Source organism: Podarcis pityusensis (genome assembly GCF_964106645.2).
Source record: "Podarcis pityusensis genome assembly, chromosome: 9".
Lineage (NCBI taxonomy): Eukaryota > Metazoa > Chordata > Lepidosauria > Squamata > Lacertidae > Podarcis > Podarcis pityusensis.
This window is the reverse complement of record NC_138034.1, coordinates 16,377,780-16,521,958: the sequence shown is the minus strand read 5'-3', so window position 1 is coordinate 16,521,958 and position 144,179 is coordinate 16,377,780. Positions and strand designations below refer to the sequence as shown.

The window sequence follows — 144,179 nt, the reverse complement described above, 5'->3', positions numbered from 1 at the left end:
GAAGGTTGCTTGTTGAGGTGAGGAAATAATTAGTGGAGACCTCTGATTTGAGGTATATTTTATTTGCTTAACCAGGTTCTACATCTGGTGCATTTGAACATGTTAGCTGGGTGCGATTATGCTACTTTCTGACACTGAGCGCTATAAATGTGAATAATTGCAGACTTTGGCTTCTCTTATAGGCCTTAGCTTTAGGGACAAAAATAATTGATGAAGATGGTTTATTTGACCTGATTCGGAGCATGCCAGGCAAGAAGTCAAAGTATGAAGTGGCAGCTGAAGCAGAGGTTTGTACAAATTAGCTTTAACTGACAACACTCTCTTAATTCTCTTTTTAATTGCAGAAGTAGTTCTTTTGAATAACCTCAAGGCCAAAGAATGCTTGATGCCAGGAGATTCAATATCACATTTCCTAGCATTGGGTTGTTGCACAGCCTTCAGAAGAACTGTGGACACGTGGGGTGGGGGCTATGAATTAGATTGCAGCATTTTTCCAGGGCGAGTGGGTGCTCTATCCTTTCCTCACAAGCCATGTTCACAAGAAAAAGCCTTCATCCAAGCTGGGGAGAAAAATTATAGAAATCTTTGGGTTTTCTCCTCTTTCCTTACACAGCAGAGACCAAAAAAACCCCCAACTAAAAGTGGATGAATAACCTCCTAGTTTGTGTGCTGACACTGAGACTTAATGTTATTGCTATGTATAGCAATCTTTTAAAAAACGGTTATCCATCTGACAGAATAGATATTCTGTTGTAATTAGGGTTGGAGAAAATAATCTTAATTCAATGTGTGTCCCTTGCACATGAGCAGACTAGTAAGTTTGTGCCATCTCGAATCTGTGTGGATTTCAGGATAAATCCTGAAACAGCCTCACACTTTGTCACACTTGTTTAAAACTTCTAATTTAGAAGTCCCTGGAAGCCATTGTACATTATGATATGCCACCCCTTCCTGGTAATTGTATGGAGAAAAGGACGACTGTTGTGGAGGCAGCCAACTTTTTTTTTTTTTTTTTGCAGTGTGTCCCTGGTAGCCTTAAAGGGACATAATAAACCATAATTTGGTTTTAACCACAGTTTTAACCACAGTTTAGGGTTCAGACCTAACAGAAAAGTAGTTCTCTTGAAAGCAGAATAAAAAGCTTTCTCCTTCTAATGACTGGACTGAAGCAAGCCCAGGGCTCGCTCAAGTATGATTTAGCATACTTAAACTATAGTTTAGTTTTGTATCTGATGGAAGCCAGTGAGCTCCTGTTGCTGATCTTTTTGAGAATCCCTTAATTCCTAGAAGCACCATTTGAAAGCTTTTGTCTCCGAGCTCAGGCCTGCTAATTCTGGCATGTCTTTCCTTTTCAAGGCAAAGAAGGCCAAATCCAAGTGTGGGAAAACCCCACCGAAAACTGAAGCGGAAAGAAGAAAAATTAGCCCTCCAACTAGAGAGAGTGAACCCAAAAAGAAAAAAGTCACTCCTGAAAAGGACAATACCGTCAGATCTCCCAAGAAGCAAACAATGGAAGCAAGGAGAGGACTGGACTTTGATCAGAAAGCGCCGGGAAAAAAGGACCCGAAGGATGCTGGGAGCCCAATTCAAAAAGGCCGTAAAGGTGGAGCCGAGGTGTTATTATGGGTGGACAAATACAAGCCCACATCCCTTAAAACAATCATTGGGCAACAAGGTGACCAAAGTTGTGCCAATAAACTCTTACGTTGGCTTCGAAACTGGCACAGGAATATTTCGCAGGACAAACACGGTAATTGTGCAATAAATGATTCTTCTGGAACTTGACACCTTTTTCCAGGGTCTTGATGATGTATATTACATTTATACAGTACATCTTAATGCCAAACCGTAGCCTGGTTGACAGATAGCGTTGAAACCTGGTTTTTATTTTAATCTGCTAATGTTCTGGATCTGGTCATTGCAATGTTAGCGTACAACTGAGTCAGAATTTTGCTTTTGTCGTGTGTTCCCTTCCCCTCCCAAGGAGTCCATAGTTGCTACCCCACACAGCTCTCTTACTGCCCCAGCCACTGTTTGTAGATACAATACTGCATTCAGTGAACCAGTATTAATGGTTTCAGTACAGTAAAGCTATTTATAAACAGGATTTTCTAATTAGCTTCCCACCTTAACACATCAACTGTATTTAATTTGGTTTAAGGAACACAAACCATGTTTCAGCGTTGCCCTTGAAGCAAGCCTTGCTGAGGAAATTCTTTACAGTTGAAGCAAATTAAATCTAACATGAAGTTTAAGGCTTATTAGGTATCCATAGGTTTACAGGCTCAGTTTTGCTTTTGAAAAAAACCCTTTAATACCTTGCCATTTCAAACTGATACAAAACCCACAGACAGTTCAGAGTAAATTTGCTTGAATTCTGCAGTGTTTAATTTATTTTAAAATGTTCATTTTTTCTGGCATGAAGAACTGATCTACATATTCAGAATAATTGTGTGCCCCTGTTGGGACTGTACAACTTTAGATTGAAAATGGAGGCTTGCATGTGGTTAGTTTATTCATTTTAAATTCTTGCATCCTGTTTTACTACTGCAGGTTTTGCAGGTGGCATTTAGATACTGTCTCATGTAAAACGAAAAGACTTACTGAAAACACTAGCACATGTAGCCTGGTTTTCTACATTTGGATTTTTAAAAATAATTTTGGGATGGGCAGAGATGTTCAAAATGGCACTCCCTTTGTTGGATTTGTAAAGCATCGGGGTTTTTTGTTTTGAAACTGCTTTGTTTCTGTTTCATTGAACAATCTCGTTAAACTGTTGCTTGTTTTCCTCTTGGCTGTTATATGACATGGTTGGCTAAAGCTTCCCTTTCTTTTCCCTGCAGCAAAACCCAGTAAGTTTGGAGTCAAAGACGATGGTGCTAGTTCAAAAGCAGCTTTGCTGTCTGGCCCCCCGGGGGTTGGCAAAACGACCACTGCTTCACTAGTTTGCGAAGTGAGTTGCATTTTTCCCCCAAAATGGGGACTGCATGCGAAGGAAACGAGAGCATTGGGATGAACTTCTTTGGGGGCTGTTTGATGGAGGAAGTGACTGATATTTTCTGGTATTGCAGTGGACCTTGACAGCTGCTTTCTTGCTTAAGTCTATCAGCAAATCAAAGCTGGACTGCATGTCAGTGCTCACCATATACAGTGGTACCACGGGTTACATACGCTTCAGGTTACAGACTCCGCTAACCCAGAAATAGTACCTCAGGTTAAAAACTTTGCTTCAGGATGAGAACAGAAATCGTGCGGTGGCGGCGCAGCAGCAGCAGCAGGAGGCCCCATTAGCTAAAGTGGTGCTTCAGGTTAAGAACAGTTTCAGGTTAAGAACAGACCTCTGGAACGAATTAAGTACTTAACCCGAGGTACCACTGTAACAGCATCCACCTCGGCCATTAGAAAGTTCTGAAAGTTTCCCCACTTACTGGAGGCGACCACAGTCAAATACAGTCAAACACCGGTTTTCGATTGTCTTGGCTGCCAATCGTCTCAGCTGCCAAACGCTGAAAACCCAGAAGTGAATGCTTTCATTTTCACCATTCACTTTGCCGACAGCCCTTTGTTTTTCGGTTTTTGAACGTTTCAGAAGTCGAACGGACTTCTGGAACGGATTATGTTCGAAAACCGAGGTTCTACTGTATGCAGGTTGACTGGCTTTAGCTGTACTTTCTTTCTCTCTCCCTCTGGCTTCCCTAAGAATTAGAGGGCTAGGACAATTGTTTGCTTTTGATTTGCCGTATTGGCCCAAATATAAGCCGTACCCGAATATAAGCCGCACCTTTAAAGTTCAAGGGGAAGAAAGAAAAAAAGACAATACCCGGATAAGCCGCTCCCTTAAAATTCCGCAGGCACTCACACCTGTTCCGTTTTACTATATGTCTGTTTCAGCAGTGATATCGTAAAAGCCCATTTTTTGTAAGGTTGCGAATTTAAGCCGCACTTTAACTTTTCACAGTCGGAATTTGGAAAAAAAAAAAGTGTGGCTTATATTCAGGCCAATATGGTAATTCATTTCTATATAGGACTCTGAAGTCTGTTTTAAAAAAAACAAGGTTGCAACTGCAATTGCATTTTTTTTTTTTAAAAGTTGAATTATAATATTCTGTGGTATCCTGTTCTGTGGGTAAGGTCCACCTGTTTAGTTGACCTAATCCTCTTTGACTCACTGTTATAAAAGCAGAGCTGCCTGCTTAGTTTTTTCAGGTGGTCATTTTGTCTTGGGGGTCATTTTTATATTAGTGGCTGATCACAAAAACAATGACTAGTTTAGAGAAGATCCAGGGCCACAGCTGACCTGAGAAATATCTTCTGACTCCCCAATTTTTAACTGGAATCAAGTGGTGTGCATAGAAGATTGGGGGTTGTGGCTATTGATCTTATTGACCGTATCTCTAGAATAAGACTGCTTGTTGGCTGCTAGACTAATCTATACAATATAAGCATTTTGTTTGTCTGTCTGTCTTATTGACACTGCTGTTTTATTTGTGTGTTTGGCTTAGGAACTGGGCTTGAGCTATGTGGAATTAAATGCCAGCGACACTCGCAGTAAGAACAGCCTGAAGGAGGTGGTTGCCGAATCTCTAAATAACACCAGCATCAAAGAGTTCTGTTCAGGTATCTTCATTTCCCTTTCTGGGCATTCCTTCTTACTGGCTAGAACAATTAATGTGGACTTGCTGTCCCCAATTTCACAGTTAGGCCCTCATGCTCAAAAAATGGTATTCTATCTTGGATTGATTTTTTGTAAGCAGCAACGTTTTCAGGAGATGGGCAGGTTCACAGCAAACAGTTTACCATGACATGAAACTGGGCCTTTCTGGACAGTTTGTTGTTTCTTCTTCTATCCTAGAATGTAATTAAACACAACCCCTGTCTTAGCAATACCACAGATCATGGTTTGTTTTGCATCCAACTAACCATGATCTGTAACCAAGGTTCATTCTTGGTTTACTAACTGAGTTTCTTTGGGATGAAACAAACCATAATCCCTGGTTCAAATGTAATGTTAAGACAGAGGTGGTGGTTTATTTCTTCCCTGCACGAATTGGAAGGAGTGAAGTGGGTGTGGTTTGCTTGTGCGCAGTAAGTTGTGCTTTGTGGCTTACTGTGAATGTGGCTGTACTGTGTGGGGAGAAGATCACTTTGCAATTTTTTACTCCATCATCCTCAGGAACATCATCTTCAGTCAGCGCAAAGCATGTCCTAATTATGGATGAGGTGGATGGAATGGCTGGCAACGAAGACAGGGGAGGCATCCAGGTAGAATAAATTCCATGAAAGGTGTAAAAGTGATTATCGTGAGTTTTTTGGGGAGGAGGGGTGGAAGTTCAGACAGCACATGGAACAGATCTTTATTAGCTTAAAGGATAACTGATTGAAAATGAGTATCATGTCTTTTTTGTCTCAAAAATATTTTATCATTCCATTTTGTGCCAACCGCTTCTTTCACAAAAATGTAAGGAAAAAACTCAACCTTGCTTTGGTTTATCAAGTTGGTCTACTAGAAAGCTATTGCTTTCCTTGAGACTAATTCACTAACAGCAGCTTGAGCTGTTAAGCAGCTGGGTCATTGCTAAATGTCTGAAAGCTAGATGAGATGCATGGCAAACTTATATCAAGTTGCACTAATTTGCACAGCACTGTGGTTGGTACCAGCAGAGCCACACAAACGGCTTCATGGTGGGGTTGCATTCTCTAATTGCAGGAACTGATTGACCTGATTAAACATACAAAGGTTCCTATAATTTGTATGTGTAATGATCGGAATCACCCAAAGATGCGTTCCCTTGTCCACTACTGCTTTGATCTTCGCTTTCACAGACCACGCGTGGAGCAGATTAAGGTAGGCGGTTGACAAATAATATGCTGGGACTCTCTTAAAGTAGGACAATAAGAATTGCCTTTCTGGGTCAGTCCAAAGCCTTTCTGCAAGAGATCCAACAGATGTTTCCAGGAAGCTTAAAAGCAGGGTGTAACAGTGATGGCTATCCAATTGCTTTATTTTCCCCAACTTTGGGGGGGAGGGCATTGCCTTAGATGGTACCATCAGAGAAAAGTGATTCCACTTAGTTGTCATGGATAATAACCACTTATAAATCTATTCCTCATGAATTTCTCTAATTTCCTTCTCGCAGGGTGCCATGATGTCCATTGCCTTTAAAGAGGGCTTAAAGATTCCACCACCAGCAATGAATGAAGTCATCTTGGCAGCCAATCAGGATATCAGACAAGTGAGTTATTGATCAGTGCCAGCCTTTAATCCTTAGTCATTTATTTAGTCTGCGCTCTATCCAAGGTGGATGGAGTTTCAGACACCAAAATGAAGCAAGCTCTAACCTTTCTGTTTTGTTCTCAGGTTTTACATAATCTCAGCATGTGGTGCGCAAGGAGCAAATCTCTGACCTACGATGGTGTCAAAGAGGATGCTAACAAAGCAAAGAAGGACATCAAGCTGGTAGGATGAACTTTGGCTTGGGGAATGTCATGTCTGTGCCAGCTTGCTTTGCAACAGGACCTGCAAAATTAGATTTTTGCCAGAAACCAGAAGTTGTACCTTGGGCCCCTGTTAAAACCATGGCTTCAAATATCGCTCAGACAGCAGAAATGTCTAGGTGATGCCAGGAATTCTGCCTGTTTGGTTGAGGTGGTTCAGCCATCATCATCATTAATAATAATAATAATAAAATAATAATAATTTTTTTTATTGATTTTCCAGTATTGTCCCAATAACAGCCTCATTCTAAAAATACCAATCTTATCTAATTAATACAATTATTGGCAATTATTCAAATGTCAAATTATACAATTTAATTTAACTGGCCCCCTCGCATGCTAGAGTTGATTCATTCAGTCTTCTGCATTTTTTCTGCGTTCCAAAATTTTAATAATTTTCATTCCATTCCGATATAATAATCCCTTATATAACAGCTACAATCTTGTGATTTCTATTCTTGTTGGTATGATAGGTAATTTATGAAGTTTCACATGAGGAACTTCAGCTGTAATCCTTATTCTTTCCTGCAGCCTTTTAAGCGTTTCACCAAGTGTAACTTTTCCCATCACCGAGTTGCAGAGGTAGGGAAGGTGCAGCTGACTGAATTTCTGTGGTTGATCATGAGCTAAGTGAGGAAAAACACAAAATCCTCATAGGGCAGTAAGCATAGAGACTATAAACAAATGGGCATAGATGCTTAAGGAACTGAATCTTTGTGAATTCCTTCTGTAAGCTGCTTTTGTACCTTCTAAATGCTCTAACGTAGTGCTTGGTTCAAAAAAGTAGCAAAATGATGTTAAAATGCATATTTAAATATATAGAATCATAGAATCGTAGATTTGGGACCTTGAGGATCATCTAGTCTAACTCCCTGCAATGCAGGAATGTGCAGTTGTCCATGTTTAAACTTGGACCACAGTAATATTGCATCACGTTCTGTTTTTTTACTGTGTTACCAGGAAGGAAGAAGAAACACTGGGTGCTATTTTTAGCAGCACTCGCATTTCCAGCAACGTCTAATTTTGGCCTTAAAAAAGAAAAGTACAATAATAGTATTGGGAACAGGCACTGAAGCTCATAATACCCCAGATATTGTTATCTTTGAACATGTAGGCACTGAACCAAATCAGACTAAGGCTGCAGTCCTGACCCCACGTACCTGGAAGTAGGGCCCAGTGAATTCAGTAGGACATAATTCTGGGTAAACGTGGCAATGATTGTGCTGCAGTGTCTTATTTATTGGAGTCCTTGAGGTTCAATGTAAAATATGAACCAACCTGGATCCTTTGATAATCATCGGAGGCCCTTCTTTGTGTGCCCCCTCTATGAGAGGTCCAGAGGGTGGCAACAGGAGAACAGGCCTTTTCTGTGGTGGCTCCCCATTTGTGGAATGCTTTCCCCAGGGAGGCTCACCTGTTGCCTTCATTACATATCTTTAGGCACCGGGCAAACACCTTTCTCTATAGTCCTTCGGGTGATTAAACATTCTATGGCCTTTTAAATGTGTCGGGGCGGCGGCGTTATTGGTTTGTTTTTGTTTTATAATGTATTTTGTGTTCTCATTTTATATTTTTATGTGGTGAACCGCCCTGTGATCTTTGGATGAATTTAATAAATAGTAAGAAAAACACTTGTAGTGGATACTTGCCCAGATTATTCCAGGGCTAATCTCTGCAATTGGTGAAGCTTTGCTTGATGGTAGAATTCAGAGCCTCTTTAATTTTTGCAGGGCCCTTTCGATGTTGTCAGGAAGGTTTTTGCTACCGGAGAAGAGACCTCTCACATGTCCCTTATAGACAAATCGGACCTCTTCTTCCACGATTACTCTCTCGCCCCGCTCTTTGTCCAGGAGAACTACATCCACGTGACCCCAGCTGCTGCAGGGTGAGTTAAATGAATCTAAACGATTTGGATTGTGTAGCTGCATCAGGACTAACGAAAGTACAATTGTTTGTGAGTAATGTGAGCCATCATTTCCCCCCAGGGGTAACATGAAGAAACACCTGATGTTGCTTAGCAAAGCAGCTGACAGTATTTGCGATGGCGACTTAGTTGACCGGCAGATTCGCAGCCGACAAAATTGGAACCTTCTACCTACGCAGGTTACCCACTTCTTTAGTTTCCAGAGCATATCGTGTGGTTGCCTGAGGGGTATCTGCTGCTGCTTTGTTGCAGGCTGTGGCAGGAGGAAAAAGCCCAGGATTTGTGCAAAGTAGAGCGGGGGCTGAACTTTTCAGCCATGCTTTCCCCCATCAGTTTGTTTAGCGGGAGGGAGGGAGGGATGAAAACATACCAGGTAAAAAAACAGGGAGAGGTGGGAAGAATTTCAGAGAAATTTGGAGGGGTATAGTTTTGCCCATGAGAAACTCTTACAAAGTGACTGAAGGAGGGTGGATGCTCTCAACTTTGAAAGGTCCTCATGAACAGCTTTGAAAGCAGGGGTTGTATTGCCTGTCAGCAGTGTAATTTCCTGATTTCAAAAGGCCTTTTCTCTCCCTGCTGGGGTGGGAAGGGATTTGTCTCGGCAGCAAGCACTTTCAAAAGTGAATCTCAGAGTTGGAAGAGACCACAAGGACTCATCTAGTCCAACCCCCTGTAATCTTTTGCCCCAAGTGTGGCTTGAACCCATGACCCTGAGAGTCTCATGCTCTACCAACTGAGTTTGGCACAATTTCCATCTCAAAGCACAGGAGCCATGTACAGGGATCAAAGTTAACAGCCACTGCCTGTGGCTACTTCCCAGTAAGCACCAACCTCTCCCTTGGAAGTTTATCTGAACCTTCACATGTGACCTGGCCTGCCTGGTCCTTAAGACTCTCCAAGCTTTGTACCCTCAAGTTACCGTATTTTTCGCTCTATAAGACGCACCAGACCATAGGACGCACCTAGTTTTTGGAGGAGGAAAACAAGAAAAAAAATATTCTGAATCCCAGAAGCCAGAACAGCAAGAGGGATCTGGCTTCTGGGATAGCCTCTTGCTGTCCTGGCTTATGGGATAGCTGCGCGCAGCCACTCCTGGGCAGCGGGATGAAGGCTCCCCCTGCCCGGAAGAGGCTGCGAGTGGCTAAGGCAGAAGTCAGGACAGCAAGCGGGATCACTGAGGAGGGAGGAGGGCTGCCCTTCTCCCTCCTTGGGGAAAAGCCCCCAAGAGTCGCACACACGCTCCACGCAGCTCTTTAAAGGGAGCACCAAGCAGAGCCTCCCGCCTGCATTCGCTCCATAAGATTCACACACATTTTCCCTTACTTTTTAGGAGGGGAAAAGTGCGTCTTACAAACCGAAAAATATGGTATTTTGCCTTGCTGGAATGTGCTTTTAGCCTGTGATGCCTCTTGCTTTCCTGGACAGAGTGATATGTTTGCAGAAACCTCGTCTTTTACGTGATTGAAATGTAGCCCACTACTTTGCCTCTTGCTGGGCCCAACACATGACCCCTGGAATTAATGGGGGTCCTGGGCTGGAAGAGGATCCCTACTCTGTGCTGGTGATGGGGCTTCCATCTTCACCTCTGTTCTGCTACTATTGCCTTGGGTACCATTCTGTATTTTCTGTGTAGCGTATTAGAAAATAATGGTGTCCATTATAGTCTCCAGGGAAAACTGACGGATGTTTCTTTCATTGTTCAGGCCATTTATTCAAGTGTCCTCCCCGGGGAGCTGATGAGAGGCTACATGAAACAATTCCCAAATTTCCCAAGCTGGCTGGGCAAATTTTCATCAACAGGAAAGCACGACCGTATCATGCAAGAGCTGTCGATGCACATGAGCCTCAGGTAATCCTGGTGACCTGTGTTGCAAATTCCCCCATTATGGGCAGTGTTAGAAACTCAGATATATAAGCCAAACGGCACCTGAAACTAGGTTATGATCACCACAACAGAATGTTTTGGTACCGTCCCCGTCCCCCCGTCCCCCATTAAATTTATTGTTACTATTCATCTCATTTCTACACTACTTTATATTTTTTTTTAAATCTCAAAGCAGTTTGCAGCACATTAAAACATCAAATAAAACAAATGCAAGCTTCAGGGGAAATATTTCAGATCCTTCTCTAAGTGACATTTTGCTTTCCCTATATTTATTTACCTACTTAATTTATATAGCTGCTCCATAGCACAAGGACTCTAGGAAGCCAGGGTGGTGTAGTGGTTAGTGTGTCGGACTTGGACCTGGGAGATCAGGGTTCAAATCCCCATTCAGTCATAAAGCTCACTGGGTGACCTTGGGCCAGTCACAGCCTTTTAATCTACCTCACAGGGTTGTTGTTAATTGTGTAAACATGGCCACAGTGATCAAGTTGCCAAAGGTTTAGAATGTGAGATTCTTTTTTACTGGTGGTTACTGAAACCTGCAAAGCATTTCTTCTGTAATTAGAATTCTGCAGAACACAATTTATCAACAGGAAATGGGTCAAAATGCTGAGTTCTTACACATTTTTTTCAGTACCCACATTCTCTCTTGACTTTGCATTAAACTGGTATTCCCATTCTGCAAGATAGATCTTAAACATGTTACGTTGTCGGGTAGATGACTGCTGCATTCATAGTATTTTGGGTGGGCAGAACAATTCTGGTTTAGAGAGTATTCTATGAGTAAAAGGTCCTGCTGCATGACTCCTCACCTTTATCGGTAGTCCCTTGAGCCACATTGCTTGCTTGGCACACAGGTACTTTCCAACATGCTAAGCACGCCCTCCTGCCTCTGTTTTGCCCTTCAGATGAACTTACATATGCTTTATACCAGTCTGGAAGTATGGCTATACTTCAACCCACTGAGTGATGTTCACTAGAATATCGCAACGATGGGACCTGCGATTACCTGTATGCAGAGCACGAGCCCTCACTGCCTTCAGAAAGGCTTTAGGGGGAAACCCACATAATGCTTCTTCTCCCTCCCTATAGGACACATGCAAGCAAGAGAGCAGTAAATCTGGACTATTTGTCATACTTACGAGATGCAATTGTGAAACCTTTGACTTGCCTGGGAACAGATGGAGTGCAGGATGTAGTAGCATTTATGGATACTTACTGCTTGATGAAGGAAGATGTCGAAAGCATAATGGAAGTAACCAGTTGGGGAGGCAAACCTAGTGAATTTTCTAAAGTTGATTCCAAGGTAAGTTGCTCTTACATGGATTATTGTCTGCCAAAAACATTTTATGGGCTTCCTTAAATAGGATTCTCATACGTGTGTGTGTGTCTCTCTCTCCCCCCCCCCCCCGAGCCTCTTGAGTTTGCTGATAAGGTTGGCAGTTCAAATTCACATGGCGGGTTGAGCTCCTGTTGCTCTGTCCCAGCACCTGCCAGCCTAGCAGTTTGAAAGCATACCAGTGCAAGTAGAGAAATAGGTACCGCTGCAGCAGGAAGGTAAACTGCGTTTCCGTGTGCTCTGGCACTCGTCACGGTGTTCTGTGGTGCCAGAAGTGGTTTAGTCATGCTGGCCACATGACCCAGAAAGCTGTCTGTGGACAAACGCTGGCTTCTTTGGCCTGAAGCGAGATAAGCACTGCACCCCATAGTCTAATTCGACTGGACTTAACCGTCCAGGGATCCTTTACCTTAGGAGGCATCCAGAAATGAGTGTGTTAACTTTCCTTGCACTGTCTAGGCATGAGTCATTGGGGGATTTAACCCTCTGTGCCCACTGGCGGAGGAAGAGGAGTGCAGGGAGAGCACCCAGCCCCGGTGGGGTGCCATCGCAGCTGTCCCTCCATCTGCGCTGGGCGCCCCGCCCCCGCCTGCTCTCTGCCCCTCCCCCCCCCCGGTGCTGGAGCATGAAGCTCGGCCACTGTCTGTGCCTCCTGCATGCCAACTGGGAACACAGGTTACTTACTTCAAATATTCCTTCTAGCAGATGTGAAGGGAGAATCAAAGACAAGAGAGGGTTATGTCCCCCAGCCTAAACCATATAGGAGGTTACCCACTTGCTTCCAGGTGCCTTCCACACTAACCAGGGCATGTCTAGCTCATCCTTCTCCTAACATACAAAGGCACTCAGCTTGCTGAAGTCAGTGCCTTTGCATGGTATTAGTCACTAGGCTGATTATATAAGCGGCGTTGTTGTTTTTTTAGAATGTTTATATCTTGTCATTCAAATAAGCTCAGAGCAGAATAGATAAGGTTGTAGGTGGGCCAGTTAATCGACTGCTTCAGAAGTCAACTAGATTTGCCATATGGAATCCTTTGGGTTTGGCTGATACATGAGACAGGCCCTTGCAGGTAAAGAAGAGTGAGCGAGCAGAAAGGCCTAAGGAAGATAGTAACAGGCAAGGTTCAGTTTCTGTGGGTTAGAGCTCACGTCAGATACTTAGGCCAGTTTGTCAGTATTTGGGAACCTCCCAAAAGTGAGAGTTTATTCTTAAGAGGAAGATTTTATTCCCTTTCAGGGATGAGGAAATACTGGCCCATGGGTCTGATGTGGCCCACAGCATGTTTGCAGTCCAGCCCACAATCTCTCCCCTGCACACAACAATTAGGCTCAATTGTGGTGGGAGGGTTAGCCCTGCCCTAGCCATAAATGGGACCTTTTTCCAAGACTAACTGCTGTGCACACAAGATATTTATGGCTGAGAAAGAAGGGAGAGGTTTGACAGAATGGAAATGGGTAGCTCCACTCTACTCCAACAACTTTAGCTTTGGATCTATCCACCAACTCTGCTCCCATCCACCCCAAGTCAGATAAACACCTCTTGAATGATTTTTATGCTGAGGAAATGTTCTTGACATTGGACTGCTCTCCTTGGCTGGGACCCTTTTCCTCCTCCTCTCATTGAAAATGGAAATCTCCTTTTCTCTTCAAAATGTTCTACCCTTGTTTTGTTTTACTGGGGATGATGTGTCCTAGCTGAGGTTCAGTTTAAACCTAACAAGGTTCAGTTTAAACCTAACACAGTGGTTTTCAAACATCCTTACATCTTCTCATGCAACCACTGTGTTGCAGAGCATTCCAAGGCATGGTGTTCAGGGTTGTTGGACTCCATTACTTCATGTGAACCGAGTGAAGGCTGGCAAACACCTGCCTTCTGCATTTGCACATTACTTGAAAAGATCAGCAGTAATGGAAAAGCTGTCTTTTCAGAAAACCTTGTCTGCTATTATTGCCCTTACGGTACTCCTGAATTCCCCAGAATGCTGCTTCAAAACTGCTGCTCACAGCTGGTAAGTGGCCACAGAGAAACTTCAGTGCCTCGCTCCAGATCTTTCCTTTATTGTGTGCAGGTTAAATCTGCCTTCACGCGAGCCTATAACAAAGAGGCACACCTTACGCCATATTCTCTGCAAGTGGTGCATAAGGCGAATCGACGAGCAGGATCGACGGTGGATGAAGAACTGGAAGCTGAAGAAATCCCGTCTGAGAATGAGCAAGACACTATTGAAAATGATGCAATGATTAAGGTAACATTTTTTGGCTGACAGGGCAGTTAAATGCCAGGGAAAATCAAACCATCTTTAAAGGTTTAATAAAACCAGAGACTGATTTGCACAAGGCTTCTGTCATCTGCCATTGTGTGTTCTTAAGTCTTGTTTACAGCAGTAAAGTGATTGGTTTGAAGTTTGGGCTAAAAGTGTTCAGACACCTTGATTCTTAAATCCTTAGTTAAAAAAAAAAACAACAAACCCCACACACTGGCTTGCAACAGATGACTTGTTCATAGCCGGAAAATAAATTAGAGCCTGATACTGTCATATGTTTTCATAATGTTGAAGCTGAGGGTAGCCTTTGAACGTTTGCTTTCCACAAGAGCTTTTGGAATTATTCCTCTGGAGGTGTACGTGTGGAAAATGTTATGTGAAAATTAATAATCCATACAGACTTTTCAGGGGAAATTTGCAAATGGGAAATAGCAGTTATCTTGGACCTTTGCATTTCTCGACAGACACATAGAATGCAGTTCCACTGCACAGTGTGTATTTCCATGGGAACATGTTCCATTTCCCATGGAAGCAGATGTTGTGGGGAACCAGCCCTGAGTAAATGTAGTAGTGGCCTTATTTGCATTACATGGTAAACCAGGGGTAATAGTTTACAGTGCATCTAAACCTACGAGGATCGTGGTTTGTCTTACTGAAAGCAAACTGGTATTATAACATCTCTGAAAACTGGCACGTTGATGTCTTCATATGCCACCTTTCCTTACTGAAGAAATGTTGCCATGATACATTATTCTATCATGCTAACAGTGTTGCAGTTGTGAAACCTTGCAATTTAATAGAAACTGTCCTCAATACAGTTTTTCTGGCATGAAGTATAAAATGTGACGTTATTTTTCTTCATCTGTATAATTTTCCTTATAATCATTTGGTTTTCATTCCCATCCTTTCTAAATGTTCACTGAACTTAGAAGTGTGAGCAGAGAAGTATTACAGGAAAGATGCTTTTATTTATTTGTTCTGGTCAACTTATCCCTTCATACTTTCGCTTTCCTTACAGCTTCACTTGGGAAGGAGGGGTGGTATTTTTAAAAAAGAAATGTTGTGTGCTTTTTTGGCCTGGGTGATATATTGATACATGGGCCAGACCATGATGGCTGCTTCATCCGGTGGTGTATCGCAGGTGAGACAGCTGCTGCTCCTGAGTCCCTCTGCCACACCAGAGGGACACAGGAATGGCTGCTGTTTCATCTGCAGGAAGCTTCTTTCAGCTGCTCTGCAGTGGAGCAGTTTAATGAAGCCCCCACCGGGGGGGGGGGGGCGTTGGCCAGCTGAGAAACCGATCAAGGCCCCCCCCCCCCCGGGTACAGGCAGCTGCGTGTCCCTCGGTGGGTGGAAATCCTGCAAACAAAGCCTTACAGGCTCCACCTGCTTGGCTACTGCCACCTGGCTGGACAGACTGCGTCTTTACTCCCAGGGTGATTGACCAAGCAAGTGGCTGGTCTTACAACTCCCAAGTGACCAACAAGGAGGAAAGAGACTGCCCCCCTGCCTGCTCATGAGGAGGCAACACACAGAGCAGCTTAAGGAAGCCCCTATGACCCTACCCTCCAGCTTGTATGGTAACGTAAAGGGGCTTGCTCAGCTGAAGGCCTGGGCAATGTAGCTGGCTGCTTCTTCCTCCCGTAAGGTGGAGAGGAGGAAGCAGCCGGATACATTTCAGACATTATGGTATAGCAGCATTTAGCTGCTGCTATATCACAATGCTGAAAACCATATCGCCCAGCTCTAGTGCTTTTGGAGACCTTAAAAGCAATTTGCAAGTATTCCTTGGGACCGAAATTTCCATCTGACTTAAAACCTGATTTTTCTTTTCTGCAGAAGACAACCAAGGCTGCTAAACAACCAAAAAGGAACGGAGATGTTAAAAAGGGGAAAGCCAAGAAGAAGTCTAAATAAATGGTTCAGTGCTGACAAATGCTCCGAACCAGCTATGCAACTGCTACTTTATGCTGGAGGTGTTGATAAAACAAGCTTAGTCATTTTATCATCACTACACAAATACAAATATGTAATATACTGAATAAATAGGACTAAATGCAATTCTCTGTCTACTGATTTGTATGCACAGTGGCTTAGTTAACAACATCTAGAAAAAATAAACACTGGCCTGTTTGTTGCATTTACAATATTTCATCTGTGCAAAGCTGATACTTTTTAAAAATAGCTATTATTATGTTTTCAATTCCTGTATATATATAGTATATAGATTGGTCTCTTGTACATTATGAGAACACAGCAATGTTTAAAAATTGCAATAAAACTAATTTCATATTTTTAACCAATTTTTCTTTTTTTACTTCTTGTATCTTACACCGACTGGGGTTTAGGCCCTGGCCTAAATAATCAAATTTGTTCTCTACTTCCACCCTGCCCTTGCCATCTTCAAGAAATCTTGCCAGCTACATAGATTTAAGACTAATTTTTAGCATTAAAAATTTATTGTAAACCAAAAAGGCCATAGTACAAAATTTCTATAAAAGAAATATTTACAGTTTCACAGATCTGATAAACTATAAAATAATTTCAAGCATAGCCGTACCAACTGGGCTTAAAGTTTTGAAGCATCCTTTAGCGTTGCAGCATTTGGCTGGCCACTATCTCCTGAAAATAAACACAGATGTTCCAACTCTGAGCATTTTGTATTGGAGAACACCAGTCTGGTAGCTAAAAACATGAAATGTTGCAAACTACATAGATTCAACATTCTGGGAAAACGAGAACAAGTGGCAAACTTTTAAAATTATGTTTCTACATTATTTCAATAAACTCTACTATAAAATTCCCCTCAGTGCTATATACGACCACAAACTACCTATTTTTTTTAGCATTTAAAAGTCAATATTCCATTAAATTTTTGAGATTCCTGTATTGCAGTGTGTTGGACTAGATGCCCTTAGCAACCCAACGCTATGATTCTGTAATCACATCACCTCTTTGATGGCTCTTGAGGGTTTCTCTGCATTCCTTCCCCGCCAAATCAACATGATGCAGACAGCACTGCACTACTACGTTCATAGCCTTTCACCCAGCTGCCATTGGCAGTAAGATCTGAAAACATCCTGCCTGGGTGTCCTGTGCCATATGAAACACAGCTGCTGCCATTTCAGAAGTAACGAAAACCTGATGGTTGAAAAGAAGTAGAGCCCTAGGATTCCTAACTTCCCAGAGCACCCATTTTAAACCTATGCCACATTTGCATTTTTTTTAAATTTTGGTGGCTCAGTGATTATATAGATTATCAATGAGGAAGTCAGAACAAGAACCACATCCCTTAATCACTGCCAGAGAAACCAGACACCAGTTGGACAGTTTGATCCCTTAGACATTAACGAAATAAAAATTTAGTCCATAAGATGCTATGAAGTTCTAGAAATGAGACCCAAGGTTGAAACACTTACCTGACTATAATCATTGCTCCACTTCAGGCTTGAGGTATGGTGTACAGTCAGCAGTTTTCTTAAGGCTCATAATCTCAACTTTTTCTGAACACATGGGACATGTGCTTTCATACTGTAACAAGCTGTTTAAGAAAGACACATTTTCACAACATGCCCTGTCATTTTGATTATTTTATACTGGTCAAAATAGTTTGTGTCTGTCTTACACAGGCATAGGCAAACTCCGGCCCTCCAGATGTTTTGAGACTACAATTCCCATCATCCCTGACCACTGGTCCTGTTAGCTAGGGATGATGGGAATTGTAATCCCAAACATCTGGAGGGCTGGAGTTTGCCTATGCCTGGTCTTACAGGTGAACAATTTTGGCACCTTGGGGCAATGGAGGAAGGGATTTTCTTTGTCCAAGTGCTTTGTTGATGCTGAGAGCCAGTGCGGTGTAGTGGTTAAGAGCGATAGACTTGTAATCTGGGGAACTGGGTTCGCGTCTCCGCTCCTCCACATGCAGCCGCTAGGTGACCATGGGCCAGACACACTTCTTTGAAGTCTCTCAGCCCCGCTCACCTCACAGAGTGTTTGTTGTGGGGGAGGAAGGGAAAGGAGAATGTTAGCCGCTTTGAGACTCCTTAAAGGGAGTGAAAGGCGGGATATCAAATCCAAACTCTTCTTCTTCTTCTGAAGGTACATGAGGCTGCATACCCTTAAAAAGTATCGCTGCCCATGTTGTCAGGTTTCAGCACTTGGAATGTGCCAAACAGGAATAGATTCCTAATATCAGGAACCGCAAAAATGCAGTGAACACACGGACTGCTCCTAGAGTCAGCTCAGTGTCCTAACATGAAGTCCAGAATACTCTGGGAGACCAGCCCAGCCACTAAAAAAGGCTGTTTGCTTTTATCAGATGATCCCCAGAACTTGTAATACTAGTCATACAACTCAAGTTAAATGTTCAGAAATATTCCTAGGGTTGTGTTAAATAAATGTCCATTTCAATTTTCAGAATTAAAAGTGCTTGGCCAGGAAGTGGAGATGTTCTCCCCACAAACCCATCATAAGTGCAAATTTGCAACTTCTCAAATATGTTTATATGCATTGTTTTCCCCATTCCACTGCAGATGGCTAGAGTCTTGCCCCGTTTCCTAGAGTTATCCCAGCCAACCAAGGATCATTTAGGATGCCACAAAGTTATGTATGCAGTAAATTTTGACCACATGCTGACTTCACTGAGGGCAAATAAAGCCGGTTTAGAATAAAGGAAATTAATGCTTCTTGGACATAATCCTAGCCAGTCAATACATATTGTATTGTTAATGAAGAACTTGCAGACAGACACAACAAACACTTTCAACTCGGTCCTAACTGTAATGTGCTATGGAGTTTTGTGATGGAGCCTCTGGCACTGATTGGCTAAGTTCACAGAGATGCAGGGCAGACAAGTTCTCTCTATTTGGCTGGAATACAATGATCCTAGAGAAGGGCAGGGCAGGCAGAAGGACTTATGCAAAAAGGGGCCCAGGAAAGGAAAGGGGGGTCCTTGAGAAAGTAATGGTGCTCTATGTTGGCTTAAATAATTGAGCAGAAAAGGAAAAAGTATGGTTGGTGCCTATCTGAAGGGCAGATTTTCTTTGGCTAAGCAGGGATGGCATAGGTTATGGTGCCACCTAGCTGAAGGGAAATCTAGTGTACACAGTTGTACAAACAAGGTGTGCAAGGCCAAGAGTTTCAGAGGTGAGGAAAGCTGAAGTTCAATTTTTAATTCAAAATATACAGTGGTACCTCGCGTTAAGTACTTAATTCGTTCTGGAGGTCCATTCTTAACCTGAAACTGTTCTTAACCTGAAGTACCACTTTAGCTAATGGGGCCTCCTGCTGCTGCTGTGCCGCGGGAGCACAATTTCGGTTCTCATCCTGAAGCAAAGTTCTTAACCTGAAGCAATATTTCTGGGTTAAGAGAGTCTGTAACCTGAAGCGTATGTAACCCGAGGTACCACTGTACTTAACAGATGATTGGCTGCAAATCTCATGTATATATTGAATCGATCTAGTGTCTGGTTTGCTTTGAGGATCATGGTAAACGTCTCTGGCATTTAAGTAATATCCTAAAGGAAGAGAAAAAAGATTCCAACTTACTTTCTGAATGCTGAATACAGGGCGGGGAAGTCACAGTGGGGGCACACAGTCCAGTCATCTTTTACCATATGTCGTCCCTAAAATGAAGAGGGTGATTAAACCTGGTGGAAAATATTCCAAATTGCTCTGCATCAACAGAGGACAGAGGCCATTGGGTGCATATGCTGCAAGTGACTTGTTTCTAAACCAATGACATGTAGCAGGGGGGCACCAAAGGGTGCAAAATCTAAAAGTAACATTCAAAAAGCAAGAAAATTCTGAGATTTTGCAGAGTGGAAACAAATAGTGTGAACCAGTTTCAAATAATAGGATTTTTCAGTTTCAGCATTAGAAATTTATGGTAAGAACAGTTAGACCTTCTTGAAGAGTAGTCTATCATATTCAAATGATACTTACTGTGGCAATACAGTATGGGAGGTTGTTTTTACAGCCAGGACAGAGAAGCTCGCATTCAGGCAGCAAGAATTCACAGTAGGGACATGGGGTGGTGGGCTCTTCCGCTTCGGCTGTGTCAGGTCGTCTGTTAGTAGAAAGAAATTCCATTAAGACATTTTAACAAAGACGGTCAGGTTTTTTTAATTTACGAGGATAGCAGAAGTGCGTTCCTAGCTTATAGAGGCTTAGCTCTGCTAATGATAAATGAGAATAAATGTAATGAAAGATGCTTAATGCACATAAGCAGCATGCTGATGTATGTAGCTCAAAAGTTCCAAACTTGTTCCTCTGCTCCCTTGCCAGGCTAGAGGAAACAAACCAGAGGCTAGCTTTATGTTGCATGTGAACCAGAGTCTGCAGGAAGCCAAGATTAAACTTGGACTACAACTCCAATAATCCAGCAACATCTGGAGAGCCACAGTGCCTTTATCCTTCCAACCAGATGACAATTCAGCAGATTGGCTTTGCAATACAGTTATTACTGTAAATGACTCTATTAGCTGCCTCTGGAACACTAGTACTTATGAAATATATTTTTGACATCGGTTTCTGCAAAACTCAGGAAATACTTATTAAAACTTCTGCATAGGTGGCATTATACACAGGTGAGGCTACCCCAAATATCTAAAGAAGTCAACGCTACTTGTTGGAGGGGGTGCACAGTCAAAGGTACTTATTTTCATATATGGTGGTTTGGCAACATCATCAAACCTTTCTAGAGTGTTGTCTTCAAATAAATCAGGTTGATACGTAACAAAACAATTGAAATGTCTCCTGGATCCTGCTTTTGCATGTAATATTATTACATGTGTTGCTTGTAGGGTTGGGGCACAGACTAAAATTTGTGGTTGTGGATAACTCTGCTTAACAGCCAATACCAATGCATATTTACTTAAAAGTAAGTCCTACTGCATTTCATAGGACTTACTCCCAAGTAAGTGTGCATCAAATTGCAGTTTTCAAGTACTGCCACAATGCTTTCAAGCTAACTTTTATCAATGCATTTCCAAACTTCAGTTACACAGAGACAACTCACCTAACCATGGCTTCAATCTTCTTTTTGTATTTCAGATCAATTTTATTACGGTACTCTGGTCTCATCAACATTGCAGCAAACCCAAATGCTGACTTCTTCAGTCCTGCTCTGTGACATTCAATGACTGTTGAAGTCAGGATGGGCACAATGTCTACAAGAAGAACAATGGCAATAATTTTATTTCCAATGGCAATAGAAAGCCTTGGGCTATGGTCCTTCATTTTTGGCTTCCAGTTATAACTTTCCGGATTTCCAGAGAGCCGCTAATTGATTTGACTTTCCTGAATTTTACAGAAAACACATGGGAAGGGATAGGAATAGCAACGACACCCAACAGCTGGCATCAATTAGCTGCGTATATTTCTAGTAAATTCATGCAATTATTCTAAGAACGAAAGAAATGTTTCGTTGAGTAAAACTGAAGTTCCACTTGCTCCAGGACCATCTCTACCAATGCTTGAATTTCAGTTACATGCCCTTGGGCAATTCACTAACTGGGAGTAATTCCTAAAGCAGCAATGGTTAACCCCTGGCCTGGCGGTCTGGTATAGGCCCCCAAGCAAGTTTTCTGCTCCCCACTCAAGACCACATCAATTGTGATGGTGGCAGCAAAAAGAAAAGTTGAAGTAGACATATTGATGGAGTTGGCAGAGGTTTACCCTTTCTGCCCATCCAGTGCCCTGACAGGGAAGCCAATCGTCCCCTCTCTGGTCATCTGATCAATTATATGACACAAAGAGGAAGTAATAACCCCCATTAACAGCTGGTCTACATAATGGAGCTGTTCTCAACCTTGGGTCCCCAGATGTCATGGGAACTCCCATCATCTCTATAGCTACCAGGACCAGTGACCAGGGCTGATGGGAGTTGTAGTCCAACCATCAGTCTGGGGATGCAAGGTTGAGAACGGCAGGTGCCACTTCCCAGTATAGTTAACACTTACGGGATGGAAATTTGCTGATGTTGTTGGCCACACGAATGAGCATACGTGCTCCCTTCAAATGGTCGCCACATTTAACGTGAATCTGAGAGAGAAATGTGAGTTATTCACAAAGCTAAACAGTTGCAATCTTGAAGGTCTTTCCAACCATGTGGTGCGCTCGCTCTCTCTCTCTCTCACACACACACACACACACACACACACAGACAGAGTGTGTGTGAGGCCCTTTGAGAACTTTGGAGCTAAACAATGAAGCATTTTTCTTAGACACATTTTCCCAAAGTGATCAGGAATCCACTTATACTATCAGGAAAAGGCAGTGGTGGGCAATATGCATTTCATTTTTCACAAGTTTCCATAAATATTTTCAAGGCTTTACCTTTACTAAAATATAGCTGTGCAGAATCATAAGGTTTGTAGCCATTTCAGACGGTATTTTGATTTTCTGGGTTTTCAGCTCCGAATACATACTGAAGAGAACATCATGGGCATTTCGGTAGTTCCCTTTTTATATAAATAAATGACAAAAAATACTAATTAGGTTTCAGAAGGATACTGTGCCCCCTTATATTCCAGCTTCTCTTCATTTCAGCTGATTTAAGTAAATTTAGCAAGACTGTATTAGTAACTGCCAGCATATAAGGCATCTTACACGGACACTACTTGTCTAGTGAAATCATGCTCACCAAAACAATTTGCATCTCTAGCCACCAATGTCTAGAGCAGGGACAGGAAACCTGTGGCTCTTCAGATGCTGTTGGACTACAGCTCCCATCATCCCTGACCATTGGTCATGCTGGCTGGGGCTGATGGGAGCTGCAGTCCAAAAGCACCCGGAGGCCTACAGGCAGGTAACGCAAGCAGTAATAAATGTTGTAGCCCAGGGAGAAAATGAGAGACAAGGTACAAATCTCAACCCCATGCCAGTTCTCGCTTCTGCAGAGAAAAGGCAATGCACTGAAGATGCTTCACACTCTTGTCTCCTTCCCCTTCATTCGCCCTCCTGCTCTTGTCATTTGTCATATTTGTTGCTCCAAACAAAACAGAAGTGCACAAACGCCGCAGACTGCTGGAAGCATAAGTGTCTTACCTGCACACTGTTCTTCTCTGGCAATTATTATGGCCGTCCGGGCAGCTTCTCGGTATTGCTTTAGTGCCATGTACAGCCGAAACAGATACTTGGCTTCCTTTATTAGAGCAAGGAACAGATGAGTAAGAGAAGACAGTGTCTATTTATCCACACATGCATCTTAGCCATACTTCAGCCAGAACTGCTGAGGAGCTGCTGAGCTTTAAGCACAGCCTCGTTTGCCCAGGTTTTCTGTGTGCATATGGAAAGCCTTGGTTCCACAATTTTTTTACACTACTGAACTAGTTTGTTGAACATACATGTATAAAATCTGAACATTTCCACAGGGTTAAAGTGTTATTTTGCAATACACAATAAAATCAGTCAGCTGAAATTATCTCAGCTGAAAAAATATTTCAGTGATAGCTTTTTTAAAAATACAGCTTTCCCTCCCATTTTTAGTAATAGTTTTTAAAAAATAAATAAGCATTTGTCTTTAAAGTTTCCAAACATAAAATAAGATTTTTCAGTTTCTTTTAATCAAATCAGTTTATGCCAAACAGCTATGTTTAAATTGGACAAGTTAAGCCATAAATGGTATTAGAACACTGTAGCATGCTGCTATTACAGTATACATTAGTGCAGTTATTACAGTATACATTAGTTAATATTCCTCTGTTATCTAGCTAATACTGATTGAAATAGTTTAGATACTGTGAATGTGTTCTGGGTTGAAAACTAGTTAAGCCAGCATAACCCCAGCATTATAAATTATCCTAAAACATTGTGGGATAGGGGTTCAGAAATGCTACAAGTCATTTTCCACAAATGATGCAAACAATGAGCATAGAGTCTTGTCCTTTTACAGCACAATCCTATGCATTGAGTTCAATGGTCTTACACTTGAGTAAGTGCATATACTAAAGGAAGCAGCCTCATAAATTATTTTAAAAACAAAAAGTTAAATAGCAGCTATGATTGGTTAAAGTAAAAAAAAAAATTACTCACAGAAAGAGACTATGGCAGATGCAGTATAGCAGTTAGAAGAACAAAGGTTTTAAATGAGAAAATAGAACTATTCCAAATAAAACTTGTTAAATAAAGCAATGAAAATGATTACACAAGGTAAAACTATGTCTACTATTAAAAATGGATTTGGTTCCAAAGCATTTCCCATCCCAATTTTATGTAAGAGGAAGAAATGTGCAGAGATGACAAACACACAGCAAAATAAAACCAGACCCAACATCAGTCTTAGCACAGAAAATATTTTTAAGGAAACTAGCTTTTGGTATACTGCCAGGAACATCCACAGCTCAGTTCTTATACAATTTGTCAGGCTTCCTTTGCCTCCTTGTCTTAGGCTTTTATTCCAATTTCTCTGCCAATGAACCACAGATTATAGGCAAAATTCAGGAGTCATACTCAGGTCTAATGCAGTATGGACACAGTCAGTCTCTCAGAAACAGACAAAAAAAGCAACAGTCCGTACAGGTAAATTGCTACCCTGAAACTAGGGCCACTCTACACCCATTACATTAAGGCAAATCTAGGTTTGCCAGTTGTCAAAGACGTTTAACAATTTCTCTTCCCAAGGGGCTCTAGGAATTGTAATTCTGTATGGAGAATAGTGGCCCACTAACAACTCTCAGCATTCTGTAATAACTACACTGCCAAGGACTCTTTTGGGGAAACCACAACTGTTTAAAGTGGTATGGTACCGCTTTAAATGTATAGTGCAGATAGGGTCTGAGTTTGAAAATCTAGACCAGAGGCCATTTAATTTAAAAAAACCAAACTAATAGAGGAAGAATTATATTAAACATAAGTCTATATTTGGAATTTAGTACCTTTGGTATTCCATCACTCTCTCCCATAAGGTGATTTATAAGCTGATTGGTCAAAGCTTCATCTTTCGCCTGTCCTACCTATTGAAAATAAATTGTGAATGGAGTAACACAACACACTGTGGGGAAGGTTCTTTTATGTGAAATGAACAACACTTATACAGTCAAGCCACAAATAATTTGGTATCCCAGGCCTACAAATCTGTTATTTACAAGTAATTATACCACATTGAAGGGTCTAAAGTAGAGGATATTTAACATAATAAGTAAAGGGTTCCAATTTTGGAAGAAGAGTAAAATACAGGCTGTAAAATAAATATAAAACAAATAGTCTGGCATTGGTTCTCTGCTTAATCAATTATAGCAATGATACTGAGTTTCGGGTAAAAGGAAGAATCCTCTCCTTCCTAAATGATGTTTCTTACCGTTTCTATTGCCATTTCTATAGCCATATTATCATCCGCATTTGGATTTTTCAGAAAGTGCTTTAATGCCTGAAAAAAACCACATACAGCATTTAATGCCTTATATCTGAGTATTTCTCTATGAACAAATTACTCTTCAAATCACCTGCATTTCTAAGGAGAATGTGTCTTATGTTACTAAGTGCTTCAAAAGCTAGAAATTAATGTTAACCAATTGGCTGACTAGGTTGGTAGTTTTAAAAATGACCAGGAGATCTAGATATGCCCCCAAAACACAGCATCAGCCTAATTCCCCAATGTCTCTACTTCATGAAAGATGTTCAGGTTCTTAACTGGATAACACACACAATACAGCGGCATTTTGTGCTCTCCTAAACAGTTGTCTAGGAAGCTTTGGTGCTAACTGTATTGCCTAAATCTCGCCTCCTCTTTTAATGAGGGCCACATTTCCTCATGGACAACCTTCCCAAGTCCACGTACCAATGGCGAGTGTGGCACAAGCAGGTGTGGTCAGGCACACCTCTCTCTCCATCCTGGCAAGCAAGAGTCACCTTTCAGCCAGAATAACACGAGAAATGTGCAGAACGGGCTAATGAGAAGTGTGGAACTGGGAGCAGTGCTGCTATTGAATGAAATTACAGGGAGAAGATAGTGGGGGAGTCCTATGTCTTTCTCTCTTCCTCTCCCCGCCCTGACCACTTCCTTTAAATATCTGTAAGCTGCTATTAGGCACGGACAAACTTGTTTACATTTCAGTTCTGATCTAAATTAGACCCAATGCAGTTATTTTCAAAGCAAAGAAAATGACGTTGGAAGAGCACAGATCTCCCATAGGTTGGCCCTTAGTCTGACTCAGCACGGGTTAGTTTCTATACTAACCCGTGCATATTGACCACACAGAAGAAAGAATCTGCCCGCCTGAAAATGTTTCTTCTCTCCTTCAAAATATAAGGCAATGCTTTGGTAATCTTCATTAGTGGTGTCCTCAGAACCTGCAATAGATTGGGGGGGGGGGGAGAAACTCAATAGAACTTTCTTACAATAATAATTTCATTATTTGCACCCCACCCAACTGACTGGGTTGCTCCTGCTTCTGATTAGACATGTATAGGAGTGCACTGGCAGTGTTTTTCCAGTGGTAAACAGTATCCAAGAGGATGCAATACTCACTAATTATATCAGCATAGATCTCCATCTTATTGTGCTGCTGGGCCAGCGAGAAAGCTTCGTTGTTACACTTGGACATCACCAAAAACTGGATGGCAGACCCGTAGTCACCCAATTGCAGAAAGAATCTAAACCAAATTAACAAATCTGTTATACTATTTTAAAGTATAACGAACAGAATCCATGAAATCCATGTAATGATTTGCAGGAGCATCCACAGTATTTTTAACACTGAAGCAGCATTTCTCATTACACCCATAACCAGTTGTAAGCTGCCTTAAGCTTACTCTTCAGGGCAGATTTTCAACAATCGTATCTCTGAGCCTACTATATCATTATTATTTATTAATAACACGTTTAAAAAACACTACATGCTGTACAATGCTTTAACAAAATAAGACAGGCCTTGTTCATAGGCTTCCATACTATTTTAAAAGCCAAGGGCATGATCTTGCTCCTACCAATGCTATGATGAGGGCAGGTGCAGAGATTCTGTATGCCTGCAAGCTCATTAGGAGTCAGGAAAGCAGAGTTGCATGAGTTGGTTCCTATTCAGCCCCCCAAAATAGTCGTCTTCTTTATTTGGTGATCACTCATAGCCAAGTAAGATTGTCTTCCATGAACACAATCTTAACAGTGAGTTCATTAAGTGACTGTGGAGGCCAATTCTGGATCCACAGTGGGGACATAGGTTTCCAGGCAGGAGTTGATCATGGTGAGGGTTTGGCAAGTGTGCCTTCCTCTTAGCACGCTTCTCCCTTTCGTTCCGAGCTTGAGTGTCTTCAAAGCCCATGATACCTTTGGTAAAGGCTGTTCTCCAACTGGAGCGCTCGCAGGCCAGTGTTTCCCAATTGTTGGTGTTTATGCTACATTTTTTTAGATTAGCCTTGAGAGAGTCTTTATACCTCTTTTGTGGACCACCAGCATGACACTTTCTATTTTTAAGTTCGGAATGGAGCAGTTGATTTGGAAGACAAAAATCAGGCATCCAAACAACATGACCAGGCCAACGAAGTTGATGTTGAAGAACACGAGCAGCTCAATCACTATTACTAGCTGCATGCAAGAGGTGGAAAAAGACCTCCCACTCTGCAATCATGTTCCACTTAATCTCCGACCCAGGCTACACTAACCTGAAACATGCCGAGGATACATACATATGGTTGGCAATGTCTCAGAAGGCAAGTATGATGGATAAGGTCGACTAGGCAACTCCAGATCCTTAGATTTTAAGTTTGCAGCCATGCTGGTGGCTCTGTACAAACGAGGTTGAATTATGGAACACCTCCAGGCTCCTATAACTGGAAGGGTCCTTCTCAACCCCTTGCTGTCGCGTTCTCTGGTGCTTCATTTAAGGCAGGGATGCTGACCTCCAAATGTTACTGGACTACAACTCTCATTGTTCCTGATCACTGGCCATGCTGGTTGGGCCTGATGGGAACTGGGAGCCCACTCACAGCTGAAAGGCCCAGGTTCTCCATCTCTGATTTGGGGTGGAAGGTAAAATACTCCATTTGGAGAGATCAAATTAGTCATGAAATGTATTTCTGCAGGAAAACTAGATACAAAATTGTATCTGGCACTTTCAGAAAAAAAATTATGAAAAAAGTCTTCCATATGCTCTTTTCTCTTCCTGAAATTAGTCTTAGACAACATCAAAAGAGAACAAAACAAAATCCATGTAAATTGCATATAAAGATGTACATAAAATCGTATCATAGAATCAATACAAGTTTGCTTTTGCTTTTGTTACTACAACTAGAAAGCAAACATTAAAATAAAAGTTAAATGGGGTTGGTACATGTCAAAATGAATTTATACTCTTAAAGCTCAGATTCTCCATCAGAATTGTTTGAAATGGATTTTTTTAAAAAAAACTTTTTCCAAAAGCTAGGGGCTCTTTTCTATTATTGTTTTTAAAAATGTTTTTTTTAGCCTCTCTCATTTGAATAGAGTCAAACAAAATATTTTAAAAGCAAATTGTAGAGATTGGGTTTTGCACATATATAATCTGACCAATTCTACAGAGTTAGAACTCTGTTAAAAGTCTGAAAACTAGTTACTATAGCTGTAGTTACCTGGCTACCATCTTGGCTCCCTCAAGTGACTGCGTCTCCCTGACAATGCTAACAGCCTTCTCTGGGTTATTAAGGTGATCCAAATATAGCCGGATGACGCTGTCCCACTGCTTGGCATTTGCGTAGGCCAAGACGGCTTCTTTGTATCTAAAAAGAGAGATCATCATAGACACTTCAGGTTCAGTCCTCAAAATTCCCAGGGCTACAGGCTGTTACTCATTTAAAAACACTTTACTAAATAAGGATAAATTATTCTTTTGCTGGTATCTGGTAACCAATTTATGCAATATAGGTTGGATCATGACTAATTATTAATTATTGATGATTAATTGATTGTTGTTATTATTATTATTTAAAAGCCCATTGATTTCAGTGTGTTTACTTTAAGTGTGACTAAGTCTGGAAACAACCCCATGCAATGTAGGTACCTTATATCAGATATTATTAACTCTTACCACAGAGACTCATGGAGCCAAATGGTTCCCAGAACTTTTAAATTAATTTTGATGCTATTCTGTTTATAAGTGTCTTGTCTCAAATGTGACTCTGACAAAATTTAAAGATGAGTTTTCTTCCAGCTTGTACCTAGCAACAGCAAATATCCCCGTATAGAGCTAGACTATAACACTTTTTCTCTTAATCGAAACCAGTTGTCAAATAAAATCCATCTTAAAAAAAACTAGGAACAACCACTATTGGTGAGTATCCAGGTTTAAAGGCTTTTTAAAAACTGTGGTAAGAAATATTCTGTATTCTACCTTCCCATATTTGATGGGGGGGGGGGGCTATTAAAGATGCCAATTCCTTCTAACAAGAAATAATAACTTTCAAATTAGCACACCCTTTTTGGACTAAACAAATTATTGTTGCTTAAGTTTTGCTATATAAAATTTAATCACATGCAAAGTCCAGATGAACTGAACAATAATGAGGCAGGGGGCAGTGATTTCATGCTCTCTCTATAGATGCTAAGTTGCTAGCAGAGGTTAGCAAATCTGAAATAAAGGAGATGGAGGGTGGAGAACAAACTCTTTTCGTGCCTTTTCCCTCTGCTCTTGTAAGGGATAAAAACAAGAGGCAATATTAATTCTAGAAACAAGTTTTTTGTTTGGTTGTTCCTTAAAGGTTGTTCCTTAAACATACAACATATGTTGTATCACATTGGTAATTGATTTAAAAACTTCAGCAGAAAAAAGAGGGCCTTTCTTCCATTAGCTGTCCTGTGGAAGGGATACCAGGTGAGAGCGGGAGGCAGGCGAATACCACCTCAGTCTGCTCTGGCTGGATTATTCCCTCCCTACTGGAGGACTGCTATACCATCAGCTGCCTTGGGAAGGCTCATGATGAGTTTTTAATAATGTTGTTTATTGTGGACTTGTATCCTGGAAAGCAGGACAGAAATAACAGCAATAAGTCATTAAAATTAATTTTCAGTCCTCAAATGTTTCAATGTTCGGACGCTACCCTTCCCACACTTTCTCTGATCCAAGTTCTGCTGAACTTGGCAGAGCAACCTGCCCCGAACTCCAATGTAAGTACGACTGTCACATCAGATTTGACTGCAGAAAGGAATATATATACCTGCCATCTGCCTCCTTTGCTTTGGCATATTGAAGATGTATCTTTTGAGAAGATACGTGAGGGAGAAGCTCACCAACCTTTGCCCTGGACAACAGAAACAGTTCTATTTTATAACTGTAATTTCACACACACACATTATTTTAATTGCTTTCTCTCACCCCACCCCCCGCTCCAATCCCATCATACCAAGAATTAAGATAACTGACGAACATAGGGCACTGCTTCAAACTAGGGTAATTGGGTATCTTATTTATCACAGGCTGATTGCCGAAAAATTGATGCTTTTGAATTATGGTGCTGGAGGAGACTCTTGAGAGTCCCATGGACTGCAAGAAGATCAAACCTATCCATTCTTAGGGAAATCAGCCCTGAGTGCTCACTAGAAGGACAGATTGTGAAGCTGAGGCTCCAATACTTTGGCCACCTCATGAGAAGACTCCCTGGAAAAGACACTAATTTTGGGAGAGACTGAGGGCACAAGGAGAAGGGGACGACAGAGGACGAGATGGTTGGACAGTGTTCTCGAAGCCACCAGCATGAGTTTGACCAAAGTGCGGGAGGCAGTGGAAGACAGGAGTGCCTGGCGTGCTCTGGTCCATGGGGTCACAAAGAATCGGACGTGACTAAACAACTAAACAACAACATTTATCACAGGGTTCTGTGAACAAAACTCCATCCACAGACCACTCATTCACAGAATGGAGGGAAGATGGTATTTTGCTGATTCCTCCTTCCCCTTGTAGCCTTGTGTACACCACCCCCAATCTCCTCTTTGGTCCAGGGGGTCAGAGGACCTTCAGAGCAGAATTAGAAGTGGGGCAGGTTCCATGGGGAAGGGGGAACTGGTGGAAATCAGCTCCCCTGCTTGTTCCATAAGTGGAGATTCTGCTAAATCTCAGCCCTTCAGTTCACAGAAGAGCTATTTTGGATCAGCATGTTGTGATGCTGGTGAAGTGTAGAAAAGGTGCAGAATGTGGTAATTCAGCTTCCCAAGAATTTTACATTTCTTTCTTCTTAAAAAGCAAAGTTTCAAGCTCTTAACAGCTGAGATAATACACTTGGGAATTGAGTGAAATCTCAAAAAGCTAGAAAAGTGACTAAATAAAGTGATCACCGGTTAAGGAAAGCAAGAGAATCCTAGAAATGTTGAGTTGGAAGGGACTCTGAGGATCATCTAGGTTAACCCTCTGCAATGTAGGAATATGCAGGTGTCCCATATGGGGATCAAACCTGCAACCTTGGTGTCATCAGCACCACGCTCTAACCAACTGAGCTATCGACACATTTGCCCAGACAATTGTTCATGCAGGCTGGGGCTGATGGGAGCTGGAATCTAACTGCATGTGAAAGGCCACAGGTTCCCTATCCTTGTGCTGTAATTTTAAAGGAATGCAACACCAGTGCTTACCAGTTTTTGCACCGGATATATACCGATGCTGCTTTGTCATAATACTGCCCTTTTTCATAGAGCTGGGCAGCTTCTGAAAATTGCTATAAAACAAACAGGGAAACAAAAGTTAGTCTAAAGCATGCAAACTCATACTGTGAATCTTTTCCTTTCTGTATTCAAAGCACTAGCTACCTTCATGCTCTCCAGAATAGCTCCGCAGTCCCTTTTCAACATTCTGCTCGGATGTTTGATGGCTTGGTTAACACCCCGGCGAATGTCACCCATGCGAATGGACATTTGGGCAACTCCAGCTAGGCAGGCCTCATCATGCTCTTGGAACTGGCAACAAGGAGTATAGCATAAACATGCACCAATAAAAAATATGGGAAAAATACACACGCTTGAAGAAAATAAAGACAGAGTTTGAAAATGCAGCAACCATTATTCTGGAAGTATTGAAGGGAAAAGTTATAAAATAGAAGGGTTTTCTTCCTATTTAGACTAGTTAACTATTTTTGTTTATAATATTGCCATTTGCAAAAAACAGTTAAGATGCACCATACCAGTTTTCAAACACATCCACAGAAGATAAAATAATACACTCCCTTATAACAAGAGTTCTCTCAGATCAACTGTCCTACCAGTTACCCTTTAAAATAATATAAATACAAAGCAAATATTTATCTAATTAAGTGAGCGAAACAAACCACTCTATTCTTCTGTGCCAAAATTGTGGTAAATGAAGAATCAGGGGTTTGTAAAGCGACTATTTCAACAGCAATCTCCTGCTTTTATATTTTGCGGCTCAAGTGACAAAATGCATTTCTAATCCAAGATCAGCCTCAGCCAAATAAATATTTACAGTGCTTTAAAATAAGATAATATTTACAGTGCTTTAAAATAAGATTTTAAAGCAAATCATTAAAATAATTAACTACATGGGTGAAAGTCCACCATAATGTCATCACCAACAATAGAGCGTTACCTTACTATCGCCTGTAATCCCTTTCTCATAATGGGCCAAAGCATTCACATAATCACCCCTAAAATAAAAAGTCAGATTGTATTATACGTATATTGACATAGAGTGATATATTATGACATGAATGAGACACTGAAGGGATTCTTAGGGGACTTCCAGATAGATGGCTTTATGAGTGTGAAGTCCAATATCAGTAGAAGTGACACCTAAAAGTCATAAAGAGGACTGTGTCAAGCTGTGTGCTGTTAGCTGCTAGGAGCAGCAAGGGTGGAGCCAACCAAACAATTCCCTGTATTGGAAGCCCACCCTCACTAGCTGTTAGGTCTTCATTAAGGTACCATCACCCAACCCCTTTTCTGGTTTAGCTTACAGATAGATGCTGGTAGAAGTTGCTGGCTCCTTGCACCTCAGCATGGATTCCCAGAACTTCTAATTTTTCTCAACCCAACCTTTTTTAATTGTTTAAAGAGATCAACTTGAGCAGGTGTAACCAACACGGTGCCCAGTTGAGGACTACAATTCCCATCAGTCCCAGTCAGCAAGGCCAATGGTCATACTTTTATTGGTATGCCGCCTTCCCAAAGTTCAAACCATGCCCAAGGTTGCTTGCAACATGAAAAAAATATTTAACTACAAAAGTAGTCAAAAACAGTAAAAACAAACTTTTTTTAAAAATAACCAAACTGAACAATTTCCACATAAATCACAAGACGACCTAAAATAAAGATACAAAAAGCCAGCAGCAATAACCCCCATCCAACAAAACCGTCCAAACAACACCCCAGCCTGAGGGATGATGAAAGTTGTAGTCCAAAATGTCTGCAGTACATTGGCCCTACACCGTTCTATAGTGACCTGGCTGCTTGATAAGGGGTTTTAACTTTCCAGACTTCTCTTCTACAAAGTACATGAACAGCAGCCAGTATCCCCATATCAAACCCCAGCCTGAGCTACACTAACTACCTTGCCCTTTCTCAATTGCTTCCAAACTTTGTTTTCCAACACCACGCAAGCCAGTAATAGTTTTCTACCGTTGGCTTATGACAAAAGCTAGATTTGATAGGCTTTTAAGAGAGAACATACGTGAATTCCAGCTGCACAGCATACTCCTTCGATAATAAGGGGATGTTATCTGGTGCCAAGCGTTTAGCTAGCTGAAGTGCATTATCCCAGTGCTGTAGATCTCTCCTCATCTATTATCAAAAGAAGTATTGATTTAAATGGAAAAGATTATGACCCCCTGCCCCATCTGATTAAATATTAGGTGGCTCAATTTATTACCTCAAGTGCGGCAATTGGGCAAGAAGACGCCAAATATAAATCCTGAGCCAAATTAAAGTTATTTGTATACATGGCAAGATGCCCCGCTAGAAGGTTGTGGTCTTCTATGCCCTGAAAAACAAAGCACAGAAATGTGTGAAGTCCCTATTATATTGGATTAACATTAGACAAGCTGCCAGAGATGCATTGCTATAGCATATGGAAGTCAGAAAAGACTCAAGGAAAAAGCTTCATCTGGCCCAGCTCATACACAAAGGAATTTAAAGTCCTAGACAGGGATTGTGGAAAGTAGAACTTAAAACATGAGGATCCATGTGGAATAAGAGTCCTCATGAATTCAAAGTCATCAGATCAGAAAACTGTATTTTATTGACATAGCTGACTATGTTGAGTATTTTGAAAGCTTTTGAACTTTGCCAGGTATGGAGCGGAAGCTCTTTTATCCTCTTACCAGGGTTGTTTTTATTACCAGATTCAACTGCTAATGATTTTGACATCATACTTTGCACTTGGCCTGAAGTCATGTTCTTCTGCCCAAGCTTATGCTCTGAGATATCAGCCCATGGACTAGAATAATCCCACACAGCAACTAAGTAAAACAAACAAACAAACAAACAAACAAACTGTAATATTTAAATGTGTATTATTTTACCTTTATTTGCTCTAATGACATGACCATTCCCACATTTCTGATTGTCCGGTAAACACGTGTCGCAAACTCCAACTCCATGTGGTGTAAGCAAGCTCTGGCAAGCTCGTTCCAACTTGAATGATCATTCAGAAGTTTGCACACCTCCCAAGCCTCAGAAAACCTATGCAAAAATTTTAACAAAACAAAGGCAACAGCTACAATAAGCATGGTCAGATCTCGGATGTTTGGGTATCAATGGTGTACTGGAATTGAAAGGAAGCTTACCTTTTTAGTATTAAAGTCTGTATAAGCACCTGTTTCAGCTCATTACGTTCCAAGTCATTCAATGGGCCAAGGAAGCCATGTGTACTAAGAAAGATACTGTTGGTTTTCCCACTTTGAGTCTGACAAGTTAATTCTCCGTTATATAGTAGCAATGGTTTGTGAGAATAAGGAACTTTGGTGCCTCCGGCCAAAATTACCTTGGACCCTACATTACAAACGAAAACAAAGTAATTATTGAACTTGCCCATCAAAAGAACATTAGCTCTTGCTTGCTAAATAAAGATAAAATCCTTTTTTTTAAAATCCTCTTAGTTACTGATGAATGACTAACAGAGAAATCCTAACAAGGGAGCAGGGAAGCAGAGAGTGGCGGCTTCTCCACTGCACCTGAAGTAGGGCTGAATGTGTGGGGTAGGGTTCCCCACCCCCTATATTTACAATGCCAGATCTATACCAGAAAACAAATGTTCCTTGAACATACGAGTGTCAAACAAGCAAATAAAACCAGCTTGACATAAAGACTAAAGTATTGTGCTACAACGTGAACATATGGGAAAATATATCCCGCACGGCCAAAAAAAAGGATTACACAACGAAAGCAGTAGCTTAGCCATAGCTAGCTTAGAATTTCTACTTTCTGGAATTTTGTTCCTAGCAGTTATGACCATGTATTTAAAAGGAAAATCAGATTAACTGGCACAGCCTAACTGGCACAGCCTAGCTTGTGGCTTATCTGGCTCTTATACTCCATCGTTGTTGTAATCTGACGTACAGTCACTTGAGAATAAAGCCCATTGAAATAACCTAACACCAGAAGTTCTATTGTTGTTCATTGTCCTAGAGAACCAAATTCACACAAGGGTACGAAATAAATATTGAGCACTACTGAACTACACAACCAACCTAAGCTTCTAGGGGTTTTCTTTCAGCTGCTCTGCAAAATGTACACTGTTGGAATAATAATGCAACTTTACCCTACCTTGTATAGTATCCTTGTGAAAAATGTATGTGTATATTTTGTCGTCATCGTAAGCAACAAAGACACCTTTGTCCATTGGCCAATTTTCCCACAGAATACCCTTGATGGTTGGCTGGAAATTTGGGATCTCAAAGGCAATATCAGTTACCTACAAAAGGCAGCAGTGCAAAATTAATTTCTAAATAAAAATGTTAATGAGATCTAATTAATTTTGGATTTACATTACCATTTTAAAAGAGTCAGGTGAACCCCATTCCCATATCAACAGCTGCAATCTAAGGTGTTTGCAATGGGGATCTGAGAATAACCTGAACTTACAGATCCAAACCCCCCCCCCCCCATTCCTTTGGTCACAATTCAACAGAAATATGGACATCTTAAAAAAGCAATAAAAAGTGCTGAAATTGGATATGGTTTGATTACTATTAAAAGGCACAGCTCTCTTACTCAATTCCTCTCTTTTCTAGCAATATGAGCACCTCTGCCACAGTCATTTCCTTCACTCTATTCAGTGAAACAGAGAAGGTAAGGGAAAAGTCTTGTCACTTTCATATGGTCCCCTCGACCTGACCCGACATACCCATACACCCAAAAGGGCAGGCAGGCAGGCAGGCACTGGTGCTCATACAAACAATGCAATTTAAAATAAAAAGCAAAGTGGGCTTCTGGTTCTTGTCCCATGCCTTGGCGATGGGTCTCTCAACATTGAAAAGAGGCACAGGCTGGGGAAAAAGGGGGATGGAGGGGTTAAACCATCTCCTATAAACCTCTCGAGGCATGGGAGGTACAGGTGACCATGGGTCCTAATGGCTCACTGCATTTTGCTTGATGCAAAACCCCCCAAATCGCCATTGGATGCAGAGGTTCTCCTTATAATTGGGTTCTAATTGGCATTAAGAATAGGCATAACACCAGAGGAGATAGACATTATAACTACGGACAATCAGCTGCATAGAACTGAAATTTGAAATTGGGGAAGATTCTATCTTGTGCTAGAGATGGATGGAGAAGGGGGTACTCTGCTATATCTAATGGAAGTTTTTATATTTATGGTTCGGCAACCCTCTAAGATTGAATTTTAAGATATACAAGTGAAGATGTTTTGATGTACGATGTAACACTGAGATTTAAAAGAAAATGTAAAGCTGCATGTGGCTTGAGAGGAGTAAGGGGGGGGGGCGGCAGGAGATCCTGCTTGTTTTGTTTGGAAGGATGTCGCTGGGAGTTAAGCGCCTACCCTCCCCCTAAAAAAAGACTGAAAGATAATGGAGAGTTTGAAATATAACCTTTAAAAAAAGAAAAGAAAAAAGGAAGATGCTATTGTAGCCGTGCAAGGAAAGCAGTGTGAGGGCTTTTTGGATGTTGATAGAGGAATGGTGCCACCTTTCCCCTCCCTTCTCAGCTGGTGAATTTCTGGAACTTGTTGATTTGGTGCCAGTGAAAGAGGTTGTCGATTTGGAACTGCTTGAGTATTATGGGAAGGAGCTGAGCCGGAGAAAGACGAGGGTTTAACCTTGAAGTTGCAGCTCTGCCCCAACCAGGCTGGAATACAACAACAGTGTATGGAGATAGCCCCAAATGCCGCAGGAAAAAGGAAAACATCAGAGAGACATATAAGGCCAAGAGGATCAACAACTGACTTTTGGACGCACACAGGATGAAAACGAAAAAGCTATGGTTCCTCACTTGAAGCCTTTTTCTGGAAGTTAAATAATATAAATAATATAGTAACAAGAATAAAAATAACAAAGAGTGCAGCTGTTAATTATGTGATAATTTTGAAAAATGGGATATAATAGAAATATGTAAGAATATGAAACAAAGTAATATTAGATCATAAAGATCCATCAAGAATGGTGCATGGGAAGCCTCTTAACAAAATTGTATTAATTTTGAACTAATTTGTGTAATTGGGTTTATATTGGAAAGTCAATTTTAAAAATTGGCAATTAAAAAAGCAAAGTGGAGTTGGCAAGGCTTCCCCCCATCTTGTCGGCTTCATTAGAGACCTGTGAGGAGGGACAGTGAAGGAAATGGGAAGTGGGGCAGATAAAAGGATTACATGCTATCTGATTGCTACTAGCCATGCCAGGATAGAATTGCCTCTGAACCTAGTCTCAGGGCAGACCAGGGGTTTTGTGTTATTTAAAGCAGGTAAAGCATAATCAGAGAACAATAGTAATGGACATGAACAGTGGAAGCCCCCCATGACAACTAAAGCAGTTCAAAATGTGTGTGGTTTTGGGTAACAAAGCCCACAATCAATTTCACAATCTACGGGAGAGCACTGGCATAGTTCAATAGACCATCGTATTGTACTTAGACTGGAGAGACCTGGTTCAAATGCCTACTTTATGGCATCTAGCATGTCAGTTTCTCATCCCAATGACCTTACAGATTTTTGAAAATAAAACAGAATAAACCTATTTACACTAAGTACCTATCTTTAGACGATGGGTGGACTAAAAATGAGGGGGCGGGGGAAGCAAAAGTCTGTAAGGGAGAAATAAGTAGACTGCAACCTATAAATTAGGAATGGAATAAATGACTTACCGGACAGTAAACAAATCCATCACTTTTGTCATCAATGAAAACTAATCTAGACCCATTGGGATCTGGGAAGATGTTTCTCACACTGACGGAATGCCGGTACTCATTCACAAACTGCCAATCTTCAATGTAGAAATACTGAATAGCACCAGTCTAACAACCAACAAAATAAGAGCCATAATACTAGCATTAGAGCCTGAAAAACTAATGCATTTGCAGCTGAAGTAGGTGATCCAGACAACCAGACCAGCAAAACATTTTTGGCTTGAGAACCGACAAAGGAACAATTAATTACAAGCACCTCATTGAAACTGAGGGTAGCTGCTCTCGTTGGGTAGACAGGCCCATCGCCTTGGGCAGCTTCTCCCCCTGACACCTTATGCTTCCAAGAGTTTGCAGAGAAAATCAGGCTGGGAGCCCTCAAGGGATTCTGAGCCACGGCCAAGCCAAAACTTTCCCCCTCAGAACCTTTTCTCTCTTATCTCTCCACCGACAAGAATTGTGTAGATTAAGGCCTCTCAGAAACAATGGAAGACAAAGTAAACCTGCACAGGTAGCTAGGTTGGCCAGTGTTGGATGGGGAAGTGTCACTCTACCATGCAGTGAGGTAAGATTTCCTTAATTTGCATGGCCCTGCCTAGTGGAGCGAGTCAGAGGGTCCACCCATCCGAGGATTCCCTCCTCCACTGCAGGAAAAAGGTAGGGAGTCTCTACCCTTGAAGAAACATATTAGGGAGTGGCATTTGGAACAACCAACTCTCAAATCAGATCTGGACAAATACAGCAGAGGAACACTTTCCATATGCTACTGAGGAATACCAATGACAGATGGTGATAATAAGGTGCAAGGATTGAAGGGTGGAACAATTATATTGGCTGGGTGGACCAACTCAGAGTCTTCCCTCCTTCTACTAAAAGGTAAAGGAACCAGACCATTAGGTCCAGTCATGGCTGACTCTGGGGTTGCGGCGCTCATCTCACTTTACTGGCCGAGGGAGCCAGCGTACAGCTTCCAGGTCATGTGGCTAGCATAACTAAGCCGCTTCTGACGAACCAGAGCAGCACACAGAAACGCCGCTTACCTTCCCACCGGAGCGGTACCTATTTATCTACTTGTGCTTTGACGTGCTTTCGAACTGCTAGGTTGGCAGGAGCAGGGACCGAGCAACGGGAGCTCACCCCGTCGCGGGGATTTGAACCGCCGACCTTCTGATCAGCAAGTCCTAGGCTCTGTGGTTTAACCCACAGCACCACCCGCGTCCCTCTCCTTCTACTACTTCCCTACAAAAAACATATTTTCACTCACCCAGACCAAGGATAGTCCCCTATCCTCTAGCTCAGGGGTTTTCAACCAGTGTGCCATGGCACCCTGGGGTGCCTTGAAGGATAGTCGGGGTGCCGCAGGGAACACTGGCCTTTGTCCCTCTTTCCTTTCCTCCCTCCTCTGGTCCCCTCTTGTGTCTCTGCCACCTGAACAGCTATTTGCTGCAACAGCCATGGCTACAAGTTCCCCACACGAATGGTGCCTCTGGGGCTGGCCAATGGGTGCCTGTTGCCAGGAGATGAGGCAGCCTTGGAATAAGCAAGCAAGCAAGCAAGCAAGCAAGCGGGTGAGGAATCCCAGCTACCAGCCAACCCTTGCTGTTGTGAATGGACAGACAAGTAGGAGGCTGGGCAGGCAGGCAGGCGCTGCACTGGCCTTTCTTGTGCTTGCTGTGTGAAAGGCCCGCCTGGGACCTGAGAACCCGGTGCTGAAGGGGAGCCTTTCTGCCTTGCAGGCCCAGCAGTGCCCACTGCTGACACTGCTGCCTCCCAAGCTAAGGTACTATCCTCACATTCACCTTTGGCCAGTCTCTGTTGGGCCACTAAGGCTGGAGGCATCCTCTTCCCAGGCCCCTGTGGGGTAGTGTGAAAGAAGCACCTCTCTTTGGGGCAGGAGAGCAGCTCAGAAACCAGAGGTGGCAGCAGTGGCTGCCCAGAGGACTCCCAAGGGGAGACGAGAGTAGGCTGAGGGAACACTCCACAAGGGAGGGTGTTTGAAAAGGGGTGAGAGGCTGCCGGCTCTGCAGGCAAGGGGTGACATAACTGGGCTCCTGAGACTCTGCTAACCCAAAAATATTACCTAGGGTTACGTATTTTGCTTCAGGATGAAAAAAGAAATTGTGCTCCGGCGTCGCTGCAGCAGCAGGAGGCCCCATTAGCTAAAGTGGTGCTTCAGGTTAAGAACCGTTTCAGGTTAAGAACAGACCTCCAGAACAAATTAAGTTCTTAACCCGAGGTACCACTGTATTGAGGATTCTCTCAGCAGTGAGAGGTGGGGCTGTCTGACCCTTCACTGCTGAAAAGGATCAAGCGTGAAAAGGAAAGGTTACAAAACTCCTCTTACCCCTCTCCTACTTGTTGTTAGCTAAAAGGAAGGAGGTGGCCACTAAGTTTGCTGAAAAGGCAGGACACCAAGCAGCTTCTTTCAAGAGGGGAGAATGTGATCAGAGAAGATGAATGACAGAGGGATGCGGCCACAGAAAGGGGAAAGGGGGCATGAATTTTGCTTCTTTCTTTTGCCCCCCCTTTCCTCCCATTATGTCTCACTTGCTTTGGTTATTCGTAAGAGAATGTGGAATAGAACCAAGAAGTGTCATGGAATGTACATGCACAAAATGAAACCGGTATTCTTAATAATTTACATTTTATACTACAAAGATGGCATCCACAGTTTGAAACAAATACTTACATCAGTACCATAGATGAGGAAATCATTGGTTAAAGCATGGCACAAAATTTTATTTTTATCATCTGTATCTGGGAAGAGTCTAGTTTCCCGTTCTTCCTGGGTATTGGAGCGTTCACTTTCTATCTAAAATAAAACAGCAAACCGAAGGTTATTTTATCAGCAATAAAAAGTGAACAGGTTTCAGCAGCTCATAATCTAAAATTAAAGAAGCTAGCTGCATACTATATCAATCTCAGCCTCATCCTTTCCCCCTTTAATGAGTCATAAATCTCCACTAGCCACCCCAAATCTCAAGAGGACTTTTCACACCAACTCTGTTAACTATGTAATTATCCAAAACTTTTTGCCTTTCAGTTGCCTGCAACTAATCTCAGTGGTGCATTTAGCTTCTTGTTGTTCTCCAGTAACCAGCTGCTAAATTAGACTGGAAATTAACTGGTTATCTAGATCAAATGCATCACAGAAGATTACATAATTAGGAGTTTCTCGTGCAGCTCTATTATAGCAGTTCATGCGACTCTTGGGAGTTCAGGCTGCCTAATATACTTACCATATGCAACTGAACTTTACCCTCAAAACGTGCAGCAGCGTAGTCAGAATTAAGGCACATACTGGCTACTGTTCCAAGATATTCCATGTCCTTGAGCTTTTTTACACCTGCAAAATGTGGAATGAAATTTTGTCGTGATTCTCTCTTTTGAACATATCCTTGGCCACTTAAAATACTTCAAATATTTGGAACAATGCAATCAGATTGTGACTGTCAGGGCTATGTGGCCCACATGAAGACAAAAAGCTCCATCTTTCTTTCATAATCCCAATAATAATTGTTTCATATTATTTTTACATCATCTAAATTGTGTGTCCTGTAACATCTTACAAGAGGTATAATTAGCTGTTGTGACACTAAGGGTACAATTTGAAGCAATAAACTTACTAACATATTATAGAATAACCAGTAATTCAATAAAATACAACAGTGCTACACTACTTCAGTGTGGAATAATGGAACTAGAGATATACTTACTGCTCTCTCCCAGAACATAAAACCATGCCCGATTATTCATGCCAACAGCCAAGTGATAATGGCCAATAGCCACAAAGTTGGGCTCAACTTCCACAGAAACTGTAATTGGTAGCTCCTGCCAAGACAGACCATACCACTTTTGCTGAGAACTGCTTACCATAAAACAAAATGTTACACCTAACTAAACTTTAAAATGAATGAAGTACTATACACTTTCAATGTGGTTGGCAACTGTCACTTCAAGAAGCGAGGTGAGGTACGCGATCCGTGTGCTGTATGAGTCTCCAAGAATGGGAAGTTTTGTCAAGAAGACATGGATAGTCCCTTTCTTCGTAGACACTGCCAGCAATTGTCCATCGTCTGTCCATGACAACTGATCTAGACCTAAAATGTCAACGAGGTTTTGTAAAAACAACAACAGTATTCTATCTTAGAAATCCAAGAAGCAATACCTTCGTCACTAAAAAGCATTTTCTGTGTCTTAAAGAGTAACCTACCTGTGTCAGATTAGCAAAATGTCATACACAACAATATATACCTTTATTTCTAATTCCATATTTAAGTTGCTAGCCCTTGTCCCCAAGTCTTTGGGGAATTATGTAAGCTACAATGGGCACATTAGCAATGAATTGCACTTCTGCTCTGCCCTTCCTTCAAGAATCCAAGGGCAGCTTATATGGTGTTATCATATTTCATCCTTTCCACAACCCTATGAGGAAGGCTAGTCTGAGAGAAAGCTGCAAGAACTGGGCTTCAATGCGGCTTCCCACCTTCCTTTCACACACATGGGGAAGAGATAAAAAGCTCTCCCTTCCCAGTGGGCAAGGTATTGAGTAAACCATGGTTTGGCACATTCAAACAGCAAACTGTGGTTTGCAGCTAACTGGAAGCAGAAATTTCTAATCCAAGGCTTGTCACTGTTGGTTTCAAATACTCCACAGTACAGTTTGAAGGATTGTCTTAAGAAAGTCACAGGTCACGTTAAGGTTATTAATAGCAAAGCTCAGCTGAGTGAGAGTTGGAACCCAAGTCTGGTTGGTCCAGTCCACAAACTGTAGTTACTGCATCACATTTCTTTATATAAGCAAATTGCTAATGCAAATTAAGAATCTGTCTTATATGATTTGGCAAGCAATCAGGTAAATCTAAAAGTGGTCATACCTTTATTTTCATCCTCCAAGTTTATTATTGCATACATTTCATTCAAATCTGACAAGTCATGAATCTTGATGCTATAATAGAAAGAAAAACACTTCCTTCAGTGTTAACTTACAACATAATAAGATGAAGGTACTGTTGCTGAGTACTTCCTGGGTCTAGGACTTGGCCAGACAACCTGATCTAGATGGAGTTGCACCCCACACACACCTGAAGGAGCTGATTTTTAGCCTGGGGTACTCTTGGAGTCATTGTCACTAAAAGCAAAGGTGGCTCTGTGGCATGAAGTACCTATACCCTGTTCGAGCTGGCTCGTCATCTTAAGTGTTCTTGGATCAGGATAGCTTAGCTATGGCACTACATACTCTGATAACATCTCAATGAGACTACTGTAGTATGCTCTATGTGGGGCTGCCCTTGAAGATGGTATAAAAGTTACAGCTGGTGCAGAATTGCTTTCTCCCTTGGAATAAGATAGCATATCGGCACATGAAAGAGAACAGCTTCTGTCAGAAACCAAACAGATCTCTTGATTGGGGTACTAATGTCTTAACATGACCTCAAACTGTTCTAGGACAACATTTTCAGAGTCAATATTAGCACTTTCTTTGTGATAGCTTGTATTTTAAGGGCTTCATATGAAAACATGATGACTCACCAGTTATCTCCACATGATGCAACTTTGTTTAGTGACTGTGATATTGCAATGCTAGTCAGGTTATCTTTATGATCATATGCCTGAAAGATCTCATGGCCAATCTCTCGAACGTGTGTGGAAATCACCACAAAACAGCCAAGCGAGAACCCTATCATGATGTAATTATCACCATACCTGTAAAGATTTCAACAATATGATCAAAACCCGTTCAAGCAACATGGCTGCAGAAAGAAAGAAAAGTTGAAGACACAATCTCAGAATTGTCAGCTGGCTGGGGAGGGTGGGGAATGGGATTGTTCACAGAAAACCAAATTCTATTTCAAAATTAAACTACTAGGAAACACTGGAACAATTGCATTTGCGTCTCTTTTCAAGAACACTGACTTTTTATAATAATAATAATAATAATAATAATATTAGTAAATTTTATTTATATCCCGCCCTCCCCAGCCGAAGCCGGGCTCAGGGCGGCTAACAACAATAAAACAGTACAAAAGTACAGCACAAACAACACTCTAAAATCATTCATTATAAAATTAATTAATTCAAGCCACTGGCAACCATTGAGCCAGAGCTCTGCGAAGATTGCCGAGGGAGGGAGTCAGGCTGTGCCCTGGCCAAAGGCCTGGTGGAACAGCTCTCTCTTGCAGGCTCTGCGGAAAGATGTCAAGTCCCACAGGGCCCTGGTCTCTTGTGACAGAGTGTTCCACCAGATCGGAGACACGGCTGAAAAAGCCCTGGCTCTAGCCCTGGCTTTAGTCTATAAAAGCAGGGATTTAGAACCTGTTGCCCTCCAGCTGTTCAGCTGCCATCAGCCTCAGCCAACATGAGCAATCATCTCAGGGATGATAGAAGTTGCAGTCTAGCAACATCCAGACAAACAAAGTTTCTCCACCCTGCTATAAAGTATTTAGATTTCCCTGACTGAAGCAACAGCACAAAACCCATCCTAGCACAAAACATTTATAAAAGCAATTTATTATGGCAGAACCTTTTGTGCACTGCTGAAGTTGACAGTGTTCATGGAAGGTTATGGCATAATAATACTCTTTGCTGTTTTTGCTTCAATAGATTAATACAGCTTGTCAGCTACCCATCTGGAAATGTCTTTAATGCTGGAGCACTCTCTTTCATGTAATCTTACTAGTTTGGTGAATAGCTTTACCACTTATAAGAGACAATGTTCCCGTAGCGTGGCTGAAACGCCAGTTCAATTGGGTTCTCTGGATCTCTGAAATTATAAATATACAGGGTTTTCTGAGCAACGACAATGCATACCTGGAAAAAAGAGAGAAAAAAAATAATAATATATTGAACAAAACCAGAATCATCTTACGCATCTTACGGTAATAATGCAATGGTAGTGTTCCTTAAGAGGATTAGAAATTATTCTCCTGACATGATTACTTATTTCTAAGACAGCCTTTGTAAGCATCAGCTGCTAAGAAAATCAAAGACACCTATCTTAAATCTTTTACTGTGCCTTGTCAAGTAACATGATAAAGCTCTTATGATAAGAATGACACTAACGTCTCAGAGCTACAATCTAATTTTGGAATTCTTATGACAAACAAAATTTGTATTTTATTTTCTTGTGTTATAACTTTCCCTTATTGCTTTCTTTGCAAAGCCCCTTTGGTTTCAAGCAATATATACTTGCTGTGTTGTTAAATACTTACTGTGGTCTCATTTCCTCCTGTTCTATCATCAGTTTTCATTACTATAAACTCCATATCACTGGGTTCTCCTCTCACTGTTGTCTGCAAGAATAAGGTTCCAAGGTTAATAGAATAAGTAATTTTTATTTTTTGAAACAGTTACACTGGCCTGGTATACCCATAACACTACACCATGGTTTGTTAATAAATCACAAGTTAACCACAAGTTGTCCCACAGATGATAAGCAAACTATGGCTTTCCCCCTCCAATGGTTGTTTTCCAGTGACTCTTCCCTCATGCCTTTGTGAGTTTGCCGAGTGCCTGGTTAAGGAAGGGCGCTGAGTTCACATGCAACACGAAGCCATTAGTTAAAACAAAGCAAGGTTTGTAAAGTAAAGCAAAAAACAAAAGCCTAGGTTCAGATAATGGCTTGTTGGCAGTAAATGTACCACAGTTAAGTCACTGGGATGGGTTCACACATAGTGCTAAGTTTAATAAATCATGATTTAGTGCTAAGAGCAAACTAGGCCATTGACAGGAAAACCACAAAACACTGCAATGATTTTTCAAGTGTTAATACAGCAATATTAACAGCTATCAACCTCAATTCCAAAAGCAGCTTTGGACACTAACTTTGTGTGGAGGAACTAGATGCACAAACTGGCTATGCTTCCTGTTCTCTACAATAATGTAATGTTTGGAACACAGCTGTCATATTTTTTCCATTCCACCTTATAAAGCCTTTCATCTGCTTGCCTTAAGGCTCTGTCAAGGAAGAAAGAATTACATGTGGCCTGAGATTTTAAACAATGCCTTCATGGAAAATTGCTGATCCCAGCCAGCTGGGCACAATGGTTTAATTCTTAGATCACCACCACAAACAGCTACACCATTTCTGACATTAGTTTCTCCTGTAGTTACAAAATTTGGATCCTGCTTCTTTTTCTCATTGAGGAAATCAAAGCGGCTAACAAAATAACATATTATACAAAATCATAAAACCAAAATGATACAATAATATCCTTAGTAGACTGTATCCTAGGACTTAGACAGTGCCTATCTATATATATGGAGATCCCCATTATCAGTTAATTAGCTCCTTCACTGCCCTCTGGGAGAAAGAGGCAAGGAAAGACATGGAGAAAAAACAGGGACAAAAATCTACGACTTTCACAAAAATAACTGGTGTTGGTTATAAGCATCTTATAGTTGTTTTTAAAGATTGGGCACTCTCACTAATAGAAGTTGGTCCAATAAAAAGCAAAGCTGCAACCAATGTTTAAACTACACAGATTCTTGAACATTAACCCAGGATATTTTCACACACAACACTAAATGGTTTTTGTTCTTTTTCATTTCCTGAGCCTATAATTCAAATGTGAAACTTCATCTGGCTCAAACAGGCATTTGGTTTGTAACCAATTCTTGTCTGCTTTCTCTCTCACATTAACATTCACACAAAGAGCAAATGGGGGCGAAGGCATTTTTTTCATTTAACTAACTGTTGTAATCTTGTGCATAACAACAATGTAGGTTTATTACCACTCTGATTGTATCTCCTTCGTGGTTGCTAATCGTTACCAGTTTGTCCTCACCGCCTAATGCTATGAATTTCCCACCGCTCCAACAACCACATGTAATCCGTTTGGTGTGCTTACCTGGTAAAAACAAATTCACATAGAAAAATCACAATTTGCTCCCTAAAGATATTGAACAATGCATGGATGTTAAGTATGTGATTCAAGTAGGCATATCCAATAATACAATTATCATTTTAAGCTGGAAAACTGTGAATTATTAAAACTGTGAATTATTAAAAGAAAACAGACAAATAGCATAGGATATTGTTGGACTACAAATCCCATCATCCTTGACCATTGGCCATGCTGGCTGGGTGCTGGATGCTGAAGTTCAACACCATCTGGTAGATCACAGTTTCCTCATCTACAATTACACATGGTGAAATACTTACACTAGAGAGATATTAACTAGATTTTCATACAGCGAGCAAATTTCTGCTCTCTCCCCACATGGAAGTTCACTAATTTTATAATGGTACTGACCAAGGATAGGAATCTTGCGAGAAGTTTGGCGGTTATATATTAGTACATTTCCCTTAGCTGTTCCAGCAGCAAGTAAGGGTTCGGCTTTCGACCAACGTAAGAAAGACATTGGTTCCCTGTAATAAAAAAAATGAAATAGGCTTTCAATACAGTCAAACCTCGGTTTTTGCACGTCTCAGCTGCCGAACGTTTCAGAAGCTGAACACCGAAAACGCAGAAGTGAATGCTTCCATTTTCAAACACACCATGGAAGTCAAACGGCTTCTGAGGTGTGTTTCTCATCCCCCCCCCGCCCGAACTTGCCGACAGCCCTCTGATCCTTGGTTTTTGAACATTTCAGAAGTCGAACGGACTTCCAGAACGGATTAAGTTCGAAAAAAGAGGTTCCACTGTAACAACAAGAATGTTGAATGGATTACCATTTTTAATTGACAATATTTAAGGAAACAGCAGTAAGGAGAGAAAGAAAGTACTTGGTTCAAGATCAGAAAAGCAGGCGCAGTTATGATATTGTAGTAGAAAACTGATGATTGGCATTCAAGAGATGACCTGGTTTGCACAATAGAGTAAGCCAAATTGCTCTACAACATTTCCTATGAGAAAGATTAACAGGCCTGTCCTTACTTTACTTCTTGTTTACTGGCATAGTTTCTGCCACATTCCTTTTCTGTATTAGCAATACACACTCATAATAACATAAGAGGAGCCTGCTGGATCAGGCCAGTGGCCCATATAGTCCAGCATTCTGTTGTTATTGTTACTGTTACTGGCCTTTATTGGCATAAGTTTAAACAATAAAATCATAAAATCAAACAAAGTCATCCAAATACATTAATAATACAGACACATACAATATATAAAAGACTAGATAGCCACCATTGAGGAAATCAGGCAACTTTAGATTTAGCTTAAAAAAACACAGATGCCAGTAGGAAACCCCTCAAGTAGGACTTGAGCTCAAGAACACTCTGCTTTCCTGTCATCTGTACATGGTTTCTCTTTTACCCACCCATATCCCTGAAGATGGCAATATAAGTAACAATGAAGAACAAGCTGAAAGTGCCAGTCAGAACTGACTGATCAATGTTCCGTATTCTAAAAAGGTTTCTTCTGGGAAGAATTTTGTAAGATGAGGAAATTAGGTCTGGGCTCTTCTTGCCCCATTCAGCTTGGTGGTACAGATACAAAACCTAGGGCTGCCATATGTCCGGATTCTCCTGGACATTACTGGGATTTCAAAAGCAGAATACACATCTGGGGGAAATTTCCAAAAGGTGGCACTCTGTCCTGGAGCTTAGGCAAGTCAATTAAAAAATCCCCTTTTTCTGGTGGGGGAAAAAAAAAAGCTCAACTTTTGGAAAACGCCCCCCCCCCCCCCCCGCGCAAAGCTCTCAACAACTTTAGGAGGAAACGAAATATGGCAATCCTACAGAACCTGTGCTATCAGCAAGAAAATTTCATTCATAAAACTACAACTGAAAACTTCTCCCATTTAAACAACACAACCTATGCCCTGTATTAATTTTAGGTTGCAATTATACTAAATGTATAAACTGGCCTGGAAATATACTTTTTCTTAAAGCACACTTTTTGCTTACCTCATGCTAGTGTCTATCAGGCTGATTTTGTTTGTGTTGGCATCCCACAGATAAATGCAAATGGCCTTATCAGCAATTATTGCTAAGGTATCACCATCTTGATCCCAGTCCATAGCAATGCAGTTGCTAAGGAAACACAGAAAGTATTAACCGGATGTTCCAATATTTGGTTCGAAAATATGAAACTGAGTGGAAATGCAAGCCTGACTAGCTCCTTGAAGGAGATATCCATTCCCCATAATTCTGTTCTCCTAAAATAAAGTGCAGTCTAATCTCATCCAATTTCATAACCCTCTCCCCCACCATTTTTGAAGGCATTTATGCCAAACAAATCAGATAATCTAATGTTGAATTTGCCTAAAAGTAATATTTTGCTTTCACAAAATTGTACAAGACTTACCCTGGTAAAATAATTTCATTTTTCTTTTGACCATGGCGATCGAAGATTTTTACAGTGTGATTGTGTCTAAAAATTAATTAAAAAAAACAGAAGAGGAATAATCATTATGGTGGTCATCTTTCATACATCTGTAAATATTATTAAAGTCTGTAAGCTGCTTCCTATGACAAAATCTGATTCATCTGTTTAGTTAATTAACATATACAATAAAGAAATCTTTATTATCTTACCCTGCAACAGCAATGTAGTTTCCTACAGTTTTTTGCCAAGCAAATTGCACAGGTGAACTAGGCGCATCCCTTTCAGACAGGGTAAATACTCGCTATGGAAAGAAATTGACAATTAAAGATGCACAATCATTAAATGTTTTCCATTTTTCTTTTTTCATTTACAAGGCATACCTAATTCAGGGGGGGAAATTACCAACTTTCTGCAATGCTAGAAAAACCAAGAAATATATTTTTATAAAGGCATACAGACAGAATCTGTTCTAAGTACCTTCTGCTAAATTTTGGAGACAAACAGGCAAAATTGCATAATCCCCCAAACAGGTGACAGCTGTGGAACTGAAGTTTTACAGCAGCTGTATGGAACTTTTGGCTCTTCAGGTGTTGCTGAGCTACAACTCTGATCAGCATCCCTGGCCTTTGGCTATGCTTGCTGGGGCTGATGGTAATTGTGGTTCAACAAAATCTGGAGGGCTAAATGTTCCCTACACCTGCTTTAGAGCAGAAATCCCCAGCCTGACGCCTTCTAGATGTTTTGGACTACTGTTTTCATCATCCCTGGCATTTGGTCATGGTGGTTGGGATGATGGGATTTATAGTCCAAAATATTTGGGGAAACCTGCTTCAATTTATCCAGTATAAATGTCACTTAACTAAAGGGTGGGAGGACCACATGCAGGAGTAATAGTGCATGTAGAAATGCATGCTTTACATCCTGAGGGTTTCCTCCAGTATAAAGGAAAACAATATACTGGGCAGTAAATAGCACAGGAAGACTGTATCAAAGGAGAGAATGAAGCACCATAGGAAGAAAACTCAAGGCATGTCTTTTGGCTTTATTGCATCTTCCTTAATTTCAGTTCTACTATTCCCCGCCCAAATATCTATTGCAGCAGAAGACAGAGACAGCAGGCAAAATGGGTAGAAGCTGAAAGACATATTTCATATTGAAGATTACTGAGGAACAGTTCTCTGGGAGTGTTTGTTATAAAAATAAGAACAGACCTGAGTACAGAGAGGCCTGAGAGTGCAAGCATATGCCATGCAACAAATTTTCAGTAACTGAAGCAACCCTTACTGGAATCCCTAGCACTAATTTCAAAAGAACAGCTTCCTGCAGTTCTTGCTCCAAAATCCTTAATGGAAATGGAATAAATACCAGTGAAGAGGAAACACAGAATCCATATACACTTTGCAGCAAGATCTGTGAAGAGGACTAATGGCAACTGGTATGTTCTGCAAGTCTCATATATATAGGCGGTGATAATGTCACGCTGGGGTTCTGTTCCTGGCCCCCATTTATGTCCGTAGAGCACATATAAATGCTCCCTGTCCCGTCCCGTCCCCCTGTTCTGCCTTTTTCCAGGTCCAAAAGGACCCACACATCAGTAATTGCACGTCAATTGGATGCGCCTAAAATGGTTGCTGCCAGTATTCTGATTCTCCTCTGATGCTACATTTCTCAGGTGTATTCTCCAGTTGGAGAAAAAGCAGTTAAATAGCAATCGGCTCAAAGGAATTCCTCTTCAAGGTACATCTTGTAAACCTTTTAAATATACATGCTTTAAAGTTGTCTGAGAAGCAAACAAATTATTATAAGCAGCACACACACACACTCTTACATATATCCTTATGATATGACAACATAAAGAAAAATAAGTTGCTTTGCGTATGCATCTCTTCAATAAGACCTCTTAGGATTGTTAGATGTTTAGATACCCAAAAGAATAACTGCTTTCTATGGCAAAAAAAAGTCTTGGAGGGTTTAATTTCTCCCAGGGCTCATTGTCAGATGTATTTTGATTTTCACTACTCTTGCTCAGCTCCAGAACATAAGATGCAAATTAAAGTACCCCAAGCAAATGGACAGTGTTTTCCTCACTAAATGTTCCCCACTCATCTGGGATTAAGGGGAAGATCAGAAGTACTTTAGTTGACAAAATCAACAACAAAAAATTGAGTAAAGTACTTCTTTCAGCCCCAGCATCACTTTTTCTAGAAATTAAGCACTCTCTCTGAAATCTATAAAACTCATTTTTGTTTAATTCTCCAGGGGTCTGCTCAAAAAGTAAGTCCAACTAAGGTTAATGTGGCTAACCCTAAGTATAGTATTGCAGCTTCAATCTAGCACAAACTTTTGTAGCGGAAGACTACATTTCTGTCAGTTATAATAAAGCAGCCTTTTCCAGCCAGAACAGATTAAAACCAGCTAGCTAGCAAAAGGTACCCAAAAGGCATTCCCCCCCTAAATTAGCAAGATTTTCCAGAACAAGATTTGAATGCTAGTCAAATGATGATCCTAGTCCTCGCTAGAGCTGCCACATTTCTCTGTCGGATATCGTGTGCTTTTTCTTTTCTTTTTTAACAGATATATAGCGCCACATCTATGCTTCACCTGTTGAATAATCGCTTGCCACCTTTCGAGAAGACTGGAAAACCTTTATTGAATATATGGGAAATAACTGTGCACAGCTGAAAACGCTGGAAGCCTTAAGATAAAATCAACAGGGTAAGGAAGTTTTGATGGATAATGGAATACCGAATGGTATAGTTTTTGTAAAATAGGCAGGGATTTTCATTTCCTCTCTCTCTCTCTCTAATCCCTTGCCACACAGCTGTGACAGGCGGAGGCCAATGCGTAGTTTGTTTGTTTTTCTGGCAGGGTCCTGCGTGGCAGGTCATATTATTATTAAAAGCCCCCCGCCAAAAAGCCCAATAGTCTCCCCAATATCCAACAGCTCTCTCTCCCCACAGGCGATGACTCCACCTGTTGAATGTCTGCCTGTCGCGAAGCTTTTGAAGGCACAGAGAGCGCGGGAGAAAAAGTGAACAGCCCCAGAAGTCCTTGAAGGGGACCTTCGTGCTGCGCTTCCCCCCGCGGAAGGCGTAAAGGGGAGCGGCCAAGAGAAGCCCCGAGAAGCGGCCCCCACGGGCGGCGGGGCTGCTCTGCCGAATAATAGGCCTCACGGCCCACCCCTGAGGCACAGCGTTACACGCGCGCGCGACCCAACCGCCGCTCTCCCTCAGGGCCTCACCTGCATCTTTCCCCTTCGCTATGGCGTTGTTTAAAAGGGGGCCGCCGCACGGAGGGGTGTGAGGGAGGGCAAGGGGCGGAGTGCGCATGCGCGCTCAACTGCCTCCACCGCGTCCGCGTCACCCAGGAGATCGCAGCCGCAGAGGTACGAAAAAAGAAGAGTCGCGCGCCGCTGACCTGAAGAAGGCGCTTCCTGGTTCGCGTCTCGAGAAGCCGTTTTCAACGGAGCCCCCCGGCGGAAGTATTGGGTGTCCAGTCCCCGCCCAAAAAAAAGTTGCAGCAAAGATATGGGAGTTTCTGTTTTTTGAAACCTTTACGTAGGAAAGCATTGTTTGCTGTTTCTCAATGTGTCTGCTAGTGGCGTGACAATAAAACGGCTTGCAGGGTTTCATATTGTTGTTGTTTAGTCATTTAGTCGTGTCCGACTCTTCGGGACCCCCTGGACCAGAGCACGCCAGGCACTCCTGTCTTCCACTGCCTCCCGCAGTTTGGTCAAACTCATGCTGGTAGCTTCGAGAACACGGTCCAACCATCTCGTCCTCTGCCGTCCCCTTCTCCTTGTGCCCTCCATCTTTCCCAACACCAGGGTCTTTTCCAGGGAGTCTTCTCTTCTCATGAGGTGGCCAAAGTACTGGAACCTCAGCTTCAGGTTCTGTCCTTCCAGTGAGCACTCAGGGCTAATTTCCTTAAGAATGGATAGGTTTGATCTTCTTGCAGTCCATGGGACTCTCAAGAGTCTCCTCCAGCACCATCATTCAAAAGCATCAATTCTTCGGCAATCAGCCTTCTTTATGGTCCAGCTCTCACTTCCATACATCACTACTGGGAAAGCCATAGCTTTAACTATACGGACCTTTCTTGGCAAGGTGATGTCTCTGCTTTTTAAGATACTGTCTAGGTTTGTCATTGCTTTCCTCCCAAGAAGCAGGCGTCTTTTAATTTTGTGGCTGCTGTCACCATCTGCAGTGATCATGGAGCCCAAGAAAGTAAAATCTCTCACTGCCTCCATTTCTGCCCCTTCTATTTGCCAGGAGGTGATGGGCCCAGTGACCATGATCTTCATTTTCTTGATGTTGAGCTTCAGACCATATTTTGTGCTCTCCTCTTTCACCCTCATTAAAAGGTTCTTTTAATGGTATTATATACCATTTAATGGTATATAACAACTTTTAATGGTAATATATACCGGGTATAGGGCGGTATATATAATAATGGGTGGGAGACCCCCTGTTGAGATTCCTGCATTGCAGGAATGGATGGATGGATGACCCTCAGGATCCCTCCCACCTCTGGAGTGCAGCCCTGCCCACCCGAATTCCGATGCAAGCAGTTGCCTAGGTGCCCACTCCCTGGGGTGCCCAAGTACCCACAAAATTCCCCATTAAGGGGCTGGACATCCACAAATTTCTGTACCCCCAGGCAATGCATGCTGCATAGCACTCTCAATCGCGGATTTAGGTTTGATGAGGCCCTACACTACTGACGGAATGGGGCCCTTTATATGTCCAGCTGTCATTTGGCAACAACAAATTGTTGCTTTTTTTTGTTGAATACATGCTATATGGTAATTTATGGACCTAATAGGTATCTAAAGCCATTTGAACATAACAAAATATGTATTTTATCCAAGTAATTGTTGAACTGAAATACAATTAAGAAGTTTATTAATACAGTGGTACCTTGAGTTACATACACTTCAGGTTACATACGCTTCAGGTTACACACTCCTGTAACCCAGAAATATTACCTCGGGTTAAGAACTTTGCTTCAGGATGAGAACTGAAATCGTGCGCCAGGGAGGCCCCATTAGCTAAAGTGGTGCTTCAGGTTAAGAACGGACCTCCAGAACGAATTAAGTTCTTAACCTGAGGTACCACTGTAACCGTCAACTGTTCTTAACCAGAGGCGTGCTTTTGCTAATGGGGACTCTTGCTGCCGGTAGGCTGCCAGCACACAATTTCTATTCTCATCCTGGGGCAAAGTTCTCAACTCGAGGTTAGCAGAGTTTGTAACCTGGAGCGTTTGTAACCTGAGAAGTTTGTAACTCAAGGTACCACTGTAGTGAATTTTTTTTGGGGGGGGAAGAGAGTGGGGCCCTAAGCTATTGCTTGTTAGCTTATACGTAAATTTGGCACTGCCTGGTATTCCAGCTGCAAGAAACCACCTTACCACAACCCTGCAATGTAGTCTTGTGGTAGTACTGACGGTTGATGTAGTCCAACAACTCTGTGATGTAGGTCCATGCCTTGTGCAGGTTGGTCCAAGAGAGGAGCATAGAATCATAGAATTGTAGAGTTGGAAGGTACCACAAGGGTCATCTATTCCAACTCCTTGCAATGCAGGAATTTCTTTGTCCAGTGTGGGGCTTGAACCCACGACCCTGAGGTTAAGAGCCTCGTGTTCTACTGACTGAGCTGTCCCAGTGGATGGCATGCAGAATTCAGCAGTATTATAACCTCCAAGTTGCACCTTGGAGAGCTTTGTTTAGGGGGGCAGTCACAAAGGACACTGCACCCACTATAAAGGTTGTGGGGGCTGGGACCAGTTTGGATTCCCACCCGAAACTCCTCCTTACAAAACACTTCCTCGTATTGCTGCAAATCCAGTGCTCAGGTTCATGCAGAAACCTTGTCTGTCCCAAACTGGCTAGTCTGAATTACAGTGTTCAAACTGGATGGGCACCATACAGACAGATATGCCAGCTGGTATCTGTGTTGGATTTGAAATTGTTGTTTTAACATATGCTTATACTGTCCTGTGAAATCGCTTCAGGATGCTTCATAGGAAGCAGTTCATAAATTAAATAAGTAATATTTAGTATTTGGTTGGAATGGCTTGCTACATATTGTAGTTTTTATCAATGTACTTTTCCTTTCACAGTGATTTCAACTCCAAATAAATACCCTCCCCCATTTTTCACTCAGATTATGCTACATTGAGAAATGTAAATTATTGGAGAAAGCCTAGTATCTTTTTGAATGACCACCACTTGTTTCTACATATTTCTTGCAATCTGTATTATAGGAGATAAAATATCTGACTTCTTTCTAAACGTGGATGCCAGTGTATAGTCCTTTCAGTAAACCTAATACAGATTAGGATGGTCTCCCTCCTCCACTTACAGTAAATCGTGTGTTTTAAGACACATTATTTGTGATGACATACATCAGATAACCTCATTCTTTCTCCCTGAAATTTGGTTTAGACTGTGTGTGATCTGCCTGAAAGGCACCCACATTAATTTTTGTAAAAATATATTCTATTTTAAAAAATTGATCGGAGAATATGAATTGGAATCCCATGAATTATATACATTAGTCGAGTTATATATTCATTTTAAGTTCCTGAATGTTCCTCCTAAGAATCAGCATGTGCCATTTGTTTAAAAGTTACAGTATCATTATCATTTTATAAACATCCACTTTTATTTAAGATTTATATGCCCTTCAGCAATGTTTCAAAATGGTTTACAAAGACACCATAATAACCATGTTCTATTAACCATGTCACAGAAGAAGAAGAAGAAGAAGAAGAAGAAGAAGAAGAATAAGAAGAGTTTGGATTTGATATCCCGCCTTTCACTCCCTTTAAGGAGTCTCAAAGCGGCTAACAATCTCCTTTCCCTTCCTCCCCCACAACACACAGAGAAGTGTGACTAGCCCAAGGTCACCCAGCAGCTGCATGTGGAGGAGCGGAGACACGAACCCGGTTCCCCAGATTACAAGACTACCACTCTTAACCACTATACCACACTGGCTCAGAAGTAACTAGTGAGGAGGAATCCCCATGTATTTGAGATTATTTCCCTTCCATTTGAAGAGCCATTTAAAAAGAAGTATTTCATAGTACTCTTGCCTAAATCCCTGATTGCTTTTACGAAAGTGTGTGTATAGTTGTGAAGGAATCCTGTCTGTTTAAATTGTGCTTTAATGGGCATTGTGCAATGCATTCTGTTGTGTTTTAATGTTCAATGAGGTTTTCTGTCCAGTCAGGTGAAAGTTGCTTTAACTGCCATGGTGGATGTTAACTGACAACTGAGGAGCGGTTGGAGGTAGAACTCTCAGTATGCAAAAGGATAGAACATGTGCACATTCTGATTGGTAGTTGCAGGTCTAGAATTCTTGGTTATACTATGTGATTGGCTGCCCTGGCCTGAAAAAGCAAATATATGGCTGGATGCTGCTAGTCAGTCAGTCAGTCCGTGTTGGTTGGTGTTTGGTGGACATCCAGAAGAGAAAGATCGAAAAGACCTGAGAGGAAGGCAGAGTGGTTTCATGGTAGAACACTTGCTATGGCAGCTGAATCGCTTGATTTAGGCTGAGGTAGGGCTGCCATGGGATGCGGGTAGTGCTGTGGGTTAAAACCACAGAGCCTAGGAGTTGCCAATCAGAAGGTCGGCGGTTCGAATCCCCGCAACGGGATGAGCTCCCATTGCCGAGTCCCTGCTCCTGCCAACCTAGCAGTTCAAAAGCACGTCAAAGTGCAAGTAGATAAATAGGTACAGCTCTGGTGGGAAGGTAAACGGCATTTCCGTGCGCTGCTCTGGTTCGCCAGAAGCGGCTTAGTCATGCTGGCCACATGACCCGGAAGCTGTACGCTGGCTCCCTCGCCCAATAAAGCGAGATGAGCGCCGCAACCCCAGAGTCAGTCACAACTAGACCTAATGGTCAGGGGTCCCTTTACCTTTAGGGCTGCCATACGTCCTGGTTTTCCCATACACATCTGGGAATTGGACTTGAAAATGGCATCTGGGCGGATTTTCACTGAATTGGCAAAATGTCCAGGAAAATCTGAAACGTATGGCAAGTAGGGCGATTTATTTTATTTTTTAAAAAGCTTTTAAAAATCCAGAAAAGCCCCAAAATGTGTGGGGGTTTTTTTTTGGGGGGGGGGAGCACAACTTTTACAAAAAAAAAACCACACCCAAAAACTCAGCTATGTTGTCTGGATTTTCACTTTTGGGAATACGGCAACCCTAGCTGAGGAGACATGGGGGAATCTGTCTACAGTGCTGAGAGTGAAGCAGTGAGAAACCATTTGGCAGGCGAGAATTCTACCACTGAACCACCAATGCAAAAGGGTCAGCAAGGTTTATCTTGCCTGGGCTGGATCGGTCCCGCGGAGATCCCTCCGTGGGCCGGATCATGCTCGCGATTTTCAGCATCTGCACATGTGCACCTGCAGTTTTCGGCGTCTGTGCGTCCACAGATGCGATTTTTGGCACCACGGAAGCAAGTCCCCACACCGCGCTGGTTTAGCACAGCTCAGTTTGGGGACAGTTTGGGGGCCGGTCAAACGACCTCCGCAGGCAGCTTCCGGCCTATGGGCCTTAGGTTGCTGACCCATTCTAATGCCTTGTAGGACAGCCAAAGGATGATTCTAGGAAAAGTAGGATTCTAGGAAAAGTAGGTTTGTGGTTCAGTAGGTCAGTAGGGGTGAAACAGAAGCTTCAACAATTTCCTCAGTTAGTGCTGGTGAGGCTTAACTGGGTTAGAATCATAGAATTGTAGAGTTGGAAGGTACTCATCTAGTACAATCTGCAAGAGTGTCTTAACAGGGTAACTATGGTAACTTGCTTCCTGAAAGTGTCTTGGGCCAATTACACCTGACTATTTATGGTACTTTGGCTCCAGTGCATTCCTACAACTGGTGTTGGAAGATCAGTACTCGTGACGTTAGCCACAATGCATGTCTATCCTAGTGTTTTCCCTCAAATCAGCTTCTATCTGATTTAGAAACATAAACCACACTCTGTGGTTAAGCTGAGAGGTGTATATTTGAGACAGCCATTGCATATGACAGCTTCATGGGGAGGAGTGTGCAGTGAGGGTCGCAGGGACAAGGAAACCAAACAGGCAGTACACATAGGGGGTGAAGACATCCCTGCTCCCTCCCTGGTGTAAAGTAACATAAACATGTGAATAGAGACCACCTTACTGCATTTCAAGCCACTAATGTGGGTTTAGAAAGGGTGCAAAATAAACTGTTGGTATTTAAAGGGACAGAAGCAAGGTGAGTGAGTGTATACCTGTTTCAAAATTGTATGTATTAATGCTAAGTGTTGCTGTCTACTCCCTTCAATCAGTACCCAACCCACCATAAAATTTTGAAACCGCAGGTCCATTTTGGCATGCACGTGGGTATTTGTTTACCTATGCACGCACACCTTTTGAACTTATTTTATTTTTGAAATACTAACAGATTTGCACAAAAGAGCAATAATAAATAAATGTGTGTGTTGCTCCAGGCCAGGGAAGGATTTGGAGTTGCTTCTATGAAAGACTGCCTTTTCCTTTCCTGCTTCCTGTACCAGCAAGGGCAAATTTTATTTTTAATGCAGCTTATCAGTGCAAGAGCAGTTTGTGCAAAAGAGCTGTTTTGATTTAAAAAAAATACTGCAAATGTGTCTTTAGTAACAACTAGTGAAAAATGGTTAGGTTGCATACTCTCCTTTGAGCTAATGGAAACAAAATGTAGGTAGGGGGTGCAGCAATACATGGTACCTGAATTTTTTTTTTTATAAGCACCCCAGCCACACAGTGCATCCACATTTGATCAACATGCAATTTTGTAATAGATTTTCTTCCCTTAATGAATCATCCGTAGATCTGGAAAATCCAAATTTCCTGGAGGGAGGTTCCCTGGAGGGCTGCCACTTGGATGAGGCCAATGTCATGTGTTTGCTGGGATGGAGGAGGGAAGACATAAAAGCAGCATCAAATCCACATTAAACTCCAGTGTAGATGAACCCTTAATGTTGTTTTCAATGCATTAAAAAAATCGGTGGCTAAGACTGCTCAAGGTAAAACTACATAAGAAGTTATCTAGATGTCAAAACTTGGGTGCAGTCACAACCCAGAACGTGTAACAGGAGTAGTGACCACTGCTTGAAGACTTGGCCTTCTGCCATTAATAGATGGCAGGAGAATTTAGTCCAAGTGACATGCTTCTGCAGTGCCAATAGTGTGCTTTTTTGCACCCACTCCATCACAGGTGCTGAGGCAAGGAAAGAAGGGCTACCCCTATGCTATTCATATAATCAGTTATATAATCAGTTATCAGTAATCAATATATTCATATATGCTCACACATAATCAGGGCTTACAGTATTTTTATAATCCATTTTGAATCAAAGGAAAGCTTTGCCTAAGCTAACTGCAAACTGCTTGGAACAGCAACTTAGAACCAACCTTTCCCCTAGAAACATCCTTGTACCCTGAACAAAGGGGAAGACATGAATCAGAGACACTGGTACAAAATCCCCCTCAAATGCAGGCTAAATTAATCCACAGAACAGGAAGGGCTAAACCACAAAAACTCCAAAACTCCCTATTCTGTCAGAACTAGGGGAAAGGTTAGACAGCGCATCATTACAGGCAACGGAAAGCAGAAGTTGGGAGTAGAACTCTGCGCTTGACCAGGAGCCGTAAGCATGGCAAGAAGCACGCTAATTGGCTAATTTTTGCTGGCGATTCGTGATTGTCTCATGATCTGTGATTTGCTCAGGTATAAAGACCTCAGGATTTCTGTCGTTCGGGGTCCCAGTTCTTTGGAAGAGATTCCAACTGGGTCCTTACTGCTTGGCAATAAAACCTCACCTTCTCTTTCTCCAAAGCTGTGTCTGCCTGATCCTTATTCACTCTAAGTGGGTACCATCTATACTTTCACGTGCTTCAGTGCCACCCTTCTGTTTTGATAAAGTAGATCACCCTATATAATTTAGAGCAGTGTTTTGGGGAACCTTTTCCACATCTATACATCGGACTCTGCAAACATCTGTTTTTGGACAACTAACCTTATACGTGTATATTTATGCCAATGCATTTTTTTTACCAAGCAGGTTTAATGTAAGACAGCCACAACACTTAATTACCTCATGCCAGCTCACCCCTTGCTAAATTTGGGTATTGGTTATGATACTTCTCATTTGTGTGTGTGTATGAATAAGGCATCACAAAATCATTTGTAAAATGATAACAAACAGGACAGGACCTATACACTGAAGTAGAATGCCACTTCCCCTTTAAACTAATAGTTAATTGTGAACTTCAAAGTTCAGAACTGTATTAAAAAATTACAAGTGTGCAAAGACTATTCGTCAGACACATTCCATTTACTTTCAGAAAAAAAGAAATCCTTTAGTTTACATATTCAGATTTTTTTCAAGATAAAGTACAACAGAATGTTACATAACATATTTGAACACGTAAGAAACAAGGCACAAAAGAAAATATAAAAGTTTCATAGAGCACTTGGAACACCCAAGTAATTCTGAGTAGTGTAACAAGTCAACATAAGGCAAATACTAAAGAAAATCTATTACAGTATTAAATAATTTAGTTACGCAAGTCTGATCCTTGGAAAGACTGTCAGTCTTTTTGGAAGTAGCTGAGCAACCCGAAAGGATGCACCAGTTGTAGGGTAATGCCCACTTTTTGCTAAAGGAACACTTGCTTAAAATGGCACGAGTTTTCACCTTATAAAAGTGTATTAAGATTTGTGCAAACTCCTCTTTCAAAGTAAATTAAAGTTAGCTACATATAATTTCAGATTATGGAATGCTTCAGAAACCACAAATGAAAGTCACTTTTAATGATGCATTGGAATGCACCCCCCAACTCCAACTTCTGAATTTCTTTCAGGAAGAGATCCACTCAGTGAAACTGCAACCAGGCTCAGAAAGATGAAATGATATATAAATATTTATAGAATAAAGTTCCATAAAAGATTAGAAAATCCAGTAAGTGTGGTGGATGCTGAAAAGCTCTTGAATAAAGTATCCTATAGAACAAACACTTCCATAGCATACTAAGACAATAATGAAAGTGAGGCTTTGGTTAAAAAACAAAGGCTGCAAAATGTCGGCTGTGGTGAGAAGAGCTCAAGCATCAAATGTATAGCATTTCCCACGCAAGAGGTACCCTTGATACTCTGATTCCATCTGCATTTGGTTTGTCTTTGTACCATGTAAAAATAGTAACAATAATATTCCAATAGTCAAGACAAATTATTTGGAATGAAAGCAATGTCAATACCTGCATCCTGAACATGCCAAAAACATATATGGAAATGGAAAGGAAATGGTACTGTGCCCAGGCTTATTACAACAAAGAGCTCAGGGCCTCCTAGAGCAAGAACCAAAATTTGTAAGCGCCAATTATTTTTCAGTTGCCGCATTTCTAATGTAACCTGCCAGCTGGCTGCAGAGTATTCCATTACAAATAAATGTACATAAATTGCATTACTCATTTTTAAAAAGTGCATAATGTTGGTCCGTTTTGAATTAAAAAACATTTTAGCTAATAGATTAAGACCAAACTCTTTGCCCTGTGAAGATACACAGTACCTTATATGATTATAATTTAGTAACTTGGGGGCACCCCCCGAGTCTATAGAAGAGAAGGATATCTTTGTAATTAGAGCTTTACAGTCACGACACAGGCCCCAGCTCTTCCGAGGCACAATGGTGCAACCTGTAATGGTGAGAAGAAGGTGGAAAAGGGTCAGTGACAAAGCACACTTGCTAGAGTCGCAAATATTATATTTTAAAAAATTAGAGCCACAATAATATGAATGTTGAGCAAGAGAATAAATCACTTGCTACCTGTTTTTCAATCAGCGCTTAATTTGAGCCAGAGGTCACCTGGACTCAACCCCATCGTTTTTAATATACAATGTCAACGCTCAATTATATAAATTATGGAGCAGGATATTGATACAGGGCATAGGTTTCCTGTTAGCAGGGACAGGAAGATTATACTTTTTATGTCACCTTTTGTATACATCAGATCAAGGGTACACTACCTTCTAGGATTTCAGGGGCCACATTCCAGCCATGGTTAGGATCACAGAATCATAGAGTTGGAAGGGACCCCAGGGGTCAACTAGTCCAACCCTCTGCAATGCAACAATCTCAACTAAAGTATCTGTGGCAGATGGCCATTCAACCTCTGTTTAAAAACCTCCAAGGAAGGAGAGAATCTACCACTTCCCAAGGGAGTCTGTTCCACTAACAGCTCTTACTGTTAGAGAGCTCTTCTTTCCAGAGGTAAAAATGGACAGAGCAACTCTGTTCTTCATTCGGACAAGCAAGAGGCATTACCAGAGTTCAAGGACATATTCCATCGAGCCAAAAACATGGAGGATGCATGGCCAAGGAGGAGCTGTGGCCAGAGAGAGGCTTGGACTATTGCATTTAGCCCCTGGGCATGAGGTGCCCCCACATTAGAATTATTCTGCTGGGTTTACAGAGAAAAACTTGATTACTTAGCTAGAACAAAAAGAGCTACTTCTAAGTTTAGATTTCATTTGCACTTTCCGGTGGTAGCCACTGGATATGAAGTGGCTACCTATCCTGTGGCAGATGGTAAGGTTTGCTGTGTGCTCCCAAGTTGGATAAAAATGGGAGTGATTCTGCATATATGTAGAATGCTTTCACCACATATCTGTCGTCACATACAGATGGTGAATATTTGAGATATGGAATCAGTTTTTTGGTAGGCTTGAATCATAGAATTCCAGTACTTCCCATTTTAAATAATCGCATTTCCCTTTTCTTCCACCTTTCTTTCAGAAAGCATGTAGGAAAGGACAGAGGCTTGGTTGCACCAGGAAAAGAAGATGTTTGCCATGCTGCTCAAATCATATGTAGGGAGGGGCAGGAAGTAGCAGAACAATCAGAAGTCTGTTCATGATGGATGGCTCAGTCAGTGGAGCATGAAACTCTTAATCTCTGGGTCATAGGTTGAAGCCCCACATTGGGCAAAAGATTCCTGCATTGCAGGGGTTTGGACTAGATGTCCCTCAAGGTCCCTTTCAGCCCTATAGTTCTGTGATTCTTATTTACACATGGTTTCACTTACTCACCTGGGATGACTGAATTTGAGCTGAAGGCAGGCTTCCAAAAGAGGCTGAGATTACTCTTAAAAACAGCAACATTTGAACACTGATGTTGCCTTCTACTAACTGAGATGATGGAGCCAACTACCTGCTATTGACTACTATGACTTGGAGTGGCTCTCCCAAGGTCACAGAGAGTTCTGCCAGCCAGACTTGCTATGGGATCACCTTGAACAGAAGATGCCAGAAATTCAACCCACCATTGATGTATGAACCCTCCAAACCTTAAGCAATACCTGTGTCCACTCATTTGTCTGGGGGTCATAAGACTCCACCGTGTTAAGGTAGGTCTGTCCGTCATATCCCCCAACAGCATACAATCTGTCTCCAAGAAGGCAGACTCCCACTGCATCTCTGCTGATGCTCATGGAAGCTACGGCAGTCCACATATCAGTTTTGGGATCATACCTGAATTAAAAACAGCAACGTAAGGGTTAGTTCCATATGTCTGAAGTTCTGCCAAGAGAGTATTATATATGCTATTCTAATTTTTCCTGTTACTCTACACCCCGTATAGTATTTCAGAACTTCTTCTGACGGATTTCATTGTAACTTCACTTAGATCTTTTGCTTTCTATCATCACTGTTGGTACCGTTCTTACACATACACAGACCCTGATTGGAAGTGCATTCCCGGCAAGCTATTTGTCAATTGAGAACATGTTCATCCTACCCCTTAACACATTTATCTGAATCAGCTTAATCCACTTTTCCCCATTTTGTCCAAAATGAAGATCTGTGGTTTAATGCCATGGTCCGACATAATGTTTTCAGACACTGAGCCACGTCTCCCCATTCTGGACATAATAGAGAACTGTAGTTTTAAGCTAACCAAGATATGAATACAAAAAGGAGAGCAGAGGAATGAAAGCACAAACCTGGTGCTCATTGCCAGCTTACTAAACTGACTTAGCAAGCCAGGAATCTACATCTGAGCTGGGCGAGACGTATGATAGATTCTCTTGTTGCAGACTGCTTCTGAAAACAAATTCTTTATAGAATTTGACATCTCTCATGTAATTTCTTTTTTGCTGCTTTATTTTTAAAATTAATATCCTCCATAGAATTTGCACTTCTGTTTTGGTTAACTAATGTCTTTGTTTACTGACATTCTGACCCAAGTTGGTGGATTTTTACTACTATCCTTTTGGTTAACAGCATCTTGCCCAGAGCCACACAACAAATCTCCAGTTGTGGTGAAACACAAACCCTAGCCCATGCCAAATCTCTCTGAATGGTGTCTCTTGCAACTGTTCTATAAAAAGTGCTACCACTGCAGAAATACTCCAAATCAATTGCTTCTACATAACCTGTATCTTTTATTTTTTTACCTCCTTTTCTGCATCCTCCTGCACTATAAGCTCAAGTGTTAAATGCAGATAATTTTAAGATGCTGTAAATGAGGGAAATGGGACAGTGAGAACCTTAAGTATCTTCATAGCAACACTTTATGGCGTTAATACCTTTCCACACAGTCAGACAGCCTGGATGTCAAGTTAGAAGCTGGTGCATCATGGCCTCCAATAGCATAGAGAAACCCATTCCAGGTGGTTACCCCAACGCCACCTCTTCGTTTTGACATCTGAGCACAGAGTGTCCACTTGTTAGTATGAGGATCAAAGCATTCTACAGATTTGAGACAAGAACTTCCATCTCGACCACCAACTGCATATAACCTGTAAGCATACAAATACATGGTTGAAATACTTTCTGAACACACACACACAAAATATTCGAGTAGGCATTGAATTAGATGGCTTACTGCAGAATAAAAATAGCATTAAGTCTAACACTTTAAAATCTTCCTCAGGGACAACGAAATCTGCTGCTGCCTTTGCTTCAAAGAGAACTCTCTTGGGATCCTATTTCTGAAAGAGTCTCACCCATTTTCTGATGCTTCTCTTAAAACCTACCTATAGTTTCTTGGTAACAAAGTAGCAGTTTTAAACAACAGCTTTGTCTCAATTCATTTCCACCTCAGTAGGTGGTGCAGCTTGTCCTCTGATGTTGCATTTAAAACTGAAAGTAATAATGTAATTCTAACCACATTTATGGGCTCATTTATACAACAGATTTGAAAGTTTTATATATGTTACATTTTTCATCCCATTACTTGTGTGGTCCTTTTCTATTTCTAAATAAACAAAGATGCAAAAAAATTCAAAAATATCAAAAAAGGAAGCATATAATTTAGGAAAAAGTGCATTATAAAAAAACCACAGTAAGAGGGTTTCCCACAATGATAGCTATTCCGATACTTCAAGGAAGGAATAATATTTCTCAGAAAAAAACAAGAACTTGTTGATTTTCTTTCCTAAAATGGATAAAATTTTCAGTTTCTCTTCAGCCATCTTACTGCTAGAGACAATTGCTTATGTTACCATTTGAGTTTTCAGGATTTTATACAGCATTATCAATTTGTTATTAAAAATACATTGCTGGATTTGACTAAGTCAAATTACTGGAACCATTTCTAGGACAAAAGAAGTCCCGCCTGCAGTCCTGAAACCATTCAACATCCAAGAGGAAATTAACAGTAAGGATTTAATGAGTACTGGATGTTTCCTGATACCCAATGAATATGTTAACAAGAAGTGGATAGGACAAAAACAAGCATACGCAGCATCATTCAAAAGCCTAACACTCTGAACTTCTGGTAGATGACATCATTCCAGTGTTACTAAATTTCCTTTATATATACGAGTTTTGAGTAAAATGTTATGGAATATTTGCCCTTATTTCTCTCTTTAGTCCTACTTACTTTCCACTTAATACTGCTACACCCACTGTGCTCCTTGGGGTTGACATGCTAGCCACAAAGTTCCACTGACGTGCCTGTGGATCCCATCTTTCGACGGTATTCAGATAGCTCCAGCCATCATGTCCTCCTACAGCATACATAGGACCTTCCAGTACTGCCACCCCTTTGAGTTAAGAAGACACTATTATTTCAGAATGTGAAATGGCCCAATTGTTTATGACATACCGCAGTGGTTTCAAACGGTCACATCATCAAAAATGCTTTCCTCATTTATTTTTCTGATGAGGAAATCAGAACTAGGGCTTCTACAGAGTATTTTGAGACTCAGATGGAACCCTGGCCAAACTATTGAAAGGCATCCTACAATACATTCAACATCTTGTCCATCCGTATCTCCACTACATTACAACATATTTTCAAAGGATCATTCATTCATTCCTTTAGTAATTAATTCATTAATTTTCTGCCAAAGGAACCGAGGCTGCAATGTTTATGGGGATGGATAAACTGCCTCTCAGGAAAGCCTGCCTACTGTTCATTGATCACCTCATTTAAGAATCCTGATAATTTCGCCCCAAAGTTCAAAAGCCGCTGATGTACAGGAACAGAGAAACACTTGAGCCTTGACAGGCAGACATATCACAATATTTCTATAATATCCCTATCCTGCAACTGCCAATTAAGAATATGAAAACTCTTCGGTTCCTCACTCAAAATTACTGAAATGGAAAAAGGGGTGGGGTGAAGACTGTCTCTTGGTTTTGGCACCATTAGGTTTTGACTGCTATAATGTTTCCAGTCTTCTTTCTGTCAAAAGAAGGTCCAGTGACTTTCTCCCACTCTTCAAAGGAAAGTCAATCTCAATATGGGGTATATGCCATATAAAAAGTGTCTGAGATAACTACACATACCTACATGCAACATAGTGACCATACTTTTACTTCCCAAGCATGACACATAACAAAGCATAATGCTGGAGATGACAATTAAAACCTTTAAAGTTTGTTTCTGATTTTTGTCTATTACAAATTGCCTACTACTGATATCGAATGTACCAAAGAAGCCCAAGTACCGTATTTTTCGGCCCATAGGGCGCACCTAGTTTTTTTGGGGGGAAATAATATTTCCCCCCCAGGCGCAGGGCTGGGGTGGGGGAAGCCCAAGCTTCCCCCGACCCCAGCCCCCAGAACAGGCTGCTAACCGCAAGCCTAGGGAGCCCGGCGGGAAGTTGCGCCGGTCTCCCCAGGCTTGTGGATATCTTCCCGAAGCCTGGGGCGCGTGGCTCAGTGCGCCCCAGGCTTCGGGATGCAGGCAGCTCCCACCGCCAGCCTGCAAACCAGGTCGGGGAACAGCGGGAAGGCGCGCTCCGCCTCCCCGCTGTCCCCCGAGCTTGTGGGGCTGGCGGTCGGGAGAAGCGCTGCTTTCCCCACCGCCAGCCTCCAAACCAGGTCAGGTTGGGAGGCTGCTATCCGCAAGCCTTGGGAGCCCGACACAAACTCCCGCGGAGCTCCCAAGGCTTGCGGATAGCTTCCTGAAGCCTGGAGAGCGAGAGGGGTCGGTGCGCACCGACCCCTCTCGCTCTCCAGGCTTCAGCAAAAGCCTGCATTCGCCCCATAGGACGCACACACATTTCCCCTTCATTTTTGGAGGGGGAAAAGTGCGTCCTATAGGGTGAAAAATACGGTAGCAATTTCAAGGAAGCATTTCATTGAAATGAGCTGATCACGCCACTGTTGGTTTCTGCTTTCCTTCACTGTGCAGCGAAAGGGCTTGTCACGAGACAGGTGTTTACATTCCACAGTCTGTACTGTTGGAGTTTCTCACGGGAAAGGGAGACTGGATGTGACGTACACTGGTTTCCTGTTTTTCACTTTGTGACTCTCTCCGAGCTGTCAGGGAGAGAGGATGCATTTTCTGCTCCGGCAGAGGCAAGATGTCTTTCTGTAATATACCAGCTTTGAACTATAAATAAAGCAACCAAGAGTATGCAGCACGTACTCCTCATCCTTCCGCTGGGCACGGGACTCTGCTTTAAATCAACACGTGGTTATGGGCTCCAGAAGTCGAATCGGAGTGCCGGCAAAGGATCGGAATGCAGAGGGACAGATCGGATCGGAATCTGCTCTGCGCGTAAAAGTGATTGATGAGGTATGTGCTACTGCTCCGGGCAGCCTGCCAGCTTCTAGTTAATGGCTTTATGGCTGGACTTTGAACTTTCAAAGCCGGTTTTGCCGGGAATAGGCAAAAGGCTCCCAGGCACAAGTTACTATGCTGGGGAAATCGAAAGTAACTTTTAAGTGCGCTTTTGGAATAAGGCAGCTGCAGCAGTGACGCAGCAAGATTTGAAGCAGCATATATGACGCTGAAGGCTAATGCCAGAGTCATGATGGCCCTTCAGGATGCTTGTGGGATTCCTAAGCTCAACAAGAAAAATTACGCGGACTGGGTTCTGTATGCAGAGGCAATTCTGCGGAAAGAGGGTTTGTATGAGGTGATTACAGAAACCCCCCCAGTTCCAGTTACAGATGCATGGGAAGCTAAGGATTCCAAAGCAAGGGGAACTCTTACATTGATAGTATCCCCAGAAGAGCTCTGTCTATTGCGTGATAAGACCTCAGCCAGAGAAATTTGGGAAGCTTTGAGAGAAGCTCACTTAAGGACAGAAGCTGGGTCCACTATGTTTTACTTTAACAAGCTGCATAATATGGCTCTTGCTGAAGGTGGAGATGTGCGTTTACATCTGATGGAGATGCAAAATCTGAGACATGAGCTGCAACAGAGAGGACTCAACTTTCCAGAGGCTGTGTATTCTTTCATGATACTACAATCTTTGGGTTCAGGTTGGGAGTCTGTTGCAACCCAGATTGCTGTGCAACCAACCGCTCAGCTAACAGTGGACTATGTAACTGCCGTGATTTTAAATGAAGCAGATCGCCGGGGTGCTAGCTGCATGGGCAAGGGGGAGTCTTCACAGACGTCATCCCATAGTGCAGTGGAACCACCAGATGGCGCCAAAGCTTTGAAGGCAGTGAAATGCTACTCGTGTGGACGTCTAGGCCATATGAAGAGGGAATGCAGATATCCCAGGGCCAAGACAGAGCAGCGCAGCGAAAGCTCATCGCGCGGAAAAGGCCGAGGCAAAGGCAAAGGTCCGGTGTCTAGGACAACGCAGCACAAGGCTATGGTTTCACGCTTCACTCCAAAGGTTGCAGAGGTCCAGAAGACGTCTAGATCTTTCTTCGTTGTTGATTCAGCGGCAACCCACCACATGTGCAACGATAAGAGACTGTTTGTGTCTTTTACACCGCAGGAAGGTGCGATTCACCAGGCGGATGACCACACTATTCCCAGTAAAGGCTACGGAACTGTTGTTCTTCACAGTTTGGACTTATCGATACAAAATGTGCTTTACGTGCCAGACGCCAAACATAATCTGCTCAGCGTTGGACAGCTGAATGAGCGGAACATTGACGTTTCCTTCAAGAACAAGAAGTGCATCATCACAAAGAAAAATGATTATGTATTGCATGCTGAATATGTTGATCGTTTGTTTGTTTTGTATTATGATGATGTTGAAAAGGATGACACTTGTTGCATTGCAGGTTCTAACAAAAGTTTGCATGCAGAATGTATTCATGATTTTCACCGAAAATTTGGTCATTTGCATTTTGAGGCAGTATCTAAAATGCCTGCCTTGGTTGAAGGTATGACTATTAAACCCTGCAGGTACCACATGAAGTGCAAAGCATGCGCAGCAAACAAGGTGAAAATGGCTGCGAAAGGTAAGGTGTCTAGTAGGCAAGCTACAGAACCATACCAGGTTGTTCATGCTGATTTAGTTGGACCACTAGCGCCCTCTTTGGGTGGAAATAGGTACTTCATGGTTCTCATTGATGCATTTTCTAGATATATTTTTGTGTACAATCTCAAGCAGAAATCAGAGGCTTTTCCTAGGTTCAAGGAATTCTGTGCTTGGTTGGAAAATGTGCATGGTAAGAAGATAAAGACTCTTTTCACTGATCGCGGGGGAGAATTCACTTCTCAGCAGTTTGAAGCTTTTCTGACTGAGAAAGGAATTCAACACGATTTGTCTAGTCCTCGCTCGCCATGGCAGAATGGACTTGCGGAACGGGCAAATCAGACATTGCTTCAAGGGTTAAAAACCTTGCTGCATGATGCCAATCTTCCAGAGAGTTATTGGGCCGAATCTCTCTCGTGTTTTGTTTACACTTACAATCGCAGGTTATCTTCAGCGATTGGTTGTACCCCCTATGAGAAGATGTTTGGCAAGAAGCCATACATCAAACACATGAAAATATTTGGTTCTGACATGTGGGTTCGCTCACCACAAAACTCCAAGTTAGACAAGCGTGGATTGCATGGTATCTTTCTAGGTTATCAGAAAGGGTCTTACAGAATAATGATGACTGACTCTAAGACAATTAAGCTCACGAGAAGTGTTGAGTACAATGCAAAGTGGGGGGAGAATGTGGGAATTTTCCAATGTTATCCTGATGACGGTGATGAGACTGAGGATAGTCAAAAGCAACCACAACAACCCACACCCACTGATGAAGGTTCTGAGTCTGAATCTGAAACTGAATCGGGTGATTCAGAGGATTTCAAGAGTGCGAAAGCCTCTATGCGACCCTCTGAAAGCTCTGATCAAGAATTGGAGGAACCATTGTTCACAGTAGGTCGTTTTTCTCCTAAGAAGGAAGAGGAGAGTGTTGAAGACTTAAGGCTAATTCGTAGGTCACAGAGAGCCACAAAAGGCAGACCTCCAAAGAGATTTGCTGATGAGTTTGCTACGATAGCAGTAACAGCTGTTAAAAGCTCCAAGAAGGTATTTGAACCTTCAAGTTTCCAAGAAATCCAGGGTTTGGATTCAAAGGAAGCTGAGCCATGGTTAAATGCCATGAAGGCTGAGCTTGATTCCTTAGAAAGGAACAAAACATGGGAGCTAGTTCCAGTAGTTCCAGGAATGAAACTGCTTGGAAGCAAATGGGTCTTCAAAGCGAAGACAGATCAAAATGGCAAGATAGTCAGACACAAAGCCAGATTGGTAGCCAGAGGTTTTGCACAGGTACCAGGTGAAGACTATCACGAGACCTATTCACCCACAGTGAGATATGAAAGCATTAGGCTTATGCTCAAGCTAGCTGCAGAGGAAAATCTACACATTAGTCACCATGATATTAATACAGCTTTTCTGTACGGATCTCTAGATGAATCACTTTATATGCTTCCACCTGATGGCGTACAGGTAAAACAGGGATTTGTTTGTGCTCTGAAGAAATCCCTTTATGGTCTCAAACAAAGTGCACGGTGTTGGCACACAAAACTCACTGAAGTATTGTTTTCTCTAGGTTTTCAGCAAGGAAAAGCTGATCCATGTGTATTTGTCAAAGAGGAGGGGCAAAAGAAACTGTACTGTTTGTTTTATGTTGATGATTTATTATTCTTTTGGAAAGATGTCGCAATGTACAATAACGCCCTAGCTCAACTGAAAGAGCACTTTGACATGAAAGATCTTGGTGAGGTAAACAACTACCTCTCTCTGGAAATAGAGAGAGATCAAGATGGTAACATTCTAGTACACCAGTCACGGAAAATTGCTGATGTGTTAAGCAAACTAAATCTGATGGATGCTAACCCTGTAGACACACCGATGACAACAGGTTATCAGGTAGATGACACTGAAGAAGCATTTTCTGACACTACACTGTACAGAAGTGTGCTAGGCAAGCTAAACTTCATTGCCAGATGTTCAAGACCAGACATTGCTGTTAGCTGTAATTTGCTAAGCAGACAAGTCAACAATCCTAGTGTCAAGGATTGGAAAGCTCTGAAACGCATAGCGCGGTATTTGAAAGGCACTATGCATTACAGACTGAGATTTAACAATCAGAAGTCTGGTGGTCTTGAGATATTTGCAGATGCAAGTTTTGGAAGTGACACTACAGACAGGAAAAGTATGTCTGGAGTTTGCTACATGTACAATCAAGGTCTGTTTGATTGGTCATGCAAGAAGCAAACAACAGTTAGTTTAAGTACTTGTGAAGCCGAACTGAATGCACTATCGTATTCACTTAAGGATTGTGAATGGTTAATACAATTGTGCAAAGATATGAAAATTCCTGTCAAATGTCCAATCCAGGTTTACCAGGACAACAAAGCATGTTTGGCTTTGCTGAAGTCTGAAGGTTGTAAGCAAAGCACGAAGCACTTGCAATTAAAGTTGCAGCATGCTAGGGAATGTATTCAGAAGGGACTCATAACGGTGTCCTATATGCCAGGTAATGAAATTCCTGCTGATGTATTGTCCAAGATTGTATCGAGGGATCAACACTGTACCTATGTGCAGAAGTTGGGTTTGTACTGATATTGTACGAACACGCTGCCCAGTGATGTTCACAGAAAGGGGGAGGATGTTGGTTTCTGCTTTACCTTCACTGTGCAGCGAAAGGGCTTGTCACGAGACAGGTGTTTACATTCCACAGTCTGTACTGTTGGAGTTTCTCACGGGAAAGGGAGACTGGATGTGACGTACACTGGTTTCCTGTTTTTCACTTTGTGACTCTCTCCGAGCTGTCAGGGAGAGAGGATGCATTTTCTGCTCCGGCAGAGGCAAGATGTCTTTCTGTAATATACCAGCTTTGAACTATAAATAAAGCAACCAAGAGTATGCAGCACGTACTCCTCATCCTTCCGCTGGGCACGGGACTCTGCTTTAAATCAACAGCCACATATCTTGCTTTTAGTTATAAAAAAAGATACATACCCAGACCATGTCGGTGAGTGGACATAGGTGGCATCACACTCCAAGTTTTTGTTTTTGGGTTGTAACACTCCACTGTATTCAGTGTTTTCAGTCCATCTCTACCACCAACAACATACAACTTATCGTCTAATACTGCTACTCCAAATTGTAGTCTTCTTCCATTCATGTTTGCTACAGGAGTCCACATATTGGTACGGAGATCATACTTTTCAATGCTTGTTGCTCCTTAGCAGTAGTATAAAATAATATTAATTTAAAAACTCAAATCTTTGTGATCGCTATCCACAAAAATACAATAGATTTGGTTCAGATAGTGATAAACAATCTGATTACTTCTTTACAAAAATAATTATTCCCAACATACACACACGATACATTAGTTCTCATGTAGTTTCGAAGTGCATACTTGAGATGTGGTGTCAATAGCGATTACATAAATAAGGTTTCAAATAATCATTTGCTAAATATTTTGTCCTACCAAATCTGAACAGAATGTTAACAACAATTTATGGACAGATATAAAATCAACTAGTTTGTAGAACTATGATCTGTCTCATTTTCCTGGAATTTATATTTGCTCTCTCCTCAATATGTGTAACATAATTTCTTCATTCATGCAATATGAAATACTAACTGAAGCTAGAAAGAAAACGTTCTGCAAGTTCAGCTGTACATTCAGAATCCATATTCAACACAGCATGAAAGGCCACTTATGCAATCATTACAAGAACTTTTAAATAAAATACTTTGGTAACTAGTAATTATTTAAATATACTGAGATAGCTTCGGGGGTTTTTGAACTACGAATACACAGCATTGTATATATACACCTTTATTAACAGTATTAATTTCTAGGATTATTTTTTGTCTTATTTCATTGAATATTTGTGTGCACAGAGGTGAAATAATATCATGTAATAGTTTACTATAACTTCTTTTTCACTTGCATTTTTTCTTAATCAAAACAGGCAAGCTTGTTGAACTTGATTAAGGTAAGGCTGGTATATTTTCACCAATAATATAATGGCCATCATGTGGTTATGTTTCCATTGATCATTTATTAGGTTAAGAAAGATATGAGATTGTAAAAGCAATGAGAAGTTCTGCATCCATATTGTAAGCCTAGGTGTGCTATTTTCATGGAACACATACATTCCAGCAAGCTGAACCCTTCAGTTCCACCCACCCAAACCCCACCCTCATGTGGGTTTACAGGAAGGTGGAGTTACGTGGTTCATATATATTTATATGTTCATACTTAATCTTATTACTATAAGCCACAAATATTTTAAACACAGTTGCATAGTGCTTCACAGATTTTCCTTTGGGGGGAGAGAAGAGAACAGGGTGGTAGTTACAAAATGCTAGCTAACAGGCATCCTTGCAGCCAGCTTTTATCTGGCTGAAACTAAGTGACACATTTGGGACTTCCGGGGTGGCGCCATCGGTAATGGCGGACTCCCTCTGATCCGGAGGGACTGGCTCCACGAAAAACGGGTCTGTTCCGCTACGGCGAAGCGGGGACCCTTCAAAAAATCACAGGCGGAGGAAGCCTGTGACCATGGGACTCGGCGGGCACCTTTCGCGCCCCCCCAATCCGTAAAGGAACCCAACTACGGGCTCCGGAGCGAAGAGGGGCTAGTGGCGCGGTGCTGAGAGTCAACTGCTTCTTCCATGGAGCGAAGCTGCACAGCCGTTGCCGGAGAGCGCTACCTTTTTCCTGGGACAATTTGGTTACAAAAACAACTACCCATGAGCAGATCAAATTTGGACAATTGGACTTTAAACAACGATCTGTGAGTAGAAGGGAAAATTTGGATTAGGAAATTCTTCTTAATTTGGCACTGAAGCGGGAAGGTCTAAACAGGAAGTCAGCCTTCCGTTTCTTGTAGATAGATTAAAGCAAAGACATGGCAAACTAGAGTTCAGAAAATCGTTTGTAAAGGATCAACTTTCATCATCTAAAACTACTGAACCCCCTTCGGAAGCAGGAGAAGAGGGGGGATTTTTTCCGGATTGTTTAAACTTGCAGGAGAGAGTGTAAAGAAAAGTAATTTTCCACCGTCTTGAACCTGGGAGCGGGGTGTCAGGACAGACGTTTTTGGAAAGTTCATTGACTATAGACAAATGTTTTTGACAGACAGTTAAAAGAAGAGAAACATAGTGATTCCATTGTTCTCTTTCGCATTTTAAAGGAACAAATACTGACAAAATATCTGAAAAAGGAAACTTTGTTGTTAGATCTGCTGGTAAAAAAAATAAAAAGAAAAGAGATTAATACAAATAGAAGTTCTTCCCCTAGAGGGAGCTTGTGAAACTGTTATTAAACTTGAACTGGGGAGCTTCGCAGCTGCAAACAGATTAAGATCGTGGGAACAGACTTCTGACCTTGCATAACAATGTATTCAGAGGCTCTGGTGCGTGCCTTCTGTAAGACAAGTGCTTTATTGGAACAGTTACATGAGAAGACGGATTTGATGACTGTTGCGATTAGAAATTTTGGATACGTAGTGGGTACCTATATAGAACCCACCCAGGAATCAACTCAGGAGTGTGCTCTGACAGATCAGATGATGGAGGAGATTGTTGTTGGACCTCGGGTGGCAGAGATGGAGGGAGCTGTGGCCCAGCAGGAACATGAGTTGTTGGATTTGACAAATGAACTTGGAAAAAGCCAGATTTGGAGAGATAGAGTTTTGTTGGGCTTGGAGATGGGGGGCTGGATAGACCCCCCTATGCAGGGATGTCTTGCCTTTTCAAGTCTGGCAATGGGCCGTGAGGAGTTTGGGGTTGTGGGGGTCCTCAACTCTGGAGGGACCTTGAAACATGCTTTTAAATACTACATGGAGTTCAGTGTGGACTATGGAAAAGGGGCTGATCTGTCGAGAAGGGACAAAAATACTGTCAAGTTGGAGTTTCCACGAGTGAAAGGACCAGGAGACAAAGTAAAGTACAGGTATAAATATGAAGAAGATCTGCGGAAGGGACATGGAAGAGACTTAAGGGCCTTGGACATAAGATTACCAGGTTAATGAACTAGATGGATGGGACAGAAAGGACTGACAAAACCCGGGACCAGGAGGAAGAGACGTTGGATGAAGATTGGAAGAAAGTTTAATTTTTTTTTTATTTAGGATTGTTTTCCAAAATTAATGAGTATCAGAAAAATGTTGGAACGAAACTATTTGGCTCTAGCAGAAATGTTAAAAAGAACTATGCAAGAATATGTTATGGTTATGAGAAATTGGTATAAGTAAGATTTAAGCTTTAAGTTTTAGGGTCTTTTATAGTAAGATAAGGTTAAAATAGAGTAAGGTAATTTAATGACAGAATATTATGAAAAATGGGAAGGATTTGCTGTTATAAGTAATAACTGGAATACAAAAAAGGGAGGTGTGAGGAGGTTGATGAAATAAGGCAATGACAGTTAAGGATTTGGGAATATTGGATTTGTTTTTAAATGTTTGTGGTTTACTTTTGTTTTTTGGATTTTGATGTGTTTTGTTTTTGCTTTTTTTGCTTTTTACTGATTTGTACTGTTTGACTGCTGTTTGCTTTTCCCTTGTTTTTTTTCTTTTTTCTTCTTCTTTGTCTCTTTGTCTTTTCTGTAATTTTAAAATGCTTAATAAATATCATTTAAAAAAAAAAAGAAACTAAGTCACACATTCGTAGGGCCAGTTTTCAGCTCTTGCACGAAGAGCAAAAAATATACTTTTCACTGAACCGGTGAAAACACTTACAAATTAGCCTCTCAACTCCTGAAGTGATATGCGCATTTTCATCTGTAGTACAGACATCCTATAATCCATACCTTTAGTCGCATCCATGCCTCCAACTGCAAACAACACACCAACTGTAGATTTTCTAGGTTTCGTACGAGGACTTTGCAACATGGGCCGCCTCTCTGGCAACAGATGGTATTTCATTGCTTCCATAATGAGTTTTTGACATTCAATGTCATCTCTGAAGAGTGCATTGTTTTCCATATCTGCTAAAAACTAGAAAAAGGAGAAGACGATGTGCTGAACTTGAATAAATTAACAGGAATATTCTGAACATAAAATGCCAAATTAACACAACTAACCTACAATCAATAGAGAGTGTAAAATGTCTGTGTAAAGGCATGGATTTTGATAGAGAAGATTACAGAGATAAATGAGCACGACTTCTGTCTCTTTAAAGTTTAGCTAATACCTTCCCTGGGTGGGCATTTGGATCAGTATTGCAGTACTAAGGCTGTTTTCCTGATTAAAATTTACACACACACCCCAATCAGCTATTTGTTCTGTTACAGGAAATTACATGTACACAGGTTTTTGTGTGTGCATGCACATCATTTGGAACAGCATTTAAGTCTTTCTTCCTATTGTTATGATCTTTCAAACATACAGATAAAATTTTATACAGTACTGCTATCTAGTTGCTAGACTCCAACCACTGCCATCCTCCATAACACTTTATAATGAAAGGAACAGAATACAGAATGAAATCACATTGTACTGTGTCAGTCTTCAACAAAGACCAATAAACCTTGGTCAAGGTTGACTTGGCATGCTTTGTTCCTAACATACCTGTACTGGCTGCAACATAACACTTCTCCCATAATGTTATGGCTCCTTTGAATAAATTATTGTGATTCTTGATTTAGTGAATCTTGCTTCAGTTTGCAGTATGTAACATTTGCTGTATGCAAACCATTAATAATTCAGCATACTGCCTATCTTAGTTTTGATATTGGTCACTTTCAACCACATGCTACAAATTCAGGTGGATAGCCGTGTTGATCTGTCATAGTCATAATAAATAACAAGATGAAAGATGAAAAAATCATCTTCAGATACTCTGAAGCAGAGGTCGCTTCAATCTTATAACTGTTGATGACTGTTATGGCAGTTGGTTCCATAGGGAAGGGCAAGGGATTTTTAAGGGGATAGATGACCAAAATTAGCTTTAGTATGTATAATGGGACATGAATCCAGTATCCCTATTCAGACCATATCTCTCCATAGCTTTTAGTTTGGTAATGAGTATCTGATGAAGTGTGTATTACAACACGAAAGCTCATACCTTGAAAGCTTATATTTAGTTGATCTTAAAGGTGCCACTGGAATTATTAAAAAAAATAATTTCATCTTGTTATTTCTTATCACATGCTACAAGGCATACTTTTAGAAAGATGTTCATGGCAGGTGGCCTTCATCTTGGTGAATCATGTTTGAATATGCTGCTTCATTAGCTTTAATTGTTTTACTAAATTTTGATTTTCTTTTGCAAGCTGTCCTGGGACTTGGTTTTGAAGGGCAGGGTAAAGAGAAAACAATTTGCACTGGCTTGTTCTGTAACAGGGATGGGGAAATTCCAGCATACAGGCCAGCTTTGGCCTTTCCTGAAGAAAGCAGGACTGAACTCGCCAGGCATCAGTTGATACAAACCACTTCCTGATAATTGAAACCCCTGCTAAAATGGGGGACACGCTCAATTTTAGCTGTGGTTTCAGTGAAAATCACTCCTGGAGCAAGGATGGACAACTGATAAAACAGGAAAGCCAAATCTGCTTTCTGATTGGTGATGGGGGCAGATGCACCTTGCTGTCTGCACAGTGCTTGGAAGTCCAGATATCAGAACTTCAAAGTGCCAAATCATCTGACAACATTGTGACATCAGGTGATCCAACAGGTGGGGCTGCCCACATGTCAAATTTCCCCCCTTGATGTCAATCCTGAAATAGATCTGCCCCACCGAACCAAAAAATTCCCTACCGCTGCTCTAGAATAACCATGGATGCAATTAGTTTCTTTTCCTACACAAGACCCATATACAAAATTAATCAGAATCTTTGTCTTAAGAACACTGAGTAAATGTAAAATATGAAAGATGTTCAAAACAAACATTTATTTATAAAAGAACCAATTCAGTTATAGGTCATCGGGGAAACCGCTCCCTAATTGTTAAAAGCTTACATTACCACAGTGTGTTACTGGTGGCACTGTATTAATGGTAAGCTGATTCCCTGCATGAATGCAGAGGTTTCCAAGTGGGAGGCAACCAAACCATATCACCTTAATTTACTGGTATCAATGGGTGAAAGATGAAAGAACAGCTATACAGATTGCAGCCATTTATTTACCTGTGGTGCAAGTAATGGCAGCCTGATGTATGCCAGGAGGTTGCTGAGATCCATCTTTCTTTGATCCAAATCATGTCTCACCCATGTAAGCAATGCATTGAGGATGGTCTCTTCGTTTGGAATATTCATATCATCACTTGCTAAAAGCTTTGCAATTTCAGTGGCTGGTAACAATAAAAATTCTTGGTTTCTAATTACTTCCATGAAATGATCCTACAAAGTTTAACAAACAAAACATCTGGATATTAATGGGGAGACAGACCTTGTAAAGTATAACTGCAAATGGATATGTATGCTGGAAAATAAGCACTGCTTGTTATGTAACTTCCCACTCCAGTTTTGCCAAGAAGTTTTACCTCTTTTCAGCCTCAGTCCCTTGTGGCAGGAAACTGCTGCCACCATGGCTCTGGAGTTAGTGCTGGTAGGCATGGCACTGCAGTGGTGGAAACAGTGGTGGGCCAGACAACAAGCATACAAACCCATCTTAAATTTGCGAAGACCTGTGTGCCTTGAAGAAAGGCAGAAGTCCAGGTCAGGATGCACATAACAGCAACTCCTAAAGAGTTGCTTAAGAAAAGTTGGGGTAGCCTCCCCTTTCGCTGGAGGTACTTAAGGGCTGTGTGTCCTTGAAGGAAAGCAGAAGCAAGAAGACGTAGGCCAGCAATCTCATGCTCTCAGCTCCTGAGAGAACCCTGTTCTTTATTTTGTAACATATGTAGCATTTATGTATATTTAAAATTGTAAACTGCCTTGGGTGGCATGGAAGAAAGGAAGTATATAAAGAAAGCAAACAGAGGAAGCTTCATTCAGCACTCAAAAGCTACCCAGATAAATTATTTGTCTGCAGAAAGTAGCAGAAGCTACATGTTCCTTTGTGAATTTTTTTAATGTTGTACAGGGATTTGCATTTTCTTCCCTGAGCCAGTGTGTTTAAGGCTTGTGCAAAATTTGGAATTTTTGGCAAGAAGAAAGATAAATGAAGGCACTATGTTTTATGGAGCAGGTCCAGAGAACGAGCATTCCCTCTGACTGATAACCTTGGGACATTATAGCAACAATCTTCTTGGGACGTGGGTAGCCCTGGAGCTCCATACATACTGCCCAGGCTTGTGCCACGGGCAGGTCATTTTGGTGCTGCTAACACAGCAGTTTGACTTCACCCCTGGAGGCACACTCCATTGTCTCTTGAGACAGACAGATGCCCACTATTCTAGGGTTAATAGTAATAGTCTGCAGCATACCACACACTTCTTGGAAATCTTATTCAGTCATTACTTAAGCGTTTTAAGAGTCATCAGATATGGCCCATGTATTTTCTTTTCACATCTTTAATTTTTATTTGGTGTTTTCAACATTACATCAAATAATGAAAGATACATTTAATACATAGAACAAAATAGGAGAAAGAGTAAAGAATAAAATTATAAACTGGGGACAAATCTCCCATAATATATATAGGGTTCACAAACTGACATAAAGAGAAGCTAAACTATATTATTATTAATCATTTATAAACTGCAGTGCACAGATTAAAAATACAAGACCTTACCCAAAGGCTTACAACAGAAATGACAGAACAGAAAAGGAAAAGGATCAGGTAGCAGGTTATGTGAATGGTGAAAAATCTTTTCTATCTGAAACCTCAGAAAGCCTTTGCCAGTCAGAGTAGATGGCTACTTGGGCAAATAGACTTGATATAGGGCAGCTTCCTATGCCTCAGGTCTGTCTGTATAAAATCACAATGTCACTGGAGATTGGGATCTTCTTTCCACTGCACTGCTATTTCTATCCTAGCTGCTGTCACTGGATGGGAGGTAAGGCCCTTGTGTGGTACTGCTTCCTTGCGCTCAAATCAAACACACAGAGAGAAATTAAAATTCATGAACAAATCAACAACACAGAGTCAAAACATTTCTATTACAATTTGCACATAACCATCAAAAGCCTGGCAAAATAAATACATTTTGAGTTGATTCCTAATGCCACCAATGTGGGGAGAAATTAGACCTTGAGCAGGAGGGAGTCTCATAGATGGGGTGTTGTCAGAAGAAAGGCCATGGCTTTTGTCCACTAATGACAGAACTAGTAGGACCACATGTGTAGAACTTAAAGCATGGGTCAGAAAGTATCCATGGAGATAGTCCTCAAATACTTGTGCCAGGATGCATCATAAATCACTGACCTCCCAAACGAACAATTAAAAGTCTGTCACTGAAATCTTAGGATACTTGGAGAAGACCACAATGTGGATGAAAGCTCTAGACTCTTAACCATCTGCCCAACATTTATTTATTTTTCTCACATTTATACCTCACCTTTACTCTATCATGGAACCCATGGTGCCATGCATGTAGTACACCTATCCTGGCACTGACCAGATCCAGATCTGCTAAGCTAAGGCAGACCATAACCCTGATCTGCCTGAAGACAAGCAGAGAATATGCTGAGCTTCGAAGAGAATGAGAGGTACTAGGATTAGGTTTTGCAGATCAGCTCCTACACCCTAGTACTTAGTGACTGCACTTGGTTTGAATGAATTCATGCCTCCCATTTACTGTCATCAAATTCCCTCTTGCAATGCAATCTATACATATTTACTTAGAAGTCAATTCCTATTATGTTCAATGGGGTTACTCCCTAGCAAGTGAGTATAGATAGATGACTTCAGCCCAAGCTCCATTTCCCAACACACCTACAGAAAATTTGCAAAAACATTGCAAGTAAAATCAACTATCTCATATACTTCAAGCTGTTATTGGTCACCATAAGGGCTAAATATACTTCAAGCTCCTATTGGTCACCATAAGGGCTAAAATGTGGAACACTGAATTTTGTATAACACATCACATTCTGCACTCGGGCTTCTAAAAATATAATAAAGATATAAATCTTATTGCTTAAAATGAATAGTGCAATGAATAGAGTATAAAAATTGAGGAACACTATATTATTTTAATACAGGAGCAACACCCTCTTGTAAACTGAAGTGACACAGAACTGAAATCTGTCTTACTTATTTATATGTCAAGCTTTAGTACGTGAAACGAAACCATGCCAACCTTTTCAAGAAACACTAAATGCATTGTTCCATTAATGAAAGCCTATTAGTTTAGATCAGTCCCCTTGAGATTACTTGCTCGAAGATCTCGTAAACCAAGAAATACTTCAACTGAATCTTTGGCAGGCCCACACACAGTTGTTTTCGTTTAAAATTAGTTGTGAAGTTACATTATTGAACAACTCCTAGTTTCATATAAAAGCCTTACGAAAGAGCTTTTTATAAGACTGGATGCTTTAACTGCATATATATACATCCTACATGAAGTAAACAGCTCAGCTCCTTAGATAAGGCTACATATGAACAGGGCCAACTGGAATGCCAAAACAGGTTTAAATGGAACTAGAAATATTTCACATTCATTGTACATTAATATTTTTTAAGCCTTCATAAGAAGCAAAACAGTGTGGAGATGCAACAGAAAGAGGCTCTGGGGGGGGACTCCTGCTCACCCCCTTGGCTGTTGGCCTGTGGGGTTCCACAGGGTTTTTGTTTGTCCGCCATGCTGGGATGTCATAAAGATGTTTGGAATCTGTGCCACCAATGTGTGGATGACACTCATCTCTCCCTCCCTCCCTCCCTGCTTTCCATCGCATTCCAGGGAAGCTGTGGAAGTGCTGAACCAGTGTATGAAGTTGGTAATAGATTGAAAGATAGAAAGAAAACTACAACTTAATCCAGACAAGACAACATAGAATAGGGGGTCTAGAAATAGGAGTTCAACCTGTGCTGCATGGGGTAACATTTCTCTGAACACAGCTTTGTACTGTTTGTATTGAGTTGTATTTTACTAATTACCCTCCTTAAAGGACGCTGAGGAAAGGCAGAGTGTAAATATTTTAAATAAGCAAATGAAGCAAGCATGCACAAATGCTCCCTACTTTGCCTTTTCTGCTATTTACCGCCATTTGAAGCACAATGCACAATAAACTGCTTTTAATAAGGTACAGTGTTTTAGCATTGGTATAGGTACATTGCACACGTATTATAATACTTTTAAAAATAAACATAAAATGGTTGCTTTTTTAGTGCCAACATTTCCTTACGTTAAAGCAGTTTTTAAGCAAATGAAATTAGTAGGGGATTTATTCTACATGAACATTCAATTGAACTACAGATTTCTATTCTGTTTCCATGGCAACATTCGTTTCAAACCATTATTACTAAAATTGAATTTCACGTCTCTGTTGGAACTAAACAACATTAAAAAAGGCCCTTGGAAGGGTTCATCTAGCACAACTAATTACTCTGGAAAATAGCTTTCTAAAATCCAACTAATTTAAATTTCATTCCTGTCAAACTATTAAAGGTTATAATTGTGTCACTGTTTATTGCAGTGTCAATAGCTTCAAGGTAGCTATTTCAATGGCCACAGCTTTATAATACGTCTCAAAAGCTTCTTAACAACAGAGGAGGAAATGGTGCATCAAAAGCATACAAAAGGTAGAAAGGCAAATGATCACGAACCACTGAGAAAAACAGAAAGGATATACCTTGCCTGTCTGAATTCTTGAGGTGAAATCTTTAGCAAGAGTAGGAACAATTCTTTAACAGTTTAAGTCTAACATTACTCTAGGCAGAACTCAGACAGATAGAAAGGAAACAAACTAGTCTACTGCGGATACTGCATCTGTGCATGGATTATTCTCATAGGCTCAACAGAGTACTGTCTACTCTCTCGGCCTATGCACACATGCACAGGAAGTGTAGCAGGATCTGTTCCCCCAATCAGTTCAATCTTACGTTATTTGTACTCTGAAACTGTGCCAGAGTACATTATGCTCAAAGTGTGCTACTGGAGAACTGTCCAAACCTACTTATTATTATGTGGGCAAGTAAAGGTGAAGGATCAAGTGCAAAGCACTAGACCTGCATTGGATTACCCCAATGAAACTGACTGGCAACAGGTCAGGGCAGACAAAAGAAAGTACTTACTTGCATAAGATGATTGATTTATGGAATTCCCTGCCAGAAGATGCAAGGACGGCTGCTGGTTTCAAAAGGGATTAGAGACATTCGTGAAGAAAGGGTCTACCAATGGCAACTAGCTATTATAGCCAAATAGAATACATACTTCTGAATACCAGGCACCACTAAGCTCTCTTGTATAGATGCTCAGAGCATGTACTTTACACATTACAACAGGTTCACCGTATAGCTACAAATCTGTGGAAGCACTGAGGACCAATTTCATATTTTGCAAAAGTAACCCAACTTGAGAGCAAGATGGCAGGTGAGTGGTAGAACACAGAGATTATCTCTGTACCACACATCTGCCAAGTTGTTCTGAATATACTGATATAATTTATTAAATACATAACTTGCCCTTCATCCCAAAGGAGCGCAGGGTGGAAAACAGAGAACTAGTATAAAAAAAACACAATAAAAATAAAAGATAACGTATTTGAAAAATTTTTAAAATAAGAACATCAAAAGTTTATATATAATTAAATCAGCTGAAAAATATTTATTGTTTAGATTACAATCAAACCCCCATACACATATCAGGCTGGAAGGGAGGGTTGGACTGAGCAGCGGCATTCCTCTGCTTGCTTCTGCCAGCCTCTTACCAGTACAATGATGCAAGCAAGCAGCACTCCACTGGCCCAGACCTCTCCCTTCTGCCTGAAAGTGCAGGAAGGTGGAAGGCGTGCCAGCAGTATTCCTGCTGACAGAAAGTCCCAAAACAGGGCATTCTGAAGGTGGAACTGAGCTGGCCTCAAATCCACTTGATCTGAGCTGCTCTTATACCTGGCACAGGCTCATTGCGAGACCAACTGCTGGTGCAAGGATCGTGCCTGATTTGCCTGTCCCCTTTGCCCACCCTTCCACTGCTGCTGCAATGAGCAACTTAGCTCCAGAAAGCCTCAGCGACAGCAACTGAAACTTTGGATTGCTTTGCCAGTGAGTGTGATAAACCAATTGCATCAGAAAGGAAAATACCAGATGAAAGTGGAACAGAAAATACCAAACGAATGTCAGAACTGACTGACCCATCCCAAGTGTGTGTGTATACAGGAGCGCTCTTTCTAAGTGCTAAAAGCACTTCAGATATCATCACCACAAATATCATTATCCCAGCAATCATCAGACCCCTAGGGTAGGCAAATTTATTTTTCATGTCAGACATAGAGCAGCTTGCCCAAAGCAAATCAGTTGACAGCAGAGATTATGTGAGCTGGGAGTTTCCAGATCACTATCTTATCCATAAGCCATGCCAGGTATTCAGGGGACATATTCTGCAGTACCCAAAACATTGTTATTCTCTTCCCTAGATCCCTATAAAATAAAATAAATCCAGAGGGCAGAATTCAATGGGTCCCACCAATGGAAGCCCTGCACAAGAGCTTCTGCTTGAGCAGTGGGACTTTCTGTCCCTTTCCTTCCCCTGCAACCACTAAAATTGGTTTTTGTGAGTCAGAGAACTTGCACAACAGTGTGGGGGGGGGATAATTAGGTCTGGCAAGCCAAAATACTTGCTCTGACAGAATGATCACCTTAAAGCAATGTTCCTTAATAAACTGACAGTAGATGCACATATAAACAACTTACCATGGTGTAATTGTGGGCTACTTTGTGCAAATCCGTGCAACCCTGTGCATCCGCAAAGGACCGGATTCCAAGGCAATTTGATGGATGAAGCTGCTTCATTAAAAATTTACAGCAAGCTTCTACAACCTGAGAGAGCTGAAGAATACATGCTGTAGATAACAGGCACTCAATATTATCTTCTTTTAATTCAAGGCGACCTAGAAGAGTCAGAAAGAAGTTTAAGGTATTTAGGAAATAATAATATTACAAGAGCAACTCTGCTAGATCAGACCAATCTAAGGGAGGGGAGAGAAAGCTCTCTGGAGTGGACCCAGACTAAATTAGTGGAACTTGGGTCCCAGTGAAATCAATGGGAAAAGTTAGTCATGACCAGTTATATTGATTTCAATGGGAATTTAGTGGAAGTGCAAATTAGTCTGAATCCAACCCACTCTCTCCACACCATTCAACATTTAACAAACCTCTATCTGTTATGTTCTCCTAAGTCATATTTATTCTAAATGAAGAAACCCCAAATGCACCTAGTCTTTTCTCATAAGCTAGACTCCTAACCTCCAGAAAGGACAACTTTGTGTTCATGAGGTTGGAGGTGCATAGAGGAAAGAAGCTGTGTTGCCACTTTAACTGCCAGGTTTCCAGCTACATCCACTACAAGTCTGAGCTGTGTCCTGGCTGGTACAGGGATGAGACTGGCTCAGACAGGTCAAAAGGAAGGCCTTTTCACTCAAATCCTTTCCTGGGCCACAAAAAGGAGTTTTTGCAGTCTTCCCTATTTATATATTTACTTATACTTTCACACTGCTAATAACTGAAGTTATCAGGATGGTTAACAATAAACACCAATACCGCAAAACAGAATAAACATCTATATTTGGTTGGCTTTGTGGCCTATACCCCACAGTTACCAGGTTATTGGTGAGTTAAGAGGAAATAAATGAGACAGTACAGATTTGGGGGAACCACTGTATCAGGAGTTGGGTTTTGTTGATATTTGAGTAAACAGCCCCTTCCCTTCACAGCAGGTGAGAAAGCTAATAAAATAAACAAATGTACATACATTAGACAACTTTACCAGCCACTTTCATTACCTGTATATGCATATTGCACCAAAGCCCATAGTGCATTTGGCTCAACACCTTCCATTTTGATTTCTTCTTGTCTTGCCTCTCTTACATCATTAGTAAACATGGCGGCAAAGTAGTCCGAGACAGAAGACAACACTAATCTGTAACCATATGAAACAAAAGATGTGAAAATGACATTCACATTAATGTCATTTCTGAAAACATTTTGAACTTGACAAACTATGATATCATCTACTTCTCAATATGTTTCTTAACCTACCTCTTTGGTGCTTTATAACTTCACTGCCCAGTAAAAAATACCACTTAAAGCTAATCTGAATTTTGAGACAAAAATGAGAACTTTTTGGCGAAATGCAGTTCAATGGGTGCTAGGACTGGGCAATATATCAATATATCATCCAAAACCAGTTTGAAGTTCACATCATGATAACTGTTTCATAATATTTGAGCTGGCAATATATTGTGAATTACAATGTGTGTAAGGGCTAGGCAACCTCTGGTTTTCAACATCGCAATAACTCACCAGCTAAACACTGCAACCTACCACAATGTCAGAAATAAGGATGGAACTATACAGAGGCAAAATGTCCTGGCAACTGCTAGTACTTAGGGGACTAAAACAGATAAATGGCAATATTATCAATCATCACAAACAGTTTCGTCAGCAGGCAAGCCAAAATGCAACCCAACAGGACTTTTGGTTTTGGGCTTGGCTACCAAATGGTGGTATTCAGGACAATCCAAAGTACGGCGATGAGACATAGTGAAAACAAATAATCTGGGACTGTAATGCCTCATGGCAGTGACAGGGAATGATAGCAGCAACAGCAGACTGCAAGGCCTCACGGCGGCAATTCAAAGTTGCAGCAGAAGCAGTGATGGCCTGCAGGGACTCGCAGCAGAGGCCTGCAGGAACTCGTGACTATGACTGGAGGTGACAGCAGTAGCGGCATCCTGCGAGGCCTTACGGCGAAAACAAGAGATGGCAGCAATAGTAGTGGCAGCCTGCGAGGCCTCGTGGTAGCAGTGGGAGGCAGTGGCAGAAGCTGTGGCAGCCTGCCTCAGCAACGCCTTACAGGTCACCTCTGCTTCTGCCACTGTCTCCTGCTGCCACCACAAGGCCTCACAGGCCGCTGCTACTGCCACAGCCATGACAAGGCCTTGCAGGCCATTGCTGCTTTTGCCACTGCCGCAAGGCCTTGCAAGACCACCACCACCACTACTGCTGCCACCACAGGAAGACCTTGCAGGCTGCCGCCACTTCTGCCAACCTTGCCCACTGCCATGGTGAGGCTTAACAGGCTGCTGATTATTGTGCCACTACTGCCAGGCTGCCGCTGCTTCTCCCCCCCCCCCCAAACAACGTTGATTCTGCCGCTGCTAGGCTGCCACTGCCTAGTAGGCCTGCTGGCAGTCCCAGATTATTTGTATTCACTCATCACCATACTTTGGATTGCCATGAATATCACCATTTGGTAGCCAAGCCCAAAACCAAAAGTCCCATTTGGACGCATTTTGGCTTGCCTGCTGCTGAAAGTGACCATGAGGTGATTGATAATATCATCATTTATCAGTTTTAGACCCTTATGTAGTAACAGTAGCAGTTCGCCTCTGCGTAGTTCCTTCGTTATTTCAGATATCATGATATATTGTGATGTTTAGCTGGTGATATATTGTGATATTGAAAACCATTTATCGCCCAGCCCTAATGGGTGAAAACATCTACTTCCTAGTAGTAATAATAGAAACCAAATGGTATGGGGAAGTTCATGAATGAAAAATAAACAAAAGGCTAGCAACAAATCAATAAATAAAATTTGCCATTTATAAGCAGATGTGTTTACAACCAAGTGCTTTGTTATGGCTTTTAGCTAAATGAATAAAATTACTACCTTACCTACAGACAAATATGCACCAGCAGCTCCTTTTTCACAAGCAGTGAAACGTTTATATAAAAACTACCCATATGCTTAATTTTTCTATGATTTTCAAATTACTGCAAATATTTATTTTGGACAAGATTTCTGCATTGACAGCTGTTAGAAAAAAATATCTTTGGTTCAAATCACCACATGAACATATTGCAAGTGGACTAGTTATGGAACTTTTTCAAACAGTCAATTTGGGAAGTTTGTTATAACTTAAGAAAAGTCTAATTGCATATTTACCTGTGTGCTGGAATCCGACGGTCACCAGCAACTAATACTACATCACATAACTGTTTGTGTCTCAGGTAGTTTTCCATCTTTTTAAAGGTTTGCTCTGCATGGTTAAGAGCCTGGAAAAATTCATCGGATGTACAAGGCTCCATCGTATGACACGATGACAGAGTCTGGCTGCTACTAGAAGTCCTGGAAGCACAAAAGATACATATTTTAAACTCATATTCACAGCCTGAGATAAAAGATGTTTGTATTATGCATTTCAGAAAATAACAGACTAATTCATTTGTAGGCATTTTTGACAAAGTGCAGAATCTCTAACAGCTTCTTCCATATAAGACTTGCTGTGACTGACAAAAGATTGGATACTAATGGCACATATCATGAGGAATTTTTTTTAAAGTTATAATTCTTACAGCATTTAATCATTGCATTCCCACCAACAAAGGCATGCCAGTTTGTTCTACACTGCAAACTGCCTTTGTATTCCATTTGTATTATTCAGTTTCCACTTTCAAGTGCTACTCAGTTAAAGCAACCATACAATGTAGAATAACCACAATTCATGAACTAAGTAACAGGTCAACAAAATACATATATATTTTAATGCCTATGCCTTTTGCACTCCCTTCTTACATTTCCAATGCAATTTTGTTTTCCCATTGAACTTTTTTCTCTATATCAATATAAAACTAGCTGTATCTGTGGAAATGGTTTAAAAGTACATGACAGTATTTTTATAGAACAGTATACCAAAGAAGTCAGACTACCTAACAAAGACTTCTTTACAGTGCAGTTTATTTTATTTACAGTTTTGCTGCTAAGTGTACGCAAAACAAAAACACTCTCCTGCACATACATCCAAAGAGATACTAAAGTCCAAGCATCATTTTATGAGCTCCAGCCATCTCTCTGAAGGCAACTGGAGCACCATGCTAATAAACATCTTATGCCAGGAAAAGTGGTTAATTGTCAAAGATGCAATTAATGCCACTGGCAATTATGTGATCATAATTAGGTTTCAAAATTAACAGCCTATTAAGAAGATATATAGATGGATGGTAGAAAGAAAGCAGCAGTGACCTCTAACATGTCTTCCCACGCCAGCGAGAAGCAGAGCAGCAGGAGGCTCAGCTACAGCCAAGGCTGCAGGCAGTATGTTTGTGAAAGCAGGGCATCTTTGCCTCCTCCCATGGAGTAAAAAAACCACACACATTGCTGACTGGAAGAAGCTAAGGGTCGATGCCATCCCACCTATGCCTTCAAATGAGTGATGACTATATACATGCTTGAGAGAAGGGCCATCATCCACTTCTAACAGAGTCCACAATAGAGAAGAGTCATGTCCCTTCCCCCCCAACGAGTGTGGGTTTATTCTGCAAGCTGTCATTCACACAATAACAGTGCATCAGTGGTGGAGTTATACAGGACTACCTACACATCATTTAGTTTTATTACTTGTTATGCAATGCATCCCCAGTGTTTTCACATTATTGGCGTCTGGAGAAGCACTAAAACACAACAAAAGCAGGAAAGACACACAGAGAACATTTGTGGATTTCAGCAGGATATTATGGGACATGCACTGATGAAGCAGCATGTCCACACTGAATATTTTGCAGGCGCAAACTGCATTTTTAAATTGTTTTCACAGAATACAGAAAGAACACAAGGTAAATAAAGCAAGAAGAAGGAAACAAGCCCCCTCTGCACAACCTCCACACACACCCCAGACAGGTCAGCCAGCCATCAATGAAATAAAAGATTAAAAATCAACCCAGAGTACTTTTCCACATGCAACCATGGGAGCCAGGCAGACAAAAATCATGTTTCTTCATAGTCACATAAGCTATCAAGCTTCACCAAGTTAAATAAACTTTCCCAGTCTGCAGAGCACCATTTTGTGTGTGTTATACTTTCTATCAAGGCCAAGTTCCTTATCTGGGTAGTCCATTCCATCATTAAATTACCTGTATATGGGATAACTGATTTAACTTGTGATTAAATTGCCTGCTAATGTACTCCAGTGTTTGGCTATAGTTAGCAAGGCAACCACAATTAGGAACATGGTAATATAAGCCTTTATGGTTCTATGACAGCCTTAATACCTGTGTGTAAAGGTGGAAATAATACCATGGTTCACATCAGGATACTCAAATTTTCTTGATATTTGAATAAGGCAACTGCAGGTCTGATATTTTACAAAGTAACAATAAAAAGGTCAATGATATGACAAAGGAGGGTCATACCAGACAATTTCTACAAGCCCACATTTTTCAATTAGTGCTACAATTGGCACTAGAGTTGATCCAGCATCAACGATGCAATGTTCTCTCCGTCTGCAGTGGAAGAAGGTAGTCTTGCTAAACGAGGATTCTGTTTGCACCAAAGCATATCTAATCAATTGTATGCTTTAGCACTGGAGAAGAGAAACAGCTTATGTACACTGTTTTAAACAGCAAAAAAAGTTCACAAAACGTCAGTGTGATGCTATAGGAAGCCAAGTTAGTCATGCTGGTGTTTGCCAATTTTGTACAGGGGGAATACATGAAATTAGTAAACTTCTGATTTGCAGCAAATCTGTTTGCCAATGCATCTGAACAGGAAGGCTGTGGTTTACGCTTGTCAAAGAAGACTGAAAGACAGGATCAAAATGTAGTTTTGGTGCTTGGCTGCAACAGCAAATGATGGTTAGCTGCAAGCCAGAAACTAAATAATTAAGCAGAGCATCCGAAGGAAGGAGGAGAAAGTATACAAGCACAGGGCTCAATCCCTTAATGCCAAACTATGGCTTGTCGTTCTGTGATATGGTGAGTGCAGGTGTGTGTGTGTGTGTGTGTGTGTGTGTGTGTGTAGTACAACTATGCTGATGGACTCCAAGGTAGCATTCACTAGATGACATAGACATGAGCAACTATGTTCTTCCCAACATTCACATCACTAACCTGAACATAAAAGAGGAGACCGGATAGATTAGACCCTAGTCCAGCATTTGTTTCCATAGTAGCTAATGAAAGCAGGACATCAGCACAGTCAGTACATCACCACAGTCACACTCCTCCATTGTTGGACCCCAGCAACTGGTATTCAGCTGCATGCTGCCTTTGATCCAGGATGCCATCAGGACTAGTAGTCACTGAGAGACAAATTCATGGGGGCTAAGGCTAATTCAGCCTTTCTGAACCTGATGTCTTCAAGATGTTTTGAACTACAACTCCCATCAGTCACAGGCAGCATAGCCAGCAGTCAGGGATGATAAGTGTCATTCAGAAACATCTGGAGGACTAATAGTTCTGTACCTCTTGTTTAATGCCCTGTGTGAAGTACTTCTTTTTGTCTGCCCTGAATCTAACATCTCTCCACTTTATTGAATGACCCTGGGTTCTAGAATAATGAGAGGGAGTAAAACCTCTCTAGTCACTTTCCAGTACCATGCAAAATCTGAATTCTGTCAACTGAGATGGGTGGGGAAGTTACATCTTTTTCAGATCAAAGTGTTTCAGTTTGAATTCTAGTGTCATACGCTTACGATATACTGAGGAAATATGCCCAGTTCCCCTGCAACAATTGAACAACTGTGTTCATTACACAAAATGTCGTATTTCTTCTGTAACTATCTTTGACAGCACAATTCTGTGCATATCTACTCAAAATTAAGCCCAACTAAGTTCAATAGAAAGGGACGCAGGTGTAGCTGTGGTCTAAACCACAGAGCCTAGGGCTTGCCAATCAGAAAGTCGGCAGTTCGAATCCCCGCAACAGGGTGAGCTCCCTTCGCTCTGTCCCAACTCCTGCCAACCTAGCAGTTCGAAAGCACGTCCAAGTGCAAGTAGATAAATAGGTACCACCCCGGCGGGAAGGTAAACGGTGTTTCCATGCGCTGCTCTGGTTAGCCAGAAGCGGCTTAGTCATGCTGGCCACATGACCCGGAAGCTGTCTGCAGACAAACACTGGCTCCCTCGGCCTATAGAGCGAGATGAGCGCCGCAACCCCAGAGTCGTCCACGACTGGACCGAACGGTCAGGGGTACCTTTACCTTTAAGTCCAATAGGTCATACTCTCTAGTACTTGTGTATAAGGTTGCAGCCTAAATCTACTGCAAGAGTGAAGGTGCACATAAAAATATTAATTAAATTTTATATTTTCATCCTAACATGTTTCAAGTGCAGAGACTTTTTCAAAGGACTCTTTCAAAAGGACGTGAATTTTAGTTGATAAACCACAAGCAGCTGGTTCACTTGGTGGTGAATATAAGAGTAAACTTGCTAGGTGATTTAAATATACAATTTAATGAAATCACCCACAGTCTTGTGTGAAGTCTGTTGTTCAAGAACACTTAAAATCTGTTACAAACACACTACTGTCAAATCCTGCTAATTTAAAGAAGAAAAGCATGGTATGGTCACAAGAGCCCTTCTACTTCTTATCTTCTATCCTTGCAAACAACAACCAAGGGGATCAAATAAAGTACCCACACCCACATAAAGCACATATACAAGATCTTGAAAAAAAGATGCTTGAGAAGCATCTTTTCTGACAACACACAGTGCAGTTGAAGTATGAACAAATGTAAGAGAGTGCAACTGTCACTTCACTACAGGTTTATTTATAACCATATACAGTATGCAAGATCTCAAAGTGGCATGTAATTTTTATTATTTTTGCCAAATTAGTTTAGGGATACTTGAGGAACTTGATCTTTACAAATTCAACTAGAAATTGCACCTCCTATACATCAAACTTGGCTATCCACTGTATTTCCCACTTCCCAAATGTTCTAGTACAGTTCTCAGCTAAAAGAAAATCAGAACAGATTAAAAACATACATATTTTGGTAGAAAATTAATGTAGAAATGTACTCCAAGGTGCAATTTTGTGCATGAGATTAATGCAGAAACAAGATAGAATGGACTTCTGGGTGAATACATGAGAAAGTGACATAAACCAGAGAAAAATCGGTTTCTCCAATCCTAACTTTGTCCTGAGACTTTTGCAATTCATATCTATAAGATAATTTAGAGCCACTCAAATTTAAAAACAACCAAGCAAGCAAGCAAGCAAGCAAGCAAGCAAACAAACAAACAAACAAACAGAAAATACATATTATAAAGCAACTAAATCATTTCAACCATTTTCAAGTATGTGCATAACCTACAACTGAACACCAAGGTGTAGACAACACCTTTGGCTAAATTTTACATCCATAATTTTACATTTTTCAAGAAATAGCACCCAGGAGAGGTTGCTAAAGACAATCTTCTACACCAAGGTTAGGTTCTATTTCCAGCAACATAGCAGGTAATTTAATTATCCCCAGAACAAATAGTAGTACACATTGACACTATCATCACAACTTTTATTTACATGAATGCTTCAGCTACCAGCTTTAGCTGTTTTGGAACTGCAAGCATCTCTGCTGTTAAGATACTACAGTAATTCTGCAATCCAACTCCAGAAGTCTAGGCAATTTCTGGTATGTCTTAGGTCCCTATTAATTGTAACACTACAAATGGAATTCCACAGGAAAAGTCTACATTTCATTAGATCCATAGGAGAAAGGAGATTTAAATGCTAATGAAAGACATAGGTGTGCACTGTTTTTGTTTTTATTCATCTTTCACTACTCATCTCTTAAGTAAAAATTACAAAGCAACAGATTCTGATAAAGTTTTTGACATCAGAACATATTTCTAATGAAGAAAGCTATGCCTTGTTTTACAAGAAAACACAACCAAAATTCTCATTGTTGACAGCAAGTAAAAGTAAAATAAGTAAAATAAAAAAAGATGAAGGAAAAAAAATACTAAATACTGGCAAAACTCCAGCCTTTATAAACAGAGAGATGAATGTCTACTTACATGGTGTTCCCCATGCCAATGGATTTCATGCAAGAAGGTGGCATCACAAGGGGGGAATCCCCAAAAGTCCTAACCAGGCAGGCAATCTAAGCAGTCAGAATAGTGGAGAAGGAAGCCTTTTGAACCAGAATGCTTTGACCACTCTGGACCCAACCTTCAGCAGACTTAAGACCTGAGTGCATTGTTCTACCAGACCTTTCCACCTCTTCTTAGCTAAAGTGATAAATCCTGTAGGGTCAGAGACACACGTGCTGGCCACATCTCACACAACAGGACCTCTTACTCCTAATCAAGTTGATGCAGCTGGACACTGAGCATGTTGTGACTATTGGCAAAAATGCATGCCTGGGCTGGGAGCTGGCAGCCATAAGGGGAGAACTGCAAGAATGGATTGACACCTTGTTGGAAAGTGTATAGCACTTTATTGTAGCATGCCTGGTGTTGTTTTGTAACTTCACACAGCTACAGAGCGCTGGATGAATAAATGGGATGTACACTTGACCTCCAGACTTTGCACTTCTCTACAGTCATCTTCCATTGCATGCAAACATGGGATTGGATCATGCCCATTAACCTGCATATACATTAGCATGTTTGCAAGTGCAAATGGAGGTAGTGGTGGGGATACAGTAGCTCTATTAACTGGGGATGCTGTATCTGGAGAGATGCTAATGTTTTCTTCCACATTTATTATTTAACCAGCCCCTGCACCACTTTAATGATGATCACCAACAAACCAGAATTGCTGTTCTGTGCTGCTTTGTACTCCAGAGAAACATCTCTGCAAGAATGGGACCTTTCTTTTACAGAATTCATTTGACACCTTGCAAATAATTTGTGTACTAACAGTAATGTCTTTGTACAAACACCGAACAGATGTTTTATAAAACACTAAAATCAGTCCATGTAGCCTGAGGTACAAATATTACTCTAGCCATCTACATTCATTATTTACCTAGTTACTTTTTCAAACATTTTGGATTTAAACCTTCAGCTTCAATACAATTTTTCCACATGGCACTTTTTAAAAATGCATTGAAAAATAAGTCAAATTTGTGTTTTTCCTTCCAACTCTCCTACTCTTCTGAAATATGATTTCTTCTCAGTGCAAAAACTCAAATAAAAATATGCAAATACACTTTGACTGGAGGGATCAATCAGCAACTAGCTTCACCAATACACAACATTACAAAGTGCAAAGTAGCAAAATACATTTTAAAAGTACCACTTCTGTAGTATACAGCTGAATAAATTAAAGAAGATAAAAGAAAACTTGACACCTCCCCCCAAAATAAAATTGCAATTTAAAAAATTCTATTGGAAAATAAACACAGTAGGGTAAATTATTACAGAGCAATCAAATATATGTCTTCTCAGTAAGTTCAATTGGATTTACTCTCAGGTAAGTGTATATAGGATTGCTGTCTCAAATACCATAAAATACCTAAAATGTTCAACTAGCATAATGTTATGGAAAAATATTATTTTAATTTTACCATAAATGCAACCCCAGTCATATATTCTCTACAGTATGACACCCAACCTTTTTTCCGCTAGACTGGTTCAAACAGCCTCAAAAACTAACCTTAAAAATTACTCTGTTTCTGCCTCATGTTCAGAACACAAGTAGTAATTTCCAGAAAAAAATAGGTCAAGGTAACACATTAGAATGCAGAACATACCTAGAGATTACAGCTAAAATATCTGCCTCCTAGTTCCATCAACCCTTCTTCACAGAGCCTTGAAAATGTAGCTGCTACAGAATGCAAATTCCATCTCCAGCCTCTTTAGAAATACTTTTGAAACAGGTTTCCAGTACCAGTGAAAGAAACATTATATATACACTGCAAAATAGTTAGAATTCCAGTTCCTTGGCTGCACCATGGTTAAGTATTTTTACAGCACCACAGTGGAAGGTGTCCCCCTCCCCCATTTTATGCATAGAAATATAGGGCACAACTAATTTCTCACAATAAGGAAGTAACAACCTGCATGAACTGCTGTCAGATACATTTTCTTCTTCACTAGCTCCATCTTCAGCATTTGGTCTTTCAAGCCAATGTGCACCTTCACAGTCCTCTGCGGTGATCTCAAATGTAGGCACTTCAGAGCTGGATGCCATTGGCCAAGAAGGTGAATTCTGGAAAACCTGTTGGTTGGACTTCGGAAAACCAATTGATGTAAAAGGCAGTGGTAGGGTGCCTGGATTCAGGAACTTTATCCCACCAGTAGTTGCATTATGTCCTCTGTCCCAGAAGTCTCCTGGCTGGCAGTCGATGCTAGGTTTAGGAGTAGATTGCTGGTGCCCAAACCACCTCCATCTGATTTTTAAAATCTGCTTCACGTCGAACTCTTTACGAGAGCCAGACATCTTCAGTGAGAGCAAGTTATCGTCTAGGCAACAGGGCAAGCAGCAATGCACATAAAGAAGATTTGTTCATCCAACCAGGACAAGAGAAACACATGGTCTGCCTGTTTATGAGTAGATGGGTGTCACTCCCCCTTTTCCTCCTTTTCTTTCTTTTGAAAGAATACTATTACATTCAAATATGGAGCACAGGATTTTGTAGGAAGCCCTCTTATCTAAATAATTAGAAGGGGTTAATTAAAAAGAAAACGAACAGAGAAGGCTGAATTGCTACTTTCATCAGGAAGGACACTAATCAGCTTCATTAAAGCATCTACTGCCTTTTCTCTCGCTTGTCTCCTCATCCTCTTACCATTAACTCCTGCCAGCACTAACAGCTTGTATAAAAGCACTTTCAGAGACTGCCCACAAGCTCTTTTTCCTAAACCACAAATGACTAAGATCACAATTCCTATGCTCTCTCAGAGGCTCTGTTACTTATCCTGTTAACCCTTTCCTTTACAAATATTGGGGTGGAGGGGGGAGAGAAGTGGAAGAAAGAACTGAATCACCACCATGATTTCAAAACCCACTGAAATATTCTGCTTCAGTTAATGACCACACATATGTAAGAGTCATTCCAATACAGGGTAAACTGAACATAGAACAATTCCAATTTTGGTTTCTATTGTGTCTTTCTCCATTATAAACTATTGATGTAACTTTTTAAAAAAGAGAATACATGGCTAATGAACTGCAGGCTTTTCCCTATCAGTTATTTTAAGCACACAAGACGGCTGTCTTTAGAAGGGACAAGCCTCCCCCCCCCCCCAATGACATGAACAAAAAGGAACACAAATCTGACAAAACAAATGTGAGTGGAGAGGCACAATTTTTGCGCCCCTGCCCCCGGGGTTACACACTTGGTGGGGGCCAACCTAGTCAACCCATAGGTATGCCTCTGTGGACAATTTCCCACCCCACATCACTGGTGTCTCGGAACTAGCAAGTACCCAGGTTCTCTGACTAATCCCTTTTCCATGTTTGAGTGTACAGCTTACTATAGACAGCAACTTCCAAACACTTACGTTTGGACAGAGTATGTTAACATATATGCATAGTCTATCATTTTCAGAGTAACTAAGTAATATGGATGTGGCCCAACAGTGCTTTTTCTCAGCAATGTAATTCAAGCATGGCTCCTGCTTCATCCCCCCTACCTTGGTTTCTTCCTTTCAATTATTGAATGTTGTCTAAAAGAAGAAAAAGCAAAGCAAAGCAAATATAATAAAACATTAACAACAACAAAAACTTTTCTGACTACTACAAGCCATGAGGATTTGCCCTTTTATGAATGGGGGGCAAAAAAATTGCTCATCTTTTGTTTGTGCTTATTTCAGCTTGAATCAGCATTTCCAGTCAAGTTTATATACTTGTGAAAATACAACTTCACAAGCACTGCCTTTCAGAGGAAGGTCACTGCAGATTTCTCTCCCCCAAACTATGGCTGGTAACATTACATTTTTACCTCAGTGACAGAGTCATTTCACACATGGCAGACAATTCAGCTAATCTCAGGCCAAGGGCTTCCAGTTCCTTCAGCAGTCCTGCATCACATAAGCAGCCTTAATCAGTATATGCTACGCTCAGCCTTTGGGTCAGCTGGTCCTCTTCAACTGATACTGTCTGAATTTTTGCGATACCGCAGCTAATACATATTTACTAGCATTCTAGAAACCTAGACCATTATGCAGGCATAACAGCTCTAAAACATTATTTACATTGTCTGAACCTTCTGTAAGAACTGTAATTTACAAATTTTTAGAACATGCAATTGCACTCAAAATTAGAAAAGATAACCAATTAGAGATTCAGCAACCCCAGGTATGCTTTGGCTAGATTCAAATAGGTGGGTTGATTTTTCTGAAGAATTTATACCCCCTCTAATTGTTTCCACACATGCAAAATTGTTGAAACAGAGTATTGACTTCTATTAACATTAAATTTGCATGGGCTAAAAAAGCAGGGATTTTCCATATTGCACTGGGTTTCTAAATTGATTAAATTAGAGCTGCCAACCAAGTGCTCTACTTTTGCTCAGCACATGCTGTTTTAAAAGATAAGACAGCAGAACAACTTGCAATGTAATTAATCATCATTTCTCAACATATGCGGCTCCTGAATAATAAGCAGACTGAAAAAAGGCTTTGCATCAAAGCAGAATCCTAAATTTGACAGGAGGTATGGAGTTTAATGATAAAAACTCACATAGTCAATGCAACGTATTTTAAGAGTGTGAGGCCCGATTCATACAACCAATTTTAAAACGATGTGCAAAACTGCCCTCATACGATCATTATGAGCTGCTGTTGTTACAAATCTAGCACAAGTTGTGCGAGATGGATGGATAGAAGGATTAAAGGTTGATGAAGGTTTATTCAGATATGCCAGTACCATCCAACTCATGGTGAACAGCTGAGAAGAGATTCACAAAACCTCACATCCCCAACAGTGGTTACCTATATAAGAAGGGATGTGGGTGGCGCTGTGGTCTAAACCACTGAGCCTCTTGGGCTTGCCCAGAAGGTTGGCAGTTCGAATCCGCACAATGGGGTGAGCTCCTGTTGCTCTGTCCCAGCTCCTGCCTACCTAGCAGTTCGAAAACACGCTAGTGCAAGTAGGTACCGCAGTGGCAGGAAGGTAAACGGCGTTTCCGTGTGCTCTGGTTTCTATTACAGTGTTCTGTTACGCCAGAAGCTGTTTAGTCATGCTGGCCACATGACCCGGAAAGCTGTCTGTGGACAAACGCTGACTCCCTCGGCCTGAAAGCGAGATGAGCGCCGCAACCTCACAGTCGCCTTTGACTGGACTTAACCATCCAGGGGTCCTTAACCTATCTATATAAGCCCTACCTTCTCTACAAAAAACTAGTTATCAGTAGTCCCTAGCTTGACTGCAAGTTTATAATCAGTGTTTTCAATTGAGCCTTTGATTTCCCCCTCCTCATTTATTCTACTTAAGATGTTTATATAAAATTACTGGTAGCATTGTTTTGGGGGTGTCTTTACATGGTAAAATACAATTTAACACACAATGGCCCATTCACATAGCACAGTAAGCCAAACAATGGCTTACCAGGACAGTGTGAATGTGCGGGATCCTGGAGAGGAATGCACAGACACTTTGCTCTTCCCAATCTTTTTTACTTCTGCAGCACACTTACCTAAGCTTAGGTTTAGCTGAGCAGGTCACCTGTGGTTAAGGTCTTTCCTCACTAACTGCAAGCAAGTTCATGTGAATCTCACTAAAGGTAAAGGTAAAGGTACCCCTGACTATTAGGTCCAGTCACGGACAACTCTGGGGTTGAGTGCTCATCTTGCTCTATAGGCCGAGAGAGCCGGCGTTTGTCCGCAGACAGCTTCCAGGTCATGTGGCTAGCATGACTAAGCCGTTCTGGCGAAACCAGAGCGACACACGGAAAATGTTTTTGAACTGCTAGGTTGGCAGGATCAGGGACCAAGTAACGGGAGCTCAGCCCGTCGCGGGGATTCGAACCGCCGACCTTCTGATCGGCAAGCCCTAGGCTCTGTGGTTTAGACCACAGCGCCACCTGCGTCCCCTCACTAATTCCCCCAATTAAGAAAGGTTAGAATGACATTTCTAGGAACAATCAGGTCCAATGCAGTTATACTTGTGTATCCAGTAAATTTCCCCCAAGAAACAGGTTTGTTGACACACTTGTAAAATACAGGCATTCTTCTTGAAGAAGCCACCTCCCCCCCCCCCCCATGCAAAATAACTGGCATTGAGAGCTAATCCACACAGCCACTTCTGATTCTGGCTGTCAATTCATGACAACTTTGACCACTCCACTAAAATGAAATTCCCAAAGCTTGGTATGCTTGGTGAGTGTCCATTTCTCACAAAAACATATGCATTCTGGGCTCAAGTTCCAACTCTCCAAAAAGTTGGATTAAAATAAGAGTTTCACTTTGACAGTTCATAGGCTATGACAAACTGTGGTTTGGTATCCCTCCCTCCTTCCCACACGTGCAACTGTTTCTTCCATGGGTAGACAAACTAAGGGCTAGGGAGCTGGATCTGGCCCAATTGCCTTCTAAATCCGGCCTGTGGTTGGTCCAGGAATCAGCATGAGTTTTTCCATGAGTAGAATGTGCCCTTTTATTTAAAATGCATCTCTGGGTTATTTGTGGGGCATAGGAATTCATTCATCCCCCCCCAATATAGTCTGCCCCCCCACAAAGTCTGAGGGACAGTTGACCAGCCCCCTGCTGAAAAAGTTTGCTGACCCCGGTTTCTTTCCCCCCCTACTGGCTTGAGACAAACTACCCCAGTGTCTGTCCTCTCCCCAGCTACCTTTTTTTTTTAAAAAAAGATATTTATTAAAGTTTCAACATATTACAAAAATAAGAGAAAAAAAGTAAAAGAAAAGAAAAAAAAACAAAAATGAAAATACAAAGTAAAAACAGTTAAAAACAAATCAATCTTTCCATATCTTATCATTCATTTGCTTGTTTCCCTGACCTCCTCACACCTCCCTTTTTTGTATTCCAGTTCAATTAGTTAAGTCAGCAATTCCTTTCCCTCTTTGATTTTATCTTAATCTTTTATCTTAGTATATTATAACTTTAGATTATCACCTGTTAACAATCCATTTTTACATATTCCTTTATAACATTGCTGCTAAAAACCACTTAACTTCAATCCAACATCATTCTAACATTCTTTAACTTTACAGTGTTTCTGTAAATAGTTTTTAAATTTCTTCCAATCTTCTTGCACCAACTCTTCTCCCTGGTCTCGGATTCTGCCAGTCATTTCCGCCAGTTCCATATAGTCCATCACCTTCATCTGCCATTCTTCCAGAGTGGGTAAATCTTGTGTCTTCCAATACTTTGCAATAAGTATTCTTGCTGCTGTTGTAGCATACATAAAGAAAGTTCTATCCTTCTTTAACACCAATTGGCCAACCATGCCCAGGAGAAAGGCCTCTGGTTTCTTCAGAAAGGTATATTTAAATACCTTTTTCATTTCATTATAAATCATCTCCCAGAAAGCCTTAATCCTTGGGCATGTCCACCAAAGGTGAAAGAATGTACCTTCAGTTTCTTTACATTTCCAACATTTATTATCGGGCAAGTGATAGATTTTTGCAAGCTTGACTGGTGTCATGTACCACCTGTAAATCATTTTCATAATATTCTCTCTTAAGGCATTACATGCCGTAAACTTCATACCTGTGGTCCATAACTGTTCCCAGTCAGCCATCATTATGTTATGTCCAACATCTTGTGCCCATTTAATCATAGCAGATTTCACCGTTTCATCCTGAGTATTCCATTTCAACAGCAAGTTATACATCTTTGACAAAATCTTGGTTTTGGGGTCTAACAGTTCTGTTTCCAATTTTGATTTTTCCACCTGGAAGCCAATTTTCTTATCCAAATTATATGCCTCCATTATCTGATAATAATGAAGCCAATCTCGCACTTTATTTTTTAGTTTTTCAAAACTCTGCAATTTCAATTTGTCTCCCTCTTGTTCCAAAATTTCCCAATATTTCGGCCATTTGGCCTCCATATTGAGCTTTTTCTGAGCCTTCGCTTCCATCGGTGACAACCACCTTGGGGTTTTATTTTCAAGTAGGTCCTTATATCTTATCCAGACATTAAACAATGCTTTCTTGACAATATGATTTTTAAATGCTTTATGTGCTTTGACCTTATCATACCACACTCTCCCCAGCTACCTTGTACAACAGCTTCACTACGCAAGAAAGTAGAATAGCAGAGATACTGTTGCACACCACCCCAATTTTAACAGTTACTGAATCCAGGAATTTAGGGTGTCTAGCACCCACAAATTCATAACAATACCAGTCATGTCAGAGGGAGAAATGATGCCATTTGTGCTTTTCACAAACACAGAAAGATCTGTTTGCTTGCTTCATATATAGTCTACTTTTGGATCAAATTGCATTTGTGGTGATTTAACACTACAACACCAATTTACCATACAAACACAATGACTGAAATATATATACAATTCCATACATACATCCTTTTAACTTAGAAGTTGTTCCTTTATAATATCTAACACTTCCGAAGGTCTTACCCATTTTTAAATATTAACAAAATTGGCGTCTATTTTTCTTAAAGCCATCAACAAATGGATTTCAAACCCTAAAAGCAATTCTTTCTTTTAAAAAAACAAGCAAATGACATTCTAGTTAACCAATCAAAACAGTCAATTGACTCTTCTAAACTGTATGCCACTCTGCTTTAGAAGCATAATATACTTTCCATCAAATGAAATTTCAAGGCATTGCATGGTTTTTTTATTCGAGGGGAGCGTGTTATTTTTTTAAAAAAGATTTGGTAATTAAGGGGGAAATGAAACAAGGTAGTCTCAAGACAGTTACTTTACATGATTTCATTCATTTCATTTGTGAACTGTGACCAAATCAGTCAGTGCATAAGATACAACATAAGCTGACAACAGCTTTTCCCCCAGCATGTAAATTCTTTTGTCAAAAGTTTTTCTACCAACGTTTAGAGTGGGAGCCAAGTTGTGTGGAAGTTTTGTTATGGCTTTAACCTCTGCTAGTGCTATGATGTTTCAAGGGCTTGCATCACACAGATGGAGCCAATCACAAGGGACTTTCCTACACAACAGCCTCCAGCTTGGTTTGGAGAAATGATCAGGTGAGTAGAACCTTTCTAGCTGGCCCCATCCACATTGTACTAGGCCTGGGTCTGTGGGATGAGGTCACAGAAAACACCTTCCATGTTGCACTGCAACACTGAAAAAAGATCTGAAGCCTATTACTGACAGGATGCAAAAGTGCAGCTACTGTGGCATGCATTATTCACTTGGATTGGGGAAGCAACAATCCTTAGAATTACATTTATGCAAATTATATTAAACTTTTCTACACCAATAATTGAAATGCAAATTGAAAACTGCTCACCCATTTAAAAAGGCTCCCTTTGAACAACCTCTATGCTTATTCCTTGCTCCCGTTTTATCACTCAGATGCTTGATCTGTTTATCTGCATACCTAGCTGTGCAAAGTTGCACAGAGGTTATACTACAGACACCGTAAGAGGCAATCTTCAGAGGAATAATTTGCTCTGAAGCATTTATTCCTAAAACAAAATGGAACTCAGTGCCTTAGACAACTTGACCAGAATTTTCTACTATATGGCATTTATTGAAAATATTTATATATCACCTAGCAGTAGTATTTATCAATTTATAACTGGTATTTATATAAATTTATATACTGCTTACATGCCAAAATATTTTCAAGTATAAAATCAATTATAAAATCCAAACACAAAATACAATTCCACATTTCAATTCAAATTAAATTACATCAAAATTCCATCAGAACATTATAGACACCCACAATTAAAATTTATTATGAAATTTTATTATAAAATTTATTATGAAACGAGGCTGCTGCAGGCACAGCAATTAAAACAGTTTTTAAAAAAACCAATTTAATTCATCTTCAAGAGATGAATTATGAAAACGTCAAGGCAACATTAACAGTGAGTACAAAAATCAACATTAAAAAAAAAAAGCAACCAGCAAAGGTCTGGATAAAATGCTAATTTTCTGGTGTCACTGGTGCATTTTTTTTTCCTAGGGAAAGGCTACTCCAAAGAGGGGGCACCACAACAGAAAAGGCCCTCTCCCTGGTTGCTGTAAGGTAAGTTGATGCAGGCTGCAGCAGCACCAGGAAGGTTTCAGTACATGCTCTTACTAACTGGACAGGTTTTTATCTCAAATAACTTACTCCTAACACGGTGCCCTCCAGATGTTGTGGACTACAACTCCCATCATCCCTGACCAATAGCCATGCTTGATGGGACCGAGGTGAGCTGCAGTTCACAATACATTGGTACCTCCAGTTGAGAACGGGATCTGTTCTGGAGGTCCTGCCACATCCCAAGGAATTTGCAACCGGATGACCGCTTCTGTGCATGCGCGCAGTTTAACACTTCTGCACATGTGCGCGCGATGAAACCCAGAAAAATACTTCCGGGTTTGGCACGTTCGCATCCCGAAGATTACGTATCCAGAGGGATATGTAAGCGGAGGTACAACTGTATCTGGAAGGCACCATGCTGGCTGCCAATGACCTAGGCTCAAGCAGTTTAGGACTCTATAGTACAATACCGCAAACCTGAACTGTAGTTTATATCATCAATTAAGATAGTTAAGGCATTGACTAGGAGAAAAATCTACCTCCTAAGGACAAGTTCAAACAAGATTTTATACTACAGTACAAGAAATACAGACTATACAGCATGCTCCAATTGTGCACAGGTGTATTTGCTTTATAAAATACATGCAAGAGGAAAAGGTAATCCCCACCCCATATATCTATTTTAAGAAACAAATGGCTAAAGATAAAAGAGTATGCAAATAAAATCTGATACATAGTGCATGTATGCAGGTATCACTCCAAAAGCCTCATTCAGAGAGGCTGCAGTTAAATTTCCTTACTCACGTGAGCAATATATTTTTTTTAAGTAGAGGATTAAGGTGGCTACCATTCTAGCGAATGATCAATATTCAACCACAAATAAATTACGGTAGTTTACTGTAGTTATTTTTTCTTTCAAACCAGCCACTTTAGATGAACAAGTAGATTTATCGCAACTGAAAACATGCATAATTCATCAAAATTCTTCATTGTCAAGACTGCAACACCAAAACCACCATGCCTACTTTTCTCCTGTAAACTGGTTGGAAATAAGCACTAATACTGTGAATTTATAAATTGTTTAACTTACACACACCAAAACACACACACTACCAGAAGGCAGATGAAATAGAAGTGTTTTATGATTCTTCTAAAAGATTTTCTGGCTAAGGCAAGTCTCCTTAAAAAGGATTTCCTGTTGTAGGAAAGCTGACAGAGAACACTCCTTTACAGCTTTAAAACATAATGCATACAACACAAGACACATTTGTAATGTGAACTTCCTGATGAGCACGCACATCTGCCTAAGCATCCTTGCAACTCCAATATAATGTCATAACTTGTGACAGCACATTAGTGCAGCAGTCATAAGATCCATCTTAAACATTCATTTACTGACTCAACAAGTTTGAGAATCGGGCCATTAAGTTGTAAAACACTGCTAAATATCACATGCCTATCTCATTAATTCATGAATGACATTAACAGTTTCAAGCCAAGGACTGGATCCACATAATCTTGCAACAAGGGAGCTTTGGACTTGACTTTCTCAGAAAAACTCAGAAAATATTCCCTTATTGAAAGGCAAAAAAGAAGGGGGAGGGGGAAAGAAGGAGGCAGTGATTTTTGCTTTTTAAAACAGTTTGGCATAATTAGTTCATTCAGCGATTTTGGCAAAGCATACTGTCAGGGAACTGACATCGGAGCTAGAGGCGGAGGGAAGGCTCTCAAATGATGCTGGAGAAGGGCCCAGCAGGGAGAGAGGCAGCTCAGTAGATGGGGAAGCAAATCAGCGCAACACCAGGGATAAAGGGGGGCAGATGGGGGAATCGGCGAGAGGGCTCCAGGACTCTTCACCGGACACCAGCGGGAGAGCACGGGTCCTCCGCTACCCACGCCCTCCCTGCGCAGAAGACTTCCGCGCAGGGAGAGTAGGAGGAGACTTGGCGTCAAACAACTTTTATGTTGGAAAAGGTTTAAGAAACGCCCACTGACGGATTCTGCTAGCGACTGAGGCAGCCACGAAGTGAAGGGCTGTCCAGACAGAAAGGTTTAACCAGGCAACATAGCCAGGAGAGGCGGCAACTTACGCACGAGCAACCCATACTCATTACACATACATTGGGCATTATATCTAAACTTGTTAACTTGCACTTGTCCTAGAAATCAGGTTTGGATCTTGGTCTGCGTGGCAAGCACAAACCATAGTTTGATAGCTTGGGTGTAATGGTTTGCTACAAGCCAGAAAATAACTTATTCCCTTAAGTACAGTAGAGGAGGAGGGAGTGTACAGGCATGTGGCCTCTTCTAGCGTCACAGTCCAAGCGCCAACCACGGTTCAGAATTATTGCTAGACTGAGCCATAAAGAAGCTCTTTCGATCCTGGCCAAAGAAAGAAAGAGCTCCCCACCAGAGATGTTATTTCATTATTGGAAAAATAGCCTCTATGAGCTTGAAGACAGTTTTATGGGTCAAAGAAATCGAAACTAAACACCTTCTTCATCCAATCAGACAACCTTACTAGGTGGGCTTGAATGTTGTCATCTCTCAAGATATGTAAAATATGATATTAACCTATTTCACAGGATTTTTATTACAAAACAGTGAGGCTTCTTATTGATTAAACATGCACTGGATTGGGCTGTAAGCCACTTAGTTCAGAACACGTTCTGCATAATAATGGTAATAAATAATATAACATTAGTCTGGAATGTTTTTTGTTTTCGTTGACAATATGACAAAGAAAAGCATGGACAACTAATAAAAGTTCATTAATATGGAAAAACTTGTGTGTAATACAAGGTATCAGACTGTTTTTGGTTATTAAGTACATTTGAGAAAACAACCTAAAATTATGATCTATATATACCAAACAGACTTAATATTGCAAATGGGTTATTACTGCAAATATACATACATGCATACATAACATTTAAATATGGCAAATGGATAATTGACAACAGGCTTTTTTTTTAAGCCTATCACAATTTCAATGGAAATAGTTCATTCAGATTAAATAGGGAGAGAATATACAAACTAGCTTTTTCACACATAAAACCCCAAACAAGAGCTTTCTTTTTTGGAAATATGACACAAATAAGAAAAAACAAAAATAAGCCCTAGCAGGAAGAGCCAGTGAGCAATCAATGTACACTGTCATTTACAAATTACAGTCCCTCTTACCAATTCATAACCTGAATCGAATTAGTCCAGTGAATCCTTCCACTATGAACTGTAAGTGAATGGTGGTCTGCAACAATGGTCTTTTGTGGTAATGCAATCAATAAAGTTGCAACAAACTACCTAAGACAGATCGGCTTTTTGATAATATTGTGCGGATGCTGCAAAAAACCTGCACTCTTCAACGAACACTCATATGGAGGCAACTACATATTCTTTTTCACTGCCTTCATTTCACTCCTCTTCCTTTGTTGTGCCTGCTTTCTAGATTATAAGTCCCAGAGGGAAAGGGATCCTTTCATACATTTTAACATACCTTGATGACACTATACAAATATTATTTTCTAAGCATTTTTAATTTGTTGTTTCTGCATGCTAATGCTATAATACTATTTCTATGCTCAAGTAATACTATCTTCCTTTTTGTTTCTGACAAAAATATGCAAAGAGGAAAGCACAGATGGCCAGGAACTGAAAGGGTGAAGTTCACATTTTGTCTGAAAGAGCGTCTAGTCTTATTATAAATATGAAAAAGATACTCTTGAACTTGAAAGAATAACCAAAGGCTTCCTAACCCAACATTAATAGCACACTGTTAAAACAAAATACAACCATGCCCTCCAACTTTGAAAATGTTTGAAGAAACATCTGTCTAATTACCACACAGCACCATTTTCTTCCATAATGCTGAATCAGGCCAAATAGTCTGTTTGGCCAATGTGCTGAACAATCAATATAAACTACAACAGGTTTTCTCGCTAACTACATGCAAAGTTCTTCCAGATTAGTTCATTAAGCTCTCTGGGCCTGCTAAGCTATTTAACATTTGCTCCAAATTCAAAAATATTTATGATGGCATTTCTTAAACCTTGTGAAAAGAATGCATGCCACAAGTCTGACCCAGGTAAGATGCTGATCCCAAAATCATTAAGAAAATAGTGGTGCCATTCAGAATCATGTTAGGAAATCATAACTTGTATTTGCTAACTTCATGGAGTGAGTGCTGATGCGCCTGTAGCCAAAACACCACAACCAATGCACAAGCAGGTGGTATCAGCGGAACAACAACATTTGCAGGAGTACAAAAAACACTAGGGACCCCTGCTAAAAGGTTGCATTCAGTGAAGTTATCCCATTTTCATCCTGTCCCTCTACTCCCCTTTCATATCCTCCAAATCTGGAAAGGAGATTCTGACTAAACATCAGAAAGAATTTTCTGACAGAAAGAGCTGTTTAACAGTGGAATGGTCACCTCCAGAAACTGTGGACTCTCCTTCCTTCGAGGTTTTAAGCAGAGGTTGGATGGCCATATGCCATGGATGCTTTAGTTAAGACGATGATGATGATGAAGATGATGATGATGATGATTGTATTTATATCCCGCCCATCCAGCTGGGTTTCCCCAGCCACCCTGGGAGGCTTACAGCATATATAAAACACAGTGAAATATCAAATATTAAAAACTTCCCAATACAGGGCTGCCTTCAGATGTCTACTAAAAGTTATGTAATTCTTTATCTCCTTGACATCTGAAGGAAGGGCTTTCCACAGGGATGGTGCCACTACCGACAGATTCCTGCATTGCAGGAGATTGGATTAGATGATCCTTGTGGTCCCTTCCAACTCTACATTTCTCTGATTCTTTTTCTCTGATGGAAGGACTCCTTCCTCTGGAAAATCATGAACCTCTAGATGTAACTTAAAAGTTCGGGAACTTATACAAGACAAGTTCAAATGTGCCCAAACACCCCTCATTTTCTGAGGCAGTCATACAAGAGGTTGGATTCAGATTTAATGTAACTTGGATTATAAAGAACCCATATGAAAAGTTAATCATGATGAAGACCCACTGATTTCAATGAAAAAGTAAGTTGAAATAATGCTGCAATCCTATACTTATATATTAGGAAACAAGTCTCCCTAGATTAAATTAAAATTATTTTATTTGTGTGTGTTTTTAAACCCTCAAAGCAGTTTCCAAAAAGAATAGAACAATAAAATTATCAATAAAAACAGTTTGAAACAGCTATTTTTAAATGAGTCATCCTTCTGAGCATGGATGCATAAAATAGGTGTTACTGTCTTGCTTTACAAAAACCCACAGGGCATAATTCTGCCAAGTAAAGAACTAGGAAATCCCAATGGTTTCAATGAAAGACTTGAAGCTCTATGCTACACGTGGTTTCTATCCTATGCATGATTCCTCTGAATCCAACTATTACTGAATTGCTATCTAGTGTAAAACACTGTGGACTTCTAGCATGAAATCAATGGGATTGAAGAATTAAACTTTCGCTTGATGGGTCCATAATTTGTAACAATATTTTAAAAGTTACCTATATTCTTGTTTAGATGGTATGCAGTTCCATCCTCATCTCTTTCAAGACGTTCCAGCCCACCAGATGAATCTTAAGGGAGAAAAAACATTAAAATATTATTCAGAAAAAATAAAAATACATAATAAATATATGTCAATGTAAACAATGTATAAGGAACACATAAGGCATTGCCAAATTTATAATAAATCTGCTGAACATTTTTTTTTGCATTTTTTTTGGAGCTACATACCAAAAATTGATTGCTCTTGGGAAATTTTATTTTTGGGCATGACATTTTGAACTGGTTCACAAGCAGCACCAGATGACAAAAAAAAGACTTGCACTACTTACTCCCCCTTCCCCCTGAACTCTATTTCAAATCAGCTACTTTTTTGAAACCACTGTTTGCTGATCCCTCCAGACTGGTTGTGCCATCTCTACCAACCAGGACTGATTGCCATGTTTTCCTTCATGAAAGTATAAGGCCTGATTTAACACAGGGCACATGTGGTGAGGGGGATAGAGCAATTTCCTATGTTCCTATACTAGTTTATACTTTTTTGTCCGTCTAGTCCAGTACAGTGGTACCTCAGGTTAAGTACTTAATTCGTTCCGGAGGTCTGTACTTAACCTGAAACTGTTCTTAACCTGAAGCACCACTTTAGCTAATGGGGCCTCCTGCTGCTGCCGCGCCGCCGGAGCACGATTTCTGTTCTCATCCTGAAGCAAACTTCTTAACCTGAAGCACTATTTCTGGGTTAGCGGAGTCTGTAACCTGAAGTGTATGTAACCTGAAGTGTATGTAACCTGAGGTACCACTGTATTTACGGGCAGCAGATCTTCAGGGTAGTACTTCCAGGTTAGCGGAGTCTGTTACCCGAAGTGTTTGTAACCTGAGGTGTTTGTAACTCGAGGTACCACTGTATTCCCCATTTTAGACTCGCATGACCCCAAAATTGAACTCTCTTCAAGCTGATTGTTAGGCATTCTAAAAATCTATGTACAGTGGAACCTTGGTTCTCAAACTTAATCCGTTCCGGAAGTCCGTTTGACTCCCGAAACATTTGGAAACCAAGGCTGATTGGTGCAGGTGCCCTGGAAACAACAGGCAACAACCGCACCGGACATTCGGCTTCCAAAAAACATTCGAAAACACTTACTTCCAGGTTTTAGGTGTTCGGGAGCCGATTTGTTTGTCAACTGAGCCGTTCGAGAACCAAGGTTCCACTGTATTTGACACTTCATCATACAATACATCAACTACTCTGATGTAGACCATGTTTACTTGAAGGGAAATCATGAATGTCAAGGATAATTATTCCAGTTTGAGTAACACAAAGCTGAGAGTGTGACCTTATGTATGGAGGATGAAACATGGAGCTTCAAGAGAAAAATCTTATGACTAGGGGCTCATGCAGACTTCCTTTTGTGCAATGTTTCTAGGCAAAGTCTGTGCTTTAAAGTGCTGTTTCTAAACATGTTTTTTTTTGCCCTAGCTGTTTTCTAGCGAAAACCCGCTCTTCAACCATTGAAAACCTGAATTGCCACTTGTTCTGATTTAATGTTAAAAAGTGGGTTTTCCTGGGGAAAGCAGAAGGATGGAAAAAAGTGCACTTGGCCAAGGAGCTTTAAAGCACAGGCCTGTGCCAAGAAAGCACGGGGCGTAAGTTAAGTGTGGATGAACCCTAAATCCAGCACTTTCCTGCAGTTTAAATGTAACTCTGGGCTTGACACTAAAACCCTCACAGCATCCTGTCTGGTCTTGTCCACAGCATAACTATATCCGGATGCAAGATCAGGTTTAATGGACAAGTCATTTTAGTTTGGACTCTGAAGATTCAAAACAGAGCCACACAGAACTGGGAAAGAAAACAAAAAATGAAATAAAACAAAAACACTTTCAGGATGTAACAGAATTATTGTTTCTAGTAAGAGTCGTGTTTCCTAGATAAAATATTGCTGGTGGAAGAATACTAATGTAATATCCCAACAGCACAGCTACTCATGTATATTTGCCATTTCCACACACCCCAAGCAAAGTTTAAAGGGGTCCTGGTTTTAAAAGGGCACAACAGAAAACATTCCTTGCAGAGTTGTTTTCATTATACAGCAAACCTGCAACTTGTGCACATTTAACCTGTGCACATTCAGCTATATGCACATGGTAAAAAATAAAAAAGAAGAAGAAAGGGGCCAGGGTTCTGGGGGAAATGATTTTTGGCAATTCCACTCACCACTGAATCTAATGGGTTTTGACTGTAAGTGATTTTGGCTTCATGTACTTAAAGCAGAATGCAACCCCCACAAACTGTAGGCTCACTGTACATGTTTTCTAAACTAGGAGTGTAAAATGACTTTAACTACGTATATGGATATTCTGCTTTTCTTTAAAGGTAAAGGGACCCCTGACCATTAGGTCCAGTCGTGGCCGACTCTGGGGTTGCGGCGCTCATCTCGCTTTATTGGCTGAGGGAGCCAGCATACAGCTTCCGGATCATGCGGCCAGCATGACTAAGCTGCTTCTGGCAAACCAGAGCAGTGCACGAAAACGCCGTTTACCTTCCCGCTGGAGCGGTACCTATTTATCTACTCGCACTTTGATGTGCTTTCGAACTGCTAGGTTGGCAGGAGCAGGACCGAGCAACGGGAGCTCACCCCGTTACGGGGATTCGAACCGCCGACCTTCTGATCGGCAAGTCCTAGGCTCTGTGGTTTAACGCACAGTGCCACCCGCGTCCATCATACAAACCAAATTGCCTGGAAAAGGCAGCTCAAATGCAACGGGACAGATGCCACTCACACACACACTTCTCCCTGCCACCCAAGCTCTCGCACAGTCTGAATCCGTCTTTCTTAATAGAGCAAAATAAAGCAAGGAGGGAAGGAGACCCATCTAATCTTTGCACAGGTCATGAACCACAGTCCACGGCAATTAATTTTTGATTACTTTTAATGCTGCATTACATTAGCTTCCCCAGATCAGATGACTCATTCACCTGAAAGAGAGATGCCCCGGGTTACAAAATATTACACATACTCACAAAGGAATAGAATAAATTGCCAACGGAACATAACTGAGCTTGAGTTTGAAAAACGTAGCTCCTATCAATGTCATAAATCTTGACTGAGCCGTAAGTAGCATGGTTCTCTGGGGTACAGATGGTGGTACAAGGGCTCCCGCTCCTAGAGAAGTAGGCAACACTTGCTAATACTTCCTAAGTTCATCAAAACCTTAAGTTTACCAGTGCAAGGAGAAGGGTAAGGATTTGGAGCAAAACTATCCCTTTCTCCCTTTCTCCTAAAACAGGCTGGGAGAGGCAGGGTAAGAGATCCACAAGTTTTTAGTTCAAGACTATTACACCACATGAATGCAACCTTTAGCTCCAAATGTTAATTCAAAACGACTGTCTTTTGATCATTCTCTACTCCCAGGCAGAAGAAAGGATTTGGACTCTCTAATGGGATTCTATTAGCTTTTGCTCTGCAGCAATTCTAAAACAAACCCCTGACATCATTTAAAGCGGTATAGTTTAATAGAATCATAGAGCAGTTAGGGACCCCGAGGGTCATCTAGCCCAACCCCCTACAAAGCAAGAATCTCAACTAGAGTACAGACGTCGGAAACCCAGCATCTGCTTAAAAACCTCCAAGGAAGAAGACCCCATTACCTCCAGAGGAAGTCCACTGTCAAACAATGAAAGTCCAATCTTCACCTACAAGTATGCACTGAAAAGGTACGTGGGAACGCCTCCCCCTTGACACCCAGTTGGCAGTTAGGTCGAGGGTGGTCCAAAGATGGCAATCCTACACTAACTTTAAGTGGGTCTCTAAGAGCCCTCTGGAGCGACCACGGGGGAAAGGCGCTCTGCACATGTTCACGCGCTCGCTCCTCCTCTGTGGTGACTTCGCGCCAACTCCGGGGTTCGCCTCCCGCATCCGGGGAGGGGAGGCGAAACTTCCGGAGCTCGAACCCAACCGCCCCTTGCCTGACGCGCGTCCTTGAGGAGAAACCTCCGCCGCCGCCAACCGCCTCCCCTGAGAATCCTTGCAGGAAGGCACAGAATGCCAGCCGCCCCCTCAGGACGCCACACGCCGGAGCTGAGGGGGACGGCGCCCTGCCACTGCTTCCCCGCCCGAGCCCGGTCCTCACCTCGCTGCCGTCCCCCAGGGAGGGAAAGGCGGCTCCGGCCCCGTCCCGCTCGGGGAGGAAAAAGGCAAGTTGAGGCGAAGAGGGCGCCCCCTTCCCGGCCCCGACCGCCGGCGGCAACTCCCAGCTTCACAACAAAGCCCCCCCTCCTCCTCGGGAACGTTGGGCCACGCCTCCCAATGGGCGGGGCGATTCCCGCTGTGTGGCGGTTGAGAGAGGAGCGTTGGCCACGCCTCCTAACCAACCGCCAACTCGCCTCGGTTCCTTCGCCTCCCCGCCCCTTCGCTGCCAACATCGAAGGTTGCTTCGGCGAGGAAAGCGGGAGTTGAGGAGACGACCGTTGGTCTCGCGCCGACCACCGCCCGCAGGCGCTCGCGACGGCAGAGCGCGGGCGGGCGGGCGGGCAAGAAGCGGAGCGTTTACTTCCGCGAGCTCCGAGGAAGAAGAGGCGGCTGAGGCGGGAGATGGGATGGCCCGGAGGGCGGGTTTATGCAAAGCAGGAGCCTGGCCGCTTTCTGTCACCGCCTGAGGGAAGGAGCCGCTAGGGTTATTTTTTTGTTTTATTTATTAATTAAATTTGTGCGCCATTGAGCGCCTCCCTGCATTAAAACACGTCATAAAAATATGGACAAAACAAACCCACTCATTTTACAATCATTTTAACATTTCAAAACTTGACTTCCTCCTCTTTCTGCGGTTCCTTAAGTTTATTTTTAATATCTTCTAATTATCCAAATTAACTTGCTCATTTATTCATCTTTTTTAAATATATACTTATAAAACTGCAGGTTATTACAATAATCCCGCCAACGTTCTTATCTGTTTACAATTCCATCTGTAAATATTCAACAAACAATTTCCATTCTTTTTAAAAAAGTTTCTTATCTTGATTTCTTATTCTTCCGGGAAGTTTCACCATTTCTGCATATTCCATCAGTTTTTGTATCCATTCTTCCTTTGCTGGGACTTTCCATTTTTGAGCAAGTAACATTTTTGTTGCTGTAGCTGCATACATGAATAAGCTACAGTATACAGTTTCGGTAGTTCTGACCCTATAATTCCCAAAAGGTCATAAAACATTAATCAGCCAAAGTTTATTTTTAATTTTATTTATTTATTTATTACATTATTACAGTTATTGTTGTTGTTGTTATTATTATTTACATTTGCTGAAAGGCTTGGTCCCGAGAACCATTTTCAAAGCCTCTACTCAATCTGTATCACAATCTCTGATTAATGACAAAGGTGCCCCTGAGCATGTGCAGAACAATCAGCCTTCTCTCTCTCTGTCTGCCTCAGTACACTTCAGATTGTGGGTCTGGATTTCCTGGTTGAAAGTGGTAAAAAGAAGCATGCAGAACATCAAAACCGGATCCTCTTCAATATGCTTATTAAAAAAAAGAGAGAGAATTCCACCCCTCCTCCATATCGAACCACAGCTAAAATCTACCCCCAAGGGAATGACCCTTACAAATAATTAATACACTGCCATTTGCTGCTGCCATAGTGAAAAACATGGATCAGACCATGGGGCCTAATAGATCCTGATTGTTTTCAATATGGGATCGTTCCCCAAAACAGTGTCAAAACACACATTGCATCTGTCTTTACAGACTGAACTTTACACATCATGGAGTCTGGTCAAAAGTAAAATCCAGTAGAATTAAAATAGATTCATCTGAATTTGCATGATCCCCCCCCCCAAAAAAAGATACCATTCCTCCAACCACTATCAAAGTTTCCATTTTGTAAACTGATGTGCATAGAAGACTAATTTTGTTTACTTCTAATGGATCTATTCATGAAAGTCTAGTTGTATGCTTAGCTTACCATAAGGTTGAAGTAGGATAATAATTTTTCTAAATATAACAAATTACTTCAGCTTTTAAATTACAACGTTATGAAAGAGAACATTTGTGGCTATGGTGGAGCCAGTGCTTTCTGGCACTGCCATGATGCAAAAAGAAGGAACCAAGACATGGATCCTTATTAATTTTACACATATGCTCCCCATAATCTGTGCCAAAGCACATGCCGCATCCATACCCACAGAACTTTATAAACCACAAATCTTGCTCTTCACGGCACTGCCATGGCACAAAACATGGATCCACTGTGGATCTTTTTTTACACAGCATCCCACCAAAACAAACCAAATTACAAGCGTATGTCCATGGCCACAAAATGCATAGTAAAATAATGGATTTGGTGCTTCGTCGCCCTAAAGCATGAATCCATGACTGATATATATATATATATATATATATGGTACAATATGACAACACAGGTGATCTGTGCTTTGATAGTGGTTTTGATGGCATCCCATGTGAATATCCAGAGCATCCATTTCTTGGGTTTTTTTCCCCTCTAGTGACACTTTGAAACCCCAGATCTGTGATTCTAAATTGTAGTACAAAAGTACAGATGTGGTCAAAGTTGTCTTGTATCAATAGCTTTGCATCATAGGTGCTGTGAAACACTGGATCCATGATTTTAATACAGTAGTATGATCTGTGAATATAGACACAATCGGTTGACACTGATATGTATAGCATCATTGCAAAAATCCACAGGATCCACGCTCCAGATGTATGGTTTTGCCTCATGATAGTGCCAACAAGCACTATCATCAATTATTTCACAGTCTGTGGATATCAATATGATCTCTGTAAGTTATTTGTGGTTTTTGAGACACTCCATATAAAAATCCAGATGACGAGTCGTGTGTATGGACTATGACAGCGTCATCAAGTGCCAGAAATGTGATTTTTATGGTACGTTCTGTGTGCATTGACCTTAGCTTTGGATAGCATCCTACATAAAAATCATGAGAAAAAAATCATGAGGGTCCAGCCAGCTATTGCATCAGAAAACATTGAAAGTGCACCTTTTACAGTTCAGTCCATCAAAACAAATGTGCTTGTAACTTGATGCCTGTTTGGAATTTATCTCTTGTAAAACTCATATGAGTTCCAGAGGATCCCTTTTTTATTTACTACACCCAATCCATGTCCTCTGTAAAATAGTGCAGGCCTCTGTGGAGCCTTTCCGGTCCAGAAATTTAGATCCAATACCTGAACCTGTGTGTGTGTGTGTGTGTGTGTGTGTGTGTAAGGCATCAAAATTCCATTGTCCAGTCTAAAATGTATCAATCATTTAAACAATAAAATTACAATGCTTTACAGCACAAAAATAAAAGTTTTGAATCACAGATCCTGATGGGTCTTCATGATTTTTATAGGCAGATGCTTCATATCCATAATCTAATTACATTTCTTATCTGTATGAACAGACTGCACCATAAAAATAACTGATCCAGTGCTCCATAGTGCTGGTGCGGCACAGAACAGATTTGAAGCAGACACTTTTGCATGGGTTAGTGTGCATGTGATGTAAATGATCGGGTAATTATGTCAAGTATTTGTGTCGTTAAATTGTCACAAACTTTGCTGAACGTTGTATCCTTTTGGTTAGAAAACTGGTGCTTTTGAAATACGGTGTTTTAAATGCAAAAATAAATTATCAAGTTGATAAATAATTTTATTTAGTAAACACATTAACTGGCTCCACTATACTCTTGCTTTTGCTTAAATGGGGATGAAAAGGCCACTTTTCTGTGTGGTTCTGAGTTCAGTAACATTGCTTCACTTTGACAGTGTATGTTCAATATTTAATTGGTTTTAGAAGAACGGTACTGAAGAGAGCTTTCTGGGTTAATTAAAGCTATTGAGAGTATGTAAGTTAAGTCAAACTTAAATATTCATTAGTTAGAGTAATTTTATAGCAAGTCTTTCTAAAAGGTAAATATTTAATTGCACTGCATTTTTCAGAATGAGGGTCCTTTCTCCCCCCGCAACCAGCTAATATTGAAAATCTAGGAAATAAGATTATCTCAGCATGGTTTAGGTATAGGTAATTGTTGCAAACCACTTTGACATTTTTAAAAATGAAATTGTAGTATATGAGGATTTTATTTATTTAAAAGCACTTAATAGTTCAAAAATCTTTATTATAAATAAAATAATAAATATGTATGCAATACATTAACTATTGTCTCTTCCAATTACAGAAGTAAGTAAATGCCTAATATAAAACTCCTGAACCAAATACAATGGTCCTTAGCCAACAGTTGCTCTACACATGTTGGGGCTCTTTATTTTGTTGAAATAGGATCCATGTGTACAGATCAAATACTAACGTACAGACATAAGACATCTAAGATGACCTTTCTTTGTACTACAAGGTCAACTCTCTGTATGTGTATCATTCTTAGCAACATGTTAATGCACACAACTGCATTTCGATCGGTGCCATAGGCTGCCATTAAATGATGTGTGTGATAAGTGTAGAGACAACTCTGCCTGCAGTCATAGCTTTTTAATGTAAATGTTACCGAGAGAACAAAGAGCCTTACTCTTCCTGTCTTCTGGCATGAACTTTTGTTGACTATAGAGTCCACTTTGCCAGATAAGGAAGTCCACCAACGCTTTCCCCATAATAAATTTCTTAAAGGAGCCACAAGACAACAACACTTTGTTCTTTTTGCTGCAACACACACCTTGGCTACCAGTCTGGAAATAACTGAGATAATGTATGACGGATTCTTAGCACTTTACTTAAAGTACAATATGTATTTATTCATTTGATGGTTTTGTAGGTGGATTTGAAAATGGCTCGTCATATTAGAAACTGCTGGGTTTTAAGGATATGTGACTTTCCAGGCTAGGTAGAAATTTGATTTAGAATAATCTCAAAGTAGTTTCATGTTGCGATATTGTTGATTGATGCAGCAGTGGTTATTCTTGTAGGTTCTTGGTTGACGTACATTATGTAAGCTATGAAATGTGATTTTGTATGTTTTTTATTATATTTTTCTTTGCAAGCATCTATTTCTGGGTTGTTGCCTTTGGTTATGATGGCTCATAGCAATCTGCCTGCATACAGAGAATAAATGTGCTACACTGAATATATCACATTGTACAAATATTTAAACATAGTAACTGGCAATGAAAGCATTTTTTCAAAGCCCATTTTAAACCTCTCTGGATTTTATTTCTGTACTAATTTAATTCTGAATACAATATTTGAATACATTTATCTAAATCCTTGTCATTGTAGACTATTTCTAGGATATTTTTCAGTCCCAGTTATATGTTTGAGCATTGCTACATGGCTTTTAATGGAGCTGTCATATACTATAATTGGCAAATGTTTACCTTTTTAAAATCATCTGCAGCTCAGTAAATGAAAACACACGTCTATTATCAAGACAATGTAAGAAGCTTTTAAAGAAGTTGAATGTACAATAACTAACAATTAAAGTTATTTGAGCTGACACAAGGCTTTGAATCTGTGGGATTGGGGTGCTTCCAAATGGAGGTTTATTTTTGGAGTGTCTATGCAACATCATGACCATAAAAATGCCAGCCTGTACTTTCCTCCCCGCTTAAATATATATTTTTTCTTACCATGGAAAATCCAGCAAGTAAAAGTAGCTTATTATATCTCTGCAGTCACCACTGATGTGGATTAATGAAATATATATACAGTGGTACCTCGGGTTACATACGCTTCAGGTTACATACGCTTTAGGTTACAGACTTTGCTAATCCAGAAATAGTACCTCGGGTTAAGAACTTTGCTTCAGGATGAGAACAGAAATCGTGCTGCAGCGATGCGGCAGCAGCAGGAGGCCCCATTAGGTAAAGTGGTGCTTCAGGTTAAGAACAGTTTCAGGTTAAGAATGGACCTCCGGAAGGAATTAAGTACTTAACCCGAGGTACCACTGTGTATATATATATATATATATATATATATATATATATATATATAAAGGTAAAGGGACCCCTGACCATTAGGTCCAGTCGCGGACGACTCTGGGGTTGCAGCGCTCATCTCGCTTTATTGGCCGAGGGAGCCGGCGTACAGCTTCCGGGTTATGTGGCCAGCATGACTAAGCCGCTTCGGGCTAACCAGAGCAGCGCACAGAAACGCCGTTTACCTTCCCGCCAAAGCGGTACCTATTTATCTGCTTGCACTGTGACGTGCTTTTGAACTGCTAGATTGGCAGGTGCAGGGACCGAGCAACAGGAGTTCACCCCGTCATGGGGATTCGAACCGCCGACCTTCTGATCAGCAAGTCCTAGGCTCTGTGGTTTAACCCACAGTGCCACCCGCATCCCTATCTATCTATCTATCTATCTATCTATCTAAGGTAAAGGGACCCCTGACCATTGGGTCCAGTCGTGACTGACTCTGGGGTTGCGGCGCTCATCTCGCTTTATTGGCTGAGGGAGCTGGCGTACAGCTTCTGGGTCATGTGGCCAGCATGACTAAGCCACTTCTGGCGAACCAGAGAACCGCCGACCTTCTGATTGGTAAGTCCTAGGCTCTGTGGTTTAACCCACAGCGCCACCTGCATCCCTATCTATCTATCTATCTATCTATCTATCTATCTATCATCTATCTATATCTATACACACACACACACACACACACATGTATGGTGAGTGCTTTCTCACATGTGTGATGAAGTTTTAGTGATATTATCTGCCACAACCTACTTCTGTTTCTTCCTTCTCTGAGCACAACTTGTTTTGTTTCTGCCAGCCCACAAAGCCAAATGAAATGCCTATTTTCACGGATTGCTGCATGCTGAAGGGGCACCTGAACAACCTCCTCAGAGGAGCCATGGCCAAACTTGGCCCTCCAGCTGTTTTGGGACTACAATTCCCATCATCCCTGACCACTGGTCCTGTTAGCTAGGGATGATGGGAGTTTTAGTCCCAAAACAGCTGGAGGGCCAAGTTGGGCCATGCCTGTATCTCAGGATTTCAACATGGTAAATGTGGGAGATTACCTCAGAGACTGTAACCACAGTCCATACACCAGAATTAATAATAATACAGAGGTCTTGCACAAGACTTATCATAATTTTGGTATTTTGTTGCTGCTGAAGGTTTTGGAGAGGGTAGAATACATGGTTGTTCCATTAACAGTTATGAGGACCTATGTGGCATTCATAGTTTTCTGGATCATTGCCACTGGATCTGGCCCAACAGATCAAATAGCAGATCAGTACAGCCAAATAACATTCTTGTGCAAGACCTCAGTACAGTATTTAATAAAACAAAACAAAATTAAATTAAAATGTATATTGTTCCTATTCTACCCGAAATGCACAAGCCTCCATTTTGCCTGTGGAAAAACAGCATAACTAAGGGCCGGTAACATTTGCTTGTGCACTTCTGGTGGAAATCTGTCCACACACATGTGTAAAGAAATACCACGTGTCCAGAAAAGGGTAATGAAGGATGAAGCAAGAGTGAGTGAGGAGAGGGACAAAAAACATAGTCCAGATTTATTCCATCAAGCTCCAAACTGTTGTGGATGGCAAATGACTGCATAGCAATGAATATCCATGTCTGAAAGAATGAAATGTGTGGAACCTAAGATGCCTATCACACACACTGAAAAACAAGGTACAAACAATGCATTCTTAATATAAAGTCCCACCTGGAATCAATCTTAGAACAGTGATTCAGCCTATATATGAGCATCCTATATCATAGCAATGTTGTAAACAAAATCTGCCCTTTTCACTTATGGGGTATCCAAGAGCCCATAAAGAGTCCTTATATAGGTTCCAAATTGGTAGGAGAAAGTAACAGAGGCCAACCAGAGAATATTCAGAAGCAAAGCAGCTAGTAAGCCTGATCTTTATTGATCTGTTGCAACAGGGTCCTCACTCACCACACGAAGGAGGGAGGAACCCAGAGCAATGGCGCGCAAGGCCTTATATGTTGTTGTTGTTTAGTTGTTTAGTCGTGTCCAACTCTTTGTGACCCCATGGACCAGAGCACGACAGGCACTCCTGTCTTCCACTGCCTCCCGCAGTTTGGTCAAACTCATGCTGGTAGTTTCGAGAATACTGTCCAACCATCTCGTCCTCTGTCGTCCCCTTCTCCTTGTGCCCTCCATATTTCCCAACATCAGGGTCTTTTCCAGGGAGTCTTCTCTTCTCATGAGGTGGCCAAAGTACTGGAACCTCAGCTTCACGATCTGTCCTTCCAATGAGCACTCAGGGCTGATTTCCTTAAGAGTGGATAGGTTTGATCTTCTTGCAGTCCATGGGGCTCTCAAGAGTCTCCTCCAGCACCATAATTCAAAAGCGTCGATTCTTCGGCGAGCAGCCTTCTTTATGGTCCAGCTCTCACTTCCATACATCACTACTGGGAAAACCATAGCTTTTACTATATGTCGGCAAGGTGATGTCTCTGCTTTTTAAGATGCTGTCCAGGTTTGTCATTGCTTTTTCCCCAAGAAGCAGGCGTCTTTTAATTTCGTGACTGCTGTCACCATCTGCAGTGATCATGGAGCCCAAGAAAGTAAAATCTCTTACTGCCTCCATTTCTTCCCCTTCTATTTGCCAGGAGGTGATGGGACCAGTGGCCGTGATCTTTGTTTTTTTGATGTTGAGCTTCAGACCATATTTTGTGCTCTCCTCTTTCACCCTCATTAAAAGGTTCTTTAATTCCTCCTCACTTTCTGCCATCAAGGTTGTGTCATCTGCATATCTGAGGTTGTTGATATTTCTTCCGGCAATCTTAATTCCGGCTTGGGATTCATCCAGCCCAGCCTTTCGCATGATGAATTCTTCATATAAGTTAAATAGGCAGGGAGACAATATACAGCCTTGTCGTACTCCTTTCCCAATTTTGAACCAATCAGTTGTTCCATATCCAGTTCTAACTGTAGCTTCTTGTCCCACATAGAGATTTCTCTTTTTTAAAAAAAAGATATTTATTGAAATTTTCAAAATGTTACAAAAAATAAAAAATAAAATAGAAATCGAAGAAAGTACAAACAATAAAAATAGTTGACAAAGTAGGAAAGGAAAATAAAAGAAAAGAACAAAAAACAAACCCTTCCCACCATATGAGAGAAAATTCAAAATAAGAAAAAATAACAGAAAAAAAGGAAAATACAAAAATCACAAACCTTTAAAAACATTTAAAAACAAATTCATTATTTTCAAGTCCTTAACTGTCCTTGCCTTCTTTCTTAGACCTCCTCCTCCTCCCTTTCTTTGTATCCTAGTTATTAATTATCCCAGCAAATCCTTTCCATGTTTCATAAAATTCTATCCTTGCATTACCCTAAACTATTTTGATCTTATCTTTCTATAATAAAATAAACCTTAAAACTTAAAGCTTAAATCTTATCCTTACCAACTTCTCATAACCATAATATTCTTTCATAATTCTTTAAACATCTTTGCTAAAGCCAAGTAATTTCATTCCAACATTTTTCTATCATTCATCACTTTTATAAAGCAGTTCTAATGGTAGAAAAAAGGGGTACAAACAGATCCACTCTTCATCCAGCGTCCCTTCCTCCTGGTTCCGGGTTTTGTCAGTCCTTATTCCCATCAATCTAGCCCATTAACCTGGCAACCTTATATCCGAGGCCCTCAAGTCTCTTCCCTGTCCCTTCCGCGGCTCTTCTTCATATTTGTAACTGTATTTTCCCTTGTCTCCTGCTCGTGGTAACTCCAGCTTGACGATGTTTTTAGCCCTTCTCGACAAATCAGCCCCTTTTCCATGTTCAACACTAAATACCATGTAGTATTTAAAAGTATGTTTCAAAGACCCTCCAAAATTGAGAGCCCCCACAGTCCCAAACATCTCACGGCCCGTTGCCATATTTGAAAAGTCCAAACGTCCCAGCATAGGGGGGTCAATCCAGCCCCCCATTTCCAAACCAAGCCAGACTTTTCCTTTCCAAATCTGGCTTTTTCCAAGTTCATTTGTCAAATCCGAAAAGTCATATTCCTGTTGGGCCTGTTCTGTCAAAACACACTCCTGATTTAATGTCAAAAACTCCTGTTCTGTCAAGACACTCTCCTGATTTAATTCCTGAGTGGGCTCCACATATTTTCCCACTGTCTGTTCAAAATTTCCCACTGCCTGTTCCAAATTTCTAGTCGAAGTCGCCATCCAATTCACCTTCTCGTGTAATTGTTCTAGTAGGGCATTTGTTTTATAGAGAGCACACAACAAGGCTTCTGAATACATTGTCCTTCAAGGTCAGATGCCTGTTCCCACGGTTGTAATCTGTAACCGCTGCCGGCTCCCTGGAGTTAGTTACAGTTTCACAGTTGCAATTTCACAGACTCCCCCTAGGGGGAAGACTTCTATTTGTTCTTGCAACAAAGTTTCCTTTTTTAAGATACTTTGTCCGTATATATTCCTTTAAAATGCGAAAGGGAACAGTGGAATCACTAGATTTCTCTTCTTTTAGCTATCTGTCAACGACACTTGTCTTTGGTCAATGAACTTCAAATGTCAGTCCTGACACCCCGCTCCAGGATCAGGACGGAGGAAAGTTACTTCACTTTAAAGTCACTTTAAACAGTCCAAAAAGATCCCCCCCTTCTCCTGCTGTCGAAGGGGGGTTCCACAATTTTAAATGGTGAAATCCAATCTTTTAAAAACGATTTTCTGAGCTCTAGTTTCAATTGTCTTTGCTTTATTCTGTTTACAAAAGAACGGAAGGTTGACTTCCTGTTTAGACCTTCCCGCTCCGTACCAAATTAGAGTAAATTTTTAAAGTCCAATTCTTTCCTGCTCGCAAGTCCTTATTTGATGTCCAATTGTTCAAAGTCTAAGTACTCACGGGTGCTTATTTTAAAGTCCAAATTGTCCCAGGAAAAAGGCAGCGCTCTCCGGCAACGGCTATGCGGCTTCGCTCCACGGAAATAGCAGTTGACTCACAGCACCGTGCCACTTCCCCCTCTTCACTTCGGAGCCCGTTAGTGGGTTCCTTAGCGGGTTGGGGGGCGCTAATGGTGCCTGCCGAGTCCCATGGTCACAGGCTTCATCCGCCTGTGATTTTTAAGAGGGTCCCCGCTTCGCCGTAGTGGAGAAGACCCGTTTTCCGCGGAGCTAGTCCCCCAGTTCAGAGGGAGTCCGCCATTGCCGGTGGCGCCACCCCGGAAGTCTCCCACATAGAGATTTCTCAGGAGACAGATGAGGTGATCCGGCACTCCCATTTCTTTAAGAACTTGCCATAGTTTGCTGTGGTCGACACAGTCAAAGGATTTTGCATAGTCAATGAAGCAGAAGTAGATGTCTTTCTGGAACTCTCTAGCTTTCTCCATAATGCAGCGCATGTTTGCAGTTTGGTCTCTGGTTCCTCTGCCCCTTCGAAATCCAGCTTGCACTTCTGGGAGTTCTCGGTCCGCATACTGTTTAAGCCTGCCTTGCAGAATTTTAAGCATAACCTTGCTAGCGTGTGAAATGAGTGCAATTGTGTGGTAGTTGGAGCATTCTTTGGCACTGCCCTTCTTTGGAATTGGGATGTAGACTGATCTTCTCCAATCCTCTGGCCACTGCTGAGTTTTCCAAATTTGCTGGCATATTGAGTGTAGCACTTTAACAGCATCATCTTTTAAAATTTTAAATATTTCAGCTGGTATATCATCACTTCCACTGGCCTGTTAGCAGTTGTTAGCAGTGCTTTCTAAGGCCCATTTGACTTCACTCTCCAGGATGTCTGGCTCAAGGTCAGCAACCATACTACTTGGGGTGTATGAGACATCCATATCTTTCTGGTATAATTCCTCTGTGTATTCTTGCCACCTCTTCTTGATGTCTTCTGCTTCTGTTAGGTCCTTACCACTTTTGTCCTTTATTATGGTAATCTTCGTACGAAATGTTCCTTTCATATCTCCAATTTTCTTGAACAGATCTCTGGTTTTTCCCATTCTATTGTTTTCCTCTATTTCTTTGCATTGCTCGTTTAAGAAGGCCTTCTTGTCTCTCCTTGCTATTCTTTGGAAATCTGCGTTCAATTTCCTGTATCTTTCACTATTTCCCTTGCATTTTGCTTGCCTTCTCTCCCCTGCTATTTGTAAGGCCTCGTTGGACAGCCACTTTGCTTTTTTGCATTTCCTTTTCATTGGGATGGTTTTCGTTGCTGCCTCCTGTATAATATTACGAGCCTCCATCCATAGTTCTTTGGGTACTCTGTCTACCAAATCTAAATCCTTAAACCTGTTCCTCACTTCCACTGTGTATGGCCTTATATAGACATTTTAAATTCTCTGCCCTGGAGCTCAACACCACCCCTCCATACATCATACATACATCACAGAAGGGGTATAACCTAAGACCACCCCCCCAGATACATCATACCTACATCACAGAAAAGGCGGTCTAAAACAGAAATTTGAATGTTGTTTTTCCTATTTGCCAAGTTATCTGATCGTCTTTCCTGATAGTCTGTCACCCATTAAAATGCTGATTACTCAATTCCTGAGACAATGGGAAGGCTCCCTGACCCCCTCCCCTCCATGCAGGGAAAACATTTGGTCAGTTTGGGAATCAAAATGGTTTCAGGTTGGTCTTCCTGTGCTGATCTATGTATGTGCTTGGTTGGTACACTTATGAACATTACCATATATCTAAGACCTCAGAATTCCTATCACAGTAAGAATCAGTCTAATGACCACCCATCCCACCCCGTCCCGAGTGCAGGAAATCTGAAGTAGGGCACAGTATTTAAGCTCTTGGGATGTTGAAGGTGTCCACCTCCACCTCTGTTTAAGCTGAATATTTGTAAGTAAGCTGAAAGCACCTTAAGTGACCTCTCAGTCCAAAGAAAACCAAAGTGCTGTGTGCCCCTAGATTGTCTTAGTGCTCGTGGTTTTGGGGAAAGTGTAATAATGCAATGAGAGACTGACTTTTCTTTTGCGTTTACATTTTGTTTTTCTTTTAATGTTCTCAGATTATTAATGATCAGAATGAATTTATCTCTTTGGTGCATTTATGGTTGCAATGCTCTCTTCATTTGCTGCGTTTTATGGGATATCAATTATTTTTTAACTTACTGCTATCACGGGGGAAAGTGCGAGTGGGGAAAAATAACTTTCTCCTATATGACTGATTCCTGGATGCCAGCACAGATGGCGTATTGCAACTGTAAGGATGCAAGTTGGAGTGGTAGAGTTGTTAAGGGATATATTTCTTTTTTTTTTAATGAGGATTTATAACCATATACGTCCCATTGGTGCTAATGGGAGCTGAATGCATATTTTTCTATTTATGGAGCTGGCAGTAGTCTGCTGGAAATGAAGATGAGCAGCTGCACTGAATCAGATAAAATGAACATTTAATTTTTAGAGTAAAGGTCTTTTGCCTTTTGCATTAGAAAGTGTGTATCTGCTAGGAGTATGAAGTGGCTTATGAACCAGATTTGGGATATCTCATTCTGGACCCTGTCCATGCTGAGCTGGAATTTCTACAAGACCATCCAAACAGGGGTGCCAACTTGAATAAAATGGGGGGGGGCAAGTAAGCCCTGCGCCACATAATCACATGGCATGGCACCCCCCCATTTGAATGGCAATGCCCATCAACGTTGCAGGGGCCCACCCCCTCAATATTTTATTGGGGCCCTTGGTTCCTAGGAGTCGGCTCCAAGGCCTCCAAGTGAAGCTTGGGATTCCCTGAAAGTCTTTTGGTACTCTGCCAACTCGGATGGAATAAAAACACTGCAGACATTTGGGTGTATGTGTGCAAAAAGCAAAAACCAAGCTGTTAACTTGGCTGGAATAAAAACCTGAAGGGAGGGCGTTCCCCAGGGCGGGCGCCACTACCGAGAAGGCCCTCTGTCTGGTTCCCTGCAGCCTCACTTCTCGCAATGAGGGAACCACCAGAAGGCCCTCGGAGCTGGATCTCAGTGTCCGGGCTGAACGATGGGGGTGGAGACGCTCCTTCAGGTATACAGGACCAAGGCCTAATCATGTGATAAACCTAATCATGGATCTCCTGTGTTACATTTAGTCTGGCCCTCAGTTGTACTAGGCCAATGCCAGGAAGTGTAAGCAAATGGGGGAGGGGGGAGGCTTTGAGGCAGTTCCAGGAATCTGAAGCTATGGGAAAGGGAATGTAAAACTTGGTGGATAATATTTATGTGTCTTGGAACATATAAAAGTTACCGCAGTGTGGAAAGAGTTCAGATTATATATAATTTTTCATTTTATAGCAGCATTATTACCGGAGACAGGTTTATATTTGGTAGCAGCTGTTCTCCAAAATGTCACATTGACTGAATGCTGGAGCCAATGCAGAGTTTTGAAACCTAAAGGGAATAATCTTCTTTATGTGTCCAGATAGGAATTACACAATGTAGTAAGAAGTGATTTATTTATTGTCCAATCAATAAAAATGTGAGATGTGAAGGGGAATTCTATAAGCCACACTATATTCGTAGTGAACAAATGGTTCTATGCTCACCCCAACCCCGAGGAGAAAAGCAGTTTTGTTTCAACGAGTCAGTGATTAGGGAATATCTTTGTACCTATAGAGATTTGAATTTACTAGGTTTCCCTTATGACCATTCCTTCAACTAGCGTTGGGCCAAAATCTGTCTGCAGTTTATCAAAAGTTGTCTTCCTCTGAGACAGAGGCTTTCATTTTTATGCTTCCATTTTTATACCTTGTTCCAAGGACAAATGAGAATTTCTTTAGAAAATTCTAAATGAGGGTTTTGAGCTTACCTTACCATTGTGAAGTAGCCAGGAGTGGTGAATTCATTTTACTTTCCAGTAAACACTTCTTCAGCACTTCAGCCTATCTGGTTGCCCCTGTATCTTGGAGGAAAACAGAGGGAGACTGTGGGAGAACCAAATCAGATAGCCTGGAAATGTGTGGCAAGGGGTTCATGATTATTTGAGCCACGCAAACATATGGGCCAATCAGGGTAGTCACTAATGTTGCTAATATAGTGATAGAGAGCTCAGCAAAAGTTTGTGATGGGAAGAGTAGAGAGTCCCCAAGGGGCCCAAAAACGTGTTCTTGTTATTAGAGGATTCCATGGGATCACGTTTGGAGAATAAGAAGGAATTTGGTGGAAGCAGAACACAGCCTTATTCCTGCGAGGCTGAGCAATTCTGCTAACCAGGCACTTAAAGTTGTTCCATGTCAACGGATGGGGATGACAACACATATTGAGATGATGGAACAATTGCAAGCGCATAGCCCACCTTTGTCAGAATATGGCACAGAGACAAACAATGAACAAGGAACAGAAATATGTTTCTGGAGAAATTGCCACCCTGGGCTCCTTTGGGAGGAAGGGCAGAATTAATAACGTTCAATACATACATACATACATACATACATACATACATACGAAAATCAAAAAGACATCCACATCTCACTGTCTTTTCAAAACATGCTAGTATGGATTGAACATAGGATTGCCTGCCAATAAAAGAAACCTTCCTTAACAGATTGGTGGGGAAATAAAAGTAAGCGCTGAAGGCATCAGAGAAAAACAGACTAAGGAATTCCATCATCTGCTGCAGCAGCAATAAACAGCTCAGACCTAAAGCTGGCAGCTAGCTCAGACATGAGCGTTTTACTGCCTTAGAGCACAGAGAAGAAAGGTTTGGATGTTTCTCCCTCTGTGTGTTTGTGTGTGTGATCATTTGTGCATTGCCTTTCTGAAAGCAGGAACTTCATAACTAAAGGTTGCATTTATAGATAAAAACTTACGATACACTTGGTTTTATGTTGGTTGGAAGATGTTCTCTGAGGATCAGAAGAGAGCATTCCTGGACCAGTTTTGATTGCTATGCATCATTAGCTGCTGAGGATGAGCCAGGCTGGGATCTTCCTGGTATATTCCCTCCTTGGGAAGTACAGTGGTACCTCAGGTTAAGAACTTAATTCGTTCTGGAGGTCTGATCTTAACCTGAAACTGTTCTTAATCTGAAGCACCACTTTAGCTAATGGGGCCTCCTGCTGCTGCCGTGCCACCGGAACACAATTTCTGTTCTCATCCTGAAGCAAAGTTCTTAACCCGAGGTAATATTTCTGGGTTAGCGGAGTCTGTAACCTGAAGCGTATGTAACCCAAGGTAAAAGGTAAAGGTAAAGGACCATTAGGTCCAGTCGTGACTGACTCTGGGGTTGAGGCGCTCATCTTGCTTTATTGGCTGAGGGAGCCAGCGTACAGCTTCCAGGCCATGTGGCCAGCATGACTAAGCCGCTTCTGGCGAACCAGAGCAGCGCACGGAAACGCCGTTTACTTTCCCGCCGGAGCGGTACCTATTTATCTACTTGCACTTTGACGTGCTTTCGAACTGCTAGGTTGGCAGGAGCAGGGACCGAGCAATGGGAGCTCACCCCGTTGCGGGGATTTGAACCGCCGACCTTCTGATCAGCAAGTCCTTGGGTCTGTGGTTTAACCCACAGCGCCACCCAACCCGAGGTACCACTGTACTATAAATTATTGGGGAAGGAGGTGAGCCTATTAAGCTGGTCCCTATGCAACCAAAACAGCACCATTGACACACAAGAGTATTCGCAGACTTAGGGGGAAACCCCGGGTTGCGCAACTACAAAAAAAAAAAAAAAAAGTCTTCAGGGTGGGAAGTCTAGTTTTGGGGAAAGGAGACGTCATATTCAGCAGCCATGAGATTTTGACTGCCTGGTGCCAGGTGGAATGAAAAATGGAGTGGTTGTACCTGAACAGAGTGTGCTTCACATTGTGACATTTTGTCGTCAGGTCCACTCATACCCCTGAATACCAAATATTTGGCTTCATGCCCTCTCTTTGTATGCTTTTTGGGGGCATCTGGTTGTCCATTGTTTGAAACAGGATGCTGGACCACAGGCACTTCTGGTCTGACTCTTATCAAGCAAACGTCTACATTTTAATTAGTCCAAAAAGGGTTTTAGCCTTGCAATCACCAGGGAAGTATCAAAAGCAGTTGTAAACAGGCATGAAGGTCACCTTAAAAATAAAATGTGTGCATGGGGCTTTAATTGCACTGGACCAGGGGTCAGCAACCTTTTTCAGCTGTGGGCCGGTCCACCGTTCCTCAGACCATGTGGTGGGCTGGACTATATTTTGATGGGGGGAAAAAGAATGAATTCCTATGCTCCACAAATAACCCAGAGATGCATTTTAAATAAAAGGACACATTTTACTCATGTAAAAACACACTGATTCCTGGACCGTCTGCAGGCCGGATTGAGAAGGCGGTTGGGCCGCATCCGGCCCATGGGCCTTAGGTTGCTTACCCCTGCACTAGACTAACAGAAGCCCCTTAAGTGAACCTAAGTAGCTTTTTGGATTCTGACTGCAATAATTCACTATGGTTCTTATCCAGGACAAAACATATTTCATACATAAAAAGCAATTCACAGATCCCTCCAGTATTCATGACCCAGATTTCTTTCTTTTTTATTAGGTTCCCTGCTGTTTGTTTGGATGAATGGAAGCATAAAATAGTGAATTATAGTCTATTTGTTTCTTAAGAAAGATGAGACTGTGTTGAAGGTTTCTTGTTCACTTTCAGTTCAGAATTGAAAGGTTCATTAGAAAGAAGAAGGGAGGGTTTTATTTGGTTCCATAAACATTTCAATATCATCGGAGCTAATCTAAACGAAGAAAACGGGGAGGATTGAAGAAACTATGCAGTGGAAATTCAACAGCAGCCCATAGAGAAAACTTTGCAGAAGAAAACATGAATCACCTGTTTATAGCAGCAATGACGGAAGACCAAAACAATTGTATCAATATTCCACAGCAACTTCAGGCTCATGCTGAAAGCAAGTTATGAAAGGGGAAATCAGAAGGGAAATCAAACTTGGAAATAACGTGAAACTTACACCAAGGAATCAGTTGCCTTAAGCAACCATTTCAAAGTATCCCCATAGGATATGGTAAAATTTCAATCAAGCTGCAGAGTAATGCTATTGCTGTCAGGTAACTGATGTTTCTTAGTTCCTTGGGTAATAATTTAAAGACAGTTTCCCTGTATGTTTTACAGGAACAAATGGGGGAGGGGAGTAACAAAGCCCCTTACTGCTCATTTTGTGTTCTCAACCTACTGATACATTTTGGTTTATTTGATTTATCATCCCAGGGTGGTTTACAATGCAGTTAAAACAATACCACAATAATGAAATATAGAATGACATAATTAATGTATGTAAACAAATAGCACAGATTGATTTTAATTATGTCATTGTGTATTGTTGCTGTATCTTTGTTACATCGCTAGCCCGCTTGAGATGGTAGACAATTTTGTCTACCTGGGTTCCACCATTGCGTGTTCAGACCTTTAAACCTCCCCAGTGGAGCCAGTGTGGTGTAGTGGTTAAGAGCAGTGGACTCGTAATCTGGGGAACTGGGTTCACGTCTCCGCTCCTCCACATGCAGCTGCTGGGTGACCTTGGGCTGGTCACACTTCTCTGAAGTCTCTCAGCCCCACTCACCTCACAGAGTGTTTGTTGTGGGGGAGGAAGGGAAAGGAGAATGTTAGCCACTTTGAGACTCCTTCGAGTAGCGATAAAGCGGGATATCAAATCCAAACTCTTCTCATCTTCCCCCTTAAATAAATTCAGACAAGACTCAAATTTTGGTTTGGTTTTTGGCAGAATTTAGGCCACAACTTTATTGATTACAGCAAGTGAATGGTTGCATAGGTTCTGGTTCGACTAGCTCCCTGCACCGTTGCAGGTAGCGCTGACCCAGGGCACCAGCATAGGTCAGCCTAGGGTGAACACCTGAATAAGTGGAAAGCCGGGAACAGACTATCTCCACCACCCAAATGTCCCCTAGACTCAGGCATGGGCACAACCCCCTCACAGTCCCTGGATTCCTTTAACGGAATACCCTTCACATAGGGATGGCGAGATCATTCTCCCATTCCTACCACCTGAACCAGAGCCTATCCGCAACCTTACAAGTTGTGACAATTTGCTACGCGGCAGGCGAAACCCAAATGGCATCAGCCAAGTGGGGGAAATTCCTGCTGTGCCCCTGTCCCAACGACAGACGACACGGCAAGGTCAAGCGCACAAGCCCTAAATATAGGGGAGAGGTGGGCGGGTGTTCCAATGCACGCACCGAAAGAGGAAGCTCTGGGTCATGTACATCGGTATATATAGGTCCCTTGATCCGTTTAGCTTGCGTCCTATTGGCCTGATTAAGCCTAGCATCAAGGGACCTACCAACTGGGTGTTGTGGCTAATCAATCAACCCACCCACAACACAGGGTTTGGTTGCCAGGTCTCAACGCAACATGTGCCCTCTTTAAGGGAGGACCTGATTAACCAGCAACCTGTTCCATCGCCACTGATGCACTGCATCAGAAAGATTTTGGGCATCACAAGGAAGGACAGAGTCTCAAACAAATATTTGCTCTCTAAAGCTCACAATCCCAGCATGTTCGTACTGCCGTCTCAGCGACGTCTACACTGCAAGAAGGCAGGATCCCCAAGGAAGTGTTTTACAGGGAGTTGGCTTCAGGCATCAGGCCTGTTGGCAGACCAACTCTGTGTTACAAAGATGTCTCAAACGTGACATGAAGGCTGGCAACATCAGCCCTGTCCTGTAGGAATCCCTTGCAAGAAACTGCAGTGTCTGGAGACAGGTTGTGTATACATAGCAGTGACCAGAGGAGGCATGACCGCTGGGAGGAGCACAGAGAGAAGAAACACCATGGTGCATTTGCAACAGCAAAACTGGACACATTCATCTGCCTCAGCTGCAACAAAACATGTCTCTCCTGTACAATTCTCCACAGCAGATATTTTATGACAATCAACTTTTCTATTTAGCGGGGAATATTGTCATTTAGGATGGGACGCGGGTGGCACTGTGGGTAAAACCTCAGTGCCTAGGACTTGCTGATCGTAAGGTTGTCGGTTCGAATCCCCGCGATGGGGTGAGCTCCCGTCGTTCGGTCACAGCTCCTGTCAACCTAGCAGTTCGAAAGCACCCCTAAGTGCAAGTAGATAAATAGGGACCGCTTTATAGCAGGAAGGTAAAGGCGTTTCCGTGTGCGGCGCTGGTGCTGGCTCGCCAGATGCAGCTTCGTCACGCTGGCCATGTGACCCAGAAGTGTCTTCGGACAGCGCCGGCTCCCGGCCTCTTGAGCGAGATGAACGCGCAACCCTAGAGTCGGACACGACTGGCCCTGACGGGCAGGGGTACCTTTACCTTTACCCTATTGTCATTTAAGGGACATGGGTGGCGCTGTGGGACGCGGGTGGCGCTGTGGGTTAAACCACAGAGCCTAGCACTTGCCGATCAGAAGGTCGGCGGTTCAAATCCCTGCAACGGGGTGAGCTCCTGTTGCTCAGTCCCTGCCCCTGCCAACCTAGCAGTTCGAAAGCACGTCAAAATGCAAGTAGATAAATAGGTACCACTCCGGCGGGAAGGTAAACGACGTTTCCGTGTGCTGCTCTGGTTCGCCAGAAGTGGCTTAGTCATGCTGGCCACATGACCCGGAAGCTGTACGCCGGCTCCCTCGGCCAATAAAACGAGATGAGCGCCGCAACCCCAGAGTCGGTCACGACTGGACCTAATGGTCAGGGGTCCCTTTACCTTTACCTTTATTGTCATTTTAAAAAATCATTTATGTTAAAGCAGCATTCAGGAATGAGTGCATGGTGGGTGGGTGTAGGCATGAACAGGTCTTTCTCCTAAGCCCTGCTTAAAAAAAATTCAGCATGGTTTGTAGATCATTTAGAATGCATCAAGGACTTTTAGCTGGGAGTTGAAGATAACCACATGAGCTGTTCTGTCATCTTTCCTGCTAAGCCTCTACTGTTTGGAGTGTCAAGCTTTCAGATCACAATGAAACTAAATTGCCAGCAAGCCTTGATTCTGTCTGAAAGGCTGAGGTGGGGAGGAAAAAATAGCAGCAAAGCACCTGGGTCTTTTGAAGACCAATTCTTCAAAATGTGTAAAGCATTCACATATCACAGGAGATGAGAACGGGATTGCCAGACAGGCAGATGAAAAGGGGGGAATTCATTTCCTGCTTCATCACAACTGCGTTGCATTTAATAACGGGTCTGCTATCTGAATTGAAGATCTCTTGGCTTTTTGTGTGCTAGCAGTAGTGGAAATTCTTCTATTTTTTCCCAAATAAAAAGTAACACTTTTGTAACTAATAGAGATTCCACCGAGTATGTGTGTGGGTGACAAATAAAGCATGTTTACAGTTACGTCATGATTTAAATGTGGAAGAACATGTATTTATTTACTTTCACTGAGATCCTCTGCACATTTAACCTGTCAATAAGCTTCCTTGTACACATTTACTTCTGAGTAAACATGCACAGGATTGTGCTATTGCTTACTTAGGCTGCTGTTCTAACCTGGCAATAATCCCTACTGAACCAACTGTGTCTTCTTTGTGATTCAGGCAGTACAGTGGTACCTCTGGTTACACACTTAATTTGTTCTGGAGGTCCGTTCTTAACCTGAAGCACCACTTTAGCTAATGGGGCCTCCCGCTGCCGCCGCGCCGCCACCACACGATTTCTGTTCTCATCCTGAAGCAAAGTTCTTAACCTGAGGTACTATTTCTGGGTTAGCGGAGTCTGTAACCTGAAGCGTATGTAACCTGAAACATATGTAACCCGAGGTACCACTGTACCTAGTTGATGCCACCTAATGAACATATAGGTAAAGGAAAAACATTATAAAACCTTGTGGATGCAAGATAATTCCCTGAACTCTATTCTGTGTTGGCTTACTGGATATTGTTTAGGGATAGGCTTGGTTTCAGGACCCTTTCAAGATCTCTTGTTTGAATGCTGAACAAGCTATCAGTCGGCAGAGATATTTTATGTTAAATGTTTTGGTAGTCTCAGTCCATCAAGTATCAATTCATGCAAGCTGATTCCCATGTCACAGGAATGTCTGCCAATTCAGGAAAATGCAAGAAAGGAAGTTGAAAGAAAACTGCAGGATCTAGTTATTTTATGAGACATTGTATGCAGTAAGTGATGAATAAAAGTAAATCATAAAATCCCCACACAGATAATCAACATACGTACTGTATTACATTTTGCCCAGGTACAAAATAATAATTTTGGTCCCTAGTTGGGACCATCAGTGGAAAACCTGGTGATTAAATGTGCACTTTCTTCAGCGTTTGCTCCTGAGATTATTTCTTCCACATCAGACTTGGGGGGAGGGGGGATAGCATGAGAGAGTATGGAAGAATTAAGTGCTGTTTCTGCCTCCGAAGGTAATGAATTATCCAAATTCGATCAACAGCTCAGTAATCAACTGAGTTGTGCATACTACCTCTGGTTCTGAAATGGGAATTAAATTATAGTGCCCTTAATTCAAGAGCTCTTGTGAGAAGGAATATGCAAAGAAAAGATTAACACTCCCTTTATCTGAAGCCTTGATGTTAGAGTGGAAACTGGAGTCTCAGAAGTAAGAACATAATGTTATAGATTGGGGGGGGGGTCCCCTACAAACCCTAGAAATTAATAAATGGTAGGATTTTGATTAGGGACACGGGTGGCGCTGTGGGTTAACTACAGAGCCTAGGACTTGCCAATCAGAAGGTCGGCGGTTCGAATCCCCGCAACGGGGTGAGCTCCCGTTGCTCGGTCCCTGCTCCTGCCAACCTAGCAGTTCAAAAGCACGTCAAAAGTGCAAGTAGATAAATAGGTACCGCTCCAGCAGGAAGGTAAACGTTTCTGTGCGCTGCTCTGGTTCGCCAGAAGCGGCTTAGTCATGCTGGTCACATGACCCGTAAGCTGTACGCCGGCTCCCTCGGCCAATAAAGCGAGATGAGCGCCGCAACCCCAGAGTCGGCCACGACTGGACCTAATGGTCAGGGGTCCCTTTGCCTTTACCTTTTTATGATTTTGATTAATTGGGATATGGATGAAAGTACAAGCTGCAGAACTGTGTCAGACGAGGAATCCCTGGGCTGGCTTATGCAAACCAGATGTTGCCAAAGTGATGGGGGGTGTTTGAAGTGAGTCAAAAAGAGATATATTTTTTAGAAAGGTGTTCTGGGAAGAAGAAACAGGGGAGGGGGAGCTGGGATCCATCTTGAGCAGGCTGGCTGAAGGCTGACTGGGAAAGATGCCTTGGACTCCAGGGCTGCATTGCTGTGGGGGAGAAGCCCCTCTTGAAATGACCATGCTGTAAGATCGGGACTCCCTCCATGCAGACTGAAGGCATGAATAGGTGCATAAACCATATTTCTTAAAGCTACGTCTCCACCGTGTCTTGGTTCTCCAAAGCAACACAGACCCAGGGTGAACGTCTGAAACCTTCTGTTATCTTTTGTAACAAGAAGAAGAGGCTGTTGAATCAGGTCAATGGCCCACCTAGTCCAGGTTCCTGTTTTCATAGTGGGCATCAAGATGTGTATGGCAAGCCTGAAAGCAGGACCTGAGCAAAGCAGCAATTTCCCCACTTGTGATTCGCAGCAACTGGCATTCAGAGGCATACCGCCTCTGACAGTGGAGGTACAGTGATTTATTATTATTATTATTATTATTATTATTATTATTATTTGTACCTGCTGGTTCATGTATACACTCTTGTTCTTTATGCCAGCTTTCAGTGCATTGACATAATAATAATAATAATAATAATAATAATAATAATAATAATATATTTATACCCCGCTCATCTGGCTGGGTTTCCCAGCCACTCTAGGCAGCTCCCAATATAATATTAAAAACACGATAAAGCATCAACCATTAAAAACTTCCCTGAACAGGGCTGCCTTCAGATGTCTTCTAAAAGTCAAATAGTTGCTTATTTCCTTGACATCTCATGGGAGGATGTTCCACAGGGCGGGCGCCACTACCGAGAAGGCCCTCTGCCTGGTTCCCTGCAACCTCACTTCTCGCAGTGAGGTAGCCATCAGAAGGCCCTCGGAGCTGGACTTCAGTGTCTGGGCTGAACGATGGGGGTGGAGACACTCCTTCAGGTATACTGGACCAAGGCCGTTCAGGGCTTTAAAGGTCAACAGCAACACTTTGAATTATGCTCGGAAATGTACTGGGAGCCAATGTAGGTCTTTCAGGACCGGTGTTATGTGGTCTCGGCGGCCACTCCCAGTCACCAGTCTAGCTGCCGCATTCTGGATTAGTTGTAGTTTCCGGGACACCTTCAAAGGTAGCCCCATGTCGAGTGCTTCTGACCACTGGACTGCACTGTCCTTGACTTCTGATGGTTGACTCATGCCTCATATGTATTTAGTGACCCTAGATTCCATTTAGCGAAATTAGGTACAACTTGTGACCCACTAAGCAGAACACAGCCTGCCCGCCATATGGTACTGCGGCCTACCAGCTGCTTGTTACGCCAACTTCCTGTTTTTGTAGTCCTAGGTAGGCATCAAAAACAGAAGGTCTTGGTAACCAGCAAATATGACATCTAAGCTGCATTCAACTACAAGTTTAGAAGGCCATCTTTGGTACCTGACAGTCCCATAACCTATTGTCAGGGAACTGCCATCAGCTCAGAGGCAAAAGGTGGAAGGGCAGTTGGGTTACAGGGAGCCTCCAAAGATCGTGCGAAGCAGCACTTCCTCCGCGGAGGAGGGAAGCCATGCCTCCAGTCGGGAAGGGGTGCAGGGCTCGGAGGATGCAAGGGGGAGCCACAGCACCGAGCATGAACAAAGTGCTGGCAATGTAAGGAACAGATAGGAACATACTACCATATGTGGTGGTCCTGTCTAGAGATACAAAGATTTTGGAACATGATTTATGAAGAGATAAAGAGATTGATAAAAACTACATTTAGCAAGAAACCGGAATAATTTTTACTAGGAATGGTTTCAGATAACATTCCCAAAAAGAAAACTAGGCTATTTAAAAGATAGGAACATACTACCATATGTGGTGGTCCTGTCTAGAGATACAAAGATTTTGGAACATGATTTATGAAGAGATAAAGAGATTGATAAAAACTACATTTAGCAAGAAACCGGAATAATTTTTACTAGGAATGGTTTCAGATAACATTCCCAAAAAGAAAACTAGGCTATTTATGTATGCAACGTCAGCAGCAAGGGTTATAGTGGCAAAACACTGGAAAGATAAAAATACACCCACTAAAGAGGAATGGGTAGTCAAAAAAACAAAACAAAAAACAAAAAACAAAACAAAACAAAGCGCAGTCGGTTCACTCGCAGAGAGGGGAGGCGTAGGATGGGGGTCAAAAGACTACTCTGCTGGGGAAAGTTTAAGGACCGCCCACTCCCAGATTCTGCTAGCGACTGAGAAGACATGGAATTCTCCGTCAAAACCCGAACCTGGTTAAGAACATTCAACTATTGGCTTCGCCTAAATTTAAACCCATCCGTACTACTACCTCTAGTAGCACGAGATGCTCATAGAAGTCGGTGGTCCAAACTAGTGCATCAAAAACTACTTACATGTGGCCTCCAAGCACAGCATCTCCTGAAAATGGGTCTCCCCAAGGCAAAAACCATTATCGACCAGCGCATGAAGGATATTGAGCAGCAGAATAATCTGGCTTATATTAAGAAATTTAGTGCTTGGTACGCTTATCTGCCCCCCTCCCACTTTGATTTTCGGGCACCTTATTTGTCTACCTTAACCATTCCAAAACTCAGACGGGCCTTTACACTGGCCAGACTAAATATGTTACCCTCAGCTGTTCTTGAAGGTAGATATCAAAAAAATTCATTTGAGAACCGGCTCTGCCCCTGTGGAGCTGGCTACGTAGAGACTGTGTCACACGTTCTCCTGTCTTGTTCCCTATATAAAGATCTCAGGGACGAGACCATCACGCCGCTCCTATCTGCCATCCCGGGCTGCTCTTGTGAAGCCAAATTGTTCTCACTCCTAGCCGACCAGAACAGCTTGACAACAGAGAAGGTTGCTAAATTTTTTGAGAGAGCAATGAGACTGAGAGCTGCCATCTGAATGACGTCAGTGTCGTCACCCGGATTCCTCGCCTAGGATCTTATCATTATCATCCTTATGTTTTATTATTAGTATTTTATTATCTCTGCTAAGTTTTAAGTACTGAGAAGACATGGAATTGAGTTGATCTGCATTGTGAATGTTTTGGACAGATAATAAAGCCTTGAAAAGACCAACGGGGATTTTGGCCGTTTGCTCTTGAGCAATCACGCCGGCACTCATGACACCTATGCTAGACTGTTCCATGAAATAGCTACCAAAACAAACAAAAATCAGTTTTAAAAAACTGAATAAAAATGGGGTCAAGCATATGACCTTTGGAAATGGCAGGTTAGCACTGACCTTCCTTCTGGGCTTAACTTACTGCACTGTCAAATGGGATCAAACCAAGAACGCCTTCCAGGATGCTCAATAACCCTCTCTGTACTAATGGAAAGCATACCGCCACATCTCTCCGCACAGTATTGATATTACAGCAAGAGGAAAACCCTTTAATAAATCCTTTGTAATGTGGCTTCACTGAAGAATCCTTATCTTTTTTTATAGATTACCATGAGCCAGAAAGTCTGAGCAATAGCTTAAAATGGCAAAAAACCAATTACAAAGTCAGCAAATGGAGAAAGCAGTTTTTAACCTGTCTAGGCTTGGGCAACTCACCGTTCATTCGCTATATTACCGATAGCCTTGTCTTGTCAATTTTTCCAGGAGTTGCAAGCTTCTCAATAATTCCTCTCTACAACCGAGTAACTTGTGGCATTTCAATCTTAGCTAGGGGAAAGGGGGAAAAAAGAGTCAATAGCTTCTTGTCTGGGTGAGCACTCCCGGGAAAAACAATTTATACTTGCAAGTTTTAAAGTGGTGGCTAACATTGGAAGATGTATTTATGAGACCATTATTTTCATCCCCCAGGAAGGAATCTGTCTCTCGCTGCAATCTTTTGTCTTTAGTAGCCCCAACTAATAATGCCCTTGTTTTATCACTCGGCTAGCACTGGTTGCTATTGTGTGTCTAAAGGCTCCTTTGATCGTAGAGATTTATGAAAAGAGAAGCTTGGGGAAGAAAAGAGGAAAATTGCCAATCCGTTCATTATACATTTATGGTCCTTCTGCTTGGGTTTATTCATTTAACTAATAAGCTCCTTATTTATAAAAACTGCTTCTTCAGACAATATGGGCCTGTTTGTACTAGTCTGACACCATCACAGCGAGTAAATGAAACTTATGCAGAGAAGGAAAGCAATTGTCACCCTTAAACACCAGATCTTGGACCCTTCATTGCCACGATACACAGCAAATAAATGAAGTTTAAATTGTGCAATTCCCTCAAATCCAAGGGCGGTTCAAGTGTGTAATGAAGCAGGAACAGAATTCCCTCACCCCGATATTTCATCTCACATGCTTGGCTCGTCCTGTGTTATAGTGCATGAAAGTAAATTTTATAACCCATGTTTTGCTTGGCAAATGTCAACTTAAAAAACTTATACAGCAGTTTGGACCACATGCATATCACATTCCAGTTTCATAGCTAGTTTGGGAATAATGTAACCATTTAGGCACACATTCTGGGTCCCTGTTTTGGTGGAGAAATGCAATTAGGATGTATTGCACTATGCATGCACAGGCCCTCAGCCTATGAGAAAATGTGCTCTGCCTTGGGTTGACTTATTACTGAAAAACCCTGCGTGGCTGAGATGGAATCCCAACTCATCCCAGAAGATTTGGGGACCTCTACTAGGACATTTAGGGATGCGGGTGGCACTGTGGGTTAAACCACAGAGCCTAGGACTTGCCGATCAGAAGGTTGGCAGTTCGAATCCCCGCGACGGGGTGAGCTCCCGTTGCTTGGTCCCTGCTCCTGTCAACCTAGCAGTTCAAAAGCACGTCAAAGTGCAAGTAGATAAATAGGTACCGCTCCGGCAGGAAGGTAAATGGCGTTTCCGTGTGCTGCTCTGGTTCGCCAGAAGCAGCTTAGTCATGCTGGCCACCTGACCCGGAAGCTGTACGCTGGCTCCCTCGGCCAATAAAGTGAGATGAGCGCCACAACCCCAGAGTCGGCCACGACTGGACCTAATGGTCAGGGGTCCCTTTACCTTTACCTTACTAGGACATTTATTTTGTTCATGCAGGGCACTTACTAGGGATGGAACGATCTGTCAATTTAAGTTATCCCAGGTTCTCATTTTTCCAAAATAAAATACAGTTATTTAAATTTATGCAGCAATTTGCTTTTTTTATTTGCAATTCTCATGAAAATGCCTTAGCATTTTTCTGCCTATTTCTCCAAATAAACACATTTTTGTTTACAGTTTTGACTAATGTACACACTTTGCAAGCAACTTCCCCTAATACAATGCATTTTGTATCTTAATTTCACTACTGTATTTTTTTCTTAAGTACCCTTCCCACTAATATGTGCATCTTTGTAAACAGTGTTTGGTTGGAGAACTATACTGCAACATTCGGATATGTGTGAATTTCAAAGGATAGCTGTGTTTTGGTTTGCATATTGTCTCAAAAAGTGGAAATTTAATAGATTCACCTTTAAATAAGAACTGAATTTAATTAATTCTGCTCCCTAGCTAGCCAAACTTCATGAGTCTCATGTAGTTGCATATAATAGGTGATAATAGGTAACAAAAGACAAGAGACTTTGTGGGGAAACTTGTCTCCTTTTATTGGCCTTTCACTGAGGAACTCCAGGGTTCTCCAGAACTTTGCTTGAAAAACCACTGATGTAGATTCTACAAGAAGAGACCTGGTGTGGATGATCATATCTTTGCTTAATAATACAACAAATGAAGAATCTTCATCCCTGTTGACACAGCCCTTTCACTCCCTTCATGAGAGCTGTATTTAAATTGGGCAGCCTCAATTAACCAGTCCCCCATTTTGTTTGGACCAGCTTTGGAAGAGATATTAAATTGACTTCAGGCAGTACAGTGGTACCTTGGGTTAAGTACTTAATTCGTTCTGGAGGTCCGTACTTAACCTGAAACTATTCTTAACCTGAAGCACCACTTTAGATAATGGGGCCTCCTGCTGCTGCTGCGCCGCCGGAGCACGATTTCTGTTCTCATCCTGAAGCAAAGTTCTTAACCTGAAGCACTATTTCTGGCTTAGTGGAGTGTGTAACCTGAAGCGTATGTAAACTGAAGCATATGTAACCCAAGGTACCACTGTATTGCAGTATTTATTCATGCAGAATACTCACTAGGGGTAGAAGGATCTGGACTTAGTAGTTTTATGGGAGTTCCCTCTTTAGTGGTAACATGCATTGCCTCAATTGCTTTAAAATGTGGGGGTCGTCCTTTTTTTCTACTAAGTGGAGCCCAAGACTTCTGCCCCCAGTCTCGCCCTGACAGCACTACTAAATCCAAACCATGGTTTAATATCATGGCTTGTTCTGAAGCTGGTGCTAACCATGGTTTCTCAGCTCAGGAAAAATGGGAAATTATGGTTACCAGAAGACATGGGGCTGTTGCGGGGAGGAGCAAAAGACTTGGTCGTATCTCAGCTTATTCAGCCAATATATAATTATCCTGTTGCAGACAATGAGTTACTCAGAAGGTGATAATCTTCCATTCTTATATTGGTACAGTAAAGTTTGGCAAAACATTGTCCTGGAAAGGCTGTTTCACAAACTTGAAGTAATGGGAAGTCAAAGAACGATGGACAAGATTTTGGCAGACTGGTATTTGGATTTTGTAAATAGCCAGGAGTTTGGTGAAA

The 144,179-nt window shown here is 41.5% G+C and overlaps 3 protein-coding genes and 1 long non-coding RNA gene across 11 annotated transcripts in view; 1 reads left to right on the top strand and 3 right to left on the bottom strand.

Moving 5' to 3' along the window:
- RFC1 (replication factor C subunit 1) overlaps positions 1-16,206 on the top strand; it is a 40,955-nt gene extending 24,749 nt beyond the window's left edge. For both annotated transcript variants that reach the window (XM_081019836.1, XM_081019835.1), the window contains 14 exons: positions 183-287; positions 1,357-1,750; positions 2,844-2,953; positions 4,503-4,617; positions 5,174-5,262; positions 5,708-5,845; positions 6,138-6,233; positions 6,359-6,457; positions 8,226-8,380; positions 8,481-8,598; positions 10,123-10,268; positions 11,397-11,610; positions 13,713-13,889; positions 15,747-16,206. In XM_081019836.1, the coding sequence (XP_080875962.1) occupies positions 183-287; positions 1,357-1,750; positions 2,844-2,953; positions 4,503-4,617; positions 5,174-5,262; positions 5,708-5,845; positions 6,138-6,233; positions 6,359-6,457; positions 8,226-8,380; positions 8,481-8,598; positions 10,123-10,268; positions 11,397-11,610; positions 13,713-13,889; positions 15,747-15,824 (2,034 nt within the window). In that variant the 3' untranslated portion in view covers positions 15,825-16,206. The remainder of the gene's footprint in view (positions 1-182; positions 288-1,356; positions 1,751-2,843; positions 2,954-4,502; positions 4,618-5,173; positions 5,263-5,707; positions 5,846-6,137; positions 6,234-6,358; positions 6,458-8,225; positions 8,381-8,480; positions 8,599-10,122; positions 10,269-11,396; positions 11,611-13,712; positions 13,890-15,746) is intronic.
- Positions 16,207-16,347: 141 nt separating this feature from the next.
- Positions 16,348-52,829, bottom strand: WDR19 (WD repeat domain 19). Of its 5 annotated transcripts, none has more exons than XM_081019806.1 (37): positions 52,687-52,829; positions 49,655-49,746; positions 49,425-49,490; positions 49,025-49,150; positions 47,427-47,542; positions 46,906-47,021; positions 45,384-45,464; positions 44,870-44,982; positions 43,705-43,878; positions 43,050-43,120; positions 42,100-42,272; positions 41,889-42,003; positions 41,412-41,518; positions 40,862-40,984; positions 38,134-38,283; positions 35,581-35,728; positions 34,602-34,806; positions 34,338-34,497; positions 33,686-33,796; positions 33,488-33,597; positions 32,408-32,465; positions 31,615-31,761; positions 31,441-31,523; positions 30,033-30,116; positions 28,452-28,598; positions 26,377-26,501; positions 26,086-26,198; positions 25,207-25,275; positions 24,785-24,862; positions 22,956-23,052; positions 22,245-22,369; positions 21,869-21,950; positions 20,926-21,076; positions 19,851-19,974; positions 19,455-19,531; positions 17,327-17,448; positions 16,348-16,529 (listed from the first exon to the last, which is right to left on the bottom strand). In XM_081019806.1, exons 1-36 carry the CDS (start codon positions 52,690-52,692, stop codon positions 17,337-17,339), a joined length of 4,035 nt encoding a protein of 1,344 aa, XP_080875932.1. In that variant the 5' UTR covers positions 52,693-52,829; the 3' UTR covers positions 16,348-16,529; positions 17,327-17,336. The 5 variants fall into 5 exon arrangements, with proteins under 5 accessions (XP_080875932.1, XP_080875934.1, XP_080875933.1 ...); XM_081019808.1 differs by lacking the exon at positions 52,687-52,829 and adding an exon at positions 52,419-52,588; XM_081019807.1 differs by lacking the exon at positions 52,687-52,829 and adding an exon at positions 52,047-52,166.
- Positions 52,830-60,779: 7,950 nt separating this feature from the next.
- KLHL5 (kelch like family member 5) lies at positions 60,780-114,977 on the bottom strand. Of its 3 annotated transcripts, none has more exons than XM_081019965.1 (12): positions 114,705-114,977; positions 110,573-110,644; positions 89,120-89,302; positions 86,955-87,091; positions 85,867-86,063; positions 79,257-79,469; positions 76,941-77,127; positions 73,130-73,354; positions 66,346-66,508; positions 65,048-65,260; positions 63,821-63,992; positions 60,780-62,158 (listed from the first exon to the last, which is right to left on the bottom strand). In XM_081019965.1, exons 3-12 carry the CDS (start codon positions 89,260-89,262, stop codon positions 62,102-62,104), a joined length of 1,707 nt encoding a protein of 568 aa, XP_080876091.1. In that variant the 5' UTR covers positions 89,263-89,302; positions 110,573-110,644; positions 114,705-114,977; the 3' UTR covers positions 60,780-62,101. The 3 variants fall into 3 exon arrangements, with proteins under 3 accessions (XP_080876091.1, XP_080876092.1, XP_080876090.1); XM_081019966.1 differs by lacking the exon at positions 114,705-114,977 and adding an exon at positions 114,223-114,549; XM_081019964.1 differs by lacking the exons at positions 110,573-110,644; positions 114,705-114,977 and adding an exon at positions 96,960-97,445.
- A 336-nt stretch (positions 114,978-115,313) lies between these two features.
- Positions 115,314-141,219, bottom strand: LOC308484963. The gene is made up of 3 exons (XR_013990241.1): positions 141,109-141,219; positions 129,265-132,321; positions 115,314-116,028 (listed from the first exon to the last, which is right to left on the bottom strand). It is a non-coding gene; the product is annotated as an uncharacterized lncRNA (long non-coding RNA).
- Positions 141,220-144,179: the final 2,960 nt, after the last annotated feature.

Excerpts from the sequence above, each read along its gene's own strand:
- WDR19 (XM_081019806.1), bottom strand. Across the intron at positions 47,022-47,426 it reads TCGCAAGATTCCTATCCTTG|GTAAGCACACCAAACGGATT; the intron begins GTCAGTACCATT and ends TGTTTTTACCAG. Across the intron at positions 42,273-43,049 it reads CTTGGAGGATGAAAATAAAG|GTCTAGATCAGTTGTCATGG; the intron begins GTATGACCACTT and ends TTGACATTTTAG.
- KLHL5 (XM_081019964.1), bottom strand. The coding sequence starts at position 97,342 with ATGTCTGGCTCTCGTAAAGAGTTCGACGTGAAGCAGATTTTAAAAATC. Across the intron at positions 89,303-96,959 it reads TCTGACAGCAGTTCATGCAG|GACTTCTAGTAGCAGCCAGA; the intron begins GTTGTTACTTCC and ends TTGTGCTTCCAG. Across the intron at positions 62,159-63,820 it reads AGACAAATGAGTGGACACAG|GTTGCACCATTGTGCCTCGG; the intron begins GTATTGCTTAAG and ends TCACCATTACAG.